General features: G+C 41.7%; 8 protein-coding genes across 14 annotated transcripts in view; 6 read left to right on the forward strand and 2 right to left on the reverse strand.

The window, feature by feature from the left end:
• Positions 1-13867: 13867 nt before the first annotated feature.
• npas1 (neuronal PAS domain protein 1) lies at positions 13868-39799 on the forward strand. The gene is made up of 11 exons (XM_029517950.1): positions 13868-13962; positions 15391-15629; positions 27531-27598; positions 29560-29649; positions 35342-35516; positions 35659-35771; positions 36265-36461; positions 36612-36718; positions 36908-37055; positions 38234-38350; positions 38446-39799. The coding sequence occupies exons 1-11, from the start codon at positions 13868-13870 to the stop codon at positions 39545-39547; spliced, it is 2451 nt and encodes an 816-aa protein (XP_029373810.1). The 3' UTR covers positions 39548-39799.
• Positions 39800-44646: 4847 nt separating this feature from the next.
• tmem160 (transmembrane protein 160) lies at positions 44647-47989 on the reverse strand. Its single transcript, XM_029517111.1, has 4 exons — positions 47666-47989; positions 47443-47467; positions 46737-46829; positions 44647-46001 (listed from the first exon to the last, which is right to left on the reverse strand). The coding sequence occupies exons 1-4, from the start codon at positions 47891-47893 to the stop codon at positions 45682-45684; spliced, it is 666 nt and encodes a 221-aa protein (XP_029372971.1). The 5' UTR covers positions 47894-47989; the 3' UTR covers positions 44647-45681.
• A 4687-nt stretch (positions 47990-52676) lies between these two features.
• egln2 (egl-9 family hypoxia-inducible factor 2) lies at positions 52677-65990 on the forward strand. The gene is made up of 6 exons (XM_029517110.1): positions 52677-53010; positions 53684-54981; positions 62351-62470; positions 62564-62700; positions 64004-64071; positions 64171-65990. Exons 2-6 carry the CDS (start codon positions 53773-53775, stop codon positions 64221-64223), a joined length of 1587 nt encoding a protein of 528 aa, XP_029372970.1. The 5' UTR covers positions 52677-53010; positions 53684-53772; the 3' UTR covers positions 64224-65990.
• Positions 65991-81890: 15900 nt separating this feature from the next.
• On the forward strand, positions 81891-90525 carry slc1a5 (solute carrier family 1 member 5). Of its 2 annotated transcripts, XM_029517782.1 has the most exons (8): positions 81892-82520; positions 86285-86327; positions 86428-86496; positions 86619-86785; positions 86895-87128; positions 87233-87427; positions 87590-87724; positions 87857-90523. In XM_029517782.1, exons 1-8 carry the CDS (start codon positions 82000-82002, stop codon positions 88062-88064), a joined length of 1572 nt encoding a protein of 523 aa, XP_029373642.1. In that variant the 5' UTR covers positions 81892-81999; the 3' UTR covers positions 88065-90523. The 2 variants fall into 2 exon arrangements, with proteins under 2 accessions (XP_029373643.1, XP_029373642.1); XM_029517783.1 differs by lacking the exon at positions 86428-86496 and having other exon boundaries at positions 81891-82520; positions 87857-90525.
• An 887-nt stretch (positions 90526-91412) lies between these two features.
• Positions 91413-94210, reverse strand: fkrp (fukutin related protein). The gene is made up of 2 exons (XM_029517965.1): positions 93846-94210; positions 91413-93633 (listed from the first exon to the last, which is right to left on the reverse strand). Exon 2 carries the CDS (start codon positions 93514-93516, stop codon positions 91924-91926), a length of 1593 nt encoding a protein of 530 aa, XP_029373825.1. The 5' UTR covers positions 93517-93633; positions 93846-94210; the 3' UTR covers positions 91413-91923.
• Positions 94211-95557: 1347 nt separating this feature from the next.
• Positions 95558-110473, forward strand: strn4 (striatin, calmodulin binding protein 4). Its single transcript, XM_029517558.1, has 18 exons — positions 95558-96033; positions 102403-102506; positions 102605-102681; positions 102816-102894; positions 102985-103170; positions 103435-103612; positions 103702-103858; positions 104428-104523; positions 104856-104974; positions 105073-105248; positions 105437-105484; positions 105569-105690; positions 105778-105945; positions 106028-106168; positions 106291-106389; positions 106602-106688; positions 106857-107045; positions 107498-110473. Exons 1-17 carry the CDS (start codon positions 95725-95727, stop codon positions 107024-107026), a joined length of 2316 nt encoding a protein of 771 aa, XP_029373418.1. The 5' UTR covers positions 95558-95724; the 3' UTR covers positions 107027-107045; positions 107498-110473.
• A 1685-nt stretch (positions 110474-112158) lies between these two features.
• On the forward strand, positions 112159-140023 carry prkd2 (protein kinase D2). Of its 5 annotated transcripts, none has more exons than XM_029516829.1 (19): positions 112159-113053; positions 130571-130709; positions 131095-131226; positions 131367-131572; positions 131856-132039; positions 132132-132203; positions 132374-132391; positions 132565-132724; positions 132808-132919; positions 133690-133767; positions 133850-134168; positions 134432-134484; positions 134596-134668; positions 134976-135082; positions 135789-135950; positions 136190-136288; positions 136450-136717; positions 137246-137331; positions 138096-140023. In XM_029516829.1, exons 1-19 carry the CDS (start codon positions 112730-112732, stop codon positions 138318-138320), a joined length of 2817 nt encoding a protein of 938 aa, XP_029372689.1. In that variant the 5' UTR covers positions 112159-112729; the 3' UTR covers positions 138321-140023. The 5 variants fall into 5 exon arrangements, with proteins under 5 accessions (XP_029372689.1, XP_029372690.1, XP_029372691.1 ...); XM_029516830.1 differs by having other exon boundaries at positions 131367-131566; XM_029516831.1 differs by lacking the exon at positions 132374-132391.
• Positions 140024-143500: 3477 nt separating this feature from the next.
• The window catches only part of gpr184 (G protein-coupled receptor 184), a 6239-nt gene continuing 5560 nt past the window's right edge, over positions 143501-144179 (forward strand). The window contains exons 1-2 of one of the 2 annotated variants that reach the window (XM_029516834.1): positions 143501-143570; positions 143902-143986. The gene's annotated coding sequence lies outside the window, so the exon portion shown is untranslated. Of the gene's footprint in view, positions 143571-143804; positions 143987-144179 lie in introns of those variants that run through there. The other variant, XM_029516835.1, reaches the window with a different exon arrangement.

A 144179-nucleotide genomic window follows, 5' to 3' on the forward strand; every position in this document is an offset into this window, starting at 1 on the left:
TGTTTGTGTTTCACAGATGACTGCATCATATCAGCACCTCAATACATATACCAAGAAAAAAAAAAAAAAAAGCCAACAACAGTTCTTGAGAGAAATTTGTATCCAGATTTTTCTGCAGTGTGTCCTCCTTCACTTTTAGTCGGTCAGACTAAAACATCACTGGATCTATGAAATTAATCTTCATCTTGTTACGCATTAAGTTTCCTCTGTGAAAATATTCCCACTACTGACAAAATGCCAATAATAAATCATTTCTATTTAATCTAATTTATTCTATTGAAGATGAATGTTGTTCAGAGAGGGCCCTATAAAATCGTTTGGATGCTGTATGTTGACATCAAATTTCAACATGTAACCGATATGTCTCACACAGCCAGGTTTATTTTAGGATGTGTTTCAGCAGAGCCACTTCATTTTCATTCACTGCACACTCCCAGTGTGTTTTAGCTGTAAAGAGTCAGCCAGTTTTCAGAGTGTTTACTTCCTACAGAAACAGAAAGCCTGTGTTGGTTCAGAAGACGCATTAAAAATCTGTTTTAACATAAAACAGCCGCACGTTAGCCCTTGTTGTTCTGTGACCTCAGCGTTCTGTGTTTCAGTACATAGTAGTCACCTCCAAATCTATGAACGAAACAAAAAAAAAACAAAAACAAAAAACGACACTTACTAACTTTTTTTAAATACTTTCAACTGCTTCTCTCATTCGTTCTCCCGTCAGACTTTTATTTTATGTAGCTATAGAAGAGAAATATTGTGGTTTATACTTATTTGACAGCTGGTGTGACAATTTTTTTTTTTTTTTTTTTTTACAGAAAATTGGATCTCCAGCACCATATATCATACTTGATCAGCTTATAAAAGATGATATTGGACTTGGGTTGAAATACTCAGTAATAACTAGATAAAGGAGATAAAACTAGCTCCACCTTGACCTCGTGTTACATTGAAATGATGCCTCATCAATCAGTAATAAGTCCTAATGATTAAAAAATTGCAGAACCATGACTTGTAATTGTTAAAATATAAAATATTGCCACTTTAAAGATGTTGAGGTCTTAAATACTTCTTTTGTCTCTGGAGTGAAACAGCAGTTTTCTGTCACCAGCACACTGAACTGACCACAGCTGATAGCAAGTGTAGACAGGCGGAGAAACAAGGTCAGACATGGGTGTGACCGCCTTGCAGACTGCAATAGTCATCACATGCTTTTCCACATGCGTGTTCAGTTGCACACACAGAGCCACACACAATGGATTCTTTAACTCCTATACACCCACTCAACTCCGTTACATTTCATTTTCATCAGGACACTTTAATTTTCCTGCCTCCAGTTGTGATTTTTGTTACTTGCAGGAGCACCCTGATTTGTGAAGGGAACACCTGTAATACTGCTCCGCGAGGCAAGCCTCCAGTACTAAAATAAGCCTGTGGGGGCTCAAACACGCACACACACACACACAAACACAGTCAGATATTCCCCGCAAGTCTCCTTCAAGGACGCCTGGGGAAGACTTGGAGGACAAAATCACACACTCCCTCTCCCAGTGTCTCAGACACGCTGCACTTCTAATGCAGACAGAAAGCCTCCTCCAAAGAGACTAGGCACACACAAACTCTCTCTCCCACACAAACACACACTTCCACTTATACACACCTAAACACACAAATACCCTGAAAGGCCCTTCCACCTTCCCATCCATTTGAGCAAAGCAAGACATTTTCTCTTTCTCATATTGTGACTCTCCTGCTCTCAGCTGTTTTAAGCTTTTGAGTTTGTGTGAGTGTGTGTGTGAGTGTGTGTTTGTGCTTGTTTGTGAGTGTGAAGTGGAGGGGGCTCACTGGGGCTCTTTGACGACCTCATTCACTCCCCTTTCTCCCCCCACCTCAACCGAGCCATAGCCGACATGCCCAACAATGAGATTGGAGGGTGGGAGTCGGACAAAAACACTGAATGTGTCTTCATTTGCCTGAACTTTTCACACGTCTTTTCCCTTTTGTTGTCGGCTGCCTGTTCACTACAGTGCTGCGAGCCGCTCGGCCAGTTTCCGCTGGCAAGAGAGCCAACCAAAGCGGCACCCCCCCCCACCCCCTCCTCTCCTTCTCTGTCACCTCCCTCCCCTCTTTTCCACAATGTTAAGCCCATTTTTAGCTTGACATAATCTGAAATGGTACTTAAGTGAATTTATGTCTACCTCAGTGCATTAACTTCTGGTGTTTCCTCCTTTATTTTGCTGTTTTTTTTTTTTGTTTTTTTTTTTCAGTAGTGGGTGTATGTTGGGGGGGGGGGGATTTGAAACTCAGGCCACGGAGTAGACAGCCTATCAGTATTCAGTAGAGAAAGTGAGTGATGGAGGGAGAGAGAGAGGCGGAGAGAGAGAGAGAAAGGAGGAGGGAGTGATGTATCAATATTCTGAGTAGTGTTTGAGGGCAAGAGGAACGAACAGAGGAGAGGGGGAAGGAGAGGGTGGGGGGCGACGGAGAGAGTACTTCAGTGAGTCTCTGAGTGTGATTATTTGTTCACGTATTCGCTGTTGTGTGTGTGGATCTGTGATCATATATGTTTGCCTGTCTGCATGTATATATGTTTTCCTTTGCACATACATGTCTGCTATAGGTTGAACATACAGAGAGGTGGAAGATGACCTCGAACAATTTCATTTCGGTGTTTGCATGTCACGTTTCTTTACAGACCTATCTGTAGAGGTAAGGTAGCACACTAAGTATGTTAGACCTTTCATTTCATACACCTTTATAACTCTCAAGCATTGGTGATACCCTGAAAAGTTTGGCTCACTGTCAAATGTTTACCCAATAAACTTTATCCAAACTTTTGCCTGGTGTGATTTAAGTCAGGCTTTCCAGCTTATGCTTTTCTATTAGATGATCACTAAATGTTTTTAGATTTACCTGTAAAAGGCAAAAATTGATGTTTTAAGGGGAAAGCTTTCAGCCCTGTCAAATGACCATATGTAAGCCTCATTTCCTAAAAGTATCTTCAGCTCTCAGCCAACAGACTCACAATGGGACTGAGATCATCTTAGCCTGAGGGCGCTTTTGGGAAAGAGGACCCTGTTTTGTCTTTACCTTGGAGCAATTTGATTTTAACAGTAAGTTTGTTAAATGGATGAGGGTCCTTCATATTCATCTGACTCCAAATAGCAGTGTTTACTGAATATTCAAGGGGCTGAGAGAAAAGGGTCTCTTCTGCTTGTCCTGTAGTTTTACTTTGCAGACTGACACAAATATCAACATAAAATATGAACTGATTCTTTAGATTTAATCTTATATGAGGTGGACGCAATTACTTTTATCTCCACCACCTAAAGCAATCCATTACTGCTCAGTTATAATGATCCAATAGTGACATTTCTTGGATAGTAAATACATTTCCCTGTTCCTTTCGAGATTGCTGACTCCCTGAATTATGCAATGGAATTAATTGGAGCATCTTTAAACTGTTGCACATTTGTTTCTGCTGTTGTGACAAAAGGTACATTTATTTGTCACTTTCAGACGGTCCCGTTATGGTGACTTGTCTTCCATTTGAGGACAATAATAGACTGTCCTCATGAGAAATATGACAGCCTTTGCCTGTTTGTTAAAACAGCTCTATGTGCGTGTCTACCTGACAGGGACCTCTCGTGGCATCTCCAGTTATATCTTCCTTTTCCTCAAATGCAGTGGTAGACCTAGCGTGACATTGGCATATGTTATGGATGGCCGGATCAAAAAATTTGTATGACTGCTGGTCATATCCTGTTTCTGACTCGCAGTCAACACTGATTTCTCTTAAAGGATGACCAGAATCTGTCTTTGAAGTAGTAGCTGTTGTGGCTGAACCTTATTAAAAGAGGTATCGGGTTTATGTTGGTCTATTAGGATGGGAGCTCTGTAGTTCCATGTTTTTAATGATGAATACACTGACCTCTGAATCTTGAGTGGACTTGAAAACGGTTGTATAAATGTTTCATGTTTATCAGTAAAGGCAGAAAATGCTGATCTTGTATTAGCTGCTTTGGAAGAATCATTTAGTTTGGATAAATATGTTACACACAAGGAAAACGTGTTTTTGATTGAGGCCAAATCTTTATGTAAGTCTATCCGCTGTCCTGCGAAGTAACAGAAACATGTTTGTTTGTGTGTTTGTACGGGACAGGAGTCACAGTTTACAATAGGTTGGGATGTGATGGAATCTCCCACTTGTGTCACTCATCCTCTCTCACTCTCCCTCGCTCTCTCCCTCGCTCTCTCCCTCGCTCTCTCCCTCTCTCTCTCTTTACTCTGGCTGCTAATCAGCATTTGAAAGGCAGCTTTGACAGCGAGAAAGAAAGTGAGGGGGGGAGTGTGCACGGAGAGGTGGGGGCAAACGAAAGCATGAGACACAGTGAGTTAGGCAGGGAGAGCTGGAGAGAGACTGAGGCGAGGGGCTGTACAAGCATGCCTTTTATATTTACTAGTGACAGAGAGAGAGGGAGCAGCTGAAGGCAGAGACAACTGGTGTGTACGGCTTTCCCAAGAGGAAATGAAAAGAAAGAAGCTCAGCGAGGAGAGTGAATGAGTGAGCTGGAGGGAGGAAGGGTGGGAGGGAGGATGCCGGCTGGAGAGAGAGAGAGAGAGAGAGAGTGGGAGAGAGAGAGGGAGAGAGAGAGATTCTCACACTGGCTGTGTCCTAATCCGAGTCCATCTCCAAGAAGCAGCGGAGCAGAGTGTTAGTGAAGTGAGTCTGAGAGCCAAGGAGAACTACAACATCTAGCTCCACTCACACACACACACACACACACACACACACACACACGCACTCACACACACACAGACAGACAGACAGACACACATACACACACATACACATACACATACACACATTCTCTCTCTCTCCCTGTCTTTCTAGCTCACTCTTTCACACACACTCTTGCAGCGGGAGCCCATGATGTGTCCAGCAGCGCGGCCACGGCTTTTGTGAAAGTGAAGGGATTGGCGCTGCCCCTGTCCCAGCCCCCTTGGCTCACACACACAGTGTTTGTTGCTGTGTTTAAGCTGGAGGTGCTGGTGGAGTAGGAGGTGTTGGTGGTGGTGGTGGGGGGGGGGCACTGCCAGGGCAGAGCAGGGCACCGGAGAGGAGAAGAAGAAGAATAGGAAGAGCAGGAGGAGGAGGAGGAGGAAGAGAGAGACAGAGTGGATCAGTCCACCAGCAGCAGACTGAAAACTGGAAATGCCCGTCAGGTGAGTAGATAATTGATCTAACAACTTTATGGACACACACACACACACACGTACACGCATGCATGAGAGTAAACACACTTACGCTTTTAGATTTTGCCAAACAGATTTAGATTTTTGCTGTCAGATTTAAACTAGTGTATTTCAGTCTTTTAATCTGTTTCCCACATTTAACTTTTTTTTGCAAGTCATGATGAAAATGAACTTTTGTGGAAGTTTTATTGTAGTTTCTGTCAAATAAAATCCTTAGGTACATTTTCTTTCTTTAAGATAAAATATCAGTATGCACTTTATACAGGGGTAAACTTTCTACCATCTGTCATTTAGGACAGAACAGAAATGTTTCACATTTTTAAATTACAACATTAGCAGTTGGATTAAAGTCTAAGATTAAATGGATAAAATGAACTGATGTTTCATTTCAAAATTCTTCCTGGAGCCTCCTTTACTTTGTAACAGCATGTTTTAATATCCATTTTGTCATAGAAAACATTCAGATAAATCTGGGTATTTTTGCATAAATGTATAGATGTAAAAATGTTTGTAAATGAATATTAATGGGTTTTGTTTTGTGTTTGATTAATTATACCACGTTTGCTCCCCATTATTTCTTTTCACACTAAGTTCTTCAATTTAGTTAGTTCAACTGACAAACATTTCCACTGCAAATAGTGCAATCTTTGCTTTTCAGATAAGCTAAATAATTTTGTACATTTGGGCAGAGTGTCCTCACTAATTATGACCCACCACTTTCGGATAAATTTTAAACCATGTGTGTGTGTGTGTGTGTGTCCTGGAGTTTGACATCCAGAAGCAGAGAGTGAGCGGCTGCGTGTCCGTCTCCACCTGCAGAGGCAGAATTGGTCACAGTTTACTGGCTTAGTAACATTCGCTGCCTTCAGGGTGTTTGCAGCAGGTGGTCCAAATTGGCAGAATGACTGTGACAAACGCACAGTGTTCGCTGCTGCTGTAAAGTAAATAACAACATCAGACCATCACAGAGTGATTTCAGCTTTTCAGTTTCTTTTCTTTTTCCCTGTAATTTTACAGGTGTTGTGTGTGTAGGTCTTGTTACTAAAAGTAAAAGTAAGGAAAGTGGAAGTTTGTTTCACAAAGGGAAAATGTGTGTGAAGCAGTAAGTAAGTGTGTGGATGTGTGCTTATGAAGTCTATTTCGTATGATTTCCTGCAAGAGTCCCCGTGTTTGTGTTGAGCGCGATATTGCCTACTTTCCCTAAACTTATGTTGTGTGTTTGCTGTAATAATTTGAACACACACCTGCTTAGATAGTAGGTACATCAAATAAAATCAAACAAAATAAATACCAGCAGCACCAAATCATTTCAGGTGTCCAAATGTTCCGTCTCGTATAAACAGAGTTTCTTTCCATTTTGCAGTTTTTAGGAACTTGCTGCTAAGAGCTAAATTGTTGTCTTCTCCTCATTTTATTTTAAATGTAAGGAATATTTCTACCTCACTTCCCACACGCCAGTAAAGCAATGCTAATACGAAACAGGGTCAGACTGTGACATTGCATGTGCACGGTACAGTTTATACCCCGGCCCACTGAGCAGCTAAGCCTCTCCATTCGTTTCAGCTCTAACGTGCAGGACGTTTTGGTCGTGACCTACCTTCAGGCCTTTTTTATTAGACCCAGACACAAGTTCTTTTCTTGGATTGAAGGACTTTTGGTTAATGCCAACAAAACTGGCAACAAAGTATGCGATTCAAGGTTGCACTAAAAGGTGGCTGTTGTGTCACTTTTATTTTTCTGCCCATCAAAGATCGCCGCTGGTTTGGCTGCCACATTCTATAGTGTGTAAAGAGCGATCACAGGAATAGGCAGAAAAAAATTCACATTTACAAAAGTGAGCAACTGTGACAAATCGTACAATGACTTATTTATATTGCTTAATTTATGAAATCATCTTGTTCGGTTGACAGCATATTTCACTTTCCTCAGGTAGACGTGCACATCAGTTCTCTCCCTTTCCTTTTTCTATTATTCTCTTGATATTTTTGTCTCTCTCCGTTGCTCTCTTACAAACACAGTAAGGTGGTCAGTGTCTGCTGTGTTGACAGACAGCCGCTCACACACTTCTTGCACCCGCTGTGCGTGTGTGTGTGTGTGTCTGTGAAAAGTGTTGACAGACAGTGTGTGGGTCTGTGACAGAGAGTGTCAGTGTGGTGTCAGGGAGATGTGTTTAGTGTCACACTCTGCTGACCTGATGTCCGGTTGGACTGTCCACTCTGGCCCCGCTGTGGCTCCTTACATAACCCCCGCTGTCATTCACACACCGGCCTGAAGGGATCCACCAGCCTGTGTGCACACACTCTTTGAAACACACACACATTGCTCAGTGACGTGCACATGATGTATAGGCATCCGCAACCACTTTTTCTCTAAATTGAATATGTGAGCAGGTGCAGTCTGCAACATTCAGGTCTTTTTCACAATCTGTCTTTCATGTCTTTTTCCTCCTTCCTGCACTCTAATTTATGCCATGATACAAAGAAGTTACTGAGATTAAAAATACACTTTGGAAACATTCAAAGCATCAAACTCCGAACACTGTGTGGGAACATAATATGAGGCCAGTGGGTATCCTTGTTTCCCCAGTGTGCTGCGAGACACCTACACAACTTGTGCAACTCTTATCAAGAGTCTGACACTGCTCTGAACTCTGACATTTGCACCATGCTAATTGATGTGTCTGTATTAGCAAGTGGACGTCTCTGCACTGGCGTGCAGAACGAGAATGTGCTTTCAAGTTCTGGCATTCAGTGCACAAATTGGTGTGTGTGTGTTGGAGAGAGTGAGTGACCCCATGTGCTGTTCTTTGGCCTGTGGTTATTTGGAGGTCAGTGCTGATGTGGTCTCTGCCTGCAGGAGTGGATTTACCATCCTCAGCCTTCTAGAGAGCTGCATACACTTAGCTGCCTCTTCCACAGTCAGAGGGAGAGGTTTCTGTCTCCTCTCTACCTTTTCCTGTTTGTTCTCCAATAACTTCTACTAAATCTGGGAGCTGACGTCCCTCTGACATGTGAGCACATTAGCATTCCGCTATGTTAAATGCTCAAAATAAGATCCTTTTTTAATTGACTTTTGCTGTAAGTTTCACATTTCGACTTAAACTTTGCTTGACATAGAGGTTGAGATAGTTAACCTCAGCTGAGATTGCAACCATTACCTTGACGAATTTATTGACATGGGGTTTTGTCATTGAAGTATCGATATCATTAAGGCCAGGGATAGTTAACTTCTTGATGGACTGAGCATTTTCACACATTTCTATTTATCCCTTTTCTTGCAGTTTTATTCTGATATGATTAACTTTTCAATGTTTTCTACTTGCATTTATCCCTTTAGTTGCTCTGATGAATCTTTTAAAAGTTAAGTTCTTATGTTGAAGTTGTAATCACTAGTGATTCTGTCCCTTTATGTCTGTACAGTAGTATGTATGATGGTAAGGGTCAACCATAAAATAGACCTCGCTTGTTCTCTTTAGATCAATTTGTTTATCTGTTGCTTCCAATAAATAAAGATAAAATACGGATATATAAGATATGATAATTTTAGTCCATTTTCATAAAAATGCCATTTTATGTGATAAAGTCAGCCTCCTTCTTCAACTTATTATACCTGACAACTTATATCGGTTGACTCTCAGTTTCAGTATTGACAGTACATAATTGACGAAAATCAGTGAGGAGCAATCTCCAGAGAATGAATAATTTTTCTTGTAAACATGGTAAATATATGAGTTTCTGTGCACACATGCTCTGACTTTATATTTAATACAGTGTAGGTGAAACGGAGCATCGCGTTTATGTACACAGTCTGAAGTAGATGGTAATTATGACAGGCATGGATTAGATTTTGCGTAGCTCCACGCCCGTAAGGAGTGGACATCAAAGCACGCTCGCCAAAGCTCTCTGTAATAAAGGAGGAGGAGGAGAAAATATCGATTACCAAGAGTGAACATTAACAAATCCCTTTCTCTGTCTTTTTTTTTCCATCTATGTCTTTATCCGCCCATCATTTCTCTCCCTTTCTCTGTCTGATTTGCCTCCCTACACCTCTACTCATGCTCCCTCCACCCCCATCCCTCCCCCTCTAATCATTTATTTATCACTGATCTCTTTATTCTGTATTCTTCCAGTTTAGGGCCAGTCGACACTGTGACTGCACAGTGCCAGTTCACTCATACAAGCTGTTATCATCATTCCTTTACACCCTTTCCGAACCCTCCTCTTCCTTTTCATCACCACTCAGATACCTAGGGGCGGGTGGGGTCACTCTGGTCCAATCTAGCGTGTATTGATTCCATTCGATAATTAATGACCCTGGCAGGGGCCAGGGAGGAGCAAAGACGGGGTTAGGAGATGGAGGGGGGGGGGGGGGGGGGGGGGGTAGTGAGGATGATGGGAGAGGCGAAGAAGGTAGAGGAGGGAGGAGGGGAGGGGGGTGACGCCAAGGCCCTTGAGAGTTGGAGAGAACCTTGAGTTGGGAATGATCCAGAGTCGTCAAGGTCAACCGCAGCTGGTGCCCCGATACACTGAGTGAGTCCAGCTATGGAATACTGAGAGAGGAGGGAGAGAGATTTTCATGTCCAGCAGCTGTCGATTGATCAGCGGCTGAAAAATTGTACATTAAAAAGTCTTTTGACTTCCAAATCCTGGGGTCCAACCAGGGCCGTAATGCATGATAAGTAGTTTTCAGCCCTCCAACCAGAATACCAAACTTCATCTCCCCCGGACGCTCCAGACACTCATTTACAACTGCTCAACATCATGAAAGGCAAGATAGAAAACTAGCTACATCATAAATTCTGTTCATGTTATTTCCAACCATGTTTTCTACACCTACACCATGATATTGAACGTTCTCTATTTGATAAAATATTATTCACAGGAATATCTCACAACACTGTTTAATGTGTACTCCGCATTTAGCTTTGGTTGGACATAATTAAAGATTGTGGGGGATGGAGAAATAAGGAGAGGTCTCTGGAAACTTTTATTATGAACTTTTATTAAGTTTTTATTGGAGAAACCCTCCAAATGACCAGATTGATGCTATGCACATTTCAGAATATGCTCAAGGTCGAACCAAGGTCCTGTTTTCAAAAATAATGATTAACGAGTTCTGCTTTAGCGTACATTCCAAATGTTGACAAATGTTACCTGCAAACTGCAGATAAATTTTTGAGTTCAGTGGTAGTCATTCATGATGAAACATTACAAATTGCAGCTGACATGCTGCAGGTTTGGTGAAACATGCCCCATGAATGTTGCAGTATGGTGCGTGTTCTTATGCCTTGGATACCAGGTTACCCCTTAAAGGTCACGGTTTAGCACATCAGATGAACAGAAAAGAAACTTATGAAAGTTGTTTTCTATACTCGTAGCTCTTTGTCATTTTTCTCAGTCATGGAACTACTCTCTTTTCTTTTTCTTATAAAGTCGGCATTGCGAGGCTCGGCCCCGCTCTTTACCTTTTGCATGATCGCAGTGTGCATGCCGTCTCCAGTGGGCTATGAGTGCTCCTCTCCCTCCACCTCCACATTCGCAGTCTTGGCCAGCCTCTGTATTGGGCCCCAGGGGTTGGGGAGATGAGGCATAAAACAACCATGTCTCTACCTAGGGGAGCTGGTGGCATGGCAGCAGGGCTATTGTCTGTCTGCGTGCTGTTTGACTTAAATGTGTTCATTTGCCTGATGCCCCTGACTCCCTATGGGGAGGGGTGGCTCGGGGAGAGGAGGGGAACACTAACGAACCTCTGACAGCTGGAGGCCCTAATTAAATGTCCCTGCTGAAAATAAACAGAGCAGGAGCCAAGCGGGCAGCCAGAGAGAAATGCACAGCAAACAGGAGCTGCGAGCGCTCGCTGCAGTGCCCTCATCTCTGCCACTTCTTGAGACCATGCCAAGAGAGCGCGGCTCTATAGGGTAGGGGTCTTAAACACACACTCGTGGATACAAACACACAGGCACCACGTCTATGAATATGTAGCACTGCAGCAACACATTGTGAACACCTGCGGTCACACTTGATACAGGTTGAGCTCCGCGGCTGTCTGCTCCCTCAGAAATCACACCCCTCCTGCACATATATCCCGCTGAACCATTACAGAATAAGTTGACTCAGGATTGTTTTGCACTCTCTGTCTGGATGACACTTCTAACATTCAGCCTGGTGTGCTGTTAGCTAGCTGGAGCATTAGCAGTCAAAGTGGCAGGGTCCATTTGGGTGAGTGCATTAATGGGCCGCCCAACCTGCGACAAGGTTATGAGGCTGATTGATTAATTACTGTGGAGGCCCCTGTCCATTATGCCCCTGTGTCTGCCCAGATAGAGGGAGATGCAGGGAGAGATGGGGAGATAGGTCGAGACAGAAAGATGGGGGGAGATTAGATAAGCACAGATAGGGTCAATTAAGAGATAAACATACAGATATGGGATAGAAAAAGGTGAGTGTGTGCTTGTGAGGCATTGAAAATTTTAGAGTAAATTGTTGCCAGGCCTGTGTCTCCTTCTGATCATTTTGTCCTACTGTTACGCAGTATAATTTGGCGTGTAGTGCATTTATCCAGGTGAGCTGCAGAAGGTGAGAAAGGTGAAGTTGTTAGACAGAGGTGCACTGCCCTCTGCTTGACCCTGTCTTCTCTTTACCTGACTCTCTGAAAAGAGAACTGTCAATGGTGCAGTCGGGGCGCCGGAGGCGAGAGTATAAAGGTTTCCTATAGCTGTATGAAGCAAAACTAAAGCGCAGCTCATTATATTCTGTCATTGTAACTGCTCAGAATAAATAAAGCTTAAATCCGGGGCAGCAAATTTGAAAAGGTTTTTCAATTTTAAAATTTTTCAACATTTTTCTTAATTACGTTTTCTTTGTTATGTGGCACTCCATCATGAGGTATCAGAATCAGATATAGCTTTAGAGAACTACGACAAACCCAACTGGTAACTTTAATGAATCATTCTCATTTATTTTTTTTTTAAGATGGCATCAGCCTTTGTTCATTTTTATCAAGGTCAACATTAAGGTTTACAGAGATAAAGACTTTAGTTAGAGCTGTGCAACAGCCTTGCACCAGAAAACCAAGTACCTTTTCTTACTCTTGAAGTCAGGTCAAAAATGCCCATTGCTTTAGTTTATGATAAGCATTTTAGCACTGTCATAATATATGTGCGTTTGTACAACCTCACGCACTTGTTTAGTGAGTTTTAAGCTTTGATTAGCTCTTTAAATTTCCATTTCTGTAAATATCGTAATAAACACTGCATGGTCGAAGAAAATATTTGAAAGTAAATATTCAATCACTAACTTACGTTCCATCTAAGCCAATCTTTCTGCCACTTACCTGGGAGCAATAAAAAATACATTTTGTTTTACTATAACAGCATCAGTACAGAATAAACCAACTAAAGGTGAATGACCCTATCTCCTCTTTCAACAACCATTCTCTCTTTGTTGAAGCCCTCATTGACTCTGCTGCCTTTGAAACAGCTCCAAGAAGTTTCCGTGCATACATTTATTACTGGTTGTTTTAGCCCTGATTTGTGAAATGATATCTGCCAAATCTGCCCAGCTTCTGCCGACCCCTCTTAGCCAAGGTCAGCATAGCCATGCTCAAACTCGAGACATAATCCATTTTCTACTGCCCCGGCAAAGCTCTACTGACTTGATTGTGCTGACCCAGACGGGCCAAAGAAAGAGACAGTTAAAGAGTGAGAGGCAGTGAGAGAGAGAGAGAGAGGGCATCTCAGGCCCAAGGGCATGACACCGTGGTGCTTGGGGCCACACTAGCCCTTTAAATGTCATCACAGCACAGAGGGGAGGAGGACAAGCAGGCTGGGGAGGGAAACGGGTGAGGAACAGGGCTCGGTTTGAGGACAGGGGAGAAGATTGGCATCTTCTGCCATAGGAGGGTAGAACTGGAGAAGGAAGAGGCACGAAGCACGGGAGAAGGGACGCTGGACAGTCACAGACTGAATATTTCCTCAGAGATGCTGAGCTTAATTGTGACTTCAGAGGAGGATCAGTGTTTTGTCTTGTGTCTGTTACCTTGGGAACAGCCCCTGACCTTTATGTGTGGAAGTACATAAGAGGACCTAATTACTTTCTCTCAACCTCACTTCTCTTTCATTCATTCTTTCTTCCTTGGAGATAAATGGAGATAGTGTCACCAGTTTTCTTCACTTTAAGAAACTCTTCATGCCTTTTTCAGACTTGAAATCTATTTTGCTGAGAAATAAATTAGGCAGTGTTTTTTTCTAAATGCTTTAATGTGTTCTCTTTTGAAGCATTTGTCATTCTGTCCTGATTACTGTAAAGGACTTTGAACTGCAGTTTGAACGATGTATTAGAAAAAAAAAAGTTGATTATTATTATGATCATTAATTGTGATATTTGAACAAAAAAAATTTATTGCTCACTAAACTATAGAAATTGACATCCAAAAAATGTTAAATGTGCTTATCTCTGTAATGGCTTTATATTAATAATTAATGATCAATGACTTGTTCCACTGTTTTTTGTTTTTTTTTTGTCACCCTTTCTGTCTCTGTATCTCCAGATCCGAGCGTGTCACATCGTCAGCCAATCAGAGCCTTCGTTAACAGCAACGTCGGCACGTGATTAGAAGGATGGCAACCATGCCATTTGTCAGCGAGGGGAAGTGTGTGAGTGTGGAATGGGATTTCCTACAAGGACTACTGGCCAAGCCTCCCACTCTGCCCTGGTGAGAAGCCACACACACACACACACACACACACACACACTGTCCCTGTCTGATACTGTATAAGCCTGCATGCATGCCCATGAATTAATTGCAGCAAGGTGAATCTATGCATTAACAGCCTTGCACACATTGACCGGCTGAAGAATTTCCTCCTATCAATGAGACACAATCCAGAAGGTGCCACACACAACCTGTTTTGGTCCTCACCTGCCAATCCTGTCAGAGCAGTGAATCCCCTACCCTTACTGGGATTAAGTAAATTTGGATAGATTATTAATGGGCAGTCATTTACAGGCGGATATAAAAACTAAGCAGAATCAATATGTGTGTATTGATTGTTCTCGGTGGCTGGGGTCGAGGCGGTATAATAATGAGATGTTACAGAAGCTGGCAGGGTTGTGAGTCCACAATATCCACACGCACACAAATAAAACACAGTTTTCACTTTTTGGATATTTAATATTAATAGTAACTGTGCCAGCTGATTAAATATATAAATGTATACATACACACTAGTTCCCTCTTTCTCTCACTTACTTTCTTTTAATTTCGCAGACACTCACACATTACTGTGGATAAGAATCAACAATGCAGACACAGGCGATAGAGACCCCTCGTCTCGCTCTAATCTCTCTCTCTCTCTCTCTCTCTCTCTCTCTCTCTCATACATTGCATGTACATGAACGTATGCACCACATACACACACACACATACACACACACACACACACACACTTTATACCAGTGCAGCACTGACACAAATTGTGAAGTGGCTGTGACAACATAATTCCACCACTCAGGCCTTATTGAAGAGAGTCAATACCCAATCAGAGAGACACTCTACCTGAGCCCCAGCTCCCCTCTGTCACTCTGCCCCTCTCTCTCCTATTGATCCCTCAATCGCAGCTTCAGCTCACTGGCCTGGGATCAGATGAAGGAGAGAGTGAGGGAGGGCGGGAGGTAAAGTGAGAGCTAGACCATGACAGCTTGTGTGTGATTGTGTGTATGTGTTCACGAATGGATTTTGCCGCAAATGGCATTATCACAACTGCGCGTTGCCAGATAGAAGACAGGAGTTTGTCTGTAATTACCAGGCCAATCTGCAAGAGACGGGTCAGGATTGAGATTGTTTCACTTGAATTGCAGGAGCCATTACCATCATATGTATTTATGAAATGAGTTTTCAAGATTGATGTTCAGGTCATTTATACAGAGCATGAATCAATCAACAGGTGGTCAGAAAGTGGCCATTATGTTATCCTCCTTTCTTTCATCTCACACAGTGCTGATTCAGACTATTCTCTCTGGCCTTCTGCCTTCTTTTCTTTCATCCCTGCATTTATATATTTCTTTCACGTTTTCCTCGCTCCTCTCTCCATCTCTTTACCCCCTTGTCTTTTCCATCCTTAACACACCCTTCAACTCCCAGTCTCCAGAACCTGCGTAAAGAGAAGTCTCGCAATGCGGCTCGTTCACGACGGGGGAAGGAGAATTTTGAGTTCTTCGAGCTGGCTAAGATGCTGCCTCTGCCTGGGGCCATTACCAGCCAACTGGATAAAGCCTCTGTCATCCGGCTAACCATCAGCTACCTGCACATGCGAACTTTTGCCAGCCAGGGGGACCCGCCCTGGAGCCCTCTGCTGGAGGGCGACAGCAACTGCAGTAAAGGTGAGCCAAAAAGGAACACCTATCAGGACAGATTAGATTGGTTCATTCATGTTCATGTTGCATGAAGATAGATTTTCATTGCATTTTGCAAAGGTTTTTTCAGAACTGAAGGGAATATGTACCATATCTAAAAACTTCAGAAAACCGTAGAATCCTGCCTCAGTGCATTTGCACAAATTTGGCAGCTGGACCACTTGTGTTTGATCACCACAGACAGCAAATGTTCCAAGTATGTTCACTGTAGAAGCACCGACCGTGTCTGCGGGCATTTGTGCCAGTGTGTTTGTGTTCAGCTCAGCTGCTGATTACTTTCAGAGCACACCAGGAACTCTGGTTCTCTTTGTTATCTCCTCGCCTCTTTGTATGTTCATGACGCAGATACAAAAAGCCTCAGGATACATGCAAATGCTTCAGCCGAGTTGAAACTTTGTCAGCTTGTGTGGATACATCTTTGCCCCTGGCAAATTTGCGCCTAATCACACCTTTCCATTGATGCAATCAAGGCCATCACCACAATTTGTAATGCATTGTGTTGGAACACACAATTAGAAGGAACCAGGCCATCACTGCTATGGACGCTGAAATCATGTCCTCAGGTACTTTCCCTCAGAATTTGAGTTTGCGCATAAAAAAACGTTAAAAGTTTTTGCAAAAGGTTCAAAGAAAGAGTCACTATAATCACGATAGATTTCTTGATTCTTGATTCATCTAAGAAAGGAATTATACTGCAAATCTCCAACCCATTAATTCTACCTTGCAGCCTGGAGGGGGCGCGAAACAGCATCACAAATAATAGTAAAATGTAGCAATTCCAATAATACAAATGTTCAGGACCGTTTGTTGTTCCCTAGTCAAACTTTTCTGGTCCCACTTTTCTTGGATTTAATGGGACCTTGACTCATGGCCTTATTACTTCTCTTCTTCTTCTTTACTAATCTTGACTACAGTACTGGTTGGAAATTATTTTAATTGTTTAAAATTTTCATAAATTTGTCATGAATATTATTTTTTATCAGCATATCAGGGTGAAATGAATAATCTGTGATGGATCATTTCTCTACTGTTGATTCCTGCAGTTCAGAGATAATACTGATGTTGTTTCCAGTGGATGTGAATCACTGAAATGTCTGCCTCTCTCTCAATCAAAAGCAAGTCCTCAGTGGTCTGATTTGCCCCCCCACCCACGCCACACACCACAAATATTCTGTTGGGACAGGGACAATTATCCAGTCCGCTATTAGTGACTGTAATTAGAGCTGTTGTGTATGTGAGCACACGTCACAAACTTATAAACATACATGTGCATATAATCACGTGAAGACCATCTACAGGCTCGTGTGTGTTGTTTGTGAGTTTGTGTGTGTGCGTGTGTGTTTGTGTGTGCAAAAGAGAGGGAGATAGATGATACAAAGAGGGAGGAAACTATTGCGATTTGTAATTACAGAAATTAACTATATAACGAGGACAGTGTAATTATACAGCCTGTCTAATTGCTACTATTACTGAGGGGGAAATGATGCAGCTACAGTACAATTAGAGGCGTGTGTTTGTGTATGCTTGTGTGTGTGTGTGTGTGTGTGTGTGGCTGATCTTGTCTAATTTAGAGAAATATTATCAAAAAAATCCTCAAAAACAGTCATGTTAATAGTATGTTGTGCGTGACTTAAGTGGCTTTTATTATCACAATGTTCACTTCACATTCCCGAGGGGATATAATAGTTTTGATAATATAACTTTGACTGGGTATCGATTGTGCAGTCGTGCTGTACTTAAGTAATAAAAAAGTCATATTACATATAATATAAACTCCTTAAAGGGGCACTGCACTGATTTTACAGCTACATAAGCTCTACCACTAAATGTGAAAGGAGATTTCACATTCAGAACAGAAAGCCTGAGTCAGTGTTGATCCTGGAGTTCGTAGAATTGACAATAATAGACTTGGTATCTAATGAAAAACGACATTGGCTGAATTATGGGAAATGTAGGAAGAACGCTTTTTTCTTGTGTGGTGTATGTGTAACATACATACATGCAACCACCACTGCTACTTTTTTATATCACTTTTGTGAATTCTCTAAAGGATTGAACATCTCTTTCATTCTACATCAGACACCATACATATGTTTAGCTGAGTAGTCAAGATTAGCAAAGTTCTGATCAAAGATCAGCTTGACAGAACTATTCCCTCTGTCTAAATTGTTTAATGTATCAAGGTTTTCCTAATGACTCAGCAAAGGTTTACTATCCAATTGTGAAAAGATGCAGATTTTTTAGCGTCCTCTTGTCAGGAACACCAACTCATAGGTGTCATTATTTGATGTTACAGGTTATTGTCGGTTCTTAGAAACTACAGAGGTTTCTGCCTTACAGTGTTGCACAATCTGAGTGACACCCATACTCTAACACACAGCCATGGCCTTGACTGTGCTCTACACATAGCAAATTGTTTTGCCTCAGCGTTCCAGTTTTCCTTGGCCTTGATAGCACAAACCTTCCCTTAAAAGCAGGTTTGCAGGCAGCTGGTCTATCCTGTGCAGGAGCTGAAGGTGTGGTATAAAGACAGATGTGCTGTATGCTGTTACTCGTGTACAAATATGGACTAAACTGTAAATATATAGAACCCTGTAGCAGTTGTGTGAAGGTCGTGGAAAACAATTAATTAAACGCATGCCAGCTGTGGATGGCGTTCGGGTCTGAATTATCTCCAGCATTTCTTCCACTGGGTCGGGATCTAATGTGTGCATATTCTTTTTAAAAGTTTTTTACAAGCAGGTCACACAGTCTCAGCAGAGCCAAGGCTGAAAATGCTATGCTAATTTGGACATCAGCTTGAACAAGTCCACCCACAATGCATTGGCATGGTTTTAAGTATGATGCATGACTTTAATTCTGTTAGTGGAATGTGGTCAGAGATCCAGCTGAAAGGGAGAGGATGGAGAGGAGGGGAAGGGACAAATCTAGAAGGAATAATGGGAGAAAAGAGGGGTGGAAGGAGGAAGGAGAGGAGAGTGGAGAGACGGCGGTGGGGGGAAGGTTGCATTCGTCCACACTCCCTGTTTTCCAAGGGTTTTGGATGGGCGAGGGGCAACGGAGAAGGAGCGAAGGTGGAGGGTGGAAGAGAGGAGAGGGATGGAGCAAAGGGGAGGGGCCAATGTGGCTTTTGTCTGCTTCCCACGTTTCAAAGCCAGTCTTGAAAAATGAATAGACAGAGGAAAATCAATTGCATGACCTTCACAGAGAGAGAGAGATTGAGAGAGCAGGAGAGGATGGGGGGGGGTTGGTTGTGTGTGTGTGTGTGGGGGGGGGGGGGGTAGATTATGGAAGGAAGGAACAAATGAAAAGGAAAGGCTGAAGGGAGGAAAAGTAAAATGACCCATGATGTTCATTCTCCTTCTTCTGTGAGTGCATGCATTTGTGTGTACCTATTTGCACAGTGCATTCAAGGACTGAACCGTTTTATTTGAAATCATTTATATTTCAAAACCTCTCTGTATTGAGTAAATTTTGCTTTGGGGGTGCTATTTAGTTTTTTTTTTATATATATACATTTTCCCTGCCCTTTGTTTATTCTGGAATCATCTTATTGAGCTTTTCTAACACATGCACTCGGCACACAAATACCCCAATCAGGTCAATCAACGTGACAACAATGCAATAAGCCAAACACATGAATAGATGCACGCACTCACAATAGAACAAAACAAAGCAACCGGAAAAAAAAATGAGAGATGGAGATTCAAGGAGCCTTCACTTATTGTTTAGCTTCAGCATTTTTTGGGCTTGCTGAGAGGAAAAGCTTCCAGAGATTGAAATGTTTCATCTGAAACTATTTAAGTTTTTATGGCTTGTGACGGGCCCAAATATTTTTCAACACTTTTACAATGTACTAGTGTTTAAGCAGAGCTCTACCTGCGGTGCTATCATATCATACTGTCACAAATAATTTGATTCCTGGGTCTGGAAGGAATCTCCTCACTGTGAATATTAGGAAAATTCAAATAGGGACTAGCAAGTACTAATATGCCTACTTTCTCAAGATTTGGCGATCATTTTAGTGGGGTAGCAGATAATCAAAACAACAGCTACCTCCATATAGGAATCACTTTTGTACAACTCTCCTGTATCATAGTTCTGTGTTGACATAATTACATGCTGCACAAACAAAGGGCTGATTTTTGCAGGAGGAAAGTCTGAAACCATGTAATAGCTTAAACTGCTGTAAACCATCACTGATGGACATTTTACAGAATTTCTGAAACTGCTGACGGCCTTCAGAAAGTCCTTAGCTGACTGTAACCTGAGGTGATTCAAAGAAGAGACTATTTCTTGCAGTGAATGCTATATTTTTGGTGTCAGTATTTGCAGTCCAGTCCTCTGTCGAACTTGTTTAATTTTTTCTTGATAGCCTTCTCTTACACACCTTAGTTCCCTCCCCTTCATCAGTCTGTAAGATGTGGTGGAAACAAAGCAGTGGCTCTAATAGACAGCATGAGTTTTTACTTGAAGTGAGATCTGAAATCATACTTTTGACAAGATAATCTAATGGTGTGCAGAGCATCGACGTGGAAGCAGTGGATTACAAACAGCCTGCGGTGTATTATTTTGGAAAAATCGTGACACCCTAGTTAGTGTAACAACACCCAGCCCCCGTTGCCTGGTGTCTCTGCAGTATGATTTCCTAATCCACGTAGTGGATTTGTTCCAGAGAAAAGATGAGATTATGTTAAGAAATATTTTGTAATACATTTTTGCCTTCTTAAAGGATAATTCAAATTTATTTGGGGCCAGGCACTTCATTTTTTAGCTCTTGATGTCATTTCTACTGCTATCACTAATTGCTGAGATCTGGGAACAGGAACCAATATTAGATGCTGATAATATGTTTGAAGAATGACAATACTGTCAGTTTTGTTTTCTCTCAACAAACTTGTGATGATAGCATAAGATTTATTAAAAGAGAAACTAAAAAGCAAATTCTGAAAAGCAGTGTTTGTATATTTTAGTCCTGAAATCACACTTAGTAATGTTAAGAGGTGGGTCTAATATGACTGTGACCACACCCAGGGGTGACGTTACTGTCATGCCGTCCACAGCTAGCCAAGTCAAGTTAATGTTTAAAACTTATAAATCATCTGACTGCTTGTTTTGTCTCAATATTAATGTTTGGAAATGGAAAAAAAAACTAAAAACCCATTCGTTCGTGTTCTACCGCTTATCCGTTCCCAGCTCACACCCTGGACAGGTCACCAGTCCATCACAGGGCCAACACACAGAGACAGACAGAGACACTCACACTCAGACAATTTAGAGTCACCAATTAACCCAAACATGATGTCTTTGGACGGTGGGAGGAAACCCACACAGGCACAGGAGGGTGCAAACTCCCCAGGCCCGGGAACCGAACCCACAACGTTCTGGTTATGAAGCGACAGCAATGCTGCCGTGCCACCATCAATGCTGACCAATGCTGATTCTTTTTTTTTTATCAAAAGAAATCATGTAAGCAAACATGAATTTAGCATTTCAGCAGTAGGCTTTTTATTTTACTTCATTTATTTTACTTTCATTAGCCTGCAGAGTAGTTAAAATAAAAACTAAACAAATTATATGTCATGCTGATAAATAACTTATATCCTATGAAAGTAAAAGTTGTAATTATCTTAAAATTTCTACAATTTAAGTGTGTTAAACCGAGCAGTCTTGATTAGTATGAATCCATTCTTTGTAAATATTTACATCGTAACAACTTTTTTGGTTTATTAATGTCTTTGGTGTCAATTTTGCTTCATAACTCAACTTGTATTGGATTGAGCTGGTGAGGCTCTCCCACTATTATTGAGTACAGTACAACGACAACTCATTGCCAGCAATAGGGCCAGCTGAAGTGTTTCACTGTCTGTGTTAGTGAGGTCAAACACACCTCTCTTCTCCCGAGTGTTGGCGACATTGACTTTCACTCTGCCTCGACTCCCTCTCTCTCTCTCTGCCTAGTTTCCGCTCTTACATTGCCTCCATCTCCCTCACCTCTCTTCTTTCTCCCCCACCTCTTTTTGTGGTCTCCCTTCGTCTGCTTCCCCTTTAATTCACAGCGTTTAAAGCAGCTGGGGCTTTTAAGGGAAGTTAATTGCACTCAAATTATGTTCGACTGCAAAAGGAGTGAGGGAGTGACAGAGGAGAGATGGAAAGAGATAGAGGAGAGATGGAGGGAGGGATAGAGTGAGAAGATAATTGCGACACAGAAGGACGCTACGATTAGGGTCACTCTTTATCTCTCTGTCTGTCGAACGGCCCCAACGTCACATTTGGATGGTAGTAAACAACTTGGCAGGTGATTGGGCTCTTTTTTTGAAAGGGTGAAACTACGGCGGCAGAGCCAAACTTGAGAGACAAAGACGGATAAGAAGACAGGGGTTGAGGGGGTCAGTGCGTTATCTGTTTGGTTCCCATGGCAACATCTTAACTTGGTTAAAAAGGTTGACACTGTGGGGGAGGAAGGGAAGATGATGTCTGTGTGTGTGTAACTTGCATGGAGGAATGCAGGTGGGGGGGCATTTCGGTGAGCATTCATGTATGTGCGGCCATTACTCATGGACTTAACTGGGACTAAATTATGTATTAGACAGAGGTATAATGAAAATCATTCAAATGAAATTTCTATCTTTTCTTCTTGAGGAGCGCTTGGGAGACCCTGAAAATTGACCTGTGAGTCAGACTATAATTAACATGTCCGATCACAGCCTGTCCCATTCTGTCTTCTATTCCCACAATGAAATTAATCCACACAGCAGCAGAGTCCTGGAAAGCTAATGGAATGGGAGTGTAACGAAAAGAAGCAATCAGAGATCTTAAATACACACACGGGCCTGCATCCAGGCCTGTACACAGGAATATGTATAATTACAGGCATGTATGAGGAAGCAAATGTTCAAATGGAAAATGTATGTTCACATGAACCCGTTTAAAAATATCAAATTATTTTCTGTGTTTTCTGTACTCTTGCCGTGATAACACCATACTCACTGAGGTGACTGCTGAGAAAAGAGAAAATGGCAACAAAAGGGAACAAAGTCAGACTGGGGTAAGGAATGAGTCATCAGGCAATCAGACAGGTTGTAAACAAGCCAAGAGACTTTCTCATTCACTTGATGGAGGTAAAACCAAATGTGAGCACAACAGAAAAAAATGTATTCTTGTCCAGCTGAGCACAATTACTTATCATCCAGACCACATTTGGTCAGTGAACATGAACTTTGAAAAAACAGAAAGCTGCACAAGAAGCATTTAGCAGCTGCATGCTTTGTTTCTTTTCGACCTCTGACCTTTATGCAATCTATGCAATTTTGAAAAGGCTATGTCTCTCACACACACCTTTCTACATTGATGAAAACTCAAATTGAAACGAAAACTAAACATTTTAAACTAATCAATTTTTTTCATTTAAATTGAATTGCACAGAAAGCACAAAGCACAAAAATGATTTAAACGTCGACATGCTTGCAATTTGGACTGTATCCTTCAGTCAGGTCATATTGTTACATTACTGTCTTGGGCAAAAAAGCCCTGCTGCTTGTGCTTTATAAAACTGCAAGAGGCCAAAAAGAATTGCTGTGTGAAGTGCAACGTGCGGTGCAGCTGAGTCTGAAAACTGCAGAATGAGATCTCTACTTCCGCCTGAAAAATCCTCCTACTGTGAATGAGCCTAGTGGATAGCGGGGGTAAATTTCTGACTTTTATCTTTTGAATAAATTTAAGTATGTTTTAATTCAATGGATTAATCACCAGTGATGAGAATAACAGCCTTAAAATAAACACCATTACTGACAGCATGACCAAGCAGATGAGTTTAAAGTTCCATTACAGGGGGAAAAAAATATACATGTATTTTTTTAACTCAGTTGCTTTTTCAGAGTAGTACTTACTATAACTAATTACTGCTTTTAAAGTAGCGTGGCCAATACTGGCAACAACTCATATTACATTTTACCCTGTGGAATTTCTGACCACTAGCAGAGCTGTGGAAAAATACAAAATTCTTCTATTGAAGTATGTGTGCACACAAATGTACACCCCGGTCATGCCATAGAGATTCTGCAGCCCCGATCAACAGTCGTGTGGTGTTATCATGCAATGGAGCTTTACACTGTCTTCATAGCAAAGTAGAAGACAGTACGTAAATATCTATACAGCTGTCCAGTTAGACTAATGCTGAACAGACTTAAACCTGCGTTATATGTACCGACCATCAGGAGGAGACTCCACGGCCATCTAACCCGACATTTCATGTGTTTATCAGTAATCAGTTTCTTCACAAGTCAATGCTCTCGAATCATAAGTTTTAAGTTTTCTTTAATGAAACAAGATGTTGATTCTTAAGTAGACAGTGCATAAGGCACGGCTCTATGGCAGCCTGCCTGAAAATCAGGATATATCGCAGAGCAGATCAGACCCACCCGACACTCTTCCACAGCTCCACCTTCTCCTCCACGTATGGTTTCTTCTGGTTTCATAAAAACAAAAAAGCAACAGCCAAATTTTATTTAATACATGCACTGCTTACTGCACAAGAAAAAAACTGCTTAAACATGATAACAGCATACTAAGTATAACTAAGTAAGTACATTAATTCAATCTTGAAGAATGATGGGTGTTTTTGAAAAATGGTGCTGATTTCTCATCCAAAAAGCCTGTTTGATAATTTAACTGCCTGGTCAACTTTTGATGCTACTGCTACTGTGGCTAAAAACTTCAGGATCGTTAGTTAGATCATTACTTAAGCTTTAACTCCAAAAGTAATCTGGCTGCACTACTAAGCTCATTTGCATTGTCCCATCTGACATTGTTGTGTGAATGTTGCCTCATTCTCATATCTGTACCGATAGCTTGCTTAATGTTCAAAAGACCAAAAACTGAAATTTCATTTGAAATGACTGGCAGTGACTGATCTCTAACTCACTAAATTACTTTATTAATAAAAAAAGATTTTTCAGGAGGGATATAAACTAAGGATGGATACAGAATCACACAATCACTCCATCTCACACACACACACACAGAGGTAGAGGTTTACAGCTCTGCTACAGAAGGAGCTTTGTTCTCAGGGTGAGATACCAACACCGCTGTGAGACTCACTCTTTAGATGTGCACAATTTTGTGTATGTGTCCACACACACACACACACACACACCCACACCCACACCAAGTCCAGTGTTTTGGTTTCCTGGCCACCCTATTGTACGCTGGCAGTCTTTAATAAATGGTCCTCTGTGTATTCCTGTGTGTGTTTGTGTGCGCGTGCACGTATGTGTGTGTGTGTAAACTCATCCATCAGCCCTCCTGGCCTCATGTCACACCCAGCATTTCCTTCGTCCCGCTGACACTGCTCAGCACTACTGATCACCCACCATCACCTTCACTCCTCCAGGGATGTGTGCTGTGAAAATCAGGACACACACACACTCCTATAGCTTTTCAGTCCCACAGCAATCACGGACCAACATCATGATGTGTGTATATGTATGTGAATCCTCTCATTCATCCTCACATGGTCAGGATGGGGGTTGCTTCCTCCAGACTCCCCAGTGATGCAGCTCCAATGCAGCCCCACAAGGGAGCCTGACAGGCAGGCAGAGAGCGAGATGGGCTCCCCATCCCCCTCCAGGCAGCGACTGGCTAGGCTGAAGGGTCCCAGCACCAGACCCCCTTTCATTGCTCTGAATGGACTTGCCTTATTTATATTCACACTCTGTCACACAGGGGGACCCCAATCTCACAATGCCACTGTGGCTTTGTCCGGCAACTCTGTATTTATGTGTTTGTGTGCGCGCGTGAGTTTGTGTGTGTGTGTGTGTGTGGGTATTTGTGTTGTTTAATCGGAGGCCATGTTGCCACTCTGTAGTCTGTACATTGCTGTGTGTATTAGTCGTGTGTGCATGTGTGTGTGTGCATGTGTCTGTGTGTGTGTATGTCTATTGCTCTAATGGAATGCCTCCCTCTTCTATTCACTGAGTTCACATTACAAGCAGGCAGCTGGGCGTTGTGATGTGTGTGTGTGTGTGTGCGTGTGTGTGTATATTTTCTGACCCCCTCCCTCTGTGTTCAGTTGTAACCTAGAGCAGCGCTTTCATTTTCCTGTCATAACGTGTATTGATTTCCCTCAGCCTTGCAGTGACAAACACACACACACGCACACAGATATCCGATAATCTTTAGAGTCATCCATGCAGACTCACACACACAAATTCATACGGTCTTGGACGGCCACACACAAAAATGCGAACATTTGGTAAACACAGAATTTGTGTCTTCCAGATAGGGAACATTGTGTTCAAAAGCAGCCTTGTTGGAGTGAGATAATATTTTCCACACTTGTAGTGCATACACCATCACATAGTTTTTTTTGTCATAAAACAGTATATAAGGCTGATTGCTAAATTATTCTTCCACATTGCTGTAGCCCCTGGTGTCTGCATTTGCTTTGGGGAAAGTGATCACTCTCACCTTCCTTAGTGTTTTCTCATTTTCTCTGCCGTACCCTCTCTGCGGCTCTCGAACCTATCTTCACCCCCCCCACCCCCACCTGCCTAACCACCTCCAACTCTATTTGGATTGTAATTGCCTTGGTAAACAGCTCCACTTTGGCACTGAAGCAGCTCTGATAGCTTGTGTTTGGGATGCATTAAGAGTGGTGATGCAGACACTGTGAGTGTGTGTGTGTCTGCATGTGTGTTTTCATTTATGTGTCTGTTGGTGATTGAGCGTTGTGCGTCGAAACGCACCAGTCCTTATGCTCAGTTGTTTTAGACACACACAGCTGCTTCAGTCAATTCTTCTGTTTCTCAGACATCATTGGTTCAAGTTTCACTTTTCTTTAGTCCAGATTCAGAGATGTCACAGAAATGTAGCATTATTACAAACCTCCCTGCTGAAGGAGTCACATTTGCAGCTCATTGTGCAGTGTTACTAATATGCCTCAGCTGCATCGACTTGTTCTAAAGTGGAGAAAATGATCAGCTGATTAAATTAGATTCATAATTCCTGCATCTTGCAGTAAATATTTACAGTCACAGCTTCTGCTAGCTTCTGCTGCATATTGTGACTGATTTTATTCTTCTTGTAGTTATCTCCTCATGCAGAAGAGTGAATTTATGATACATCAAACTTACTTTTAATGGTGCATTTTTTTTTTTTTGACTACACATTGGTCTAAATGGAAGGACACAGACAGGTACAAATATTGTTGTGGCATTTTAGGATTTTCTTAGTCAGCAGATGCTGTTTTATCAAACTGTGAGAAAATAAGAGGCTTCCACAGATTGTGCTAAGATAGCAAGAGAACGTGTGTTTCTCGCGAGTAAGACAGAGCAGGGAACTAAAAACCACAGGTCTGAAAACGTCCACACTCCGTAGTTGGAATGAATTACTTTCTCAATGGAATATATTTAAGTATGTCTCAGTAAGAAAAGTACAGGGGCGAATGAAAAAATTAAAGATGATTGGATTCTATTTACCTGAATCTTATCTGGGTTATGACTCTTTTTCCACTATGACAAGTCAAAGACCCCGTTAGACCTGGCATTAATATCTGTCTCAGGTGTCCCAGTCACAAGTGGAAGGATGAGGATCAGATCATATTCAGAGATGGTCTGGGCTACATGTGGTCTCATTATTACAGCGGTGTAAACACATTGACAACAGACCAGTATGTCGTATCTCGCTGGCCAAAGTCAACAGCACATATATGTCTATTTGCATACAGGGGGAAATCTGATCAGTGGCCACTCAGGACATATTATAACAGCAGGTGTGAACGGGGTCAAAATGTCTACTAATGTCTAAGAGGGAATCACTTTAATGGTCAAAAGTCAGTAATCGATATCTGTTTGCTTTCTTCCTCTGCAGTGAGACGATCATCTCATTCTCTGGCCACCGACATGTTTGAACAGCACCTAGGGGCGCACCTCCTGCAGGTAATGACTACAGCATCTACACGCTCATTTTTTCTTCTTAATGATTAGATTGACTTTGTTTTATGTGATGTGTTTATGTTTTTATTTGACATTTCTCAGATCATCCAGTTGCTTTTGAAACAGCTTATTTAGTTTAAGCATTTTCTTAATCCTTATAAATGCTTAATCTTTCAGTTTGTTTGCGATTAAAATCTATATATAGTTTCATAGAAAACGGGGCCTTAATAAATTGTGTACAGAAACTTTTTTTTTTTTTTTTTGTCCAAATGGATCCCAAATCCAGTATTTTCCGTGACACAAAAGCACATTCGCCCCTAAAGTGATTACACCCTGCCGCAGTTTGTCAGTGCTGTGTGATCACAATTTGTATTAGCTCAAGCCTTCCCTCCCTCCATTGCCACATATGAGACTAACATTTCCAAGCAAACTCCTAAAACATGCTCATGCATAGACACACACAGACACGCACGCACACACACACACACACACACGTCTCATAAACCTCAGATGCTTGGACGATATTGTTGGCTGCCAAAGAATGCCTCCCTTTTGCGCTGACAGATGAATGGAGCCTGAGGGGGATTCTGGGGCAGGAGGGCTGCAGGGATGAGGAAATGCAGGATGTAGAGACAAAGACTCAGAGGAAGTGGGAAGAAGGTAACACCACAGATAGTACTTTCAGACTAGGAGGAGGCTGAGGGAGAAAAAAATAGTGGGGAGTACAAAGAGAGATGGAGAGGGATAAAGAAAAATTTGGAGGGATTAGGTAGGAAACAGGTAGGAGTGGGAACAGAGACTGGAAAAAAGAAGAGGGAAAAGAGACTCAAGTGAGAGGCTTGTGGTAAAACAAAGAATTGTTACATATGTCTGCTCTCCTCCGGCATTTTAAAGTGGAAGGGAGGCTGAGGGAATGGCGCTGATAGAAATCAAATTAACGCTCCAGAAAAACTGTATGATTCTTCCCTCCCAGTTGTCCTCCCGCCGTAATAGCCTGATAATTGCACTTTAGTTCTCCGACATTCAGGCGGCTGGTTTCTCCTTGCCACGACACACGACACCCCGCACCCAGGCCACACATTTGCATACTGGATGTGTCAGTTGCATAAATTACCTCCGCCACTTTAAGCACTGGGCCGCCAAAATAGCAATCATTCTTCTAGAGCAAAGTGGCGCTGGTCTCTGTGTATGTGTGTGTGTGTGTGTGAGTGTGTGAGTGTGTTTGTGTGTGAGGCTGTATTGGCTCACTCCTGAATGCTTGTTATGACGATTAACATTATTCTCTGAAGCAGTCCTCCCTAATGGGCCTGCTGTATACCTTTCTCTTCTCATTAGAATCACCGCAGGATGTAATGACTCTGATTACATCTGTGTTTGCGTCTGTACAAGTGTCCAGGTGTGTGTGTGTGCATCTGAAGATAAAGGACAAAGCTTTGGCTCAAGTTTATTACAGCTGATTGAAACAGCTCTGCCCTATAAGCTCAGTTCCTCGTGCATCCCTGCTCCATTTACTCATGTACGTTTGTGTATGTTTTTGTTTGAATCTCTGAGTGCCTGTGTGTGTGTGTGTGTGTGTGTAGGCCTGCACACATTGCATTTTTGTCGAAGTGCGGCTTTCTGTGTGTTTAGTAATGCAGTGCTTGTTGACAGCTGTTGTGTGTAGCTGCAACTTGCATGGGAGTTGCTTTATGTCTGTTCACATTTCTGCGTGTGTGCACAAGAGTGTGTGTCTGTGTGTATATGTTTGTGAGTGAGGGCACTTGTGAATTGAGAGAAGAAAGGAGGCCGAGGGGTGACAGGTTGTTTGTTCTCTAGCTCATTTTAATTTGTTCGATACACACTAATTGCTCTAATTTGTCTGTCTTGTTTCTGTTTGCCTTTATGTGTATGCATGTGGGTGTGTGTTTATCGGTGGATATGTCGTGTGTGTGTGTGCTGTGTGTGTGTGTGTTTTATGTGCACAGTCTCTGGATGGCTTTGTGTTTGTGGTCAGCCAGGAGGGACGGTTCCTCTACATCTCAGAAACAGTTTCTATCTACCTGGGACTCTCACAGGTAAGACAACCTCATCTCACACACACACACACACGCACACACGCACACACACACACACACACACACACACACACACACACTAGAAAGCCTTCGTATTCCATTGGATTTGCACACATGTGCCTGACTCCTGCTTACACAGGCACATACTGCTTTCATATCCCCTCCCATGACTGTGTGTGTGTGTGTGTGTATGTGTGTCTGTGCACGCGTGCGTGCGTTTGTGAGAATATCTTTGACTGTGCTCATCTCTGGAGTGCAACTCTCACGGGGGCAATGCTACTCTCTGTCTTTCTCTACCTCTCTCGCCCGTCCTCTCTCCCTCTCCAGGTGCTCACCTCTGTTGATTGCCTCTGGCCTCTTGTACTGTGAATGTTAAGTCCTGCCATTTTGCCCAGATGCATAAATAATAACAGTAATTACTGGCCCAGCAATCAAAGTGTCGCCCCAGCGCGCTGGGCCTGTCTAGGGGAACAAATCGATAGGCATCTTAAAAGCCACATTGATTGTAGGGAGGGGGAAAAACACCAAGGGGGATGGGAAGATAGATAGAGACAGCCAGAGAGAGAAAGGGGTGTGTGTGTGTGTGTGTGTGTGTGTTTGGGGGCGGGGGGGGTGACCGGTGGAGGTGTGATAAGAGAGAGGTGTTTCAAAATAAAAGGAATCAGTATAGCATGGGAGAAAGAGGGAGATAGAGAGAAAGAAGGGGAGATGTGACAATAACAGAACAAATTCTTTCATTTGGATATCTGCTTCGATTGAGCAGATTGAAAAACCAGTTGGTTGCTGTGGTCTTCGCTGGCTAAGTAGCAGCATGACTGACTTAGCCACATGACATGACTGCACCGTAAGAGATGAGCATACAGCCTCCGTTTTGGATAAACACAAATGTAATGTAGTGGAGACAAATCAGGTTGGTGTCTTCCAAAGTTAGTGGCTTTAGTATGAAATAACTAATGTATGAATGTAATATTGGGAGAGCTCTCCTGCTGAGCTATGGCAGAGCAATACCTCCTGGCAGCCACAGTTAAGTTTGGTTCCAGGACATGATGCAGATTTTAATGCGACCAGAAGGACCAAGTGAATTTGAGTTGTCAAATATTTCTGCCCCAACTTGAGAATGAATTTTTGCGCTGAATAATGTAGTTTGCTGTTTAAGGGATGCCAGGTGTCCCACCATAGATACCTACTGTACAGCTTTGAAAGTGCTGCCGTACATTTCAGCCATCGATGACACCAATGCACTGCACAGATGGATGAATTGTGCATGCATGTGTTGTGTCGAAAATATTGCTCCTTAGTTATATGCCACATGTCATCTTGTTTGCATTTGTGTCTCATCATTTGATAGGAGACATTGGAATGATAATATTTTAATTTTGAATGATGTGGTTCAGAAAACATATGTGAAGTTGTGAATAAGGATTCCTTTAGATGCTCTAGATTCCTGGTAGAGAACAAGGCTTAAGCTGACTGATTCCAGAAGAGAGAGACCAGGAACACTGGTAACTACAGAGAGAGATATCTCCACGGCTAATGTGTGGAGGAAGTATGAATACATCAGCTATATTGGAATTTATTTGGACATGTGAATATTGTATGCCAAAGTAAAAAAAAAGCCTATCCTTTAAACTGACGCACGCATTCAACATCAATTGAAGATAGGGACAAGAGTTTCTTGACTTTTCACTTTTTAAAGACACATACAATTAGTACTCACTCACATATACAGATTAAAAAAAGACAAGACAAACAGTGAAGACAGAGTTGTGGAAACTAGAGGATGGAACAAAAGGGGAGACGCGGAGAAATGAAGAGAACCAGACAGACAATCACAAGAGGAAAAGAAAATAAAAGAGAGCAAAGGGGGAAAGAAAGAGAGACAGTGGTAAAGAGGGGAGCGAGAGTGTGAGTGTGTAAATAGAGTTTAAATGTGCAAGAGGAATGAAATTCGCCCTGGGACTGCCTAGGTAAACAAGGCAGCCAAGGCTTTGGTGGAGATGCTAATAAAACAGAGCTGTTCTTATCAGCTGAGCAGATGGCCTAACCCATCACATCTACTCAAACAGGCAATAAGCCATCAGCATTCTAATGAAATTATTTATGATCGAAGATTACGTTCAAAACCTTGAACATACAACGCCACATTTACCTTCCCGAAAAGATGAGAATGGGCGGGACTGAGAGGTTTTATGCCAGCAAGAAAGGGCAGAGAGAATGACTTAGAGGATATATGAAAGAGAGTGTATAGTGTGTTTATGGACACAAACAGTGAGAATGAAAAACACACACACACACACAAAAAGGGAGAGAAAGAAATTGTGGGATGGAGAAAAACACTTGGAAACATTTTGTGTTGGACGACACAGGGGAGAGAGGAAGGACAGACAAACAAATGATGTGTGGAGTGAAAAGTGTAACTTGTGGTTTGCTTTGGAGGGCATGTCGCCCCTGTGGACCGCCCCTGCCCTGCCATCTCCTGTCCCCCCTGTCTGACCCCTCTGCCCTGGCTTACACCCTGGGTTGTTCCCCAGACAGGGGGGTTGCTTAGCCGGCTTAGCCCAGGTCAGACACCTTGACCAAGGGCACAGCCTGCCGCCTACTCCCCTGGCTCTGGCAGGTATCATTTCACTTTTCACCGGGTCCGGCCGGAAGCACACAGATATGCTGGGAACGTCATGGCAAACAAGGGGGAGAGTAAATGGTCGAAGCAAGAGAAGGATGGGTGGATCAGTGAAAGTGGAAACAAAGGCTGGAAAAAAATTACGAATCTTCAGGAGGAGAGACGGAAAGGATGGAGAAGTAAGAGTCGGGGCTGGGAGGAGAAAGGAAAGGGATAAATGGGGTAAAGAGAAGGGAGGAAGGATGGTAGATTGAGGGAGGAGAGAATTGATCTGGGAATGGTTAGTATGCAGCCCCCACCACCCCTCCTCCCTCTCCCCCTCCCTCCTTCCCTCTCTCCTCTCCCATCAGTCAGTGAGGGCTGAGGGCTGAGAGTGTGTTGTGGACCACTGCCCGGATGCCTCATACATATTAAAGCCCCCTGCTATTATTTATATCATGTCTCTCCTTCCCCTGCTCGCTGCCCTCCTCCTACTCCCCCATTCCCACCACACCAACGTACATACATGCACGTGCATGTCTGCAAACACACATACACACACACATATTCACGCAGATGCACTGACAGACAACTACTCACACAAACATTGACACGCAGGGACGCATGGAGACAAAAACAGACAGTCTAGTCGCATACGCAGGGAAACACAGGCACGCTGTGCACTTGCATAGACACAAATACGCGTGCACTGACCCTCTCTCTCTCACACACACACACACTCAGTGAATTTGAATGATCTTGGTCTCTCCTCACATCTCCCTTCGCGCCACATTCTATACCTGTTTTTATGTCTGAGCCTGACTCATCCTCTCAATCGCTCCTTCTCTTTCTCATCCTCTCATTTCTGTCTGATCTTTTTTCACTCCCTCCCTCCTTCTTGTGATGGAGTGATAGTATTCGGATAGGTCTTAAGCCGGGTAAAGCCCATAAGGACCTGTTTGTCTCTCTACCTTGTTTTCCAATACCACAGGGCCAGGGGATTGTGTCTCTTTCAGATGGCTGGTCTAGTGTTCTGAGCGGAGGTAAATTTAGTCCTTGTTTAAAAATGACAAGAATTCCCTTTGCACAGAAATTGCTATTTATGAAATACAGGCACCTTATCCCCAGGCACAAAGACAGACAGGTCAAACAGACCGACACAGATAACTTTGTATAATCAGTAGTAAAAGATGCCCAATGCAGTGGTCATTGTGAGTTTTAGAAAGCAACCCTGACCGTTTACTACCCAAAAATCCAGCTTCTTAATGCCAAGAAGTGAACTTTTAATTTTGAATTTTGATGTCAGAATCAAAAGGAATGCAGCAGAAAAACCCATCACAGAATAATTACATTGCTAATGTTAAATCTGCAAAATCATGAGACACATGATCAGAGAGAGAAAAAAAATAATTTAGAGCTCTGCGTTGTTAATGTTTCAACCCTTTTTACAGCTTTCAACAATACGGACCAGTACAGTTCTATTTAAAAAATATATGTATTTGACTAAATATTTCCCATAGGAGGTGGTAGAGACCAAAAACAGAGATATAAGGGAGTGGCTGTTGGACTGAAACGCCATCAAGCAAGAAAAGTATGTTTCAAAAAATTACAAATTTAGTATGTGATATGAGTCCATTGTCTTCAGTTAATTACTGTTCAGTAACTTTTCCTGTGTGTATTGTTTATCTGCAGCATCATTGCCAAATAAAGATTAATTTTTTTAATGCTATTATTCCAACAGGTGTATGAAGAAAAAAAGGTGGAGCCCAAGTAGGGTTTGATATACATGTATATTAGTACTGTGGTGGCAAAAGGTCAATAGAGAATTTTTAACTAGAAAGTCTTTACACGCCAGCTGTTTCTTGAGTTTTAACTAAGCATTCATGAATGGAACATAGGTCCCTGGCTCGGAGTTGAACCCAGGATGTGATAACATGGCATGCGCCTTCAGATTTTTATATTTATATCAGAACAGGTGCAGGGGTCACTAAATTGTAACATGTATTTTTGGTATATAGGAAAAGGACTGTGCATGGTGCTTATCAGATCAAGTGTTTAATAATGTTTTTATAACAGTTGATAAAACAAACAAACAAACAAACAAACAAAACACCCACAGGGCATACCCCCAGAGATTAAGACCTGAATGTCTGGGACGAAGAATCTCTATCTCTTCCTTTATGCTCCCTCACCCAGTGGGTTTCCTCCATCTTTAGCCCTCTCTGTTCACTCATTGTGCATCACTCTCATGCCTCCACTCCCACCTTCCCCATTCTCCTTCTTCATCTCCTCGGCTCTGATGTCCTTGAGGGCCTGCTGAAGCTCCCATAAAGCCTGCAGTAAATGGCTCTAATCCGGTAATAAATGGCTGTGTCCTACAGACAAGGGTGTGAGGCTGCTGCAGCCACGGCTTTATCAGATGGAATGGTATTGGCACACACATGCACAGACACACACACTTATTCACAGATGTAATGGAAGCCTCATACATGTGTGTAAGCATGTCCCCCCACATCCCCAACACACACACACACAGACACACACTCATTTATACAACTTCAGATGGAATCACACCTACTTCGATTGTGCTGCGTTTATGGATGTCATGCAAGAGCAGCGCCATTATTACGTTTAAATGATTAGAGATGCGACTATGATGCATTATGATGATAGGATCATATAGAGCTGTTGCAGTGCTCTTTATGCCTGCTGGAAACAGACTGCTACTGAATGAAGGAGCAGGGAGGGACACAGAGAATAAGAAGAATAGTAATGTGACCTTTGGAGATACTTAGAGTTCACCTGTTTTTAATCAGCAAATACAATTGATTTTTATCTCCCCTGCTTTTATTTGTGTAATACTGTAGTCACTCAGTCCTCTGAGACTAGACTTAAATGTGTGTGCAAGTGTGTGTGTGTTTGGGAATGTCTTACAACCTCCACACACCTTGTTGAGTTGTAACCCAGAGCAGCATTTTCATTTTCCTGTCATAACATCTATTGATTTTTCCTCTGTGCCGTGTGTGTGAGCACTTGCTCGTGTGTTGATGCCCTAAGCTTCTGTTTTTGATCAGTGTATGTGTTTCTCCTCAGGTGGAGCTGACTGGCAGCAGTGTATTTGACTATATCCACCCAGCGGACCACGTCGAGATGGCTGAGCGACTGGGAATCAGGCCACATCTGAGGGCCGAGGCCGGCTGCCACACGGCCCCCGAGAGTGCTTCCAGCTCCGCATCCGCCTCCTCTCTGGCTGGCACCCCTGAGCCCGGTACTGATAATCTTGTCACTTTCCAGAGAGAAAACCGATCATCTTTGTTACACTCACTAAACTCACTTACTGTCATCAAAACAACAAAACCAAAGTAAGACAAAGTGAGTTTTGTTTAGACCTGTCCTTTCCTCCCCAGCAGCTCCGTCTAGTCCTCACTCTCCTGCAGACGATCCTCCTGACCGTGGTTTCTTCATTCGCATGAAGTCCACGCTCACCAAAAGAGGTCTGCATGTCAAGTCTTCTGGATACAAGGTACTGAATGTGTGAAAAGAAAAAGAATTGTTTCTCATTAAAAAAAAAAAAAAAACATGCCATGGTTTATGCAGACTTTAACTTTCACCTGCTTGTTCTTGGGGTTGGTGAAATAACAAGTAGACCCTTGTCATTTTGTTTTGCGCCGCCAGTGTTTCAAAGCACTGTCAAGGTGGTCGTTTTCATTGTGTTTTATGGCTGTGACCTTATTTCACACTGGACTGCTGCATATAACAGACAATTTACTGCACTCACTGCTGTGATACCATTGCTGCTGCCTTTTTTAGCTTAGAATTTGTCTTTGTATTGGGTTTATGTGAAATGTATATGGGCAAGTCTTATATTTCTTTTTGTATTATTTCCTTCTTCCTAAATCATGTAGCTGTCTTGCAACACGTCAAGCAGTTCAAATTCCACGATGTTCCTTTTTTTCATCCTGCAAAAAAGGCTGTGTGTGCGGAATACATAGTGTGATGCTCTGTGTGTTTGTCAGGTAATCCATGTGACCGGACGAATCCGCTGCCGGCCCGCACTGGTGCCAGGCTCCGCACGTTCAGTGCGTCGACCGATGGGTTTGGTGGCCCTGGCGCACACACTCCCGCCCTCCACGCTTAACGAAGTCCGCATGGAAAGCCATATGTTTGTCTTCCGAGTAAACATGGACCTCCAGGTCACATACTGTGAGAACAGGTAAGGGCTTTGAGTATGCATAAATGTCACTGCGGTTTTTAGGTGGTGCTTGCTTTCTTCTTATCACATGCAACCTGGACAGTTTTAGACTTTAAGTTTAAGACTTGTTTGTTTCTGTTTGTTAAAAAAGTTTATATAATTTTTGTACAGGATCTCAGATTATATGGATTTGACCCCAGCAGAGGTGGTGGGTCACACCTGCTACCATTTCATCCATGTGGAAGATCTGGAAAACCTTCGGCAAAGCCATGAAGATTGTGAGTCACATTCATAGACATGTTATGTATGACACCGATCCATGCTCTCCAGATTTTTCTCGGTTCCCGAACTTAACGGCCCAGGAGAGCCTGTTGAAATCTCCTTCAGTCATTTTGTGATAGGCGCCCTCTGCTGCCATTATAATGAACTGCCAAACCAATAAGAAGCCTCTCCTCTGCTCTCCTCAGTGCTGAGGAAAGGCCAGGTAGTGACAGGTTACTATCGGTGGCTCCAGAGGAGAGGAGGCTACTTGTGGATCCAGTCCACTGCTACCGTGTCCATCAACCACAAAGCCCCTCACGAACGCAACGTCATCTGGGTCAACTATGTCCTGAGGTCAGTGTAACCGCAGCAGAGCCGCAATCTGTTAGCCCAGTTTATGTGTTCAGAGATCCTTTGAAGAGAGAGACGATGAAATGAAGAGATTATTGGATGCGTGAGACTCCATCTAATGTTTGAAAAAACTGAAGAGTATGCTTTCAAAATATTGATTAATTAAAGTGAAGCACACACCAGGGTCTGTTAAAATCATTAAAAACTGTTATTATATGTTAAATGTTTTTATTTTGTACATTTTAAAAATGACTGTTTATTGACTTTTTTGGTTTATATTATATATAATATCTAATATAATTATATAATTATATATTATATGTTAAATATGAGAGTAAATGTCACTCTGTCATAGATGTGAGTAGTTTTCAGCCGTCTGTGAACAGCCATACATATTTATTATGTGAATTTGGTCTGTTTAAATTTTCTGAACTGTCTTAATGTGGTATTAGTTTTCCTTTATTTATTTTCACCACAGACACACAACAACTGCAAGTAACCTCAAAAATTATTCTTCGGTAAACACACACATGCACACAAACATACACACACTCAGATACTGATGCTAATTTACTCACAAGATACGCACGATTTGCACGCACAAACACAGACCTTAATAAAAATGTGGGCACAGCTACCGAGCAGTCAGACAAAAACAAGAGGAGTAGGCTGCATTTCAATGCTAATTGGACTGAAGCTATATAATTACAACAAATGGATGTCAGAATTTTGGGGCTGAATGGTGTTTTAGTTAATTAGTGCTGTAATTACAAGAGCTCATTAACTTCTCCAACAACCTCCTCCTTGTCTGGGCTTAACTGTATAGGTGGGTTGCTGAGTGGGGTATTGTGTGCGTGTGTGTGTGTGTCTTAAAGGGTGGGGCCTATGTGTGTGTTTGCATGTGTCAGGGCTTGTGTATGTGTTGTAGGGCTTTTGTTAATAGAACTGGGTGTGTGTCAGGTGAAGGTTAGAAGGGTGTTTGGCTATTGGGGGTTGTTATTAGGCTGATTATATGTTGTTGCCATCTCTAAGTATTCACTGAAATCATCACTGCTCTAGTGTTTTTTTTAAGCCTATAAGTGCCTGTAAGTGGTAGCTGATTGTTTTAGTATATGTCCATCTTTTCTCCCTCTCTTTTTTCTTTCACATTTTCACATTTATTCATCCCTTTATCCATCCAGTCGAACAGAGTTGCCTGACACTCCCCTGGATCTGCTGCAGCTACCAGAGAGTCTTCGAGCGGAGAGACTCCGAGTGAGCTCCTCTCCCACCGACAGCTCCCCGCAGGCCCGAGGTAGGATGCTACACACATATTAGAGCCTTCCCATGATGCCCACTGACACACTGAAATACCTGCCTGTGTGTCTCCTTATCATAAAAATCTCCCTTCCCCCTCAGGCTCACAGCCTGTGAAAGGCTCATTGGGGAAGAGTGACCATGACACTAAAGGTAGAGAGAAATTCACAGCGACTGCGATCCAATCAGAGGACCGGAGGAAGCGGCTGTTGGGGTCCGACCCTGAGGGTGCTCCTCCCGAAACACGACGGAGACTGGAAGAACTCCGTCACGCCGAGGAGAGTGTATCAGCCTCCTCTGACCCGGCAAGTGAAAGTGAGGGAGAGGAAGAGGAAGAAACTGAGTGGGACCAAGGGGGAGATAGTGACAGACTGAAAGAAGAAGAAGGTGGGGGAGGGGGTAAGCAGAGTAGGGGGGGGGGCACTCCGACTAGGGGGGAGAGGGGAGGGAGGGCACATAACGGCCGGGCTGTGATCCAGCAGCTGAAGAGTATTGTGACCCCCTCTCCTCTGTCTGGTAGCCCCAGCATCAAGACTGAACATGACACCCTGAACATTGGGGGGCGCTGGGGGTCGCACACACAAACCTCCACTTCACACAACACCCAGTCCCAACCCTCACACACACATACCCCCTCCAGCAGCCTCAATGGTGACAGCCCGACCACCCCAATCCCCGACTCTTCTTCTAGCAGTGAGGCCCCTCCGAAAGGTTTGTTCACTCCCCCATCCCCTGCTTTGTCCCCCACCATGTCTGTGTCCTCCCCGCTGCCCCGTGAGGAGAGGATTGTGTCGGGGGTGGTCAGTCGGGGCAGTGGTGGCAGCGGTGGTGGAGGTAGTGGTCCTGACTTTGAGCTGCTCCAGAGACTGGCTGCAGGCGGTGCTGCGGGGCGGGTCCTCTTCCACCCCCTCGCCCTCGGCCCACAGGGTCCGCAGAGCCTCTACGCCCCCAGCACTATCCGCTACGCTCCACCTGAACTGCCCCCCTCCCACCATCACCACAGCGCAGGACACAGCGATGGCCTGCAGCTACGCTCTGACCACCACAAGGGACCCCCGCCTGCCTTCTTCCCCCACCTACAGCGGCTGGCCGGCCTTCCACCCTTCAGTGGTTTTTCCCCATCTGACAGCCCTTTTTCCTCCGGCCTGCCCTTCTGTATGAATGGACTGAGGGGGGCTGCAGGCTCCGAAGAGGACTGAGGGGGCAAGAGGAGAAGATGAAAAGGAAGGATGGAGCAGGGTGGCAGAACAGGAAGAAACAATGTTGAAAAGGGCAGGACAGACAGAAGTGTCAGGACATTAAGCCTCTAAGGACGTTACTAATTGGACAATGAGTTGCATAACTGAGATCTAAAGTATGTGACAAGTCGCTGCCATAGGGAATTATTGTGTCTTGCTATTGTGGACAAGTGACAGTGATTCTCAAAGAAAATGGGACATGAAAACTTTTGACTCTGTGTCCCTCGAGACTTTTCTTCTCTACAACAATAATGAACTCTGCTCCATGTCTTTCTCTAGATGACTGTGTTGATTTCTGTGTCTCTTCCACTCAGAGAAGCCATATTGTATATAGAGACAAAACCATAAAGACCCTCAGCTCTCACCATCCTCACTGTCACCCCAATTAACCCAATTAACCCTGAAGATAGTAGCAAGAGATGGTCATGTGTGTGTAGAAATGGGAGTGACTTTGGAATATAAATTTTTATTATTGCAGTATTAAAATCAAATACTCTCAAATCTCTCACATGACATCCATGTGAGACTTTGATTATAGGGTTTCCAATAAAATAGATGGAGACAGTCCTGTGGTGTTTTTGTATTGAGATTCAAGATAATGATAATGATAATAATAATAATAAATCCAAGTATTCATCAGTCAGGCATACTTAAAGCACACTGTTGGGACAAAAATATGAATAATGCAGTCCCAGACATTCCATTATATATAAGGGAATTAAATGCAATGCAGACTGAATGCTATTTTTGTTTCATTATAGGAATTTCATTTGTTTAACTTGAGTATTAATTATAGTATATTCTGTATGATGCTGCGATTGTGTTCATGTATGAAAGCCATATTCTTGTTTTCTTTTTAAGGATTGTATTGATTTTTGAGCAAGATAAAACAGGTGAAAATGTGTCTAGACAGAGAACAGTCTTATTGGATGCACAGTATCGTCCAAATATTTTGCTTCTGTTATTCTCTTAAAAAAAATCAGAGGACGTTTTTAACAGGGGAAATGTTACTGGACAGAAGAGTACATTTTCTAAAAATGTTTTTTGGAGGGGAAATGGTGCTGGACAGAAGGGATGTATCATCATTTCAACCTCTGAGTTTTCTGAGCACTTACTGGAATTTGTTCTGGTGTGAACTCAAAGCACTTCATCACTTAACACTGGTTGCGTGATCCTGTTAAAACAGAAAACAATGCAAAGAGTGGTCGGTACCACAGCCTGACCACAGTGTGGTGGAGGGGATAAATGCTCATTTATAAAAGGAGGTAGATAAACAGACCACACATGGTCATTAAAAGATGACCATTAGAGGTCAATAAAAATAGCCTGAAATATTCTGATATTGGTTTCACTTCACTTCAGTGAACTGTACGTGAAGTTTTAAATTAAAAAAATGGAAATATAAACACTTAAATTTTCACTTCCACACTGATTGGTTGGGATTCCACTTAGCATAGTTAAAACAAAACAAAACACTTTTATATGGAAAATAAGTTTTGTTTCGATTTGTTTCTGGGTTGTTTTTTTTTTTTAATTTAAGCTCAAAATACTGCATCTCTGAACTGAAGTGAATCACAAATAATTTGGTAATACACAATTTTCATTCTGAATTGTAATATTTAACATATGAATATGTGAGTGGTCACATCTTTAACAACAGGAATCAATTAATTAAACACAAAATTCTCTTGCACTTTGGAATAAAGTCCTTCAGACTCATCAATGAAATTTATAAAACTAAGATTTGAGATCTGTTTTTCACTGTCTGATCAGCGGGCTCATTTTATGTTGACCTTACAGATGTTCTGATGTGAGAGGAGAAAAAAGAAGAGTATTTCCTAAGTGTTCAGCTCTGATCTGAACTACACACCCATACTGCAGCGGCCCCATGCAAATATGTGTGAGCACACGTTCTCTGGTGTTTAATGGTAATGTGTGCGTATGAATGTGTGCGTGCATTGGCTTGTGCAAATGTGTACGTTGTTTTTTTTTGTTTGTTTGTTTGTTTTTTTATTAAACAGCTAACCCCTTGCCCATCACTGTGAATCTAATGTTATCCTGCCATGTTTGTGAATACTCCACCCACTCATCAAATAAAATGAACAAATGTAAAAAGAAAAACTGTGATACAGATGATAACAATAAAATATTCCATTAGAGGAGCACAAGTCAAAGTGTTGTTGTTTCTTTCTTGCTTCTGTGCAACACATACAGACTTATGAATTGGAATGGTTCTATTCATTTATTATCCAGCTAAATCACATTTCATATGTGATTCACATTGATCAGTAAATTTGCTTCTCACTTACATTTTCACACAGGATAGTTGTGTGCTATTCTTTATATTAGGTGCTAACACATCTTAATAAAACATTATGGGTCTAACAGAAGTTCACATAGAGCCTTTTGCTACATGTGACACCAACATTAATTTACCCAGCGAAAGGAAACAAGTACAAGGGACAAATCAGTAGCAGAATAAATATTGTCACTGCCAATGGTTATATTACATTCAGCAGGACACATACTATTGATCTGTAATATAAAAAAAGTGTGGAGTAGGTGAGATTAACTCCTGGGATGAAGCAAGTAATCGTTTGACAGTGTTGAATTCTTGTCACCATGAATTGGTCTGAAATGAACACCAAAGCACAGAGAGTACATGGAGACCGTCTCACTTATGAAAAACTATATGCGGCCGTGCATCACTCTGTGTGTGTGTGTGTGTGTACATGAGTGGTTTGCTCATGTGTCTGTATGTGTGCATCTCCATGAATTTGCAAGTGTGTGTATTTGTGTGTGTGTGTGTGTGTGTATATGTGTGTGTTGTCTGAAGCAGCCCCAGGGAGGGGCTCTGACATTGAAGACGGGTTAAATCCTGTTTTACATTCAAGTGGCAGGCCCTAGTTCATTAGAGTGAGGATCATTCCTCCTCAAGACCAAAGGAAGTGCATACTAAACAAGTGCAGTTGTTGGGGAGAAAATGCCATTGTACGTGCAAAACCGTATGTACTGTATGAGTGTGTGTGTGTGTGTGTGTGTGTGTGTGTGTGTGCACTGATATGCTGTGAACAGAGCTGCAAAATAACCTCTGATTTCTTTCTTCGTTATCTCTTTTTTTGTGGAGTACTGTCTTTATATAGAAGTGTAAAGGTGCTGCTTGTACACTTTAAATTGTTTTGCACTATTTGTATCAATATGTGTGTATGTGTGTGTGTGTGTGTGTAAAAGTCATGGCGGCTCTCCTGACAGTCTTCCACTCATCCTGTCAGTGAGTCACCCATACGCCCTCTCTGTCACTGACTTTGATGGCTTATCTTACCTCCTGAATTGGAGTCGTGCTCCCGGGGGAAATACCTCAGCACATGTAAATGCATTTGAAGGAGTAAAAATATGGGTAGGAATAATAGAGTGAGGGATGGTGGAAGACACCCAGACAGCCTCCACCTGGCACCAGCTTACTACACCTCAAAAAAAAAAAAAAACTCTTTCATTCCTCCTCTACTACTTCTACTATTTTCATCTTTGTCATTGTTTCACAACAATCTTCTCTTTCTCCTCTCAACCAGGAGAAGGCCAATCCATTCTTCATGCCGGTCTCAAGGCAGATGCTTTGATCCGTACATATGGCATTTAACACCTGAGAGCAGATGAGCAATCTGTGCTCAAAATAAGCAGAGGTTACAGCTGCTACTTTCAGGGCTGAGAATGTGAAGCTGAGACTGGAGACGATGCTACACCTGGACTTGGCACTGTGGCTGGTGTGGTAGTTTCTGTAGCTACTCGGGGTCTGGGGTAGATGGTGTTTGTCAGTGAGGGTGCGTCTCCTGCCTCTGGGCGCCCTGCCCTTTAGACGCGCCAGGCCTCAGGAGCCTCCTGCATGCCAAACAGACCTGTGCAGTCAAATGCAGCCACGGAGGGGAGAAGGGAGGGGAGGGGAAGCGAACGTGAGGAGGAGTCCAGAAAGAAAGGACTTGAGGGCGAGAGGGTAGAAGAGGATCTGAGGGAGAGAGCTGAGGAGGGAGGAGAGGTGCTGGAGGGGAGAAGGTGGGGTGCTGGTCACACTGCAGCAGCCATCCAGACACACCCTGCATGTGAAACACAACTGCACTGAAACGCCTTGGGAATCAGCGAAGGAGAGGTGGGAGGAGAAGAGGAGACTCAGAGTGAAGGAGAGAGGAGGAGAGGAACAGAGGGTAACTCTGAGGTGAGTCTCAACAGCAACACTGTGTGTCGATGGCTGGGAGATATCACAGACCTTCGCCCTAACCCAGTCAGCGATGGCTATCACAGACAAAGTCCCCCATCACTGACACTCCCACACACACACACGCACTTCTGTTTAGTTAATATATTCACACATGCTTGCACATGAGCTGCTCATTATAAAAATTATGCATGTACAGCATGTTTGTGCAGACAGTTTGTACATCTTTTGACTAGTGCTGCAGGGAAAGCAACTACTGACTCTGACAGCATTTCCACATTATATTGGGGCTTGTTTGCATCGCACTAATCGTACTAGTAGTTCTTACTGAGTCACAGGTAGAGGCCTTTACTTGGACTGATAATTTGCATGAAGTGTTTGGTTTCTTGAGAAAGCATTTTCAAATCTGCTTCATGTCCGTTTGCCAAAACAAACATTGTGCCCTCTATTAATTTCTGTAGAATTTGTTTCATCAAACGTGGAGCAGCTGACATTCCTAAATTTAAAATGTACCTGTCTATAGACTAATTTCATTATTTTTGTCTCATTAACTCTGAATCAACACAAAAAGAGGAACATTTGGAAAATGGAGACATTTGGCATCAGTGGTAAAAGATGAGAGTTTGTGGGACCACGGCCAAATAAACCAGCTGGGGCGGGGGGGGCTACTGATCAGGAGAAGCCTACTTTAGGTTTCAGGTATGACTTATATCAGTATTTGTTGCCCCCACCAAAAAGGGAACGAAATTGCTTTATTTAACTCCTCATGTTGTGATGTACTTCACTCTTGTTTCGTTTTGTGCTACTTATCATCTCGTGAAAAATTAGGCACCACTCTTCTGTTTAAAAGCAAGTCTGTTTAAGCACAGATTTCTTTTGGCTTTATTACTGTTTACACAGTAGGATGCATTGAAAGTGGTGCACACACAAAAGTAAACAACAGTGAACCCCATTCCCACTAATTCAATATTCCACACACTCAACTATTCAAAACAGCATTAAAACACCAAGTCTATGGATACACATTCTATTGGTCACACCATCTGGTGTGAAATTACCCCAAAACATAAAATGTTTATTACATTTTACATACTGTGCATGTATATATATGTATACAATGCCCTGTGGATATACAACCACAGAAAATATGTAAAAAAGAGTCTTTCCTAAAGTGTAATCATTTTAATGACAAATGAAAACTGACGAAAGTGCTATTGTCCTTATAGAACAAGTCTTCACGGGGTAAGTTAAACTTGTAAAGATAAAATTAAGCCGTCCATAATTTATAATCAAGGAGAGACTTCAAATATACACAAAGTATATCCATTCTCTCCACATCTCACAGCATATCACAATTACTTTCTTTAATTGCTCACTTTTATGAAAACTTCAAGTAGTCAATCACAGTCAATTATGTTGAAAAAATTATAAGACAAAAGCATCCAGCAACACTTGGCAGAGAAAAGCCAATGTTCTTATAAGTGATTGCATACATGCCCTGAAAAGTAAACTTGAAGAAGAAATATATGTAAATGAGTTCAATGTGCCTGTGAATGTGAAGATATACAAAATGTAAAAAAACAAACAAAAAAAAAAAAACTTGTTTACTTACAAATGATAGAAGAAGTGGCGCAATTTTGAATATATGTGATTGTAAGAAATGTTACAGAAAAGATTATTTGAGTGTAAAATTGTTGATAATTCTCTGCATTTCTGTTGGCTATTTCCAAAAGATTGAAAAAGTCTTTCTTCACCTTTACATCAAGAACAAAGGATAAGATTTGTATCTCTAAACCCACAGCCTGCTTGCTTGCACACATGCATACAAATACAGGAAAACCCTGAATCAAAGCACACACCCTTTCCATTCCCCATCCCTGGAAAAGCTCTACTTCTTCGGCCCCTTGCTGTCATTGTCCTCACTGTCATGGGAGCCAGGGTAACCCCGGAAATCCCTCCTCTCCTTGCACTCCCGACACTCTTCCTCTTCCTCTCCCTCCTCATCCCCCTCATGGATGATCTCCACCTCCAGGCGGCCGATGTAGAGGGATACCGCGCAGAGCCAGAAGAGGGCGACGCTGCCCACCGCAGCTCCTTGGAGCAGCAGTGCTGGCACTGACAGCAGCATCATCCTCCGCAAGGCAAAGAGGCTGCCAATGTACGACGCACCGCCAAACGACACACACACACCACCCAGGAGAAAGAAGGCTGGAGGAAAACAGATTGACATGGTTTTATTGTGGAGATTCAAATTCTTTATTCACTCTAATGAAATCTGGGAATAAGCCAGCCTGCAGCTACTCACTCTCCTAATTATTTAGGTGAAATGAGAAGTTGAAATGGAATATTTTCTGGTACGGAGAATTATTTTAGACAGCACAATCATAAAAGATGTGCGATTAAACACACGTGTAACTAACAGGCCTGGCACATTTAATACTAACCTGATTAATGACTTATTACAGTGGCTGTTCAGTTTTGTTTTTAGCTTTAGACATTAATGTGGATCAATGACCATAAATCAAGGTCTTGTTTAATAAATTCAAACATTCAAAGGTAGACTTTAAAGTAACCATGATATTGGTTACAACAAGACATGTAGAATTCAAGGATCTCTCCTTTTTTTTTTTTTTGAATCAACTTCAGTCTTTTGCACATTGTGAAATTATTCATTTTAAACATTCTGGTGAATCCACATATAAAGTCAGTTCCAAGGTTCTGCTTAAAAATTTAAAGATTTTAAGACAAAAAGTTACTGACACATTAAAAAAAAACTTCAGTTATTTCATGGACATTTGGACTTTCATCAATTTAGGACGTGTTTATATTTTCATTTAATTTTTCATTAATAATCTCTTTTGAAAAGATTCAACCTTTTGTTACTGTGTCACCACAGAGCATGGGAGCTCTACTGTACGGGAGGCCGTGTGTTGGAGCCTTTACCATATCCTGCTTCTCGTCCTACTTCACTCTGGACAAAAGCAATGACTCCAATCCCTGTTGCCAGCAGGCCGTTCCTGAACCAAGAGAGGAACCCTGGAAAACAGTCAGAGTTAGAAATAAATAAACATGTCCAAGCCTAAGGCTCTGTACTCACATCTTATACAACATACACACACATCTAGGTATTAGAGCTACACAGTTGTTAAATATAGAATTGTAATTACAGTATGGCCAATATCTGATTCAAAAGAGTTGTTTTAATAATGATAATAATAATAATAATAATAATAATAATAACAGATTTTCATCACAAAATAGGCCAAATTAATTAAAATAGGATCTTCTCCATATTTTCCAGCTCTACAATAATATCATAAATATAAAGAGTGTGTGAGAGAGAGACGTTAAGTTAACAATATAGTGAAACAGTTTCAGATAAGAGTGGAGAAAAGTAAAGGCTCATTAATTTAGATATTCAATCACAGCTGTGTCCTTAAGACACAATACACAAAACTATGTCTGTGAGTTGACACTGAACTGAGTCGATATGTCAGCACATGGACTGAGACCTCATCACTGCTGCAAAACTGTGATGATGACCTGAGACAACCCATGAAAATACAAATCACATACAAACTGTTCTGTCTCTGTGAAGTTTATTTGGCAGAAAGGAGCCAAAGTGACAGAGTTATGGAGCTGGGGTTACCTGTTTCATGAGACTTTCTCAGCATCTGGAAAAAAATCACAGAAGAAATGAGTCACTAACAAAATAAAACAGTGAAATGTCTTTGGGTGACACCAGACTCCTGGAGCTCACTTCCTTCAGAGGAGAAACGAAAACATCTGTCATATCTTTTTATCAGACACAGTTTGGTTTGACGGGAAAACTACAGCGAGGCTTCTTTTTCCCCCCCTCGGCCTGATCTCACCAGAGCGTCCGCCTTGTCGAGGTCGGTGAGCGGGTACTGCTGCGGCTCCGGCCCGCGGCTCTTCCCCCACGGTCCCTTCTCTCCGTGCCGGAGCCGAGCGGAGCCGTGTAGCTTCCGCAGCGGAGCTCCGGCGGCGGGAGGCCGGACGAGCTTCAGCTTCACCACCCGGCCGAAGTGGGACACGACCTGCGGCAGCTGCCTTCTCATGAACAGGCAGAAGAGAGCCATCACATCACTGGCCCCGGCCGGCTACACTCGGAGCAAGGAGCCGAAGCACAACACGACCTCCGGCCGCCCTGTGAACCCCGACCCCGGCCAACGACAACCCGGAAAGACGCTCCGCCGGCGGGCGGCCGGGCGGCAGACAGCGCCCCCAGCAGCCCGGACATGACGTGGACGACCTTAAATCTATGTATTTAATACTGATTAAATACATTATTTTACACCGTAGCTCATATTTATTATTTTTATATTGTTATGTATTATTTTCGCCCCTTAACCATGCAATGATGTTTCCCCCGAAAATGTGCTTCAATATTCTGTGATCACAGATTTTCGCCATACGAGGGAGCCAAAGCACAAGAGTACAGTTTACACAGCTCTTTGTTTATTTGTTACATTGAAAACTATTTACAACACAGACAAGCTGCAGCAGCCACAACCACAGAGGCCTTCAAATAGAAAAACATATAAATAAACATGAGTTATTTATTACTGTCAAAGCGGTTTTCATGTGTTTTGTACTTTATGCTGAGTTTTTGTCTTCTATCGTACTTTGTATTGTATTTTATTTAAAGGACCAAGAGCCTGCAATAAAGACATTGCAATATGCATAATATTTACAAAATACTGGGCTCCCATTAAAGGCTGACCGTTTTCATTATAGTTTTGACTCACAGTGGATGAGTGTGTGTTCAGAGGCAGAGATCTGTGCTTCCTGCTGTCCTGTGAGGATGAGTGTCCTGCCTTTTCCGAAGGGGTCTTTGTCTTCTTCAGCCCACTGGGACCCGGGGACATCCATGCCTACTCCACCTGATTGTTTTGTGTAAGAGGAATGGAGAGTTGCTTAAATGGGAGTTTGTGTGTGTGTGTGTGTCTGTGTGTGCGTGTGTGTTGATAGTGGGGTCTTTTACAGACAGCCAAATCTTTGATGTCATGCACAGCTGAGCCTCTGGTTGCTCTCACGCTACTGTCCCCAGCACAATGGGAGACTAATATTTGTATACGCACATACAAAGACATGCACACGATTACACACAACTGTTATCCAACTTATAAAAGTCTGATTGCTCCTCGGTGATATTTTGCCATATTGCAGCAATAGTGCAAAACTTTATTCTTGATATCATACTTCATGTTTTCATCTAAAGTCTGTCAGGTCTCTGCATATGTTTTTGCAAATTAGTTGTGCTATTGTATCTCTAGAAGCTATAGCTTTAGTAAATTGTGGTGATAAGATACACAAACACACACACACACGTTTGATGGGTGTGGCGCAGGCTTTCCAGGATGCTGTCCAGGCCAAACTATATTTCCTCATCATGTAAAAGCTGCAGTGAGCATGTGGCTGTGAAGGGAGGAAGAGAATACTAACTGTGAACAGGAACATGACTGTGGCAACACTGAACAATAAGCATGTTTTCTGCTCTCTTGGACTTGATTTGTCATCCGCAGGTGTTTTGTCATGAATTCTGACAGAAGATCATCATTGGATTGAGTCATTTATTGTCCCACATTAAACCTTGATGTTAGCGTATGTCATATCTTTTAAAACATTTCGGTTGACACTGACATTTCTTGTCAAGATGTAGGCAGAAATTTGCTTTATATTTTTAAATATTTTAAGGAAGGCTAGCAGCACAGCTGATTTTCAGATCCCCTCACTTTTCCATTTTTCCAACCCTTCTCGGTCTCTCTTCTCTTTATCACTCTCTTACTTTTCCCATTGCTCTCATTTCCTCATTTCTTGTCAAACTCTTGTCATCCTTCTTTTTCCAATGTTATAGTTGCAAGTCTAAATAAAGGATCTTATATTTCCTTTTTGTCTTTAATTTCACAGTGTCAGCATTTCCTTTTTCACTCTAAGTTCCCCCTGTTTGATCTTGAATGAAAAGTAGAAATCTGATTTTCCATGACACTCCAGCACTGCTATCTATTTTTGAAGCGGTCATCTCATAGGCATGACCTTCATCATCTGTGTTGTCATGCATCCAGTCACACTGGTCATTTCACTCTTGATTTTTACAGCAAACTCACCTGAAATAAAACATCATGAAATGAACTAATGCAGTAAATCCGTAAAAAACGAACAGATAGACAACAACAACAAAAACAGAGATAGATAATTTCATTAAAAAAAACTGTGGTGAATGAAAATATTTTATTTCCAGCAATAGTTTCATGAATGAACCAGAGCTGCTGGATGTGTTTATGTTGCATTGGCCTGCAAAGACAAAATAACCAAGTCTACTTATAGGCCTCAGCTATCTTTTGACCCTTTGCAGCCCTCTCTGCTTCATTCCTGCGGTGTCAACAGAAAGGAGGAAAGACAGAGAGAGAGAGAGAGCGAGAGGGACAGAGAGAAGGAGGAGATGTGTATACGTGCAGAGTTGCACTAGTCTATGTCACACAGTCTGGGGGATTCCAGCCAGCTGCGTTGGAAGCACTGACCTTGGCAAAGAGTGCACTGTTTTTCAGTCCTTGGGACAAACAAGTGTTAGATATTAGTGTCAACTGGTCAGTAGCCAGATGATTTACTGATATTCATAAACAGAGGGTTTGTTCATGTTACTGCTGCAGATGTCGGGAAGGGCAAATGAACCAATACACAAGAATAACCAACATGCATGACACAAATCCAAATATTTTCATTTTGAGAGGAAATACTATGATGAAGCACCACTACAGGATGCAGGATGGGAAGCTGTTGGGGTTATTCAGTGTTGCGGGCACTTGAATGTGTGTGTTTCTAAGCTTGTTTTTGCCTTTAATTATACCAAAGCTTTTCCATGGATCTCCTGTTACATGGAAACCCCGATTTATTTTGAGATGGCTTATTTTCTCTGACCATAATATCGCTGCTAATGGCATCAGCGGCCCATTTATCACTGGCTGGTTTGCATACGTATGTGCATATATGCATCATATCACCATATGTCTGCAGCAATAAAGTCATGTCCAAACATTGCCTTGGGCAATATGGGAACTTTGTGCATACTGTATTATCCTCAAGAATAAAGCCAAATAATTACTCATCCTTCTCTTCTCACAACTATGTAAACAATGGTATCATTCTCACTGTAATATCTAACTGCTGTAGTTGCTTGGCAGTGGCCTAACCTGGAGGGATTGCATTAAATTCTCATCTCTTCTTTTACCATCTAAACCGTATGACTTGAAAACAAAGTCACTGAGCAAATACTGAGTGGCAAAAATGTGCTTCGTCCCTTTAAATAAACTACCCCCAAGTAGAGCCAACCTTTGGACAATTCTTTTCTGCTAGATAAGCTGCCTCAGTGACAAATTGGACTTTATGGTTGTGTCTTACTTTTCGAAATAAAAACACAATAAAGATGCTTCACGCCTGCATATCAGCAACAATAAAATTCACAGTGCATTTACAGTCACCTGATGTGCTGCTCTCAGATGAGCACCATCGGCAATAAACCAATAATAAAAGAATCTTATCTAATAACAATTTGATCCAAACAGAGATGGAACTGCTTGGAGATTGTCCTCTTGTGGCAGATTTACTGAGATGATTAACAGAAACATGATCTACTGCTCACAGATGACACATTTTTCTTCTTGGGAGTTTAAAGTATTTGTACCTATAGCTTCCATCTACACACAAATCAGAGCAAAGAAATCAGTAAAAATTTAAAGTCTACATTGCAGAAGATTTACTTAGGTGGGTGTTGTTTTTTTTTTTTACCTATCCTCACTTTTTGAATTTAAAGGAACAAAAAACCACAATGACTTCTTAAAAATTCATTCCAGAGTATTTATTCCATCACTCGTGTTTTATGTCAACAGATCTCAGTTGGCGTGCTGCTGAGTTATACCTTCCTGTTTTCAGCCCAGCTGTAACCAGAATATTGTCCGGAAGATGATTTTCTCTCAACATTTCAAATAATATTTTTATCTTTGACTAGTAACTGGTCTTGACTGAGTGTAATGACTAAGCATGCGGTCAGACATAATCGATCCAAATCCAGATGAGCCTGTTAACCACAGCTCCTCTTCAGTCCTCCTGCCCTGTGTCGGAGAAATAAGTCTATTTGCAAGCTCGACACCACGACCATGATCAGCCTCACGATCGACTTTATTAGCCAAGTTATGTGCACACATACAAGAATTTTGAATCTGGTTTATACATTACTTGGAATGGACTTTCATATAAAAAGGTGTGCAGAATGAGGACAAGAGCTGAAAAATAAGTTAAGGAATAACACCAAAACAGTTAAATATATGCGGCCAGTGGTAAGGATTAATGTATAGTTTTATTACCCTTACTATTATGTGGATTTGAATGTTTGTGCACCTAAACAAACGGCGTACTGCTCATATCTGCTCAGGAATGAAAGCACTCTGGACTTCACATGGCTGCTGTCCAGGTCCACCCAAAGCGTATAGGAGATAGAGTTTCACTGGAAGTAATGGATGGATGTGACATGCCAGTGCTTTGTCAATACGCTCTGTCCCTGATCCCTCAGGGTGAAGCACTAATCCAGCTCCCTAATCTCTGGCCTACCTTTATCATAGCAGATTACATCACTTCCTCCCCGCTTTACAAACATATAGGTATTGAATGTAAGTAAAGTTAAAGTAACCTGGGATTGCACGCAGTGTGAGATCAAGGCTCCAGGAATAAACAAGTCAGGCAGTTCCAAAGTTACTAACCACTCCCCAGTACTGACATCATTTAGTGGAAATTAGGCAAACCAAACAGATTTAAACGTGTCTGTCAGTGCAGTTGTGGGTCAGCAGTAGTAGCGGTCACGTGGCCTGTTTGCGTGTAAATGGCGGGGGTGTTGGTGGGGGGTAAAGACAGTCACAGACCAGGGCCGCTCACCGATATTACGGACAACGCGTGTGTGTTTGTGTGTTTGTGTGCGTCTGTGTGTCTGTGTGCTTGTTTTCATTTTTTGGCGGATCGGCGGGATCCGGCGTGGCTCACAGCATCTGCCTCAGTCCCTCCGCCGTCAGCCGCCGGATTTTATTTATAACCGCCGAGAAAATTGGATGGAAGGAGCGCTCGGAGAGACAATCCCGGAAATAACATGCGTACTCTCCGCCTGTCACGTACGCTCACTGAGGATCTGCTCTGCTGTAGGCGGCCGTAGGTAAGAGGACGGAGGATTTATTTCCCTTTAAATTATTTTCTGCACACCAATTCGTTTTTTTTAATAATCTAAAATGTGAGTTTTTTTAACAGTTATGGAGGGACCTATAGCTGGTAAACTGACAGTCTGTAGCTGTGGAAACAGGCGAAACGGGAGGATTTTAGTGGATCTGTCTTTACAATCTGATCTGTATAAAACTAAATAGAAGACCCGTTTTAAAGTAGATAAGTAGATTTACTCTAATTTAAATCACCTGTCAGTCAGAGTTAGTTTTACTCGGATTTGCTTTATCAGTATTTGATTTCTTTGTAATGATCAAAGCCCAGAAATAGCTGCAATGGATATTGTAGCCCACAGAAAAGAGCCCCACAGATCATGAGCTGATTATAAGCCGGTCTTAGTTCATATGTTTTCTGCTGTACAGGCATATGCTGGGCCATAAAACACTATACGTTTATTTACTTGAGCTCAGTGTGACAAGTGGCCTGCTCTCTGCTATTAATAGGCCTAAAGTGGATCATTTTACTCTTCACAGACAATCCAATTCCGCCTCAAAATGTTTAGCTGCGAGGCTGTACAAATAAATGCACAACTCTTCGGTGTTCAAAGAGACTAAATAAGTGTAACTAGCAGCGGGCTCGGACATGAAACTTGCTGTCTCTGTGTGGCACAGCTCCTCTCCGCCGGAGAACAGCAGCAGCTGGGCTAGAAAATGAAGCGAGGACGTGAGCTACGTGCGCATCCGACAGATGACGAGATGAAATGGAGAGCTTGGGACACACGGACCTTTTAAACCCAAGCTCTGCCCGCGGATCCGTCGCACTCTCGGCCTCGCAGGGGGGGAGGACGAGCGGTCAGCCGGAGCTTCACCACACGTACCGGACGGACATGGGACTGAACGGCTTCTGCTCGGCGCCGGTCGGGAGTCCGACGGCCGCGGAACTCCTCGCGGATCTGGCCTCTCAGACCGACTCCCCCGGAATCACGACCCCGACCAAGCAGTCCAAAACCGGCGTGCCGTTCTACAGCGGCGGGGCGGCGTCTGCCTTCGCCACCGTGGAGGGCAGCCACGCAGGCGCTTTGGCTCACACGCCCAGCGGGTACCCTGGTCCGAGGGTGGACCCCGTCTACCCCCGGACCAGCAGAGCCTGCCTGGTGGAGAATGGGGACAGATCGGCTCTTGAGAAGTGTCCTTTATTGATGAGGAGGATCAATGGTGACCTGAAAAGCAGGCAGGGCCAGCAGCAGAAACGGAGGGGTGGGGAGAACCGGGACCGGGGTTCAGAAACTCTAAACGGCCCCGCGTTCGGGTCATCGGGGTCAGGAGGGTCTGTGGATCCTGCTTTCACTTCAGCAGATTCAGACTTAAAGCGGAGAAGGCTGGCAGAGGGGTGTGTTGGCCACAAATCGTCAGAGGCACCTCGAGTGGCCCGAGCAGTCGCCCACGGCAACCAAATGAGCATCCACAGCGTGCACTGTGTCTCTCCACAGTCTCCCTTCACCCCCCACGTTCCCCACACCAACCAGCACAACGGACAGAAGCAGGCTTCCTCAGGCCTGCCAGTCACACCCAGCCAGTCCTCCCCCGTGGAGGCCAACAGCATCCTCACCCCCCCAGCTCTTGCAGGGGCCAGCTGGTCAGCAGAGCGCATCGCCCACCAGTACATAGTCCCTTGCATGAAATACTATGGCATCTGTGTGAAGGACAACTTCCTGGGCCCTCAGCTGGGCGACAGGGTGCTGGAGGAGGTGGAGTTCTTAAACCGCAGCGGGAAGTTTCGAGGTGGGCAGCTGGTGAGCCAGAAGAGCATTCCCTCTCGGAGCATCCGGGGTGACCAGATTGCCTGGGTGGAGGGTCGCGAGCCCGGATGCCAGAACATTGGGGCGCTCATGGCTCACATCGATGAGGCTGTCATGTACAGCGCTGCCAATGGACAGCTGGGGGACTGTGTCATCAACGGACGCACCAAGGTGAGAGGAAGAATGGGGTGGGAACAGGTTGGGTGAGGGGTGAGACAGGGGGTATGTTTCCAGGCTACATCAGACACTACAAGAAAAGCTGTAGCTGTAGGAGTGTCAGTCTGACAACGTCATTACATTTTAAAGCATCTGGGTCGAGGGTCACGTCCGCTCGGCTCCATCTCTGCTGCTCTAATGATGACACACTCACACCTCAGTGGTAGAGTAAATACAAAGTTAGGTAGGATGTCAGGATGAACTCTGTGTATCTGACACATGTGAGCTTGATAAGAGAAGGGGGGGGGGGGGGGCAGAGCTGTCCTCCTGAGCTGACCCTGTGTCTGGGTTTAGGCCTGCCAAAGTATGCCCCTGTCCCTGCCTTCGTACTACTTGTACCCAGGACAAAAAAAAACAAAAAAAAAAACAACTAAGGGGCTGAATCTCCTCTGCCATCACTATAACCTTCCCTTTGAAGACTTTTTCACTCCTTTCACCCACACAAACACGATACTGTTGTGGTATGAAAGTGCGTTTTTGTTTGTTTGTTTCCTTTATCTCATATCTCGTGGCACAAGAGCTGCATTTTTTTTTTTTTTTTTTTTTTAAACTGTGACTGCACGCCTCAGTTTCTCTTTTCCATTGATATTTCTCAAATGTCATGCACAATTAGAACTGCACACCACTGAAGATAGTTCCCTAAACACAAAAGGGACTAACTTTTATAACTGTACCGTTTTCACTGTCCTGGGCCCAGAACCTCCTCTACAGCCTGTTACTCCCTGTAGCCATGCAGTCCTGGGCTCTCTCAGCGAGGTTATGTGACACATGCTGATGAAAGTCTGGTTCGTTCTCAACCCTGAATCTGTGTGTGCACCCCTCATGTCTTTGTTTGTGTTTTCACACAAAAAAGTGAAAAAACTGAGAGTTTAAAGAAGTTGTTTTTTCAGTCTTTACTCTTTACTGCCTGAATTGTGTCTATCTTTGTATGAGAGGCCTTTTTTTTGGAACTACTGTAGTGTCATGGCCTTATTCCCAAACAGCTCAAAGTTAACCATTACGTGTCAGTCGCATCTATTACCTAACATGTTCTCAGTGTTTCAGTAACCCCATTCTTCAACCAGTAGTTATCTTCAAAAGTAACATGTCTAGACAATCCATATTGGTGTTGTTTGCAACATTTGTCTGCAACATTACATTTTGGAAATTTCCAAATGAAAACGCAAACATTGATGCTAAACTGTACGACATTATTCTGTCCCATGTGGAAATTTAAATCCAGAGAAGCTCTTAATGATTGTCTTGTCTGATCTGATCTGAAATGTAGTGCATTACTTCTTCCCATGAGGGAAATTAGGTGAAAGCCAGTCCTCGCTTTCCTTCTACAATTTTAATCAACAACAATATGAATGAGACTATTGTTGGCAGTGTTTAGAAATATCAAACTACTCCCCATCATTAACTGGCTCCTATACTCTCCACTCATTTCCGTACTTCATTAGCAGTATGTTCTCCTCTTCCTAATGAACTGTTTCCATGACCTCATTCACCTCATCTGTGTAACATGGAGCACCTTGCCCCACGCGTCTAGTGACTTACGCAAGATTTAGGTGGTGTTTGAACAGGGGCTGGCCAGGAAGTACCTCACGTCACCAGCCTTTGCTCTCCTGAGTTTTGGGCTGACTCTACTGCATATTGGGCAAAGTCACAGTTCAATGACTCTTGTGGAATGGGTGAGTTAGTATGTCTAAGGTTATGACTGTTTTCATCTGGAGTTCCTTTGCATAAGTGCAGTTCAGGGGACCCTCAGCCTAATCTTGAGTTTGATTTTACAATGCACAAATTTTCTCTGAGGAAAGCAATCAACTGCAAGGACTGAGGAAATATTCTCAACCTTGTGTTCACAGTTATGCAGCTCATCAATGCACACTGCGATAAAGGAAATGTAAAATGCATTGAAGTTTCTTTCATTGTTCCATTTAGCCTACATGAGGTCAAAATTTGATGAATTTAGATTAGATTAGATTATGGTATTGTAGTCTTTAAAATACAAAGCTGTGCTTGGCTATTGTCTCCTACATTATTTACTCAGAGCGATTTCCAGGTTGAAATGTTAGTTCACCAGTTGCCAACTGTTCCCCTGTCAGATTGCTTGATTTGCCCTTGGTAAACAAACAAACAAAACGTTCAGTGCTAAGGAGTTTAAAACGTTTCTGGTTTCTGGCGGTCTTACTGCGAAGGGGATAGTGTAGTGATAGATACAGCGATGGTCCGTGCATGAGAGAGTGGAAATAATAGGAAGAGAAATAAGGGGATGTGAGAGGAGTATAGTTAGATAAAAGGTCACTGTGCCTTTTTCGTCCATCTCCTTCTATCTGCCTATCTTTGCTATTCCTTTATTCCAGACCTCATTTTCCTTTGCATGTCCTTTACTTCACTCCCTTTCCCTTTTGTCTTATCAGCCGCCTTGTTTGCTGCTTTGACAAAATATTCCCCAGCCATTACCACGGTAACAGGCACAAACAGAGTAAGCTGCGCATTGTGTATAAAAGACATAGCGAGAGAACTGGAGGGGCTGACCATGCCCAAATAACGTTTCACCAGCAGTGAGTGATATTTCTGCACCCTGACTCCCGTTAGTGTGCATGAGCCGGAGAGACAAAAGGTATTGTAACGCCAGTTAACGTGGTGCTAGGTGATGGTGGGAATGTCTTGTATTGGGTGGATTGGCCAAACAACTCCATGGAGGACACTAGATATATGAAGGAGGTGGGGATAGACCGGAGGTGAGCGGAGAAGGGAGTGGGGGATGTAAAGCAGGGAGTGGGAGGGTTGTGTTAAACAAGAGTGGAGAAAGGGCAATGCAGCAGGAGCTTCAGCATAATGAGAATATCTGCTGCGGCAGTACATTTTCAGAAGATCTCAGCAGTGATACCATTCAGGAAAGAATCACAAGTCTTACACACACACGCAAGCCATTTTGTCATTCATTTATTTCCTTCCTAAACAGAACCAGTGTTATAATATTTTTCTGTTGCATCATCTGTAGTTAGAAGCTGCTTTGTTACTTTTATCTGTTTTATCAATTATTTCTCTATCAAATGAATATCATAGGGCTAAAGACTGCTGTTTACCTGAAGGAAACATCACCATGGACCCATAGCACATTCATTATAATCACATAATTTATATATAAGCATGGCTAGAATTTGTTAAGATATAGCCCTTGCCGCCTCATGTTACTTTTGCTATTACATTTGTTTCCAATGTGTTGTGTTGTTGACAAATGACACATGCACAGTACGTTTGTTTAAAAAAAAAAAAAAAAAAAGACCATCATCCATAAATGCCCCAAAATCTGCTATTTTATCATTAAAGAACAAAATAATTTAATGAATTTGTGGTTGGATATGGAACAAATATGTGAAAGAATGCACATATTGATCCATTCTACTGTTCAGTGGTGAGTCGTGAGTCGCTCATGATGGGCGCCGCAGCTGAATTCACTCAGAATGACTGAGCAAATTTAGCTTTTCACATTAGAAATAACTGCCATGAATTCTGAGAAAAGAAACGTCATGCCGTACATCACGTTCAAGACAAAACATAACTTTGGCGCTGTGGATGAGACAGAAAGCGGACAGAGAAATGGAAGAAATAATTATCTCAAGTACACGTTTGGGATTTTTGACACCAAAATGGATTCGTTTCAGTTAAAATGTTTATTGTGTTTACCGCGAACAAGTTATATCACATGGAGTCAGAACAGTCTCGTAATGAATGAACTCTCACAAGGCTTTTCATATGATTTTTTTTTTTTGGTAGTTGTAATTCGGACTCACTAATGCGCACAATCTGTTTCGCAATTACACACGCTTTGGTTCACAAACATAATTTGTATGCAAAATTGTAATTTAAATTTGGAAATGTACACTCTCTGCTTCACAAATGTAAATTTGAGTCACAATTGTAATATAAATTACTGGACCAAACCCCTCCAGAGACAGAGACTGGACCGGATCCCTCCACAGACCGGTTCTTTAGGGCCTCTTTAACTGAAGGTATTTTTGAGCTATACACATCTGTAGCAGAATCACATCAGTGTATAATGACAGTAAAGCTACTTTCCTTTCCTGTATTTCCTTAGGCATTTAAGTCCATTTTTAAGCAAAATACTTTTGTACTTTTACTTAAGTAATATTTTGACAAAGTTACTTTTACTTGTATTGGAGTAATATTTGAGTAGTATCTGCACTTTTATTTAAGTAGTTAAGTTGTGCACTCTGTCCACCTTTGTTGGTAATGCATCCAATACCACAACACACACACACACACACACACACACACTGGTGAACCAAAAGCTGGGAGTCATGTAAGCCCTTTATCTTCATATATCTCTCTATATCTCTCTTCACTCAATTTCAATTTGTTACAATCTATTAGAAACTATTGATAATCACTCATCCTGATTTATATCACATCTTCTGACATTCAAGCTACTTTTGAGTAATGAGCTGTGTGTTAGAGGAGAGCGAGTCGATTTGGTTGCTTGGATTAACACATTTTGATGCAGGTTTCCAATAAGCAATGAAAGCTCACGGAGCAATATATACTTTTTTTATTCAGTTATGGAAATCTGTTTTGTTAAAGCTGCCTCAGTTACTTCAAGAGCATTCCTGTTCCTGCTAAAGCATTTTACCACCCTGCCACTGCTTATAACAGAGGTTTTTATTAATGTATGCATTTCGGAAGCAACCTATAGCTCAGCCACATCAGCATCTCTACAACAGCAGTTTGTATAAATAAGTACTTTTTAAACCGCAACCTCTACTTGTAGTCTCGAATCCTGGAGCAAAACTGCCACATTGATAATATCCAATTCTAAAAGCGCCCTCACTATGTGCCTTCATCAGCAGAGTCAACCAACGTCATCCTCATCTCCGTTTTAGCTCTTGCGCTCTCCCACACATGCATAACGTCTCTCTCTCTTTCTTTCTTTCTCTCTCCCTCCCTCCCTTCTTATAATGCCTGTATTTGTTCAGCCTTATCTAGCCCCTCTCCCCACCCCGCTATCCACCATCATTCCTCTTATCAGAATATGCGTGCAGCGTTAGAGTTTATTTTTGTTCTTGTCCAGAACAGATTGTTCTAGCTTCCCGGCCATCACCTTGACACCCGGGTATCTGCCATTAGGGCATTAATGCTGGTGGCTGGCAGACAGGTGGTTGGTGCCAATTAGACTTAAATGTAGTGTGGGCACTGATTCCACAAGAGATGAAGGAGTGAGCAAGGCAGAAATGACAGATAGGATCGAAAAGGATTGAGACATGCTGTGTCTTGTTGTGCGTGAATGAATATTGTGTGTATGTGTAGGTGTGTGCCTGTGTGTGAATTAAACTGAATGCAGTTTATTTGTTAATAACTTGTTTTAGCATATATTTTCCTCCAAAATTATGTCCTTGTCTTCAGTGTGCATGTGTGTGTGAGATGTGTTTATGCTGCAGGCAAGGGTTGAGCTGTGTGGTGTAGTGTAGTACGTTAATTGTGGTTAATTGCAGTTGCTAAGACTTAACGGTGGAGAAACTGTGTTTTCTGGGAAAACAAACCTCCTTGAAAACACGTGGGCCCACAGTAATCCCTCTCATCTTTGTGTGTGTATGCAGACAAAGCAACTCTTTTTACGCAAATTAAGATAGGTTAGAGAAGGATATTTAGTATTTTGGTCTTGGCCATTTCAATTTAAAAAGAAAGGTGTCTGTAAACAAATGTGTTGACTTACAATCATTATTTTGTCATGTGTATCACTGAGGACTATACTGGTCAACACAATCACTTCCTCACAAAATATTCATAAAACAGGTTGAGGAACTACATTATTGGATAACCATCAGTGGGACTGTCTCACAAAGAAATCCATTAACTTCTTGTGTCAAGTTGCAGTTACTCTCTAACTACATTAATCTTTCTAATGATCATCATGCATGAATTAATATTTTCCTTTTCTCTGTCTATATTTGATATGTTGATTTTGACAAACCAAGACTGGTTGTTGGCTGGAGTCCATTGCTAAAGGTCCAGAGGTTAATGAGCTCTGACTGCAAGCGTTGGTCAGTAATGAGAGTAGACAATGGTGGCCAAGCAGAGTCTCTCTCACACACACACACACACACAATACAATCAAACTCACTTGGCCGTGAATGAGGAGGGACAGCAGCACACCACACGAGAGAGATAGATGATAGCAGAAGGGACACGTTTTACAAACAATACGAAGACAGGAACATTTGTCTCAGAAATCTGTGTGAGCACTTTTTGATTTCTGCAGGGTTTAGACTCAGTGTTGTACCACATCTGAAATGATAAGGACAAGTAGGTTAAATCAATACTGCAACTGAGCAGAACCTGCTAGCCATGAATGATGACCCCACTCGGTAGCTCAGTCTCGTTCTTCACATGCTTAACATTAAGAGACAGGGCAGTGACTTTTGTTGAAGTACGCCTGGAGACAATACTCAACCACAGCAATCACCACTCAACTCTCTCTCTGCCAGCGCAGGCTTATGTCAGGCAGTAAGTGAATCAGGTGTCTTGTTTTCCTAAGTGGACAGAAACTGAAAGCTACAGCCTGTGGAGATGGTTTGGAAACTGTTAATTGCAGCCTGTAATATACTTGCACTCGGCTCATTTTGGCCCCATACTTTTGTCGCTTTGCCCGCATTACATGTACAGTCATGTGGTCTTCTAGTGGCGGTCTACTGGTGGAAAAGTTCTCACGCAGGTCCCGGTTCCCTCGGACTCTCCAGAGAAAGCAGCACTCGCTGGCTTCACAGCCTCCAGCACACAGACGTCAAGCAGGGGAAATACCAGCGCAAGACTATTGTTTGAACATGGATACTCTATCTCTAGATCATTTAGTAGCTGGAAATAACTGCTGAACTCTGACACATTTTTCTGCTTCTCCCTCTCGTGACTTAGTGTACAATGATGGCAAATATCCCACCTGGGAAAAAAATTTACTATGAAACAGTGGGAACGCTGAAGGTCAAGAGATGGACCAGCAACAGATGGATTGCAGGCCAGACAGTCACTCAAGTGTCTTTCTCATCTTTGTTCTGCTGTAATTTTTTTTTCTACATACTAATTGGTCACTGATAGCCCCTTAAATTGGTAAATGGTTCGTCAAGGATTCATTGCTCATACTTTCCTTTCTCTGGGTCTCAAACAATCCAGGACACAGTTCACTTTTGATAGAGACCAGTTTAACCAGTGAAGGGTATATTATTCAGGTTACTGACATGTATGATGGTGCGTGTAAGTTTTTTTTTTTTATGCTCTAAAGGTGGCACCGATGCACAGTAAATGATCATATCTGTTCTGTTTTTAGGCCATGGTTGCCTGTTACCCAGGTAATGGAGCAGGATATGTTCGCCATGTTGACAATCCAAACGGTGATGGACGTTGCATCACATGCATCTACTATCTTAACAAGAACTGGGATGTGAAGGTATATATACTATCAAAATATGTTTACAAAAATGACATATTGCTACAAATATGTTGCAAGTAAGAGACTGTTGTGTGTGTTCTGTCCTCATAGAAACAAGGAGGGTTGTTGCAGATCTACCCTGAAGGCAAAAATGTGGTAGCCAACATCGAGCCTCTGTTTGACCGGCTGCTCATCTTCTGGTCTGACCGCAGGAACCCACATGAAGTGAAGCCAGCTTACGCCACTCGGTCAGTAACTCTTCAGTACTGTTCATGCAGCATAAACAAATATATGCACAAATTCAAGTTGGGAAATGCTTTATACCTTACAGAAACCAGAAGGGCTTACTTCCAATATTGCCGGTGGTTTATGTTATGCATGGTTTATATTCACCTACACTGCCAATATATACACATGCGTCATAGCTAAATCATCATGATCCACATTAATTCTATCTACTATAAACTCAAAGTGAACTTTTGAATCATAGGACACTATTTGCCTATGACCGCAATTAGATTAATCAACAATGTTTCAAAAACTAGATCCATGGACTAAATAAAGACAAAAAAATCATCAAATCGTCATCCATTAAACCAACCAGAAAGAAATAGAATTGAATAGAAAACTATGTGGAGAAATGTTGAGATGTTTTGAAGTATGTGAGGTAGATCTGAGACAAGTACACCAAATGAGGGCCCATAACCACAGAACCTTACGTGCTTGCACTGCTTCCCCTATCCTCTGGTCTCTTCTCCATCTGACTGCTGGGGGGCGAGGTGGGGCCAGAGGCAGGAAGTATGTGTTTCCTGAGAGGGTCGGTGGGAGAGAGGGGAGGAAGGTTCGATTGCATGACTCGTGCTGGAGAGACACAGGCATGAGAGACAGGAATAAACAACACAGCCCCATAGGAGAGACTCAAAGGCATAGAAATTAACTCTTAACTGTCAGGCACATTTTCTACCCCAGACGGCCAGCTGTTCTGTATGATAGACATTTCTTCTGCTGTCGCTATGTACGACAGAAATGATCGATTTTAATAAACTTTAATTGACAATTTAATGGACAGCATAGCAGTTAGTGCTGTTAGTGCTCGGTTCCTAGCCTGAGCCTTTCTGCGTTGGTTTTCTCCAGGTACTCTGGTTTCCTCCCACCATCCAAAGAAATCACGTTTGGGTTAATTGGTGACTCTAAATTGTCCGTAGGTCAGAGCGTGAGTCTGTCTGTCTCTGTGTGTTGGCCCTGTGATAGACTGGTGACCTGTCCAGGGTGACCTCGCCCAGTGTGTCCATTTATAAAATCCAGCAGTTGCATATTGGCATGTGATTTTAAATATTATCTCAGTAACATTTTAGCAGAATAACTAGGATTGACTATTTCCTGTTAGGATTTAAATGCATTATTCAATTTAAAATTGTTGAAAAGGTGATTTTTACATAATAATATTTCATACTGCCATCAGTTGACAGGACTGACATAAATGTTATCTGAGCCAGAGTTATATTAGGTATTCAGAACATGATTTTAGCTCTTCCTCCTCTTGTCTTATAGCTATGCCATCACAGTCTGGTACTTTAATGCCAAAGAGCGAGCAGAGGCTAAAGAGAAATACAGATTGGGTAAGTGTCTTCACAGGAGAGTCATGGCATTGTATCATCTCTCTTTGTATTTGGTGCAACTTAACATTGTGACTGAAATGCTCTTTCTTCTGTCTATAGCAATAGGACAGAAAGGTGTTCAAGTGCCTGTCACTCAAAACAGCAAGACATAAATCTCATTCTATCACTGGAGAGCACTCTGAAATATTACGTGCCTTCCTGAACTGCTAATGGACGCCGTGGTCATAAAGGGAGAAACTCTTGAACACTGTCAGTCACTGCTGCAGCTCCACACCACTCTTGCATTGTCAGCTGCCACATTCACATCACTGGCTGTGATGTCATGCTTTCCTGCCATGTGATTAGGCAGCTGATGAAAGATGTGGCAGATATAGAGCACAATGGCCAGGATTGTACGGCTGAGGTGAGATTGGAATTACATGTGGTGGCTGAAGAAGAAATTAACTTTTGTGAACAGTCTCACTGAATCATCTATGAAGCCAACTAACTGAAAGAACAGGCTCCGTCATTTCATTTGTATTTTGCCTGTTCAGTAATCAGTGATTGTGTGATTTTTTTTTTTTTTTTTTTTTTTAAATTTTTTAAAGTGTACTCTGGTGTCAATTTCATTACAAACACAGGTCGCATAAACAATGAATCAGTGGACAGACAGTGGGAAACACAAGCGCAAGGAGTAGAAATCTTTGGTGTTGTCTCAGAAAATCCTTATTTCACCTTGATTGTGACGTAGTCCCCTTGTCTCATGATGTGGGCAAGTGAGCAAGTCAGGTAGAGTCAGAGACATAAGAAAGAAAGAGCCTGCAAGGCTAAATCATTCTCGGCCAACATGTAGTGGAAAGTTGCTTGGGGCACTTAGTCACTCCTGGTTTAAGCACTATTCCTGAACATTACAGGGATGGACACACAATTTCTAGTCAGTGCATGAGAACATCATTACACTGTAGTTTTACTCTGTATAGCACACTAAGTATAGCTCAAGTATTATCCAAGGACTGTATTACAACATTTGTCTAAGAGCAAAAATATCTTTTGCAACCTCAAAATTTAAGTGCCACAAAAAAATGGAGGGAATCAGTGTTTCATTTTTTTTAGTTGTTGTAATGTTTGTAATACATTTTCATGACTGAACATAGACCACACAAAGCTTTTCTACATACTTCAAGTGTAGTGCTGCTTTCAGTGTGACTGAAACACACAGCTCATTATTGAGACAGGAGGCAAGCTCTCAGAGACAGGGGTCAAAACAGGGTTTGACGAGTCTGTTTTATGTGTGTGTATGTGTGCGTGCGCGCGAGCTCACGTGTGTGTGTGTGTATGCTCATGTGCCTGTATGCAGATTTGGCTTGACTTGCTCTTAACATGATGGAAACTGCATGTATTTCTGATATGGCACTTTGGGTAAGAACCTGCCCAAAAAGACACATGCAAACACAGAAAAGGTGGCTAACAACAGATAATTAAAATATCTACGAAAAAGTATTTGGCATAGTGATATTTTCAATCAACCTGCACACTGAAGACCTGTACTACTACAGTAAAAAGCACAGACCTAAGCATACGCTGTATGTGAACTGCAGGATGACATCACTGCCTGTCCATGTGTGGGATTGAGTATTCGTGCATCAATGTACTCGCACATATATGTGAAAAACACTGTCTTGCAGAGTCTGACAGGTATTGTCTCGGTAAATGGTAGATTGATTACAGAGAAGGTTATTTTAAGAAGCACTTTATTATTTGTAATGCCATGTGTGAATGATAGAAAAAAAAATATAACTAAAATGTAGATTTATGCTGTGGATAATATGATCGTTCAAATGCAATAGAAACTAAAACAATGAGAACAAATGGAAATTGTTTGCCTAATTTTTTTTTAATTATTATTATTATTTGGAGTATTTAATTAAAACCTGTTTGTTTTTGTACAAAAAGTGTAGTTGATTTACTGGGGAAAGCCTGAGCTGAAAGCTCATATTTATTCCACCACAGACACATGGACAAGAAACACATGCTCAAATCTAGACTTTCTATCTCGGCCACGACTATGTGAAACCAAAATGCAGTGAACTAATCGGAGCCCATGCTGCACATATCAAGAGCCAAGTTTGTTTGTTTATTTGGATGTGGCATATGGCCATAACCGTTATCATCACTCCTGCTACTTCAGGTTCGAACATGTCCTCATCATACCGTGAAGGAGATACATCAGAACTCTTGTGTAATCAACTTCTTATTTGAGAGAAGTTCTTACAGGTGCTGTCACTCAAGTATTCAATAATAGCAGAATAGAGACTTATCTGAGAATGCACATATTTGTGTATATGGCAACCCAATTCCCAAGTGGATCCTTCAAACTTACTCTTTATAAGGTTATGCACAAGCCTGTATGTCGGTCTAAAGGTGTTGAAATGTTTGTCTAATCAGATGATACAACTCCAGGGTAAGAAAAGTTTGGATTTTCTTGGAGTGTAAACACAGGTACTAACATAACGCCATACAACTACAGGACAGCCACAATTAAAACTTGCACTGAGGCCCTTCATTACTGAGTATATGATTAAATTCAAGCCATCAAACAACTCCCCGGGGGTTTATAAAAGTTTATGAAGCACATTCTGTTTTCATCAGCATCACGAGGTTTGAGACGTATGGACGTAAAGCACAAACCATCTGATCCTATAAACTGTTTTGGTAGACTTTGGAGGTATCAGTTGCTTTTACTGATGCTGGTCTGTGCTTCCTCCAGTCAGACTGGTAAATTCATGACATTCAAGTGTAAGAATGCGTTTGGTTTCTGGACAACCACTGGCTCCAGAGTTTGAACCAAGGACGACACTTTGAGTCAAAAATGTTAAAATTACTGCGGTACATGTGACAGAGACAGAGGTCAGAGTATGATAAATAAAGGAACGGGACCAAGACGGTGTAAACCAACACGATTCGGTTCATCCAAACCAATCCAAAAGAACATTTTCAACTCATAATTAGAGGGATGAAGATAATAGACTAAAGGCTGATCCAAATCAAATAAAGTAAGATGAGAGAAGCAGCAGTTGACGTTTTGCCATAAAGTTGTGAAGAAAACTTTTCACAAATGTTTTCCTTCTTAGCTGCATTTAGCAAACTTGGAGCCACGTCAGCTCGTGGAGGTCAACTTTCCTGGAACCAAACCCATTCAATATGTTTTCATGTCTGGTCTGGTCTGTGTCAAAAATGTTGATATTTTCAGCTGCTAGTTTGGTGTTTGTCCTTTTTCAATGGCTAGCAGGCCAAGGTAACTTATATATATATATATATATATAAGGGAGAGGGGAAACTAAATACTGCGATGGTTGTTTAATGCTGTTGTCATAACCAACAACAGTTAGCACTAGGAACACTGTGCACAGTACAAAAAATGTGCTTAGGCTGTGAAGCGGTTATCACTGAATCATATTTTGTATCCATGATGCCTTTTAATCAAAATGCCCCAAACAAAATAAGAATGAAATCATGACCACATTTGACATGTGAATCAACTGGAAGATGTCCAAATGTGCTGACTGACATCGCTGAGCTCAGCATCCAGTGAAACTCTATGCACTCCGTTTCTTCAGTGACTCACACTGTGCTGATTACCACACGTACAGCCTGCACTCATTAAGACAGAGCATTGTGTCTTTGCTGTAAAGGTGCACTATTTTAGTATTTTTACCCTGTAGTGGGCAATTTGCATTAGAGAGCTGTGGTGTGTTTTACTTGAAAGAAGCAGCACGCAGGGAGTGTAAACAGATTCATTTCTGTCTGTGTGTAAGTCGACAAGTATCTGTTGCTGTCTTCTCCCTCCATCTTGTGGTTTATTTTCCTCATAGCAGTTAAGGACCAATCCTCCCTGTAATGTCTGGTCTGACCACCAGGAGCCAGCACTGAATCTAAAGCGCCTTCTTTTAACTGAGATACCTCACATTGACCTGTCTAGAAATTTCATTTACTCTCTGTCCCTTTTTTTCCTTGCTTGTACTGGGACACACACACACACACACACACACACACCTAAAGAACAAATTTGTCAGAGAGTGGGTGGAAATGGACTGGTATAAATGTTGAGCTGAACGCATCAACTGAACTACTTGCCTTTTTGTCGACATTCCTGGAAAATGAGTCTTTGGCCCTTTCCAGTGTACAGTGAATGTCAATACAATCTGCACGACACACCACACCACACTAAACACACACACACTCACATACGCACTATGTTAACGACACTGTGGCTAAAATCAGCAGGCTGCAGCAGCAGCAGATTGTAAAAATATCAGAGAGCAACTCTAATAAGAAGACAAGCAGCAAGTGTTCAGTCATGTACGGGGAAGGGAATGAAAGACTTGTTGTTTACGTTGGGTGTGAAGTTATTATTCATTCTCCCTAACTTCGTCAAATATATTGCAAAACCACTTTGGAGAGCACATTTGCTTATTTTACAAGTTGAGAATGGTTCCAGTCAGCTCACACATCTATTCTATTTCCATCACTCACTTTTTTCCTTCCTTTTTGTAAGTTTCAGTATGTCTTGTATTTTCCTTAGCCACCACCTGCTAACCCACATTCTCATCTGTAGATGCACATTTTGAGGCCAGTCTTTCTAATTTGAAATTAGATTTGAGAGGCAAATGATACTGAATGTGAACTAAACTAACTGTACTAAATATAAAATTGATATATATTAAGGTATGTAAGGTTGGGTATATCTTATTGCCATATCTTATTCAGTGGTTTTTGTCATTATCAGGACTTGGTACAAATTCCACTGAGAAAGGGGTTATCATGCTTACTTAATTATATTCACATTTATGTTTTCAGCAATTGCATTATTTGACCAAAGTATTATTTATTGTTCTGAAGCAGAGGAGTTATTATCTGCCCAACAGAGTGCCACCATCACACCAACGATGCCTCGGTGTGACTTAGACACTTAGACACAAAACCAAACATCTGACGCTTCAGAGATTAAAAATTGCAATGTTTTGTTTTGTTTTGTTTTTTATTTTCCATCTTCTTTGCTTTTGCTGTGTGCCAATGATTGATTCTGAATGATGAGGGGCATTCTTGTTTGTATTGAGGAAATAGCATATATGAAAACATCAAAGCTGAAAAGGAGGAATGTTATTTCACAATGTCTAAAGCGCCTTAGGTATGTGCACATGTGGATGTCAACTGGACATCAATTTATGTGTTGTATCCAGTTTTGTCATACTAGAATTTTCTGTTTCTCCTCTTCTTGCCTTTAGGTGCAGGTGTATTCAAGTGGAAAACATACCTTCAAACCTCTGCTGGTTTTGTATTCATAAAGCTGATGATAGTGTTCATCATTTATCAGAATATGGTCTCAGTAAACACTGTAAAAGGAGGAAAACAAACCAGTTTTTAGACAAATAAGAGCTGGTGGCCTCACTTGTAACCTGTTCCTGGTGGGTTAGGGTTAGAGCTAACCCTCATATGTTCTGCATAGATCACGCTCTGGTTAATATGCTGTGTAGTTAAGTTCATGGGTAAGAAGTTATTTGTCGATTCCTAAGTCTATGCCCTGTAAAGTATTGTGAAATATCCAAAACACATGGTTTGATGAGATTTAACTGAAGGGCAACATTTGATGGACAAGATTTGAAATCAGTTGGAAAACCAAATCAGTTGGACTGACTTAACAGCTTTCTGTCTCTGCCTGCAGTCCTCCTGCTGTCCCGGCCTTCCCCAGTCACTCACCAGCTGCTTTCTCCTTCCTGCCCTGCTCAGCCTTGGCCTCAGCTACTCATATCCCCACCTCACTGTTAAATAAAAACCTTTTCTTACCTTTACACTTACTGTGTTTGTGCCTGAGTCCCTCGGCTAACCCGTGACAACCTTATTCACTTATAACATTAAGGTGAATTTTATATAATTATACAATAATGTAATATCATACATTCTGATATAAATTTTCTGCATGAAGGGGATCTTAACCCTAACTACATCGGTCCTTTAGTGCCTTTACTGAAGTAAAATCTTGTTTATATAATAAATCTTGAATATAACACATCAGCCATGTTGACCAAAGGCCTCAGAAGAGTTTTGTTATGTGTCGTATAGGCTGTGACTCAGTGTGTTCTATTTTCATTGATGAATCTTACTTTTCCAGTAAATGTTATTATTTTGGGTGTGGAGGGGTGTTTCTGGTTTCATTTTGAGGCATCTTTAGCAAATAATAGTAAAGCCTTTTTTTCTTTTCAGCCAAATGACCATGGCCTGATCAGCTTCACAAACCTGCTAAAATGTTTTACCAGGTACTGGTTTCAAATTAAAACAGCAGGATTGACTTTCGAGCTCAGAATATACAGCACTGCCTTTAACATGTCCTCTATTCTAAGGTCACATCAGTAGTTGCCATGGTGATCTCCTGCCCAGCAGTACTCAGAATAATTAAGTGATTTGTCTGTCCTGGGCTGTGTTGTCATGTATCTGTGAGATTCAATCTGACAAGACTGTCTCCTCATAATCATTTATGTGGTGACTGTAGTTGCCTGTGTGTGTGAACTGTAAGTATATTATTTTTCTTTGTGTCTGTGACCCGTCTGAGATCTGGCATTGGTAGATTTTTCCTGCATTCACACACTTTGTACTGTGTCCATGTTTGTGTGTGCAGAACAGCAGCCATGGTTAATGATGGTTAAGTAGACAAACCTTATGCATGGGTTTATATGTGTCTCTGTGTCCCAGGGGAGTTATGTAGTGTGGCTGTTCTCACGGGATGGGGTACGTGTGAGCACCTATGCCGGAGGCATCTCCAACACAAGAGGAGGCTTAGACCGTCTGACCTCACTGTCTGACCTCGGCCTGCACCTCCATCGGGCCTCATCTCTGCTGGCGTCTGTCTTTTCAAGCGCCTTCGGTGAGATTCTTTCAGGTCTGGTTTGTAAAAAAGCAGTGGGAAATAGTTATGATGCATGTGCAGCAAAACCTGGATAACAGTGAGGGAATAGTCCAAACCTAGTCTCTGCCAAATTTGGCTCTGTGTGCAAAAACCTGTAAGCTCCCATTGACTTCCGGTGTGTCCAGTAAATTGTGTCAATTCCAAAACAAATAATTTGCAACTCCTAAATAATCTTTAGGCTCCCAGTAAGACTAAAGATTACTGAAGAAAGACATATTGGTTCCATATCAGTTGGATTTTTAACAAGTTGCAAGAGAACTGTCCATTAATATTTTGACTGAATTGCCTCACCAACAACGTAGATTGCTTAGAAAATCTGGACGGACATTTTTCCCAAAATATCTGTCCCTAGTGACATCCCCTGATCCCCTGACTTTTGTTACATTTGGACCCATTTTTCACATTTAGATACAGCTTTTCCTCACACATTTATGTTCTCTGCATGGACATGTAATTATGTTTTTTGGACACCTAATCTTTTTTAACCATCAATTTCATTGTGTCAAAATTTGTTCTGTCAGCACCTCTTTGCTGATAATGTTAATGCCAGTATATGCTGGCATATTATGAAAGCTTGATGAGGCGTGATCAGCAGTTCTAGTTCATTTGCAGCTAAAAAGGTTTTTATGGAGAAGTTCGGTTATAGATTGTGCTTTTGCTGTTTCATCAGGAGGAAGTAACACTGGCTGCACCAGTAGTTACTTCCAAGAAAATGACTCACATTTCACAGTATACTGTTGTATACAGTTGTAACATTTAGTTCCTACTACAGCTTTTCCTTCCTTGTAGACTGGGTCAATCTTCCACAGTTTTCAGACTAAGCATAGATCAGCAGAACAGGAGGATTAGGGCAGGAAGAATGAATGAAGAATGAAGCTAATGCAGACTATGACACTTCAACACAGTGTCTATTAAATCTGAAAGCTAATACTGCAGGAGAAGCCCTTTCATGTCAACTTCTCAGATTAGACAGAAATGTCAGATTTGCCAGGTGACAATGGGAAACTGTGTCAGTAGGAGCAGGAGCCGTTTATCTAACCAACAAGGCAGTGTTGTACTCCAATCTGCTATCCCTGGTAAGAGCTCAGGCCAACAGGCATTACCATCTACAATAAGTGGATTATGCTGCCATGTGGATTTACACACTGCGAGGGAGAGGAAGTATGGACGGACAGGGAGGGTAAAGCAGAGGCAAATGTTTGGGTGAGGAACTCTGTGAGAAGCCTGGCATTGGAATGACTAGAGATTGAGGGAATTTGTTCATTTTGCCTTCTCACTGTACTCACAATAGCAGCGACAGTCCAGTAAAAACAAGCCCAAGCCAATAAAGCTTCCACTTTATTGCTTAGAAAATTATGGCTAGTGTTCATGCAGCATGTAAGCACAAGGACCCCCTACCGTGTTTTCATTTAAAGCTGAATCCTTTAATAGTGCTGACTACTGACATTATATTAAACTCATTCAGTAGCTTGCTATCATGAGTTTACAGCCACCCATTTCCCTGACTGAAGGATTACGGGATATTTATGAGACAGGTATCTGTGGAGGTACCAAAGGATTATGGGGGTATACACCAGACTGAGAGAATATTTGAAATATGAAGAGCCGGGGGCAGAAAGAGAGGCGATATTAACATGTAAAACTGGCCTTTCCTGACAGTGACTTACCCCATGCAATGCTAAAAAGTACAGTAAAGTTTGTAATAGACACACAAGGACAATCAATGGCTGTTGAGGCAACATTGGTCTCTTCCCAACAGCCAGCAGCTTTCCCACGAGAATGCAATAAAGTTGTTATTGCGATGGCAATAATGTCATTTACCTGAAGGTAAACGGGCTGCCCAACGCTCATTCATTTATACATATATATATAACATAACTTTTGCACACAACACTTGGCACCTGCAATGCATTTTTTCCACCTTATCATTTGTGAACTGACGGGATAATAATTTTGTCAAGGCTATGTGAAGGATACTAGCTCAGCCAAACACCTTGTGAGGAGAACTGTAAACAATGTGGTCACACGTCAAACTTTTACACACTTGCCTGAATGACCTCCACTCTGTAGGACCGGTCACAGACAAGTATAGATATACACACTACATGCTCACATGACTTAAAGTTGGTCGTACAAACTACAGCACATAAGACAGCATAGACAATCTGCTGTGCATGTACAGTTGTATTAGCAAGCTATTACAGATATAAATCTTTGTAGTTGTAACACAGGGCTTCTTTAATCATTTATATTTTGAACTGCTTGTTCAGGATATTCTACTTCCTAACCTGTCACTTGATGCCCCTCCAAAACTACACAAGTACCATCAAACATCAAATTTTACATATATTTTCAAGGGCGTTGGGGGCAGATGACCCCTCAGCCTCAGGCCAAACTGCACCCGCTCCGCTGTACCTGGCATTCTGTTGACAGAGTTATCCTGGAAGTCATATCAGAAAATGGCAGTTGGCAAGCTGCAAGAGAACTGGATACAGTGGTTCCATTGTTATTGTTACTGTAGCTGAAATACGAGCTGTGCACAGTGGTGTGTTTGTGCCACTTCATATTTTTGTGTGTTGTTGTGGAAAACAACAACAGCAGCAGTAATGTCCTCAGCCAGTTTGTTAAGAATAGTCTTCTTTACTAAGAACAGTAGTTTCAGACTTCTCCTGACAACTTGCTCTGGCAGAGATGAGAGTCCTACCCCAACAAGTACAAACTGTTGAAGTCTCCCTCTCGCAACCCCAAAACATATTGGCAAACTAAAGCAGGATCTGCAGAGAACGTGGGCTACATAATCACTAAATTGTGTTCATAACATGTGCCCTGCTAGTAAAACAAACAGTGGATGCAATTGTATTCTAACACTGTTTGTCACAATGACACAGCAATAATGGTTTGAACTCACATTTCAATTACCTATTCACAGTGATGAGCCTCCCTTTAAACCCTGAGAGGTGGGACTTTCTGTGACCAAATAAGTTTCATCAGACTTTTCAGAGGCCAGAAGAAGTGGCATGAGGACAGAAACAAAGAAAAGATCTTTTCACACAGTTTTCTTATTTATTTATGTTTTTGGGGCCTGGTTCTTATCTGAACAAAGAAATCTAGTGATATGGAATGGAGTAGGCGGTACAAAATGACAGCGAGAGAGAGAAAGAGAGCGCGAAAAGAGGGAACTCTGAGCGCTGCGTGCTGTACAGTATCGTATGACTGTGGGAGAAGGAGTTGGGAAAGGGGGAGGCGTGGTGAGAAGGGCGTGCTGATGACAGCAAATCAGACCCGACTCTTGCTCAGGCTGGCTGGGACTGCCTAGGCCTGAATGTTCCCTGCAGATGTCCTGTGGGAAGGTTGTGTTCTGTGTGAGATTTTAGTCTGTTTTTAGTTTGCCGACCCTCCAAATACACATATCACACTCACATACATTGAGCTGCTCTCTGAGCTTCCCTCAGCCTAACGTGACCTTCTGGCCAACAATTCAAAACACTTTGTCACCTAAATCTCTGATACAAAGCAAAATCCAGGCATATTTGATTTCAATTATGCAATATGGTCTATTATAAGGGATAATGCTTCAGTTTATTCTACAGGTTCTCAGTGCACACACTGCACTGAAACTGGTGGACAGGCTGAGGTGTCTGTGGTATGAAAGTTACGCCATGACCCAGCCCAAATGGGTGCATAATTGCAATGAGTGAATTCTTAAAAGACAGCAACATAGTGTGGAATCCATCGCTCCTTTTTTCTCTTTAATTTCGTGTCTCGTTTCACCACAGCGTGTTTCTACCTGCACATTCCACATTATAGACTATAGTGCTGGAGCTGGGTTCGATGGCTTGTTTGTGTCCTTGAGTGTGATATGAGCAAGGAATGTCAAAATCTCACCCCTGGACCTGACCTTCAGAACGCCCATATGTAAGTGGACGAAAGGTGACGGTCTTGACCAGGCAGGATTTTACTCAGAATGAAGAATGAGGATGTAAAGCAGTAAATTCTTGCTGCAACCTTATCCTGTATATAGGACTATGCAGCGAAGCAATGATCTTAACCCTTGCAGAGCGTATGGACCAAATTTGGTCCGTTCTGATATTTGATTAGCAGGAAAAATACCCCAAATATCACTCTGTCGGGGATTGAGTTTTGTTTGTGTTCACGTCCTGTTTAATTTTGAAAATCTTGTTCTTGTTCTGATTCCCTCGTGTTGATTGCCTTCCCTACTCTAATGTGGGTCACCTGTGTCTTGTCTAGTCACTGTATTTAAGTCCTGTTTTCTGTTTAGTCCGGGTCAGATCCTTGTCTCTCTGCCTGTGTCTCTTTATCGCATGTTGATGTTGTCTCATTTGGTCTGCCTGGTTTCCTGAGTCCTGCCTGTCCCTGCTTGTGTCTCTGCTTCTGTCTTCGCTTGTGTCTCTGCTTCTGTCTTTGGTCTGCCTGGTTTCCTGAGTCCTGCCTGTCCCTGCTTGTGTCTCTGCTTCTGTCTTCGCTTGTGTCTCTGCTTCTGTCTTTGTTTGTGTCTCTGCTTGTGTCTCAGCTTGTTTCCATGTCATCTCTTCATTGCAGTTATTTTGTAGTTTTGGTTTTGTGAAAATATTTATTTTCACCTCAACCTGGTTGTTGCGGCTCCTGCTTTTGGGTCCTCATTCCGGCAGAACCCCCACCCAACTGTGACACATTCTTTTACCCTGAAATTTGATGGCTTTTCCTAAAATGACCCAAAGTACCGAAAAGGGATTTTTTTTTTTTTTTTATACTTTTGTGCAGGTGCTACAAATTTGTGCTCACTGAGTCCAATTAAGGTCATGTTTGACCCACACCTATTCAGATTTCCACCAGTGTGTCAAATCAAGGAAAATCATGGTTTTAGGGACTCTGGATACTGTGAAATTCTACAGGCCATGTTTGTGTGCTTTCTATGGGACAGAGGTTACAGAGTTCAAGGGGTGGCCTTGAAACTGTCACCTGCCATGACACTGTCGTGACACCTTGGCACTGTGAGGTGGAACAAACCTGAGCTGCCACCTGCTCTGACTGCAACAAGGGGGAGAGAGGACACCACCGCCGTATCTGCAATAGAAGAACAAGAATGTCATCCTCCTGAGCACATCACATAAGGCTGCAGAGGGGGGAAAGGAAAGTGATGCAACTCACCAAAAAAAGGAATGCATAAACTTGCAACCTGCTGCAGATGTGGGAAACACATGTGCAAGTTTCACACAAGAAAGGCTTCCTACCACTGCTTTGAATACAGTTTGTTTGAAAGGCTGAGAGTCCAGAGAAACAGTTTTTCCTCTCTCTTTTTTAAATGTTGTGTTTAGTGTAAATTTATATTGAATTTCATGTTATGGCAGTGAGGGCAGCATTTAATGGTCGCAATAGTTACAAATTGTTATTTTGTGAATACCAAATGTTTCAAAACATTCATTCAATATTCATCTTCAATTAAACATATTTAAGTTACTATGGCTGTTATGTTACGTTACATTTCTTATGTAAAACAAGAGATGATATTGTGTAATAGATGTTTAGCTCCCAAAAGGAATTCAGTAAATCCTAAAAAATACAGTCTCCCTGCTCTCTGGAACGTGTTGTAAAGATTAATCCTGTAGAGTTTATAATTTGGCATAGACACTTAATATGAGGGAATTCTTGGGGCTGGGTTAAAATTGACCTGCTCCTTAACCAAAAGGTTTCTGATATGTCTGGTGTGTAAGGGTTAAGCAGGTTGAGCACATTTCTGTGTATTATTGATTGACCTCAGCCTGAAGCAGGTCATTGATTGGAATTTTGAAAATACACACAATGACGTGATCATGTGTTCATGTTCAGACAATGCAATAATGGCAAGTCGGCTTGAGAAGTGCATTACATTTTCTATTGTTCCCATCCTATAATTGTCCACGTGTCTGTAACCCAAGGCTTGGCAGGGTGTGTTTTGGACTAAAAGGAATGGTTGCAACATCATTCTCCAGGAGACAACTCACTCTACCTCTTGCAGAAAGAGGAGGGTGGTAAAATTACCAGCCATAATGACAAGCATGGAAAAAGATAAGTAGTTTCTAGTTATTCTTTGTTTAAATCAGATCCAGAAATCTTCCTGGAGGGAAAGGATTTTCTGTGCGTATTACAATGAATGTAAATATCAACAAAATAAAATCCCACATTATTATAGAGCTCATTGCTGTTCTTTGCTAGAAAGATAAACAGATAGATGTTAAATTTTCACCAGATAGTCCCAGATGCTTTTCAAATACATTGTACCAGGTTGGCACTAAGACACACTGTCAGCGTTTCACAGGGTACATATTCTGGTGTTGTGATGAAAGGTACATAGTTAAAGGTTTAACACGAAACCATGCGTGACATAAAAACAGCTTTTCCACAGGCTGCAGTTTCAGCGAGGGCAACAGTGTGGGGATAACTAACTGACAATGAAGTAGGAGGCATTGGTTGGTCCGAGAGCAAACACACCCATCAGGCATAACATTATTATCACTATCAGGTGAAGTGGATAGCACTGATCATGTCCTCATCAACCTGTTAGTAGGTGGGATATATTGAGCAGCAAGTGAATATTTTGACCTCAAGGGCCAAGTTATGATGGCTGAGAGCAGCTCCAAAAATACAGCTATTGTCGGCTATTCCTGGCAGCGACAGGGTCACTGGCTGCTAAGGCGTACATGGGAACCAAAGGCTGATGCAACATACAAGCTACTGTTGCTCAAATTGCTAAAAAAAAAAGTGAATGCTGGTTCAGATGGGAAGGTGTCAGAATACAACTTAAGATCAACTTAAACAAATGAACAAATGAATTGCTGAAGAGCTGCCCCACGTAGTAACAGCACCATGACTACAGTATAACTGTGAGTCTCACGACTGGAGTTCAGGAATTTCATCAGACCCTTTTAGAAAGATTGATTTGGGTCCAACTCTAGACTGGATGCTTTCCTTCAAAAGTGACAGGATCATACGTACAAGCACACTAATGGGTATTGGGTATTATAAACTTAAAAGCTTTATTATTGATGGTTAATTGCCAAATGAAGTTCAAATAAGGTGAGGGATAAGACAAGACAGGATGGAAGTTTGTTGTTGTTTTTTAGGATTGCAAACACATAAAATACATCACTGAGATGCAGGTGTGCAAGATGAGGTTTTCAGGTAAATTGTAGAAATTAACATTTTTGCCCATACCACAGAAATATGTCTTCCTCTGGCAACCACTGACGAGATCATAAAACATAACATCCCAAATTACAACCTAATGATTTCAAATGTATCACTTATAAAATTGTTTGTAATTATTATTTGTTCTTAAATTCAGATTTGAGCTCAGTCAACTTAGTATTCAAAGGCTGGCTGCGACAGACAGGAGTGTTGGCAGCCCATATGAGTTGGATTACACAGTGTAAATCTGTAAATAATTTTGGGAGATCACTCCTGGGCACACTAGGCTCTACAAGATCAAGTAGGGTTTAGGGTCCTTGCCATTACTTCAGGCCACAGAGATAACAGCTTGCAGGCTGCCTTTTAATACTGATCCTGGTGCATAATAAACAGCAAACACAAAATGGCATTGCTGGATTGGCACATTAAGGTGGAGTATTAGGTTTCTTCTCTGTCTCCACCTTTATAATCCTTTCATTGCCAGTCCTACTTGTTGTTCTACTGATACCCAAGACAGCAAAGGCCTGTTCTTTTCACCATGTCCCAGTTTAGGAGGTCACATTAAAGGATCTAATGGCTCTCCTTCCACACTTATGCTGTTTGCCTTTTGTTTCATGTACATCTCCAAACAGTAACCTCAGCAGTTTGGTTGATCACATTTCACAGGAGTTAAAAAATGAGCGACTGGGAAATGGATAAGTGGTTGAAGATGAATGAATGGAAAAACGTTTCACAAACTAGATCCATGGAATAAATAAAGACAACAAATCATCAAATTATCAGCCATTAAACCAACCAGAAAGAAATAGATATACAATTGAATAGAAAAGTATATAGAGAAATTAGGGCGCCGATGTTTTGAAGTTTCTCTGATGCTCATACCAGGTAGACCTGAGACAAGTACACTTACGTTATAGCACCAAATGAGGGCCCATAACCACAGAACCTTACGTGCTTGCACTGCTTCCCCTATCCTCTGGTCTCTTCTCCATCTGACTGCTGGGGGGCGAGGTGGGGCCAGAGGCAGAAAGTATGTGTTTCCTGAGAGGGTCGGTGGGAGAGAGGGGAGGAAGGTTCGATTGCATGGCTCGTGCTGGAGAGACACAGGCATGAGAGACAGGAATAAACAACACAGCCCCATAGGAGAGACTCAAAGGCATAGAAATTAACTCTTAACTGTCAGGCACATTTTCTACCCCAGACAGCCGGCTGTTCTGTATGATAGACATTTCTTCTGTTGTTGCTATGTAGGACAGAAATTATGTATTTTATTAAAATTTTGTTTAATTGACAATTTCATGAGCAGTACAGTCAGCATTGTGGTTAATGTGGGTTTGGTTCTCAGACTGGGGCCTTTCTGAATGGGTTTCCTCCCACCATCCAGACATGCATGTTTAGATTAATTGGTGACTCTAATTGTCTGAGTGTGAGTGTCTGTCTGTCTCTGTGTGTTGGCCCTGTGATGGACTGGTGACCTGTCCAGGGTGACCCCGCACTCGCCCAGTCTGAGCTGGGATTGGCTCCAGCACCCCCTGTGACCTAGAAACAGAAAAGTTGTTGAAGATGAATGAATGAATGATGTAAATAAAGTCCTCTTGTTCAGTTTTCAGTCACGTGACTCGAGCTGACCCCTGGAGGACAAAAAACTGGGTCCAAGATGGTGGCTAACACTGGAAACACCGGAGAACAACAATGCAGACCTGTTAATTTGGGTTCAAGTCACGAATATTTAGATCATCTCTCTAATGAAGAATACACAAGATATAAGAATAAACTGTAGGTTTTGAGCACCCTCCTCTTACCCTGCTGTCAGGATGACAGCATACAAAAGTACAGACAATTAGAACAATATTCAATCTGGATGGGTCTATAATACTGGCGTTTGGGAGGTGAAGGACAAGAAATCCTTCATTGTCAAAGCAAAGGTGAGTGCTAGCGTTAGCTAACGTTGCTATGGGTTGTTAGTGTCAGTTCACTTCTTCAGTCAGCATTTTAGGGCAGTAGTGATAGGGCATGAACATTTTGGTCATAACATAAATCTGATTGAAACTTTCACCCTCTAGGTATGGAAAAAACACACAAAGTCTCTCAGATAATCCAAATTACAACTTCTACTTTAGCATGCAGTTAAAACAACAAATCAAACATTTTTTGTTGTTCTTTGTATAGTCCACATTGATTTCCGTTCATAAATAGCCCAAAACCCATCTCCACAGCATGTGCAGCATTTGTTTTTACAGATGGGGCCTACTCTGGAGAGCTCTCCTGTGCTGGCAGGTTTTAGCTATTAAATTTATTCTTTCTCACAGAGTAGTGGACTATTTCACAGAATCACGGGGATTCAATAAATCTCACAGTCAGAGGGAACAAAGAACAAGCTTGAGATAACAAACTTTGCACCGAAAGGACAGTTTCCTACCGGCGTCAGCTCTGGTCCTGTGGGCATTCTTTGGTGTTAAAGGTGCTTTTCCCACGAATTTCTACCAGTGGGACTCTGCTTCAAAAGGGATCAGATTGTTGTTTGAGTATAAGGTAACCCTAGGCTTTCTTGAACCCTCCCACACACATTTGTAGCTCTCAAACTCACATCTTGCCAAAAACTACAGGCTGGTGGCAAGGGTACTGACGTGTTGAGAACATTAAAAACCATCAATTCAACAATTTTTCAAGTTTCACTTTTACTCATCATCACTCGCAAGGATGGGGAGTGTTTCATTGTGACTCAAAGCACAGACACCAAAAAATAATTAGTATTTGTGATGCAAATGTTGAAGATATAAATTTTATGTCATTAGCCATGGTTGTCATGCCATGTGCATTACCAATTGAAGTCTTACCTACAACAATAAAGTTTCTGGGGCGTTGGTATTTAGGTGGAGACAATTTTTTTTTTTCATCGGATGGCAGTCTCTGCAGCTGTATAGGCAAATTCCCTGAAAGCAGCTGATGCAACTCCACTAAGCCACTCTAATAAAAAAGTGTTCTCTGTCAAAATATTGATATCTCTCATGCTACAATGCTCTCATTAAAGTGATGACTTTAACAACGAGAAGTGTTGGAAAGAATAACTCGCCTTTTGTATTTTCTTCAAGAGAAATTTGGAGAGGGTTTTCAAGCTTTTATACTGGCTACAAATTAATCAATTAATTTGGTTAAATGCAATGTTTCAAAATTTTTATTTCAACTCTCAGTTGGTTATCAAATCTATCTATCTATCCAAAAAGTCTATAGAGAGAGAAACGTTAAGATGTGATGTGTATGTGTGGTTTCAGGATTTATGGTGAATTTCTCCTCTTGGATAAATAAAGTTTATCACATGGTGTAGTAAGAAAGTAAATACAACCCCCCAGGAATCTATCTGCTAGAACTGAACAAAACCTATCACTTGTAACATTTTAAATGTTCTTAACCGTGGTAATACTGTCCTCCCATGAGGACGCTACAAATTGGTATTCATTTGCATATAGAAATAGCTGGAAGGGATTCTTATAATAATGGGTAGACTTCCCTCCAGTCTAAATGATACAGCTGAATAGGAAATGTAAAAAAGCCCCACCAGGTTTGAGAGTTTGTCCTCAACATTAAACAGAAAGAGCCTGAAATGAGTAGAAACCAGAGCACCATCCTCGGAAACACTGTAGTGTGGATTCACATGTGAAGACATTTCCGATAAGCCCCGCCCATAACCGGGGCGTGGCCATTGACCATAAGGACCCGTGGAAGGGTCGGCACGGAGACACACACCCGCAGGAGCTGGTCGAGCTGTGTTACAACCAGGTTTCGTGCCTTTCGGATCCACTTTAGGTGAACTGTGAGCGCTCACGATGGATGACAGGATAAATATGGAGGACGGGAAGACGTCCAACGGACAGGCTCACCTCGATGACCCTCCGGCTAACCGTCCGGCCGGGCCGGAGCCGATGGCCCAGCGGGTCCGGAGGATCGTGATGGCCAACCTGCTGGTGATCCTCACCGTGCTCGGCGTCATCATCGGGGTGTTCATCGGACTCGGCGTGCGCAACGTGGCGCTCACCTACACCCAGATCATCTACATCGGCTTCCCCGGAGAGCTGCTCATCCGCTTGCTGAAGATGATCATCATCCCGCTGGTGGTCTGTAGTCTGGTGTCCGGGGCGGCCAGCATCGATCCCAAAGCCCTGGGCAAGCTGGGCGGCTGGGCCATGCTCTTCTTCCTCGTCACCACCCTGATCGCCTCGTCCATCGGGGTGGTGATGGCTTTTATCCTGAACCCCGGTTCAGTAACAATCACCAAACCCAAAAACCTGGACTCGGACAACGTGCCAGCCTCTAAAGAAGTGATAGACTCCTTCTTAGACCTGGTCAGGTGAGTCACCTGTGTTACCCACAGTGTATTTCCGTAGGCATATTGTGTGTGTTTGAGCTGGAACAAAGGAAGAGCTGTTGACTTTACTATTACGCACAGTTGGAGTTGGAGCTTAGTGTGTCAAGATGGAGCTCTGCTGTAATGAGACCTGAAGTTGCATCATCTCAAAGAGGGAGAGTCCCTGTACAGTCCCTGAACAGACGCTTTACTTCCTTCACATTTACAGCACACTTGAATATTGTCATTATTCTAGTTGTAATTCGTGTAACCTTCAGTCATGCACACGTGGTGTTATCTGACCACCGCACAATGAGTATTTCCTGCTGCGGGCAGTCCCTTCTCAGACGACTGAAACGAGCCCAGCCCGGCCGTCTCTCATGAATTTCATTTGAAGTGAGCTGGTGTTAAACTAGATGTACTACATGTTGCTCTGTCTGATATAGCCAGTCACAGTATATCCGGCGTTCACTGCTTTAAACTGGACTTTTTCATCACTGGCCCACTGTGCTATGTTTTTGAGTTTTTTAATTTCTTTTATTTTTTACGTCACATGTCTCAAGAATGTCCCAGTAGTATTGAGTATTGAGAATATTGAGACATGTGCCACCTCATCGGCTGAAGAAGCGGCAATTCTGTGGGTAGAAGTTGACTCAGAGACAGAAATGGTGACATGCCAGTATCCAAACTTGACATGTTTGTAATTTCTCCAAGGTCCATCTTATATTACAGCATAATGAAGCACATTTTCATTTCATGCTCGTCCTAAACGTGAGCAAATACACATGTGAGACAGAGAGAGTAGGGGGGAGGTCAAGTTTGTCTGGAAATGTTGACACATTGTCACACCCTAAACATTGACTGAATATAATACTCAAATTGGTATTATTATATTCAGTCAATGTAAACATTGACTGAATATAATACTCAAATTGGTATTATAGTACATGCTCAAATCATTCCATTTTTCTGATTATACACTTGCTCACAGCACTGAGTGATACAACTATAAACTCGCCTGTGTTTTTCACGTTAATGTGTAAGTGTGTGGTCATGCATTGCAAGTCTGTGTTGTTAGTTTGAGTGGGCTTTTGACTACTTGGTGCCTCTTTTCATCAATTAGCCAACTGAATACTGAAAAAGTCAGGACTCTTCTGCCCCCACACGAAATCCCGCCTACCCAGGCAGTGTACCCAGGTCTAGAAATCCCTCCTGAAACACTTCAAGCCTCTCTGAGCCAGATTAGACACTCAACAATAACACTGCAAAATGTATCCATTCTCAGATTAACATTGTTACCCCGATTTTTATCAGTCTGTTACATAAGTGTATATACAATGGTCTGGTTTACAAAATTCAGACTTGGTATTTTGTCTGACTCTGGTTGTCTGGTATTTTGTGTAGTTGATGTTTAATTCCTGGGTAACAAGAAGGATCTTGTAATATTGTCCATTGCAACAATCCAGGTTAACTGATGACCCCAAGCGCAACATCTCACTACTGTTTACCAGATTGATCTAGCTGCCTGCTGTGTTGAGGGGGGAAAAAAAACTCCACACAGGGGAGTAATGTTTATCTCGTGCAGGACACGTGCTTAGCAGCACAGTGGGGGGTAACCCTGTGCCTCACATTGGACTGAGCCCCTGAACACTGTGGGCTTTTGCCTGAAGAATTGTTCATCAAAGTGTAAAAATTGCTTCATCATTGCTGTGGCACTCTGAATTTGTTTTATGCAAATATGTACTCATGCTTTAGACGAAAAGCTCACATGCCACATTTAGGTTAGATGGTAACTTAGACTGGAACTGCTCCTACACATCCTTGTTGATATTCCTTATCTCCTATGTTATTTGTTTTTCCACTTCAAACCCCAAAGTCTACATTCACAGGTGACAAATATCATTCACTGCCAAAGTGGCCTGTGAACTGTAACTCTTTGTGGTATTTACCTTCACTTGTATGAAAGTTATAGTTTTCTCAGAATGGTGCAGGTGGCATTTTCATCCTTTTATTTTCAGTATTTTGGCTGCCGTGTGATCAGTGAGCTTGTTCGTCATTCATCTGTCACATATTGTTCTAAATGGCACGCCTAAAATGTTACTACTACAGAAACCTCCTGCTATATCCGGAACATATAACAATTATGTTTTATATGTTATTACATATAAGAATTCGGGCAGGTTTCTGAAGTCAGCAGCATACCACGTCAGTAACACACCCACCTAATTGTGACAGTACTCTGTGTGCGTGGCTTAAAACCACATTGGTCTCACATGGGTAGCAACCGACACAGGTGAAAGATGTTGCGTAACCTTAAAATAGATTCCTTAAAATATCTTGTGTTCTTTAAAGGGAAATGATGCTGGTGGAAATAACAGAGAAAATAGACAGAGGGGAAATAAACTCTTGCTCATGTGGGTGTTAGTTAATTCTTATGAGAGTTTAAAAAAAAATTATATTGGGTTTTGTGCTTGTGCCAGGAGTGAAGTAGTCACTTCAGAAAATAAAAAGGGATAGATTCAGGGTTCAGCTCTGTATTAACTTTGTGTACATTTTCAGAGAATGGTGCAGTAAGTAAATGTCCTCTGAAACATTTAGGCCTCAGGATCCAAAATGTGGATCACACCTGTGTCATATAGCAATGTAGCACAATGCAGAGCGGGAGTAATGGTAACCAGACTCCAGTGTTGAAGTTTTATTAAACTTTTCATCACATGAATTTGCTCTCATATCATCAGCCCAAACTATTCCAAGAATTATTAAGCTACACTAGTTTATTTTCACGAGTCAGACTTTACAAGTCATTTGAAAATATTTGAATTACACTGACACATCTGTGGGCTGAGATTGGCTCCAGCACCCCCAGTGACCCGGAAACAGAGAAGCGGTAGAAGATGGGTGGCACATTTGTCTCATGTAGTTTGATGCCATTTTACTTATTTTATGACTCTGCAGAGCAACCAGCTTTCAGACTGTTCATCCTGTTGCATGATACCCTGTCTCATAGTCACATGATGTTTAATCTGGGTGCACTCTGGCTGCGGTAAAAGGGAATGAATGGTTGGCCGGAGCCTGTGAAGTTAATGCCTTATTACACTTATTCCATTACAGGCAGTGGAGTACAGGGGTATGAGGACGGATAGGTTTTATGAGTTCTGAGGAGATTTATATGCAGCTGTACCATACGATGTACCAACGTGTGAGTGTGTGTTTATGTGTGTACACTTGTATCACACCACAGCAACTAGAAATGAGGGCACAGAGGAAAAGGAGATTAATCATAAAATCTCTGAGCTATTTCCACATGATCGACCTTGTGATTCTGTTTGTGTGAACAATCGCTGATATCAAAGCTGCTGTCTTTTTGCCAGTGAGAGAACTCTGCAAAATAGAGAAGCTTATTTGTAGAGAGTAGAGAAGTCAGGCATGGTATGATGCAGCATTGTTCTGTGGTTTAATTAAACACCTCCTATGTGGTCAGAGTTTATCACGAACAATTGGAGCTCAAATAAGCGTAATGTGTTGTAAAGTTAGTGTTAGAGTTCGTTTTTTTTATTCTTTTCTCTTTTTTGTAGATTGAAAAGTAACCAGTTGGGGTCCAACACTTTTATTGTATTTTTTCCCAAACATATATCTCCATGTTCCCCTCCATCCAATCCTATCAATGCCTCTTCACGCTTGGTTTTTTGCTATGGCCTCTGGTATGTACCGAGTAAAGGAACTGAGAGTATCTTTTTATTTACTTATTTCATGTTTCTTCTTCACAGAAACATCTTCCCCTCCAACCTGGTATCTGCTGCCTTTCAGTCAGTGAGTACTGAATCTGGATTCTATGTTTCTACACAGTTTTATAATATGAAATTTTACTGAGCGTATTACCTACTTGTGTATAACTTTCTTTCCCATCCAGTATGCAACCAGCTACAAGTTGGTAACAATTAATGACACTGAGGGAAACATTAACGTCACAGTGGAAAAGGTGAGCTAAGTGAATGGCTGTGTTGTACACATGACAATGACCATGAATAATACTCTTTGCATCATAAAGCCCTACTTGATATGTGCCTGCGGTGATGGCCATGTGGATCTGTATGTTTTCAGGTGCCCTTTGGAACCGACCAGGATGGCATGAATATTCTTGGTCTGGTAGTGTTTGCCATTGTGTTTGGTGTGGCCTTAAGGAAGCTGGGGGAGGAAGGAGAGATCCTCATCAAGTTCTTCAACTCCTTCAATGAGGCCACCATGGTCCTGGTCTCCTGGATCATGTGGTAAGAAAGACCTGCATGTTTCTGGACTATGAGAAATTTGTTGATATATTTGATCATGGTGTTGAATTATTGAGCTGTTCCTCCCCATTCCTCCTTCCTATCTCTTCAGGTATGCTCCTATTGGTATCATGTTTCTTGTAGCTGGCAAGATTGTTGAGATGGAGGATGTTGGCACACTGTTTGCCAGTCTTGGAAAATACATAGCCTGCTGTATCATTGGACATGCCATCCATGGATTTCTTGTGCTGCCGGCCATCTACTTTGTGATTACAAGAAAGAACCCATACACTTTCCTCTGGGGCATATTCACAGCTCTGGCCACAGCCTTTGGAACAAGCTCCAGGTAATGAAATCATAGCTTTTTACATCTCTGTCCCACAGCGCACACACCCCTCACATAACTATCAACAATATGCATTCACACCTACTCTTTATCTCTTCTCGTAGCTCGGCCACACTGCCTCTGATGATGAAGTGTGTGGAGGAAAATAACGGCGTATCCAAGCACATCAGCCGTTTCATCCTGCCCATTGGAGCAACAGTAAACATGGACGGAGCGGCTCTCTTCCAGTGTGTGGCTGCAGTTTTCATTGCACAGCTGAACGAGACTTCTCTTAACTTCGTCCAAATCATCACCATTCTGTAAGTCCTAAAACACCAGTTGGGCAATAGCATCATATATAACTGAATGCAAATATGGTTGATATACAAAGAAAGTTTTTTTTTTTTTTTTTTTTTTTGAAATGCAATATTATCTGCTTTATCTGTGTCTTACCATGTCCGCTTCTCTCTCATTTGCATTAGTGTGACAGCAACAGCATCCAGTGTTGGGGCAGCAGGTATACCTGCTGGTGGTGTGTTGACACTAGCTATCATCTTGGAGGCAGTAGGACTCCCCACCAACGACATCTCGCTCATCCTGGCTGTTGATTGGCTTGTGTGAGTACGCAACCTTCTTGGCCATGTGCAAATCCACAATTTCTTTCCACACATAATCTCATAATTTCTTTTGGATGCAGTGTCTGAAAGATCGTGTAAAAATGTTTTCATCCACTCTTGTCTGTCTTTTAGTGACCGTACCTGTACAGTGCTGAATGTTGAGGGCGATGCATTCGGTGCTGGGCTCTTGCAGTTCCTTGTTGACCGTACCTCCAAACAGGAAGGAGGAACGGAGCTGAGTGAGGTGAAGATGGACGGCATCCCATCACCTACAGAACCTGAGCACTCGCCGCTCATTGAAAAGCCTGGTAGGAGATTGGAGAAAGAGTCTACCATGTAACCCAACTGATAACATCAATGACAGCCCCTTGTTTAACTGACACTCCTTCAAACAGAAAAACGAGGGTCAAGTTCCGTTATTTTTCTTATTTTTTTTGTTTTGTTTTGTTTGAATACCCTGAAAAAATAATGCAAAGAGAGGATGGAAGTCCACACTACTCATCCTGGGAGAGAGTCCATGGAGAAATTCAGAGTCCGTATCATACAGTGACTGGTTTTGACACAAGGAACAGTATTGGATATTGGTCTGATGTTTTGATTCAGACTGATGGAATTTAGTCAGTTCTCATTAACTTAAAAGGCAGAAGGTACTCATAAGTATCACGAGCGCAATATATATGTCTACAAGGACATCAAGAGGCTGGACCAGTGAACCCCTTGAGAGATGCAGTGAGCTACAAATATAGAAGAAATGCTGCATTAACTTGAGATTTTGAGATGAAGGTTGTATGGTTCCAATCACATATTGGTACTTTGTTAGATATAATTTCCTCATATCGTTGATCCTCTATTTAACAAAACTCTGGAAATCAACACACCATTTACTACCACTTTCAACTTGTGGATGAAGGAGATGAACACCTGTCTTAAAAAGTTGATGAAGATCATTGTTAGTTTTAATGTGCCTAGTCTGAAGCAGAACTGTTTTCATATTCTTCAATTTCAATCCATTACCTTTGATCCTGTCACTTTTTTCAATCGTTCCTCGCATAATAACTAATCAGCATTATAAATGTTATAAACTGTATCATCATATCTTGCAAATGAAAACATGCATAGTACATTTTTATGATGCAAGATTATTGCCATTTTCATGCAGATTTTATCTAATGATGTCTGAAACTGTACCGGTTCACCTATATCCTATATCGTCTGCGATGATGTAAACAAACAAACTATTCTTTTTACATAATCTTTAGTGGGGGCTTTTTGTTTATTAGTCTCTTTTAGTGTCTTTTTGACATTGACTGTTTGGTGGGGAGGGGAGGGGGGGGGTCTGTACAATGCCTGAGAGGGTAAGAACAACACACTTGTTATACCTGTTATGAAGATATTAATTTTACATCCAGAAGCTGAATCAATGACCTCTATTTTTTATATGGATTCACAATATTCCAACATGTATGGACCTGTACACACACAAAGACCGACCTCTGAGCATCTCTGCCTCTTCAGATGGACTGTAGCACCGTGGCAACATAACCTCAGGTTTAGGTTTTTCTTGAAAACTGCTCCTTAATACCCTGAGACCAAAAATCAAACAACTGCAGGAATGAGACTGTTGGACCTCAAATTACATTTTAAGGGAGATGTGGGTTTTGTTTTGTTTTTTTTTTTTTGTTTTTTTTTTTAACAATTGTGGCCTACATTTTTCTCAAGGCACAAACGAGACTCAAAAGCACATGGCAAGATGGAATATTGACTGATATTTTAAAAGTGTAATGTGGTACATGTGGTGTTAAACTAACACTAACACTTTCCACTACAGTTGTCAATGGCAGTGGACTGTTAGTTTTGTCTGTTGAGGCCTGAAGACCTAAAATACTAAAGTAAAGGGTAGGCATGTCTCAACTTATTTTCATGTTTTGGCCATAAACATGAAATAGGAGTTTTGATAATTATTTGTTTTGAATCCATATTTATTCATATCCATATTTATTTCTCTAATCAAAATCCAAAGATTTTTTCACCAATGTCATGTTGACATGCTAGAAAACTTGAAAATGATTATTTCTCTATTTTTTTATTTTTTTGGGGCTGCCGTGGCCTTCATGTTCTTTTCCTTTATCTCATGTTCAAGTTGTGAGTGAGAGTCTAGACTGTGGGAGTGGTTCCAATTTGTGATTTTTCTATTTCAATTTGACAATGGGCATTTTGAAAACTTAAAGTCTTGAGGCTTTGGAAAATGAATGCAGCATTCATTGTACCCTCAGAGTGAAACTATATTAAAGCAACTGCACATGTGCACATGTTGAATTTTTAACTATTCCATCCATATCATCTTTAACTGTGTTGTCTACAAAATGACTGGCATATGCTACAACAGATGTATACAAAGTTTATAAATAGCTTTACAGTAGACTAGTTTGGTGGTACTTCCGGTAATGGCAATGTACAAAGTCATTACAGAGCTGAGGTCTCATTTCTCAAGTCTTATGAGTGCTAAAACATTTATCACTGCCTTAGAACAGCTGTTTTACTGACTTCTAATGTTTTAGTGCAGGTCTCTACATTGTAGTTGTAATGATTGTATTTCAGTGGAATTTGGTCTGATAGAAATTTTCCAGGTACAATTAGAATATGCTGTCTGCAAGTTTAAAAAAATAAAGTCATTTTTATAAATATAATTTGGTTGTGTGTTTTCACTTTGTTCTAACCTCCCCAGTGTTTTAACCTGATTAACTTTGGCAGTGCTAAATTCAAAACAAATAACACTTGTAGATCCATGGCAACTCCATAGCATTGCAGAATAGATAGTCATTTAAATAGCATGGAGATCCTTTGTTTTTGCATCCAAAAATAACCACCAAAGCTTCTTCGTAAAATAGTTGTAACTAATTATCAGGCTATATAAGACCAACCCTAACCATTCATAATGAAGAGGAATGTAAACACACCACAAGTAATGAGCACTAAAACTGATGACAGGCAGTTAACGTTAAAGTAATCCCTGCCTGAGTGAATGCACTGTTCGTGACACACAGTGCACTGGATTCCTTTAACGTGCCATTCCTGTTTGTCCGGTCATAAAATCTTCCCCTCCTTTGGGCTTCTGCCATATGGCTGAATAGCTCTGATAATGCTATTGACAGTGGGATGGCCACATGCACAAAGTATGACAGTCCTTAATAAATTAAGTGTGTCATGCGACCTAGAGTTCAGGAGCTATTTCACTTTGTTTTTTTTAGCATAAGATAAATAAACAGAGCCATGAAACAGTGTGACTTTCTTTATTTTAACAGAATATGAGATATATAAGAATTCAATACACTGAACACACAAGTAATGACACTTTAGGATTCACATGACACAAAGAGGAGCCATCTCCTTTAAAATGGTTCCTTCGAATAATCTGCAGAGTTAAATTTCCTTTTCAGTCGACAACCTAACAGGTGCTCAGTAGTGACACAAATAATTGAGCTGAAGGTTAATGTTCTTTTACAAAGTCAATTATAGTGTTATGTTTGCATTGAATACTAAAGCCTGATATATAGATATATCTATATATCTATATCTATATATCTATAGATCTATATCTATATATCTATATATCTATATCTATATATCTATATATCTATATCTATATATCTATATATCTATATCTCTATAGATATCTCTATCTATATCTCTATGTAGATCATTAATTCATCAACAAAAAAAAAATAGTGCAAAAAAATGCAGCACAGTGAAATTTATAAAAAACACTTTTTAGGGCAAAGTCACTTATACAAATAATTCCACACAACACCTTAAATCCTGCTTAAGATACTGTGTACTGAAACTTAAAATTGCCACGAAACTAAAATCTGTTAATTTAAATGTATCCTCTTTAGAGCAGTCATGTTTGAACTAAACTTTAAACTAAACACCATAGAGTAAAAATCTGTCTACAAGTTCATGCTCTTTGTAAACTAAAAGGATTAAAAGTTCTGTCCAACAAAAAGACTGAACATATAAATACTGATTACAGGAATATATGTTGACCGGACATGATTATACTCAGTTCTACCGAAATAGCTGTAACAAGACTAACAGCAAATGCAGTCATTTGGGTACCGTATTAACTTCAAGGTATCATGTTTTGTTTCTTGTTTTGGCTGGCTAAACAACAAAAGGAGCTTCAGAATCTCTATCTTCTTTCATAATTTGCTCCTTTCAAGCCTCTTTTTTGAAGGGTTTGGATACTGGGGGTTCTCAATCACCCCCTCCCCAAACTTGAGCTCCAGGAAAGCTCTGTGGTTATTGGGGCCATAGGCAGTGATGCTAGCAAATGGCATGGGCACCAGCGGTTGCAGAAAATGCTCTGGAAACTCCACATCTTGTTTGTGCTCTGTCCACGTGTCTCTTGTCATGACGCCATTTCGTGGATAGAATGGCCAGAGGTCAACATGCAGGTGGTTGGCCTCACTGTATTGTACTCTATAGAAATCACCCTCCACTGCACGTTCCCATACGTAGCCATTAGCATCCACAAGAGAGCCTGAGTCCAGGTTCTTCAAGTGATCACAGTTGGGTACATCTTCCAGGTATATGCCCAGGTCCACATCATAATCCCATGGGATGATATCTTGATGGCGGACAGCGCCCAGCAAACTTCCCCCCTCTAGCCAGTAGCGCACTCCAGATCTCTCCAGGATATTGATAACATACTTGGTGGTTTCCCTGAGTGCTCGCAGACAGCAGGGAGGCGTCCAGCGGTCAAGATAAAGGTAGTCTGGAGTGTCATCCTGCACAGTGCCAAAGCAGCGGGGTGTCTCCTTACTGCAACCAAACCATTGTTCCTTCCCATCAGGCAGCATGAGTCGCTTTAGACCAAAACTTCTCATGAGCTTCCCAGTGGCCTCCTTCAGTTGAGTATCAGCCTTCCACTGGTTATGGGCAGAGCTGAAGAGGGGCCGGTGGTTTGCAGAGAAACAGGGGCTCTCCAGTAGCTTGACCTTCCAGCCTCTCAAGGCAGTCTGAACAAAAACCGAGGAGAAGAGGGGCCGCCCCAGAGGGACGGAGAGGTTAAAAAGATCCTCGGTGCGGATGAGGATTACTGCATCTCCTTGTAATGCTGTACAAACACTCCCGCTGCTCCCAGACGCAGCCGGCGAGTACGTGGCTGTCCACTCTCTGAGGTTCACGCGGAGGTGAAGGCACTGCACAGCTGATCGAGCCAGCACTGGTGCTGCTACCAGCCTTACAGGCCCACCTCCTTCACCTTCCAACTCCCTGATCAGCCTCTCAATAGCTCGAGGTTGCTCCAGCTCCACCCCATCAGGCACCAGCAGAACAAACTCTGTCTGGATGTGGAACTCTGGCCTGTGCGCCTGTGGAGGCTGGTCTGGACTCGGGGACAGCACTAAAAGCCGAGCCCCGTCTGGAAGCACTATGGGAGGGTAGGGAGACATATCAGTTACAGCGAGGAAAGGAAGCTCAGGTCTCTGGCGCAGGAAGGAATTAGCCACATCCCCCACGTAATTCTCAAAGCTTTCAAACTCTCGAAGAAGAACAGTCACTCGTGGGCCACGACTATGACCTTCTGATCCAACCACTCCTGGCTCAACTCCTACAAGTAACCCGAGGCCTCCCCCGAGACCAGAGGCTGGTACAGCAACCCTCCTTGTACCCCTACCAAGCTCTTTCCTCTTTTCCATCATTTGCTGCTGGGCCCGGGACACATAGTAGAGAATGAGGAGGTTGAGGACAATGGCGCCACTCAGCAGGCCTTGGCAGAAACTGATACGCATTGCAATTATTGTTTAGCTTCCAGTTTGCTCAGGAGTAAAATATTGGTTTCAATGAAGAAATCCAATGTTGAGTCTTAAGTCCCCATTAGCATAATAGCAGACCATTCTTGAGACAACCTATAAAAGACAACAACAACAAAAAAAAGGATATGGTGACTGTGAGTTGACTGAATTCCTCACACCAGTTAAGACAACTGTAATGTCAAATAGTTGGCCATAACAACACACAGTAGAGCAGCCGCAGCTCTCTGTGCGGGTCCTCTGTGTTAGACAAGGCTAGCTTACCTCTCAATATGAGCAGACTGCTAAAATTCAGGGCTGCAACTCACCTCGACCTGGAAGACTCTTGTTTGTGTACAGGAAGCAGACATCCACATCATGCATTTGGCCTGGTCTTAGAAACTTCAGCAGCGTTAATGCTGCAGTCATGTACTGTACTTGGATTCCATGGTGGTCCATCTCTGGGAGCGCCGGAGCAGACCTGACTGTACCGGCGGCTACATGCGCAGATATCAGCGTGCAGTGTTAGATCGTCATTTTGAAATTGAGATCGAAATAGAGTCTCACTCATTCAGAGCAGAAACTCACAACTCGGCGCTCAAAAATGCCGTTAATATGTTTCCTCGCCGTGTGACCTGACTCATCCTCAGCCATGTCCGACACCTGAGCGGACGTACCATGAGACTCGCGAGCCATTTACGTTGCCCACAGCAACAATGGAGGGACTTCCGATTCGAACCCTTCAAAATAACAGCTCCGACTAAAAAAATTAATAATAATAACTAAACAAAACAAAGCAATCATGCTGTTCAGCCTTATTTCAATATTCCCTGTGGTTCTGTTGGTGTTCGTGCTCTGTGCTTTCAAATAGTAACCAAAGGTTTTGTGAATCCGTCGACCAAAATGTTACGTTTATTTGTATAGCGCCAAATCACAACAAAGTTACATCAAGGCACTCTACATATAGAGCAGGTCGAGACCAAACTCTTTATTAAATTATTTAAAGAGACCCAACAGATCCCCCGATGGGCAAGCATTTGGCGACAGTGGCAAGGAAAAACTTCCTTTACGGGGCAGAATAGGGCTCAGGTTCTTTACTTGCATTAAAATGATCTTTTATAAGATGTTTACCATTTTAGTCTGAAATAATAATAGAAAATAATTATTGATCGATCCAGTCCAGTTGGTTATACATGACAACAAAACAGTTCTCTGTGTACAGTGATTATTCATTCATTTTCTAACGCTTATCTGTTTCCGGGTCACGGGGTGCTGGAACCAATCCCAGATCACATTGGATGAGGGGCGGGGTCACCCTGGACAGGTCACAAGTCCATCAAAGGGCCAACGCACAGAGACAGACAGAGACCAACAACCACTCACATCTACAGACAAGTCAGAGTCACAATTTAACCCAAGCATGATGTCTTCGGACGGTGTAAGGAAACAACCGCAGGCACATGGAGAACATGCTAATTGCACACAAAGGCTCCAGGACGGGAACCGAACCTCCAACCTTCTTGTTGTGGGGAACAGCCCTAACCACTATTCCGCTGTGGTGCCCATGTGCACTCATAAATGTTTCAACAGTATTTTGCCATTGATTTTTGACATTTGTCATGAAAACTCGAACCGGAAATACAGTTGTAATTTTAGCTTTACAGTCCTCGGACGTCCCTGCTCATAAAATGGCAGGAAATAAACTCCCTTAGCGACATAGTTGTTGTGTATTGCAGATCACACAGATCTTTATTTTCCAACCTCACCAGACATTTCCAACAGCAAACACAAGGAGGAGGAAACGGATCCAATGTCTACAAAATAAAAGCCTCAAACTGAAATGTGACGCTCGTTTTGAGTTATAAGACTTTTAACTGCCGTGTTTTGGTGTTTGTTTAGCGGCTGTCTCCAAGTAATCATTTTCTATAAAACTTGTACATTGCTAACTAAACACGTCGCTGTTCTCCAGGCAGACAGACGGGTCGGATTTTATATTGAATGTTTGAAAGCGGAAGTGTAGTATTTTACCAACTGAATAGTATTTTACCTCCGTGCGTGTGAGAAAGGGAAGAAAGGAGAGCAGCTTACAGTGAAGTGCTACTGGGTTGGAAGAAGGGAAGTGGTTGGCTTTTTATTATTAATATTATTATTATTTATTACTCTGCCCATTTCCACCTCCTTATCCTGGCGAAAGGTTGAACGGTTAAAATGGAGGCGGACAGATCCGGCGGAGGACCAAACCCGAACTCCGGTGGCAGCGGAGCGGGGCGCAACCCGAACGGGCCCAAAGCAGCACCGGGCCAGGCGACATCAGCTGCGGCCACCGGGGCGATGGCAGCGGCCGCGGCGGCGGCGGCGGCGGCGGCCGGGGCCATGCCCGGGTCGTCGCAGGCTCGGGAGCCGCAGGACGGGGACTCGGGTATGACGCTTCCTGGGATCCTACACTTCATCCAGTACGAGTGGGGGCGCTTCCAGGCCGAGAAATACCGCTGGGAGGCTGAGAGAGACGAACTCAGGGTAAATATGTCTGTTATTTAACCCCCGTCTGATAAGTGAACGCCGGATAGAGGCCAGGACGGAAGCTGCAGGAGTCCAATCAGTGCTGCTTTGTGACAGCACTCATGCTCCATAGGCAGCTTAGGGATGACAAAATGCTAACGGGCTAACGATGCACCCCATCATTGTGTATTATTACTAGTTAGTAAATGAAGCTATGGAGGCTCCCTGCCCTGACTTCTAGCACAAAATGAACTAATTTCAGCCGGCATCAATCTTTAATCGTGGCCTGTTACATTTTAATCACACACACACACACACACACACACACACACACACACAAAACAAAAAATGGGGGTAAGGGTATGGCACCCGTCAAAAGCAGGTAGGCCATCTTTACAATAAAAGTAAAAGGTAATACAGGTTAGGTGTGGCTACCTTGTGGTGTCTGATATTTATGGAGGTGCACACTAAAAACATACCTGGAACAGGCTCATCTCAAGGTAGTTGTGTTTGTTTTGGTTCGTCCTCAGAGACATAGTTCAGGAAAATAGTTTCTAAATAGGCACATTTTTCATAGCCCACCGGGGAATATCTGGTGAGCCGAGGCTGTTGTGGTAAGAAGAAGATGATGCTGTCACACAGACAGGGGCTTCCCATTATAACCATTCACTTTGAGAGTGATTGTTACTTAGAGTTATTAAAGTGTAAACAATGAGTTTGCAAGTTATTTTATTTCCAAAGAACAGTGAGTAATACAGTAATAGAAAGCACTCAGTCTGACCTTTGAACATGTTCCAGTGTTGCACACCATACTAGGGACCAGTTTTTGCTGATCAACCTACTTAAGCCTAACAGACAGTGATACACTGAGCACATCCGTGTATCTAGTCCTATTGAAAGGAAAACATTTTTGAACTGTGGCCTGCCACACAGCTGTATAAATCAGGAGTGTGGTATTTGAACATTACTAAAAAGCGTCACTTGCAACAGAATTTTTCTAAATGTTGTTCATGCTGTCATTTCACTGGGATAAGGGTCAGTAAAGTATCGTCTTTTTCCAACTAAAACAGTGAGGCTTACTTGTAAATTTTGACTGCGTGTTAAACAACAAGATGACCTGCCACTTATAAACACATACATGTGCCGTATGCCTTTGGGTTAAAGAAGTGAAATGCCTTAAAAAATCAATGTAAGTGTTGTAGAAATGCTCTTGGGCAAAGCACGACCCCCTCCATAGCTCCAGTTATTCACAGGCCAATAGTAAAAGACAAATGTACTGTTCAACTCTTCTACATGCATTTGTGTAACTATGTTAGGCATTGCTGGGCAAAGATCGTGCTTCATCAAATTGTTCCACGATTAAAAATGGTTAGAAAAACACACACGCATGCAGAGATGATTTCTGCTCTGCATTTGGAATGAGGAACAGTTCAGCTATTCATTCCAAAACCCAAATCTGGTTAATTTTCTTGTAATTTGTATGAGCTCAATCTGAAGTTAATGGGTTTCACAAAAGTCACTCTGTGCTGTCCCCAGCTCAAACCTATGGAGTTATAAATAAGAGCTTTATAAAGTATAGATGAACAACAACAAATCTCCTTCTCTTGCTGCCAAATAGGTGCGTGTGGGGAAAGAGTGGGTATGGAAGAATGAAGCAGGCCATCGTATATCCATCGTGCCATTAGCGGTTGTTACGTGGTTTGTTCACTCGTGTGCATTTGCTGCACATGATCTGGTTTTACAGGTACAATTAACAACATGTACTATGCTGAGAGAAGAAAGGGCCAGTGCAGTGCCAGGCTGCAAAGTTGACCTTGCTTACTTTTTTAACAACCACAAGGCTGAAGCCTCTGACTTTTAGATACTATTAGAGCTCTCCACATGCCAGTTACCATGTCCCCTGGAAATGTCCGGTGCACTTACCAAAATCTAATACATATGCCCACCAAGTAGTCTTCTCGCGTGTCACCTGTGCATCACATTTATGCCATTCATATGACAAGACAGGAAACTGGACACAAAGTCTGTCAGCAACAGCAAAACTATCACCCAAACTTGACAGGCACTGACCGAATGTCTGGGTCTGTGACATACAGTGTGTGACACTGTAACACATGTGCCTTCTATGAGGGTGTTTTTTGGTGTGAAAGGCCATCTGAGGTGCTGTATCTCCAGTAGCAGGCTGGGAATTAAAGCCCTCCCTGCTCTGCGCCAGGTGGTCTGTCCCACTACGACTATGGGGCCACAGCACAGGGGACAGGTGGCAATGGCCTTGTCTCCCTGTCCTTCAGACACCTAAGAAGCTATTTTGAGTGTGTTCTATCACATCACAGTTGTACTGCACTGTACTTTGTTGGAACAAGCTTGTAGTAATTAACTTACTATGCTAATCATTTTATTTCAACAGATAATCAGATATAAAATCAAGTCACTGGACTAATTTTAAACAGAAAAGGCATGACCTTTCCTGTTCCTATTTACATTTTTCTCATTTTCTTCTATTTAATTATATTAATCATATTAAGGGCAGCATTGGTGGCGAAGTGGTTAACCACAACAAGAAGGTGGCAGGTTCGGTTCCTGGCCTGGGGCCTTTCTGTGTGTAGTTTGTATGTTCTCCCCATGCTGGTGTGGGTTTCCTCCTGGTACTCCAGTTTCCTCCCACTGTCCAAAGACATCATGTTTGGGTTAATGGGTGACGCTGCATTGCCCTTTGGTCTGAGTGTGAGTGTGAGCGTGAGCGGCTGTGGTTTCTCTGTCTGTCTCTGTGTGTTGGCGCTGCGATGGACTGGCAACCTGTCCAGGGTGACCCCGCCCTCGCCCTGTGTGAGCTGGGATTGGCTCCAGCACACCCGCCACCCAGAAACGGATAAGTGCTAGAAGATGAATGAATGAATGAATGAATGTGAAAAATCATATCAGTGGCTGTGTAGAATAGATTACTGGTGACCCAGATGACATCACTTCCGGTGGAGTAAGGCACATGGGGCCCCTGGGGAATTCATCTCTAATTAATAGGTCTGCGCTGTCAAACCATGACATACATATGATATCCATATATTTGGCACGATCACATTAGGTGCCTCCCACACAGACTTGAAGCTGCTATAAAATTTTATTTATTTTCTGTGTGTTTTAGGTCACTTTCTTCTCTATATCATTCTGTCCCCGTGGTTGCATTTCTCAGTATTTCCCACTGAAATCTCATTTGCTCCATCAAACAGCTTCTGGTCACTTCTGGTCAGCAAATCCAACTTTTTAGGATGCCATTCTCTCAGTAAACGTTACACACACACACACACACACACTCCATCAAAGCACACTGTCCCAGAAAAGTTCATTGCTCTACTTGTTGGCTCATGGATTCTCTCATGGGGATGAAGAGATGAGAAGATGGAGGGTGGCCAGTGGAGGAGGAAAGCTGCCCTTGACTCTGTTCTGAGGCTTGTAGTAAGGGGCTGATAGAGTAGGTTAAACACGCAAGCATCCATGCTACACCAAACTCTGGAAAGGTCAGTGGCAGGAGGCCACACAGAGGAAAACCACAGCAAAGAGAGATCAGATGGCACAACAGGTTTGCTCGCACCAAGGTTCCTTTGTGCTGTAGGCTTTGTTTAGAAAACATAATAAAAAAGAAAATAACTGCACCATCAGGTTTTATCATTCAATTATCAAAAGGGTAACGAAGGATTGTGTAGCCCATTAACGTGGCTCAACATGGCATACAGTCTGCATTGCCACTGTAATGTGAAGGGCACATGATGGTGTACACAGCCTCACCTGTATTTTAGCCAACAATGCAGTGTAAGGGATTTGAGGTTTCGGGCACTGATGGGAAACTCCTTCTAGGAACACAGCATGACAGTGGCGCGCCAGGCTGTGATGGTTATCTGTGTGTCTGAACAGGTTGTAGCTCGTCTCTGAGTGACTAATAGTAAAAATGCTTGCCCTGCCCCTCAAGGGTGAAGTAAAGACATTCCACATAGAGGTAGAAATTACAAGGCTTGTTGCTAAACTGAACAATTTTTTTCTCAGTTTGTTTCTGAGCAGATATACTGCATTGTTGTATTTCATTCAGGACAAAGTTGGCTTCAGTAAGAAAATTTACAATGTGATAAGCTCAGCTACTACCTATATGCAGATAGTTGTGACTATAATTTTTGATGATTGCCACTCAGTTGATTTTATTGAGGCTAAACTGCCCATGTTGTTAACACTCACAGAAAAGATGATTGATAACTGCGCAGAGAATTCTGTGTTAAAGATGTCCTTATCAGCATACAGAATTTCTTGTGTCATTCCCTTCCTGTGACAGATTTTACCCAAACCATGTCTTCTGCTTAACCCAAAGCAGACCACAGTATCAGTTACGTTTTTTAGAGAGATATTTCCAGACCAAGCTTGAATCTTAGACTTGTTGAGAGAAATTACTTAGTATACAAAGAAGACGCTATTTTAATGAAAGCTGTGAGATTCAGTTTTTGTGTCTGTGTTCCATCTGTTTTCGACTATTTTATTAGCCAGTATATAATGTACATGCTGTCCTGATATGTGAACCTCCCACACTATGACACAGCTACACAGCTAACACCACAGCTGAGCTCTGCTTGGCTTGCATTTTATGCTTATCATGGTAGCATTGATATCTTATTATTCTAGTGTTTTTGCCTATGTGAAGTATACAAATACACTGTTCCATCTGATAAAACGAAACTGCAATATCACTCCCAGCTGCTTTTACATACTTACCTAATCATGATAATTGGTGATATATTAGCAGTTTATAAAAGGCCTGTCAGAGGTATTTCTGTTTCTCCTATTTCCTCTTCAGCGTATTGAAGCCTTAACCCAACCCTAACCGCATTCATTATTTTACAAACTTTAGTGGCTTTAGATCATTTTTAAGAAATCAACTACTCATCTTTGATTTGGCCAAGCCAGACAAAGGTGACTATATTTCACAACCTTTCGGATCATGCCTGCCATGTTGACAAGTTATCACCGTCAGTTATCTCCAAATTTCACAGATAAGCATATAAAATCACATTGCATTAATCAGGATTACTCAGCAGCAACAGCAGCAGTAGTAAGGTTTGCTTGGCAGATTATCCTGTGTTCCACTGGCCCTCCAAGCTGGATACGTGACTGTGTGTGTGTGTGTGTGTGTGTGTGTGTGTGTGTGTGTGTGTGTGTGTGTGTGTGTGTGCGCGTGCGTGTGCGTGCACGTGTGTCTATGTGTGTGTCTATGTGTATGTGTGCTTTTTCCTGGGTGATTGACTACCCTCTCAAGTAGACCGAGTGCCTGCCCCATGAGATAGTGTTTTTAGACTGTTCCAGTTTTACTGAGCTGTGTATGCGTGTGGGAGCAGACTCATGGACTCGAACAGGGGCGTGCAGAGGAGAAATGGACTGTAAAACAGGCACTGTTAATGCTCCAGCTCCCCTTGGCTCAGAAAAAGCAAGCAAGTGAGGGAGTGGAGCTACAAAACAATTGTGCCTCTTATTACCTGCATACAAATTTTGAGTGAAGAGGGGCCATGAGGGTGGTTTTCTCCTTCAACCAATAGAGGGCAGGATGTTTGCTGCCCAAATGTGAACCACAGCTCAAACCCTCTTCACTGTGAAGCATCATTGGGTAATAAAGGAAAAACAGAAAAACCCACTGTCAAGCTTTACCATACGATGGTTTATTAAAGGGGACTACCTGCCCAGGGATAATCTTGATAAGTGTTGTCATTGTACGCTTCTTTTTTCTTTTTTTTCCCCATCGTCTCTCTTAATTATTTGACAAATGGCAAGGATTGGCCTGGAACATCTTTTTCCTCAAGGTACAAATCTTATCAGCTCAGTGAGGAAGGAAAAGGATATAAAATGAGAGAGGAAGTACACAAACGAAGGATGTGACTTGAAAAAGTGTATTTAAATTTGGCTGGTCTGAGTCTTGTTTTTGCTCTTGTGTAGATGCATACTGAGGCCTTGGTTAGGAGAAGTTAAAAATAAGAGCCCAGCTCCACAACCCTATACTTATGAGTTTTGAATGCCTGTTTGAGGCACTCATAACATCAAACTTTTTTCAAGGCCCTGATTGCTGTTGATATCAAATGCTTTACTCTTTTGCAGTAATGTATCAGACATGTTGCTTTTTAATCCAATCTCCAATTGTGGAGAAGAAGTCTCAATTTGTATTAATTTTGTGTTCATATATGTAAATATACAGTACAGGCCAAAAGTTTGGACACACTTTCCTATTCATTTGAATGAGAAGGTGTGTCCAAACTTTTGGCCTGTACTGTATATGCTCATATATGTGTTTTTTACATGTGTGTGCCTTGTGTTTTGTTAAGTAAGTTGTGTGTTTCCTTATCATCCTGTGCATGTGTGTTTAAGGCTCAGGTGGCCTTCCTGCAGGGTGAGAGGAAAGGGCAGGAGAATATGAAACAGGACCTGGTGAGGAGGATTAAAATGCTGGAATACGCCCTCAAACAAGAGAGGTATGGCAAGTGTCAGGAAACCTGATTTCATGGTGAACGTTTTCTTTCCTCACTCTGCTTATAATAGTGCTTTCATGTTGCCTGGTGTGGGGTTGCAGGGCTAAACACCAGAAGCTGAAGACAGGAAATGACCAGAGTCCAGGAGACAAGAAACCAGACACAGAGGCAGATCAACGTATGTTATGTATTTGTCATGTGAAAATGTTATATTCCCTTCTGCTGTTGTCTCCTTTTCTGTAGTATATCATTTTCTGTTTTTGGACTGATGCTCTGCTGTTGAATCACTATTGACCAATCTATTTTCTGTAGTTCCCAATGGGCCAGCTGAGTCAGATGCTGAGCCAGCCAATCAGATGTCCTGGAAGGAGGGACGTCAGCTACTACGCAAGTACGACTTCTCTGTCATCTTCCTTTTTTATCTCAGTCCCCTACTTTGGCCCGTGTGTATACTTACATGTTATTTTTCCTGTGAATGTAGATATCTGGAGGAAGTGGGTTATTCAGACACAATCCTGGACATGCGGTCTAAGCGTGTGCGCTCCTTGCTTGGGCGAAGTAGCCCTGAGGCTAACGGGCCCCCACCCAGTGAAAGTTGCTCTGAGCCTGAGCCCCGTGCAGGTGGAGAGTCGTTGTTGGTCAGACAGATAGAGGAACAAATTAAGAGGTGAGACTGTGTAAATGCTTTCCACAGAGAGCAATCGTGATATGAACACTGCTGACAAAACATTATACACATGATATGGCATCATTGAATATTGATGCAATTAACCGTTGCTCCTGTACCACCCTTTATAAGATGTGGCAGCAGTAAGAAAGGTTTTATACGGTATCACTGAGTTCATCCTACACTAAGGTATTCTCCGAAATATTCTTTTTGTTCATTCAGTTTAATATGGGCAGACTGCAAAGTAATGTGTCCTATTTGTAGAAATGCGGGCAAGGAAAGCTCTAAGGAACGTCTGGGTGGCTCAGTGCTGGATAAGATCCCTTTCCTGCACGGCTGTGAAGATGATGATGAAGAGGACAGTGACGAGGAAGATGACTTCCAAGGGATGGCCACAGACTGCATCGATGGCCCACGCAAGAACAAGAAATCACGTGTAAAGGTACAACCAGTGATGAGAAATTAAATTAGATGGAGCTGAACGATGAAAAGAATGACTTGTCATGTGCTCTTCTCTGCTCTCATGTCCAGATGGGCTCAGAGCCCATGACCACAGACCTGGACCCAGAAGACGAGGAAGACGATGATGACTCAGAAGATGCCCTGGGAGAATTTGACTTCCTGGGCTCGGGGGAGGATGGGGAGGGGGCGGGAGAGGCCCGGATCTCGGGGGACGGACGGGAGCTAGGTACGCTGTTGCCATAGCAACACCATCAGCACCAGCACTGCCAGAGTCACTGCCACCAATGTACATGTCTCTATTGCCGCCTGCCCCCCCCCACCCTCCCGCTCACCTTTTATCTATTACTTCTCATTGTGTGTTGGCAGTTCTTCAATAAAACCAGCCTCTTTTCCCAACCACCTGTCTCTCTGTCCTGCTTCACGAGCTGTCAGTCTGTGACTCTTCAGAGCTTTGTAGCTGTCATCTCTGTCTGTAGATGTATTTTCTGTTGTCTGGGACCATTTCAAAGGTTGTCAAGCATGCTGCCTTATCTTTTTATATATCAACATTTCATTCTCTGAGTCATTTTTATACAGTGGCTCTGTTTTTTTTTTTGTTTTTTTTTTAATTGATTTTTATCCTCACAAAAAGTATGTATAAAATTGTGTGTGCATGTAATATATTCAGAGATTTAAGTCTTTTTGCCTCCATCCACATACAATTGTCTCATCTGTCGATCTGTTGGCCTCCCCGTTCTTCCTCCGCCTCTCTGCATGACCGGATGTTTTGTGTCTCTCTCCTCTTGCCGGGTTCAGAGAACCGCAGGAACAAGTTACAGGGCATGATGTCGGACTTCCCTCCTAAGCCCACCCCGCCCCCTTCAGTATCGGGACAAGCTCGCCCCAGTGAAGGTAAGTTGGCCGTCCACCAACTATGTGCCATAGAATCCATAAACTGCCACATCCTTTGCATTGTTTCTCAGCCTCCCCAGTATCCCACATGCATGAGTTAGATGTTCAATCTTAAATTTAGAGGGTCTAGCCTGCGAAAGGGTAACAAAATTACACCTACACGTATGACTCTTTCCTCCGGTAAACAGTGTGGGATTAAGTGAACAAGATAAAACTGTTGTCCCAGAGATCTTAGACCCATTGCTCTACTTTACTGTTATGAGTCTCTGTCGTTCTTTAAGACCATGATGTTTTGTCAAGCTAGTCTGTGCTTTTCCCCCTCCAACCTGCAGGTGGTGCCTTGGGCTTCTCCTCTGATGTCTTCATTATGGATGCTGTTGGAGGCGGAGACATGAACCTTGGTGAACTGGCTGATCTCACTGTTGCCAATGACAACGATCTCTCAATGGATGTAATTACAGATTTTCACTGGTCAACACCCAAATTGTAATTCAGTCTTCATGTGCACACTCAAAATGTGGGAATGTCCACTCTTTTTAAATGTATCAGATGCAGGATAACAGAGAGGAGTTTAAGAAGACATGGAACCCTCGTTTCACACTACGTAGCCACTTTGATGCTATCCGCGCTTTGACCTTTCACCCCAGCCAAGCAGTGCTGCTCACCGCCTCAGAGGATGGAACGCTAAAACTATGGAACCTCAACAAGGCCATGCACTCTAAGAAGTAAGTATCCTCATTATTAAACTGCCATGAAGTTCTGGCAAGAATAATGGAGAACAAGGAATTCATTTATATGTCACTGTTTATACATACAACAAGTAACTTCAAAGTTTTTCAAGAAGCTGTAGGATAGATAATGCACAAATAAAAATAATATGGAACAAATTTAAAAAGGCAGTGTTCCTCCACAGAAATGCAGCTTTGGATGTCGAGCCCATCTACACGTTCAGAGCGCACAGGTGGGTTACTAATTCACACTTTTTGCACAAACTTTTTCACTGTAGGACATGGATGACCATTAATGTATCCCTGTTTTTGCCTAGTGGTGCTGTTCTTTCACTGACCATGGGCGAGGAAGGAGAATCCTGCTATAGTGGAGGTTTAGATGGAACCGTAAGGTGTTGGAAGATGCCAGACCTTAATGTGGATCCTTATGATAACTATGGTGAGTTTTCACCAAATTCAAGGTCATAGTACTTTAATTAATACCCTTTGCTGTATTCCTTATTATTATATGTGTTTGTCCATCCAGATCCTGGCATTGAGAGCAGTCTATTAGCAGGCCACGAGGACAGCGTCTGGGGTCTGACCTACTCAGCAATTCACCATCGTCTTGCCTCATGCTCAGCTGATGGTACCATTCGCATCTGGGACCCTCAGAACTCAACTCCCTGCCTTTCTGTCTTCAATAAGGAGAGAGGTAGACATACGTGCTGGATGTGAACATTTGCTTTTGAATTCTTTCATTCTCCACAGCTTCATCTTCTTCTGTTTTACCTCAGAGCATGGAACGCCTACCTCAGTGGCCTTTGTGGCTACTGACCCCAACCAGGCAGTGGTGTCATTTGACGGAGGTAAAACGCTGCTCTACGACCTCAACACAGAGCAGAGCATCTCTGCACTAGAGACACAGACCAAGGATGGTATGTTCAGAATGCCGCAACAGGCACCCTTCCACCACACGATATTCCCTGCTCACATGTACGATTAAAGCATTAGATAAAACATATTAGATCAAGTTAGAGCTGTTTATCTTTACTCACAGGTAGTGAGCTGATCAACCGAGTGGTGAGTCACCCATCCGAGCCTGTCTCCATCACTGCACATGAGAACCGAACCATCCGCTTCCTAGACAATAAGACAGGTAACTGAGGGAGGTGTTGAGAGTTCTGTGGGTTGCCTGTTAGGTCGGAAGACTGGCAGATTTTTTTTTTTCTTGGGAGATGAATCTGTCAAATTAAGCTTAATGTGTGTGTGTGTGTGTGCGTGTGTGCGTGCGTGTGTGCGTGCGTGCGTGCGTGCGTGCGTGTGTGTGTGTGTGTGCGTGCGTGTGTGCGTGCGTGTGTGTGTATACAGGTAAAGTTGTTCACTCAATGGTGGCTCATCTGGACGCCGTCACATGTCTTACTACAGACCCTAAAGGCACTTACCTCATCTCTGGCAGTGAGTACCGCTCAGTTTTTCTGTGGTCTTATCCCTTCTGTATAAAAGTGTTTTTCCAGAATTATTTCCTATTTAAAAGTGGCTTTCATAGTCTTATATCTAGCTTGTCAAACTATATGCATTACCCTCAGCTGTCTCTGTCTTTGTTTCCATTTCCTCCCTTTGCAGGTCACGACTGCTCGGTGCGGCTGTGGATGCTGGATAACAGGACGTGTGTGCAGGAGATCACAGCTCACAGGAAAAAGCACGACGAGGCCATTCATGACGTGGCTTTCCACTCCTCTCAACCCTTCATTGCCAGTGCTGGCGCAGATGCACTTGCCAAGATCTTTGTTTGACATGACTGTCGTCCTTCTGGTGAGATGAGTGGGTGGAATTTGGAGGTGTGCAAGACAAGAACTGGTGGAGTTTAAGAATGTCGAAGATTCACATGCAATAAGATATAAAGCAAGATTAAAAGATTTAGAGATTAAACTCTTCACTCTCTACAAGTACTCTTGGATTTAATTTGCTTCGTTCCATTTTATATATATATATATATATATATATATATTCACTCTGTGAATTTAACCCATAAAGTTTAGTGGTTTATTATGCTCAGTACAACTTAGCTTCTTAAAAGAAATCAATATGACATGTCATGTGGCTCAGAGATTAGTTTCCTTCATATATTTTAGTGAAAAGCATTTCTAATGTGTTCATTTTAATTGCATGACGTCTCATATCATTCCACTTTAGTTAATGTCATGTCCTGTTTGTAATGTGCCTTGGTCTAACTTTTATCTCCCGCTTTTTGTTTCTGTTTTTAGAGCCCTACAACCACAACTGGTCCAAAAGCATCTGATGACGACAGTGGGCAAATTTCACCTGCTTACATACACACACACAGTACACACATTCTCACACACACACACACATACACACACACATTTGTCCTGAACCCCACTGGCTGGGTCATGGCCACAGGACGTCACCTACGCTCAAATACTCACTGTTCTCTGATGCCTCAGTGACTTCTTGTAATACCAATCACTGCTTTTTTATAACTTTAACTGATCTGTTTTCAAGTAATCATACCTGGAGGAACACTTTTCTACACTACAATACTTTGCTCTGCTTGTTTTTCTCTAATTTCTGCCAATGGCTATTAGAAAGCAACACGTGTGTTTGTGTGCTTGAACTGCTGACACACTACTCACATTTCACACAGAACCACACTGCACCAGATACACAATGCACAACTGCACCATTGCATTTCATTTGAGATCTTTTTTCAAATAGCTGAAAAACTGCTTGTTTCTAACACACGTGTAGACGTGATTTAAAACAGTGACCTTTCCCAATATCAGCAGAGAACACCGGACCAACCTCTGCATTGGGAATCAATGTATTACATTCCAAAGACTCCCAGGGCCGAGTGTGTGGGGTGTCGCATTTGGGGTTGGAGAATGTTAAACTTAGTTGTGTGTGATGTGAGGAGGCACTAGAAAGTTTCTAACCAGTGTTGAACAGATAGCTTTAATTTCAACTTTTTCGCCAAGACACCAAGTCTCATTTTATGCCAGAGTATTATAGCGTCCCTATGATTCTGCCTCAAATTTGTGTGTGTGAGTGAGACTGAGCATCACTCTGCTGTACAAGATAAAAGAACAAGCTCACAGAATCACAGTCCAGTTTTACAGATGTGCAGTTTGATCTAGACTCTGCAGACTGATCCTGTTGGTGCATGTAAAGCTTGATAACATGAGGGCATAGTTGAGGTCCATAGACTACAGAGGTGTGAGGCAGGTTTGTGCGCTCTCAACAAATGACACAAATGGTGTCCTTTGGTGCTTTTTTGCTGTACAGAAGAGTGTGTGTGTGTGTGTGTTTGATTGTAAATGCACTAGTTAAATCATGGTGCTATGGGAGACCTTGTCAATCTTGAGTCAGAATCAGGGACTTGTGTGTGTGTGTGTGTGTGAGAGAGAGAGAGAGAGAGAGAGAGAACAGAGACTGTATGCAATATGTGTACATTGAATGAATCAACTTTTTCAATGGCATTTCATTAACCAGTCACATTTCAGAGTTAACAGTCACTGGTAATGTTTTTCAGAGGGATGTGAATAATGCTTGAGGAGTGTATGGAGCTGATGAGAATTATATTACAGTGAACACATGAGCTGAAGTTGTTTACTCAGATGAAAGCTGTTCGGATCATCCTTTCTAATTTCACCTTGAAGCTGTTGCCAGTTGGTAGGCATGTTCAAATCCATGCTTTTGATAAAGTTTCACCTTCACTTTTGTGCTGAGGTTCCCTGTTCTTGTTGCACAGTAGCACATTACCCAGAGAGCTAATGACATGAAGCAAGTCTCCTCTTTGTGAAGAGGCATTCAGGGGGAGAAAAAGCTCCAGGAGTTAGAAAAAGAAACGAAGAAGGCTTTTTTTTAAATTCAACCACTTTTGTCAGAAAGAGAGAAGTATTCATTTAAGATGCGCAGGTGTAGGTAACACGATTCAACACCTATTCTGTCTGGCTGATTTGTTAAGGGTCCCGCAGAGAAAAGCTGTTTTAGGTTTCTTTCAGCCACCTCACATTTCTGTCAGTGTCCTGCATCGATGCTGATAAATGCAGGATGCACGTTTGTTTGCTCTACATACTTAAATAAAAGTTGCCCACTAACAGCTGAACTGGCTTTACTTTGCTGGTAATGTTATTTTGTTACCTCAAGAAGTCCAGTGTTGAATGGACAACTTTCTTCCTTCTCCTCCTCAAAAGTACAGGGTCACACTAGGGGTCAGACTAAAAGGAAAAAAGTAGCCTAGAGGTAAAAACTCCTCTCCTCATCATTGGGGACACTAGCATTTAAAGTTCTGATTGTTTTTCTCAACAGGGTGGTGGACATTTTTGTATGCTGTACATCTTCTCTTTGACAGTCGTTTGTCAAAGAGAAAAACTAGGCGGCACATCGTGATTGCACTGCTGCTGGGCACAATGTCCTGTTTTCACATTTAAATACTATTTGGTTACACGGTGCACTACATCTAATAGTGGATGCTGAGAGTAGACAGACAGGGTGCAAGAATGGTGTTTTGCAGGCATTTTAATACAATCTGGGGTCAGTACTTAATTGGTGGAACCTGCTTTGGGTCACAGTTAAGGAGAATTAATGATGGGTTTTTTTCCCACTCGAGCTACTGTTTCCCCTTTCTGAGAATAAAGACAAATCAGTATGAGACATCAAAAAAGAAAAAGAAATCAAAACTGAGGTTGTAAATGATGACTAGAAATGCCATTATGTGCTGTAAATGTCCATCATTTCCTTGTTTTCTTTATTGCATTTACTTTTCTTTGATTATGAATATGGTTATTAAGATGTAAGAATACTGTAGTATCATAAGTGAATCATTCTTCCTTGCTAGGCATAGAACTTGCTTGTGATTGATAATGGCAATGTATAACTTGTAAAAAAGCAAAAATAATTAAAAAACATGAAAAAAAAAGTAAAAATAATTCTGTTACCAGTCAGAGGCCAAGGTAAAGGACTCTCATTTCTTTGTGTTTTTATTTTTTTATTAGCAATTTATCACTGTGTGATATTTTGTACATCATATTAAGCTGTATTCAAACTATTTCCTCTAACTACAAGGGATAAGAGACCTGCTTTTATTAATTTTGTTTTATTATATATTTTTGAACTGTATTCTAGCTTGTATCAAATGACTTCTCTTTTTGTTTACGGGTCCCCTGTTGTTTGTCATTAAGGAAAAAAAACAAATGAAGATTTTGTACAGTGAACTGAGAGCTCAGTTTTGTGTTGTCTTTCTTTCTTACTAGGGTAACAAAACGAAAAAACTACCAAAAGCACAAAAAGCGTCAACCCTCATGTGAATGAAGATACTCATAGAAAACAACACATGGCTGAAATAAGACATTTTTTTCACCATCTGGCCCGCATATAGAGAAACTTTTTGTATGTCCCTGTGTTAACTACTTTAGGAAATAAAATAACAATAATAATAATAATAATAAAATAACCAGCTTCATCTTTAGTAAACATCTGTTTTTACCCCCATATACCATTGATTACTAAATTATAAAATCCTCAACTTAAAATATGGTCCAAAATCTTCTGGACATGGATGAGTCAAACTCTGATAATTCAACCTGGGTTTTTTGTTTTTTTTTTTTTTTTTTATTACTTGTCAACAAATTATGGGATCTTGCAAGAGCCATATTGGTCTCTTCAAACTTATTATAATAAATAAATAAACAAATCAAGATTCTAGCCTTTCCATAATGCAACTTAGCAGTACCTGCAGTAGATGCTTCATGCCTGTGAATTGCCAGTGTGTAAAGCAGGCATCCATACATAATACATAATTTGATTTGAATTTCAATACCAAAAGAGAAGACTTGGACGATAACAGCATACAATTAAAAAAAAAAAAAAAAACTACAATTGAGAAAAAAAAGGTTGCCTTGTCTTTGATCAAATTCAGTGGTTTTCCATTAAGGATTTTGTCAGTTGCCATGATTTAAGGTTCCAAAGTCAAGGAGAAATTGTGGTACTCAGCATCATACAATTATTTGCAAAGTGGCGGAAGTGAAACCTCTGATTAGTAAAATAATGTGTAAAGCTGATAAACCTCTTTAGTCTAAACATAGGCCTGGAAGTCAGCAAAAAGCATCACAAGCAATATTGTGTACAACTAGAGCCAAGACTTCCCTCTTGTGGTAAAAAGTAAAATTGTAAGCAAATATTGTTTGCAGCTACTGTACTGGGAAGTCTCTGGCCTCTTGTCCCATTAGAAATGATCTGAGTGCAGTTATCTGTGGTTGATTTGTTTTAATCAATTGTGAGGTTACTTCACAGAGAGACTGATAATATAGTGGTCCAAGAGGGATGATAAGATGATGAAGAAGAAGAGTTTAATGCGATTAGTGAGTTTCAGTATAATCACCGAGGGAGGTTTTCATGGCCTACAGTAGAAAATCAGTGTTTTAATTTGCAGGCTTCATCTGTAAAATGAGACTAGCAGTGCAGTCACACACTCTGATGACTGCAGCAGCCAAGCGTGATTCCTGAGCATACTGCCACAACATCCTTTTCACTAAAATCTTCAGTTTTGCATAAAAACTGCTCTGCTTTAGAGGTGGTTTTATTCTGCAGTATGTGAGAGTTGTATCATTAAAAAAAAAAAAAAAAAGGTTTTACTGATTAGAAATAAGACAGGGAATGGATTCAAAGTGGGACAGAGAGAGGCTGAAGCAGTAGGAGATGGGGGAAAATGGGACGGTTTTGGAGAGGGAGCTGTAAGATGATCTTTTCTGGCCTCAGCCTGAAGGAGGGAGGAAACAGGCCGGATAACCCAAAATTAAGGAGAGAGTTAGAGAGGGATGGGAGAAGGGAGATGAAGGGCGGGACTCAGAGTCTGTTGGCTTCAGCCTCTGTCAGTCATTTCACTTCCTCCTCGGCTGTGGGGGGGGGGAGGGTGTTACCCTCACACAGATCCCTCTGCTTTTTCACAAAAAAAACACTCAACTGGGGCTGAAACTGAAACAGGGCAAGACCCGTGAAAGGAGTACAGTCTGTTGCTCTCCTACTTTCTCTCAGTTTCCTGTTTAAGGAAGCCATTTTGTAGCTTAGCCGGGAGGGGGGAAAGAGCACAGCAAAGTTGGGCATTTGTTTTTGTTTTTTCTCTCCTATGGCTGGGAGTTTCACAACCAACTTTGGACTTTCGCCTCCGCAGAACAACTTCTTCTAAACGAAGGAGGCGAAGGAGGGAGAGCACCTCAGTGTCTTCCCTCCATGAGTCTGCCACACAGCGCTCGTGCCCGCCATGCCTGGACAGTAAGAGCAGTCTGACGAAAAGCGAGTGAAAGGAAGAAAAAGCGGCACTTCCTGGAGAAGGATTATTCCCTTGATCCGGTGGGAGGGGGCGGACTCGGGGCGCACAGGAGCATGTCGCCCTTTTCTCCGACCACTAAGACAGTTTGAATGAAAGTGTGTCTTCTGACAGCCGTAGACTTCGGTGTGTATGTTGAAAGCGTCTCTGGATGGCTAACGCTAGCCCCTGTATGCCCTCAGGGGCCCTGGCCCAGGTCTTCTTTCCTCCCGGGGGCTCCTCACCGCCGGGCTCAGCTGTGATGCAGCAGGCTCCCATGTCCATGCCCTCCGTGCCCACACAGGGGGGGTTCCCTGTGATGGACCTGACTCCGGGCCAGGGGCTCGGTGGAGCTGCAGTGCCCTCAGTTCCTCCCACTCCATCAGGGGTGTCCTTCATCATCCAGATTGGACTGACCCGAGAGTCTGTCCTGATGCCCCAGTCTGCTGACCTGGCCTATGTGAAACAAATAGCCTGCTCCATTGTTGACACCAAGGTAGGAAATGTATGAGAGAGTCTGTGTGTGTGTGTCTGCTGTGCCTGTACTCAAGTTGTAAATCACTGTCATTTCTGCATTTCTCCTTTCCTATCCCTTTGTTGACACTACACTGTTTTCATGTGAAAATGAAGGTGTTGGGGTATGACAGACTCTGCTCTGCTTAGCTTTTCTTCCTCTCGCAGTTGGAAAATAAAGCTGAGCGGAGTAGTTATAGGCTGAGTGTCAGAGTTTCATCCAGCTGCTCACCCATGGGTGAGGGAAAAATGCAAACGTATCTCTATATGCAGCGAAACATACACTTGAGGGACACTTTCACTTCATCTCTTACTGGCTAAACATGAAGCCATAATGTCAATTAAAATCCGATTGTCAGAGATTCTATCTGTCTGTGAATGTTCGGTTTGTGTGATGCCAAAAAGTTTCTTTCACTTCTCAATGCAGCTTCAGAATTTTGCATTTCCAAAAAAGCACAGTATCTCACATTTAGTTAGTGCCTCAATGATTCTTTCTTTCTTTGTTCATCAGTTAGTTTCTTTCTCTTTCTTCCTAAGAATAAAAATGGTTACCATGCAAAAGCTCTCGCCACTGTATTTAACAGTTAAACATAAGGAGCCTCTGGGTCTCAATATGAACTTCTCAGTAGGTAAAAGAGCTGTGACAATAATATTGTCAAACATATTTGTCAAAAAAGAGAGGTGAATTATTGACATCCTCTTTGCAACAGGAAGAAACCGGTGTTATAGGAAATATGATCTTTATTTGTGAACTGCCAGCACTAATTCACTCAGCTGCATGGGCACCAAACTTGCGCCATGGTGATTTAAGGTCATAGGCCCGTTCAGAAGAAAAGACATGCTGAGAACAATCTAATCCTACATCTAGGTGGTAACTGGCCGTGTATTTTAATCTGCAAGCTTTCTAAAACTCCCCACAAATGCAAATCTTCCAGAATCACAAACTCTCTCTTGCGAATTTACCCTGTCTACCGATCTTCTCCCTCCAGGTCCCCTGTCATCTCCTTGGTTTAGTTCAGTCAGTGCCGTGTATCTCATGCAGGATGCTCACAGCATCTGTTTGACACACTGCACAGTGAGGTTCTGATCAGTGTGCTACATTTCAAACAGTTTCTATTTCATTTGAACATAAATGCTTGGAACAAATTAAGAGTCTATTAAATACATCGAAACTGTAAACTGCAACTGCATGTCTCTAATAGTCCAGCTCACTTTTGGCTTCATATTCACTCTTCCTCTTTTTTGTGTTTTCTCTCTTGAAACAGAATGACAGAGAGTCAATACTCTTATGTTTATGTCTTTGTTGAAATGAATCTGGACCCTTTCATCTTCCTTTTTTTCTATATCTATGTGGAGCTGTAACAAAATCTGGGCGTTCCTTTTATTAATTTTAAGAAGTGAAAATAACCACAAAATATTAACACTAACCTTTATCGACTAAAGCAGTTAGTTGTGATAGTCAACACCTCTTGTAATTGCATCAGATTAAAAGCCTGCTACACGATATAATCAACTCCCTTGTAAATAAGTAAATAAAAACCTCTCAGAATTGATTCATGTCTGTATATATAAAGTGTGTGGTGTTTCCTCAGTGACTTAATTAGTGCTTGTTGGTTGGCATGACCAAGTCTGGACTGGTAATTTAAACAAACATTCTCTTGAAATTTGGTTGACCCCTGCACATTTTCCCCTTTTGTGTGTACATTGTGCATCCATCTAGACCAAATGATTTCTGTATTTTTGGAATGTTGATTCCACAGCAGAATTTAAAATAAACATTGGATACCAGTTTGTGGTTCCTGCTCAACAACATCTGTTTATCTAATTTAGAAAATTGCTTTCTTTTTGTTTTTTACCCCACTGTTTTAAACATCTTAGGCCTCACTGTCATAGCAACAGGGCAATCAGTACATTGTTCAAATTGTTCTCCAAAACCACAGAATGTTCTCTTAAACTCTAGAGAAGGTGATCCCCAAAAATGTCACCCTGAATTTTTTTTTATTGATGCGCAGAAAATTGGATTAAGAGGTTAATTATTTCACATATTGTGTTGTTTTCATGAAGAGCTTTATCTAGCCAGTAGTGTATGTTTATATACAAATTAATTAACAATAATTTTGTCAACTGGAAAATGAAATTAAATTGACTTTTAAGGGGACAACAATCTATTGATAGATCATCAATCTATCTATTCTATATCATTATATAGAACTTTTAATTTAACAAACAACCCACAGATGTATTTAAGCATAATGCTCAATGGTTTAAATATATTATTTGCTGCATTTGCATCTCCATGGCTTAAGTGTTAGCAATATGGGGCATGTCTACTGATGATTGCAATCCACTGGATAAACAGTGCAGAAGTGTTTTTCAGTGTGGCCCATTGGGAGTAGGTAGTTGTGTCCAGAGCTGTGTTTTACTGCACATTCATCTGTCTCCTTTTTTGTTTTTTGTTTTTTTTTTAATGTTCACTTTTCTAAAACTAAGAGGGGGAGAAAATAAAAAAAGTACCTCAAATTCTACAAAAAAAAAAACAGACACAACTGGATCTTTTTAAACCAGTTTTACACACACATTCAGCAATCCCCACAATGGCTTAACACAAACCGACTGCCCTGCTAGGAGCTCCAGCTCTAGGTGGAAGGGTTGGACAATAGATAGTTTGTCCTGGTGTAGCCAAATGAGTGTGACATGATTTGGGCTGTGTGTACGCATGAATGCATACATTGGTGTGTTTAGAGGGGTAGTGAAGGCAGTTTGGTACCCCACACCCCTGCCCACAGTCATGTCTCCCGTCCCAGAAAGGGTGAGTCACCAGCTCTGTTTATTCACAAGCTCCCGTCTTGTGTTCCATTGGCATGTTTTTCCATTCACTTATTTGCGGAGGAGCACAGGCTCCCCTGGCTACGGCTGTCGACATCAGCCCAGAGTTTACCACCATTCTGTTGCTGATGCCTACAGTCTTCTGACCTGAGTATTAAGCCTAATCTACCTCTCAGGCCAGAAAACTAAATCCCCCATCAGTCACAAACAGGACTTAGGACACTTTCCACGCCTTCCGTTTAGCTTGGCTATCTGTCCAATCGCATTTGCGAAGTTCCAACTGTGTAGCTCAACCTGCTTTTCCTGATGGAACAAGAACTGATAATTTGGCCTGGCAAACAGGGACCTGTCTCCATTCACGCATGAAGCATCTGTGTGTTTACTCATCTGTTACAGGCTTCACTAAGCCTCCTCTTTTTCACTCTGTTCTAATTTCATTTTCTCATCTCACCTCCTTGTCCTTGTCTCCTTGATGAGCTTGCTCTTCTCTAATTATTATTTTTTAATTCTTCTCTTTGTCTTACGTTTCTGTTCTGTCTGACCTTCTCATACTTCCTACTCTCCTCCTGTAATGCTGGTGTCTTTTTTGTAGTACCTCCTCTGCATATCTTGCTCTCCTTATCCATGTTGTTCTGCCTCCTCTTCTTTTCAGCATCCCATCTGCTTTTCATCACTCTACTGCCATTGCTGTCCCTGCCAATGTCAAAATTTCTCTCCATTGTCTGCCCTTTTAAAAAAAATTGTTAAAATTCACACCCTTGCCTGCTTGAAACTATTAAGCATGCTCCTTGTGAACTGAGAAATATTGAATTAGTGATAAGTCAAGGTTTATGATTTTAAAAACCCCAATGTGTTAAGACAGTGCATGAGCAGGTCTGGCTTTGTATTCCCTCTTTGGCCTAGTTTCCCAAAAGGCGTGTCAGCACAACAGTTTCTGTTTTTTCAACACCAACAACTTGTTGTATTCAATCATTAATGAGATGCACAGCGTCGTGGTTTGGCGGCAATGGGTGTTCTGCTGTGTGTGTCAGTATGTCATCGTGTGAGAACATGTCGAGTCCGATCGGTGTCTGTTGAGGTCACATTACTGGATTGTTGAACATGTCTTCAGATTAAGCTGCGATGAGTAACGATACATTAAGCAACCGGCGAGCTGTGTCAAATTCCACATCGGCTACACAGTGAGCATATGTTTATTTATAGATTATATAGAAATTGCTGAACATGCAGTCTTTCACAAAAGATGTGACTTGCAGGAAGAGGTCAGTTGGTACTTAAAAATTATCAACGTGGAACTACAATAAAACTTATATTGGAAATGCATCTTAAGTTATCTTGATCTTTACTTGAATGGTTAAGACTGCAAAATAATACACAAACAAACACACGCACACAGCTGTGTCGGAGGGCTCCGGCTCTGACCATTGTTTTACCTCCGTTGTGGAAGGAGCTGTTTCTTTATCTTTCTCCCTGGCGGAGCAGTTTGGCCCTGGGAATGGGATCATACACACCACCTCCTGTTGACCTCACTTTCTTGCACATGCGTTCTTCACACACACACACACACACACACACATACATACATGGTGGGACAAATAACATTTGGCCCTGGTTTTTCAGATAAAAGAGAGTTTCAACCCTGATCAATGTAGCTGTAGCTGAGGTCCCCTGAATTTCCATTCAGCGACCTCATCTGATGTCATGGGGATATTGTCTTGCTGCTTGGATTATTAAAAAGCCTCCTGTATGTGCCAGAGCTGCTGGGCAAATACACCATGCTTATCAGCCCAAACCTTTGTTGGCCAATGAATAAATGCAAGTCAATTATCAAGACACTGGCAGGTGGACATGCAAGTGAAAGAACAGACCACACCTTAATCAGGCAGCTAGACATTTGGTGACTGAGTGAAGATAACGCATCGTCTGACCAGACACAGCAGCTTTAACCGAAGTCTCCAAACTGAAAAGAATGAACTTCACTTCTGAACGAGAGACCAGTTATTTTCAATGTTGCAGATCAGTTTTGGTTCCCAAATTTGTGTGTGTTAATTTGCATAGTAGTGGAACAGTTTTGTATGACTGACCGTGCAGGGTATCTTCTGGCCATTGGGGGTGTACTACAAGGGAAACTAAGTCCGTGCAAGGACATTTGATTATTCAAAACACACACAGTTGCCTCACACTGGGCCCAGTGGCAGGATGTTTATCAGAGGGAGAGAAAAAGATGTGGGATGGAGATTTGAAGTGTTTGAATTTTTAGCTACAGCTGAGATTGTGATCCTCAAATGACATACAGCAATAGACTTCAGCATGGGAAAAGATCAAATCTGTAACACTACCTAATATGTTAGAGGGTAATTGGCATAGACAGACTACTGTGCAAGTTTGCTTTGCAAAAATCAAAGTCCCCTAAAGGGTGGAGGGTGTGTGAGCCTGACTTTCTGTTTGAAGTGACAGTCTTCCTCTTCTTAGGAGATATAAAAAACAGATATAAAGTCCTTTGGACATAATTGCCATACCAGTATCAAAGATATATGAATTAATTACAAATTGATATAAAAGGGTTCAGATAGACAGAAAATGACCAAAGACATATAAAACTAGGAAGCTCAGAGGATCAGACAACAAAAGAAGAGCAAAGCAATTAGATGTTTGATCAAATTTGCTTTGTCAAAACATATTAGATAAATTGAAGAGAAAAAGATGGATGCTATTTTTTTATCCAAACTGACCAGCTTCTGACAGACTTTGGCCTACTATACTTGACGTAGGTCTGAAAATGTCTCCCACAGTCTTCCTGTGTGAGATAATAGTAGACAACACTATAAATAACATTCAAGAAAAATTGTCTGATAGTTTGAAAGCTGGTGGTTCTTGTCCCACCTGAATTCACTCCAACTTTTTGTCCAAAATGAGAGCCAAGCTCTAATAAAGTGGAACTGTCCTTTAAGGCCAGCACCATTCTTGCCTCATGTATTTCTACAGACCCGTGCATTCCTTCTCTTGTTGTTAGCAAAGGAGACCTCATGATACTAATCCAGTGATTAGCATTGGTAAAAACGGTTTTGTGCCATAATCCAATTGGAAACCGCTGAGCTGCATTTGGTGAAATGTAACCACAGGGAAGGCTTGTCCCAGCTGGTTACATAGAGAGATTCAGAGGCCGCAGAAGACCAGTTAACACACACGCTTACCTGAAAATGTAATTATTTATAAGGACCTGATATGACTTTGTGTAACTTCTTTGGTTCTTAATCCTCATTACTAAAGAAAACCATTTTATTTTATTTTCAACCACTTACCTGTCATGGGCGTGGGGTGTGCTAGAGTCAAACCCAGCATCTCAAACGAAGGTGGAGTGTCCCGGGAGAGGCCGCCAGTTCATTGCAGGACTGACATACAGAGACAAATAATCATTTACACACCGAAGAGTCACACGTTAAGCCAGACGTACATGCCTTTGGACTGTGGGGAACCCCCTGCAGGGACAGGAAGGACATAAACAAACTCTACACAGCTCCTCCAGATCTGGGAATCAAGCCAATGACGTTGTTGCTGTGGGGCAACAACACTGACCACCGCTCCACTGTGCCGCCTCTAAAACAAAGGATAATGATTTCAAAGGAGGCAGATACTTAAGCCTAGTGAGCTCTTACATGATCAAATAGAAAAACAGTATTTCATGTTTTAGTGTGGCATAGACACATTGTGAGAGGTGTGTGCGTGTGTCTGCATGCAGAGGACACTCACTTTTGAGGGGAAATGGTAAAACTAGTCTTACTTCATTAGATAAACACATGACATCAACACTGAAGGAAAGTCGGTGGAGAGTAATGTCTGGCCGTCAGTTTTTAACACAGGCTTAAAGGAATCTCTACAATAGTGCAGGATATGACCAGAATTATTAAAGGGATCATGTTACACATAGGCTGTAATGTTACCACTGTCACAGTCCTGAAATCTCAAAAAGTCCTCAGTAATTTACAAACTTCCACTTTCCTTGTGTTACCTTCTTGTAATCCAAAAAGCTACATACGATGAGTCAAATAAACCAAAGTTTATGTCTCTGACGATATGTCAGAGTAAATTTACTCTGACATATCGTCAGAGTAATCAGGGGTAATTGAAAGTAATTGTCATGTAGATGCCAGTGCAGTTACACAAAATGATGAAAACAGGATAAGAGCTGAAACAACAACAGCCCAAACCCATAAATGAAACCGCAGGTTTATCACATGACAAGTTCATTGTGCAGCCATCCAGCACATTGCAGAGATGAGAAGAGTGCAAATATGTGGAGTTGGGATCAACATAAAGGAGAGGAGGATGATTAAATTAATTCTGAGGAAAAAATGTAATTATTGAACCATATGTACAGTACAGGCCAAAAGTTTGGACACACTTTCCTATTCATTTTAATGAGAAGGTGTGTCCAAACTTTTGACCTGTACTGTAACTATTAGTGTTGTTAGTTCTGACCTCTGTAAGAAGCTGATGTACATTTAGGTAGTGCTAAATGTTGCACTTTAAGGAGAAATTATGCAAAATAGATGATTTCACCCTGGTGGCAAAGGTGAAAACCCAAAGAACATGTGATGGAAATTAGTATAATAAGGGACCTGTTGTCATTTCTTCTTTTGTGTGTGCCGTTTTTGCTGCACTGTGTGTTATTGCTACATCAACAAAAATTCAGTGGTGTACTTATCGTTGCAATGATAATAGGGGCAAACTCCTCAGTCACTGAAGTCACAGTACCACACAGATCATTTTCCATCTTTCTCCCAAAGTTAGTAATTTATGGAATCTGATGCTCATTTGCTTCTTTGACTTTTTGGAAAGTAGCTGTTCCTGCCTTTGCATTTGGATAGAAACACATCTGACTATGCTGCAGTTTTTCCAAACATGAGCAAACAGTATCTGCCCATTTTTTACTGGCTGGCAATTGTACTGAACTGATGCGCCAGAGTGAAATATCTAACCTAGAAAATATTTTTAAGCACATATAAGCACAGGTACATAGTTTTTTCTATTAGGTGTAATTTCGCCAAATAGATAGCCCCGGTCCTCAGGGTGCATGATAATGTAATTATAATATACCTGGCTTCATTACATTAATTCCAAAAAACACTTCCTTCATCATTTATTTATTTAAGTTTAGTTAGTTAGTTAGTTAGTAAGTCAGTTAGTTAGTTTTACTTTTCTTTAACCTTAGTTCTATTTAAATCAAAAGAACTACACGTCCTATTTTAAATATTATTAATGTTGTTGCAGTTTTCTGAAATTGTGCAAACTGCCTAATTTTGGAACCTCACAACATGCTGTAAAATTAAAACTTGAACTTTCAATGATTTCAGCAGAATGTAAAGTTTTGGGAAAAATTTAGTTTTTCCAAAATGTTTAAGTTAAATATACAAAAATGAATATAAAATATTATATAGATAGAAAATATATAGTGTGTCTAAAGTTGTAATTTGCTAAACAAATGTCCAGACAACCATGAATGCTTGTAGCATTTGTATGAACCAAACCTTGGTTCAAAAATCTGTCTGCCCCAAACTGTGGGACTTAATACTAAAACACAAAGAAGTCTAAAAAAGTAATTTTAGTACACAGCACTCATTTGGTTTTCATTCATCTTTTTTTTTCTCTACTCATCACTTCTCCTCTTATATGAAGGCCCAAACAAATTGAACTGAATCCAAGGCTCCTATCAGTTTACCTGTGCAGAAGCGAGTCAGGAAGAGGCAGAGGGAAAGAGGTGGGGGTGGAAGGGGAGGAGGATGGTGGGGGCAGATGGCGGAAGAAGCTGCTCCCAACAAAGGCTGGTTCAGAAAAGTGATGCGCGTCTCCTTTATCCCCAGGCCCCTTTCTCATGCCTGGTCACGGGTCTCATGTTACCGCTTCGTCCTTCTTGATGCTGGGAACAGAATTAGATGCTTTGTCCCCGAGCTTCTGTTTGAGACTATGCACACACACACACACACACAGTCGACTTTGTCCACTTCAGTCAACCTGTACTTTTACTTCCTTTCAGTTTTTTAGCTGTCACACACTCCTTTTTATGTGTGTGCACATGCATATGTTTGTCTTTGCCCTCTTTGCCAAGTTCTTCATAAGCACATAGGGCTCAGAGCTTCATTGTAGTTGTGCAGAAAACATGCATCTCATTTTCCCCGTTTCTTTATATACAGTGTTCATGTGGGTACAGTGTCTTTATGTGAAACCCAGACTGTGTTTCTTCTGTTTGATGGGTTTTTACCATTTCATGCAAGACCTGCATCCACAGATATACATGTTAGTATTTTGTGTTCAGGAGTCCATTTTTTATAATGTTCACATTGTCACTGTTGCATTATGTGTTTGTAGTGTTTGCTGCTGTCATGTGTGTTTACATTCTCCGCTTCAGTCTTTCAGATAACACACACACACACACACACACACACACACACACGCATGCATGCATACACACATGCCCACAAGACATGAAGGAAAAATAGAAAGGAAAAATATACTGTACAGTGCAGTTGTCTTACCTGTTGTTTCTGGCTTGGCCACACTGTAGAGCTCATTTCATTTCATTTTTATTTTTAAAGAAAATGGTTATTGAAAAATTTGAATTTTTACAGATGTGATTCACACGTAATTAGAAATTAAAAGTGACATTTCAAAATACAGGCTTAGAAAGACTTAAGGTCTGATTTATTCTGGGCTCACCAGATTCTTTTCAGCTACCCTGTCAGTGCACCAAAAAAGAAAAAAGAAAAACAACAAAACCCAACTGTCACTCTCCCATGTCCACATTTTAATCGGAAATGCGTCAAATACAGGAAGATAGAAGCTTTTTTGCAATTGGCCTTTAATATTTGCTTGCAAAGAAACTTTCCATTTCCATTGATAAACTACATCATGCAGCACAAGCTGTCAGTTGGCTTTGAACCTCACACAAAGTTGTTGCACACAAGTACATTTCTTTTGTGGTTGTGTGTGTTCATGCCGCTTCTATATGAGGAGAGTTGAAAGCAATGAACAGACAAGCAGAAACAGGAAGGCTCAGAACATTCACCTCTGATCACAGGTGTGCCTGTATGAGGTTGCTGCATGTGGACAGGCCTACAGTCAATGACTATGTAACTGAATGTGTTATTACATTTATGACATCATGAAAGCATTGTGACTATGTGTCCAGCTGCTTTTCACTTCTTGTTCCTTCTTGTTCTTATATACACTTTCCACGGTGATTCATCCTCACTTTATCTTCTTTTGTTGTGTCTGTCCTTGTTGACGATTTGCTGACGTCACAGGTATTAAACTACTTCAGCTTGGCCCTCACTGTACAGAACTGTCACATTCTGCTATGATGTGTTACAGCATAGACACACATTTTTGACGAGTCTTTGTTTTCTTAAAAGCCAGCATGGTGTGTAGTGTGGACTCTTCAGGTGACTGAGGGCACAAGGAGGGCAGGGATGGCTGGCATTTCTATTGTCAGCTCCATCCCTTCGTAAGCATGTGACCTCACTGGAGATAAAAATAGACTGCCGGGCCACTAACACATTTGTTCCATCACTAATGCTGTGAGCACAAAGGCAAAAATTCCTGTGTTGCGCCAAGTTGTTGTCAGGAGTTAATGAGAGCAGATCATTGACGTCTTTACATGCCTGTTACCACAGCAACCCCTCATTAAACACTTCATCACTTTCAGAATGGTGGGATGGTTCTTTCTGAGTCCCGTGCCTGACTTGTTAATAAAGATTGCAGCAGTTGAGGGCCAACAATAAGGCCATGTGTCAAAGGAGAAGGATGGTTTATGCTAATGGAAAAGCATAACCACCTCCACTTCTAAGCTTTCACATGATCCCTGAGGTTGGGTGTGTGTGGTTAAGACTGTGAGTGTGAGCATGCACACACGTTGGCAGACGAATTAGCGATTTGTTACACAGTAAGACGTGGATGTTTAAACAATGTCTGTTGTTTGAGGGGATGCAGCGTGTTTCCTCTTGACTGTAAAATGGCTCGATCGGGTTCCTGTTGTGATAACCAGCCTCTGTTGCAGACACACATCAGTGTGGAGCACCATGTAAGGCTGTAGAGGTCACTGTGTTTACAGAGCTGAGTGTGCAGTGTCATACATCGCAGTTTAATCCGCGCTGATTCTTGGTTGTTGATCCTGTGTTGTCATCACTGCAGAGCTGCAGTGTTTCTGTAACATGCCGCACTTTGTAAACACAAATTCAGCCCCTGTCATTCCCTAATAGAGCTGTCCTCCTCCAATTTGTTCATTGCATGTTCACAGAAGTTAAGCAACATCTGAAAAGCTTAAAATGTTTTGAGAATATTTTTTTTATTCCATTACGATGTTAATTCCTCAATCTTTCCAGAATGGGGCACTTAAGCTGCACTGCCAGCACCATTTTGAAATGATTCTGCCACATAACCAAGAAATTATACCTTTTTTTTCTGCATCCACTGATGAATAAGTTCAAGAGTCAAGTTACTCTTGACTGATGACTGATATAATATCCTACGTAAGTAACATAAGCTTCATGAGGAGCTAATGTACTTCTTTAAAATATGTCTCAACACAGTGCAGATTTTCTTTGACTGTAACCTCTACTTTATATATAACATGCCATTATTCTTCTTCCTCAAATGCACATGATGTTCTCACTTATGTAGTACTTTACACCTTTGAAACTCTAGAAACCACATGCTCATAGTTGCAGTTTCCTGTGCGTGTGGGGGGATGGGGGGGCAACATTAATACTGACAATATGGTGAATACTAATCAAGACAATAATACACAATAATAACTACTATTAATGGCAGTACTCTTACATATTGAATGAATAAATATAAACAATATATTATTTGATGAATGGAATAGTCCAGTGGGGCACCAACCTTAAGGAAGACAGATAAGTTTCTTATTTGTGAGTTCATGGAGAATTTCTCTTTATGTGGTGCATCCTTCAACTAAAGTGCACTTTGTTCATGAACTCCTCAGATATTGTCAGATGGTACTGAAGCTGTTGCATAAGCTGTTGTTTTGTATGTTTGTGTATGTGTGTTTACATATGATGTGCAGCTTGGTGATGGCTCATGCTGAGCTGCTGCAGGGGAAGTGATGGGGAGGATGAAAAGCAGAAGCAAGTGCCTTTCTGAGCGGGTTGTAAAATTATTCTTCAGACCTGATGTCTTTATATGAAAAGGGTTTATTTTTAGCTCTACTCTACAACTGTTTGACAAACCCTTGAGGTTGAAATGAAACTCACTTGACTGGACAGTGCGGCTCCTTGGGTGTAGGTATCAGCACTTTTATGAAGTGATGCTAACCTTCTGCTGAGGTGTGAAGAATAACAGCAAAATGCTGCAGTTGTGCATGTGTTACATGTAGTTACATCTCTTATATTTTTCATTTATTATGTTTTAACAAATAAAACAGGATTCATTTGTTCATTTTTCAGACCATGTCTGTATTATGAGAAGTTATTAAAATAACCTGCTTCTAAATAGTTGTATGGCAACGCGACCATAAAGCAAATCGTTTCATACCATACAGGTCACAGTCCGTCTGCCCCTTTGCACCTCAGACAAAAGATCTAACTCCACCTCTGTTCTTGTGACCTGCATCATATGACCGAAGGCTATGATGGTTGACAAGGAAATGAACAAACAATATGAGGACAGAGGAAAGGAAACGGCATCAAATGTGTGTGTGTTTTGAATACAGTGTGTCTGCACTCAAATTTCACACACAAAAGCCCTCACTCCATGACATCACAGCAATATGAAGAGAAAGATGTTTTTGTGTCTGGTGTGTACACACGAAGGGATATCACTTCTTTTGTTTGTTTTCAAGTATCGTGGAGCCTTTTATGTGAATGTATGTTTTTAATAAAGACCAAGCGACTAATCTGGGGTTTGCCTTCATTGATGTTATTGACAGTAGCAAAAGCACACAGAGAAGGTATCAACTTTCACTGTTTAATGTGATGATAATGTGGCCAGCAACGAGTTGAATACTTGCCCAATAACTCCATCAGAGCCTGTGGATCACTGACTGTTCAGCTGAAAAGTGTATCTCATAAGTAGCTTTTTATTTGTGTAGCTTACTAAGAAACACAAATGGTTCAAAGAAAAGTTGTGTCCTTCCCCGTAAATATGTAAACAGTGTGCAACTTTGTAAACAGTAACTTGTGACAGGTATTGTATGTGAGGCTGTTGTACAATCAAAGTGTGTCAAGAAAACAGAGATTGCAATGATAAGATCTCTGGTCTGCAACCACATATCATATTTGACATTTTTTTCTTGTAGCAAAATCTCTCTAGTTGAATTCAAACTCTCCATAAAGAAAAAATACACATAAAAAATCTAGTACATCAGAAACTGCCTATCACAGCCAGACAACGATGAATTGAAAGTATTAAATTGTATACTAATTAGTTTTTCTTTGTTTCACCTAATCAACTATTTATTGCAGCTTCAAATAGATCCATAGTTATAGCTATTAATAGAGAGGCTTAGACAACAAATGCACTTGACTGAAATGGGTAGATATGACAGAGAAATGGAGATAACGAGTCTTTAAAGCCCCTTTTCTCTCTGTTATGTGCTGTGTAGAGCTTTAGATTCTTGTGCTCTGTTCTCAGTCTGCTCCCACAGAAAAATGTGTCATGTTCACTGCTAAACACATCACTGAACATTTGAATAAAGTAGGCTAATGAAGTCATTAGTCAGGAAACCACTGCTGGCCAGCCTCAACATTGCATCAGCTTGTGAGGAAGGGAGTGGAAAGTGTGTTGAAGAAAAGATGACAGATTGCTTTTCTTTAACATTTTTCTGTTGCTTGTATTCCAAGTACCTCAAAGAATAAGAAAGAAAGACCAGGAGAAATGGATGACAAGGAAAGTTGGATTCTGGAGAAGAAAAGTTGTGAACAGAGTACCAGAGAGGAAAAAAGGAGCGATGGGGAAACAAGGGGAGGGGTGGGGATAAAGAAAGCCTAGTCCATAAGTCATTTCACTCATAATGGCTTCATTGGCGCAAAGAGCTGCAGGAATAGTACAGGCAACACAAGGAAACCTGATCCCTGGTAACCCAAAGAAAGCAGCTACAGACACAACCCTGTCTCCAGGCAAACCACATTACTCTATTCTACAGTGCATATGATAATACAGCCAGCTCTTCATCTGTAGTCAGTCGTCACACACATGCACATTTATAGTCTCCTGCGACCACACCCCTAACCTCGGCCCACATAGCCAGTATAAAGTTTGCATACAAACATATAGATATGATGAAATTGCAAGGCAAATACTATACATTTTTCACCACGTTCACACACAGACAGAAGTAACGTGTGGCTTTTATGCACTTTCCACCCTGTGCGTTAGCTAGAAAGTGAAACAGTGGGAGAAGAAAAGGAGAAAAATAGTAATTTTTCACAGAAGGAAATGTGGTTTTAGGGGAGTTGGAATATATTGCTTTTCAGAAGAGCTGTAAAGACATGTGGTCCACACAGACGTGGCAGCTGCATTTGCGGTCAGTGTATTGTGCATGTGTTGGACAGCTGGCAAAGGATGATATGACCTTGTTTCTTGCTTATGAAAGTGAGCAGAACCAGAAACAGTGGGGCTCATAGCAGAAAGGCTGGCATTGAAAAGGTTTTGCACATGATTTAGGCTGAGGCTTGTTTGTGGATTTGGCCAGAGCAGATCAGTCCTCTCTGAGCAGGGCTCTGTGGGTGTTTGTAATTACAAGGGGCAGTAGTTGGATTTATTTGTGGCAGTCCCTGGTACTGATGCATTATGGGTTATTACGTGATTTATTTCTGTCAGAGAACTTATGAGTTTTCAAGTTTGGACTCTCTTCTTATTAATGTCTTTATTATCTAAATCTATTGGGGTAGAGGTAGAAACCTTGAGCAGAAACCAGGAAAAAACAAAAACGGATCAACAGACAGCTAAACAATTAAAAAAACAGATTTTTTTTTAACTCACATATTGCCAGTGGTCTATCTTGACATACCAATATTTTGGCTTCATCTGGGTCTCTTTTTAGTTATCCATCTCTGGGCTGTCTGCCTCCACTCCAGTATGATGGAGATTATAGTTTTTTTTGTTTCCTCAGTCATTCCACAGCAGCGAAAACCTATAAAAAATCATGAGCATATCTATCCCTGCTGAAGTCTGAATACTCCACAGGCCTTCCACTGTTGGTTTTGACTGGAAATATTATAAAACATGGCCCAAAAAATATTTGAATGCATGCTTTATGTATTATTCAGAAAAATAGTTGATGACTTTGGAAAAACATTAAGTTGCTGAATTTTTTAAATTCTGTGATCACCACTAATGAAGCAAAGCCTGCAAACCAGTTCAGGGAGTTCAACTCGAGGTGCTCACATGACATTTTTTCACTGCGGCACATATCCAATTCAATGGAAATGCACCATATAACACACTACTACTTAACCCAAAAGCTGTACCCATGCCTGCCTCCAATTCCAAACATATATATTTTGCATGTGAACATTTACATACAATGTACTCCACATGACCGTCCGATTGAATTGCTCTCTTGGCATTGTAATTAATCTCCGCTGTCCAGAACAACCATGTCGCTCTGGTCCTGGAATAAACTTCCTAGTTGGCCCCCCTCTTCCAGTGTAAACTGAAAACGTGCCTTTTCTGTGCATGGAAACCTAACCACATTAAGCCCCAAGGAAAAAATGCACGTTTCCAGCATCATCCAACAGAAGAAACACAGTTGGAGGACTTAGTAAAGCTTTTAGTAGCAAATGACTTACCGAGGAGTTAAGGAATAGTTAACTTGAGTGTTCAAATCAAAACAAATGCTAGAAAATTTACCTTTTCAACTTTTTCAGATGATAAAATCTGAGTTGTGCTTTTCGCTACTTATTTCAGTTTATTGCAGTCACAGAAACATTAACTAAAGTGTGAGACAGCTCTAACTGTGGTATAAGAAAGGTGTACATTTAGTTCAATATTCTATTCATCTCTTAATTGACTCATCTTCCATTGTGTCAACTGTAATCCTTCTTCTGTTTTTGCACAATATACATGCTAAACCAAACGGCATTGTGTAAATAGTAGAATAAACTCTTATTTGCTCCACTCCTTTGGCACACTGTTCGACTGCCAGGGTTTGAGTTCCTCTTGCTCTTGTTCTACCTCTATGTATGTGGCTTTCTGAATTGTAAATGCATGTAATGGCTGTTAAGGCCACTGGGCTTTTTGTGTCTTGTTGTTGACTGTGTGGTCAGTGGCAGTAGCCCACCGGTGGGGCGTGTACTCACTGTGTGGCTTGGCAGCAGGACAATCCAGGCCTGGATTTCAGATGTGGTGCTGTGGAGGTACTGTTGGGAAGCTGACAGCAGGACGGAGTGTGTATGTGTGTTCAGGAGAGAAGAAGGGAAATGGGGGGGAAATAGGATGTGTGTGTGTGTGTGTGTTGCTGTTAGTAAGGAGGGTGTGTCTGTTGGTAAGTGAGGAGGAGGTGAATGTGTGTCATTGTGTCGTTCCAAGGTGGAGACCAGGGTTCCTCTTCCTGTAAGTAGTTAGAGCCCGGCCAGATGGAGAATCTTAACACTGACATGAGAAAAACAACAAGAGAGATGTATGTGTGTTTGTGTGTGTGTGTGTGTGTGTGTGTGTGTTCTCTTTCTTCTTGCTGTTCTGCTCCATCTACCATGTCTCATGTGTTTGCTAAAAGACAAATTAATTTTAAAGCTCTACCTGTGGTGTCCTGTGTGGTGTGGGCACTGAAGTGAACAGACAGTATTAGCTATTCAGAAGAGCAGGGTTTCCCTTTGCTCCGCTTATGATTGATGGCCTCATCGCTTCATATCTCAGGAGGAGCTTAATGGCAACACTTGTGTGAGTGCGCAAGTATATGGGTGTGTATTTGTGTATAAACGGAGAGAAGATAGGATAATGTTTCTCCTTTTGTCTCCCTTTCCACATTGACCAAGTTGCTCAATTAGTGGAATTCAGCCAGTGTCCCTTGTATATCAGTGGTAATGTGTCTGGTAGTATGCTTGTGTGCCTGTGTGTGTCGGATCAGTCAGGGATATGCAGTGATGTTTTATATTTGTGAACAAAGAGACATTCCTGCGTTGTCCTTTACACAGGAATGTCTCTACATCTTCTCTGCTCACAGTGTGCTCAATGAGATGTTTCCAACTTTTAACGGAAAAATGGAAACAGCAGGGAGGGCTGGGACTGTTTAGGATGGTTGCTGGAAAAGATTGGATGGGCCGACAAAGTCCAACGTTCTGGTTCTGGTCTCAATTGAAAAGTCTGTCGCCATTTTTTCCTTCACGTTTATTTTTCATGCTCCTGCATTTTAGGCTTTTTGTCCCTTTTCATGTCTCATAAGACAGTCAAATCTGTCTGTGGCAGCATCATTTTATCTATACATATATTTTTGATTAATAAACCAACTGACATTTTAGTAAGATACCAGTTTGGTATCCTGAAATGGTGACTTGACCGGAACATTTGACAGACAACAAGATTGTTTGTATTGTTGAGTGCTGACATTAAGCACTTATCGATTATATAAAGTTTCGTACCAACATTATTAATCATTAAATAATCTCTACGATTAATCCCTCTAACCTACATATCTGCATTATCTTCTTTGTTCCAGTTTCCAGAGTGTGGCTTCTATGGGATTTATGACAAGATTTTATTGTTCAAGCATGACACATCCACAAACAACATTTTACAATTGGTTAAAGCTGCCAGCGACATTCAGGAGGGAGATCTGGTGGAGGTGGTGCTTTCTGGTAAGATACTCCTCTTCTCTTCTCGTCTCTTCTCTTTATCATGTGCCATTACCGTACAAGATACCCATATTTACATATACAGTAAGTTTCCTTCCTTCTTGCTTCTTCCACAATCACCCTATCATCACTGTTGTCACTCTGCAGCATCACTCTCAGAATCAGTCCTTATCTGCTGATTTTACTACAGGTAATATCTTTCAAAGTCAAATCTCTAGTGTCATTGTTTCAAACGGTAATGTTTCCCCATCAGGAACAAAATATATCTATTTTTCCATCCAGTTCCCATCTTATCCATCTCATCAGTCTTTTTTCCACACAGTTACAGAAAAGTGATTGTATCTTAAAACCCATTGTGTCCACGCCCTCTCTTCCTTTTATCTTGTAGCGGCAGCCACATCTGAGGATTTCCAGATCCGGCCTCACGCACTCAATGTTCACTCATACCGGGCCCCGGCCTTCTGTGACCACTGTGGAGAGATGTTGTTCGGTTTGGTCAGGCAAGGGCTCAAATGTGATGGTGAGAAAGACACAGTCATAGAGAGACATTTATATGTTTCCCTGGGCATTTACTTGAATCACCCCATCTGGTCCCCCCCTCCTGCTCTGCTGATCTGCTGCTCCCTCTGCTGGTTCTTGGATCTGTTCTGCCATCTGCAGGATGTGGACTGAACTACCACAAACGCTGTGCATTCAGCATCCCAAACAACTGCAGTGGAGCTCGTAAGCGCCGTCTGTCCACCACCTCCTTGAGCAGCAGCCAGTCCCTGCGTCTTTCCACCACTGAGTCAGTGTACAGTGTTGGGACAGCCTCCACCTGTGCAGAAGATGCTATGCTCATCCGCTCACACACACAAATGGTACAGGTAGATTGTTGCAAATGAATTATTTGAACACATGTAACACCTTTGCCTCATGTTAATAGAGTTGGTAGTGACCAAAAAAGAGCCAAAGAGAATCATTACTAGACCAGATATGAAATAGCTCGGTCCCTTTATCGACTTAAAAGTTGATGCTCCGGAGCTGAATCTTGCTTCTGTTGCCTATTGGCCCGCCCCACCCAAAAAATATGTCTAGACTTTTATCATCCCCTTCTTCACACACAATCTGTGTCATTATGATAATCCTTGTTTCCCTCCATTCTGCCAGCCACGGACCCCGAGTGATGCCCGGCGCTTCTACACAGGTCGACCAGTTCACCTGGACAAGATCCTGATGAGCAAGGTGAAGGTGCCTCACACGTTCGCCGTTCATTCCTACACACGGCCAACTGTGTGTCAGTACTGCAAGAGGCTTCTTCGAGGGCTGTTCAGGCAGGGTTTACAGTGCAAAGGTCAGTGCAGACAAAGAGAAACACTCATTTCTGGACATCCAGTGGATCATCTGGCATATTACTCAGAATGAACTGTGCTTTATTCTTCTCAGACTGCAAGTTCAACTGTCACAAACGCTGTGCCTATAAGATTCCTAATGACTGTCTTGGGGAGACTATTGGAGGTGAGAAAAGATGGATAAGACAGACGTTGATCTTACTCTGTTTATGACTTCCTCAGAAAAATCATACATCTCTCTTTAGGATTTTACCATTTTAGGCTCTACATAACATAACATAACACATTATTTAGCAAGATGGAAACTCACTAGCACTAATGTTTTTATCTTCTCAGACAACAGAAGTAACTGTGGTAAGTATTATTGGTGCTAAGTATGCATGTTATGTTGCACTTCCCCTTTATAGCTTGCTGGTAGTAGTAGTTATAGAAGTAGTAGTATTTTTTTGTAGAATTTAAGCAATTAAAACTGACTGTAACTTCAGTCCAAGTTGCAGTCAACCTTCACTTCTTCTCTTTTCTCTCAGACATGTTGAGTCCCAGTGCAGACCCTGAGGTGCCCATGGACTACACCAATGAGTATGATAACTCGGACAAGTCTTCAATGGATGACTCGGATGAGGCCTGTAGCATCCCAGGGTCCTTCTCTCCCGACAACAATCAGGACGGGACCAGTGGAGATCAGAGGTCAGAGGAAAACATTTAAAAAAAAAAAAGCTACAAGTAATGATACTTAAGATCCGCAGACCCACATATTCTGCTTCTTCCAGTGTTTACATCCCGTTAATGAGGGTGGTACAATCTGTGAGGCAGACAACCCGTCGGTCAAGTACAGCTATCAAGGAAGGATGGATGGTTCACTACAGCAATAAGGACACACTGGTAAAAACACCAAGCACTATTCCTATGTGACCATTGCAGAGTACCTGTCACTGTTGTAGGAGCTGCACATATGCATTCATGTCAGTTTCCTCTTGATTCATTCATTCAACTTACTTTCTTCCCATTCTTTTCTGATTTACTGCTGCAAGTTTGTTTACTTTGCTTTCTTTAAGAATTTACTCTCTTTCACCACCCGCTCCTCTAAAAACAGTTTTTTGACCCAGATAATGTGGCCTCTGCCTTTTTTTTTTTTCTTTTTGTTCAGGTTTGTGTGTGTATGTGTGTGTATTTTCATGTGGAAGAAAGATTAGGTGGAGATTGACAATGCTGCTGACTTTCCCCAAACTTAACAGGACTCAGCAGATGTGTGGTCAGCTCAAGCTAGAAGCCCATTTTCCACCTTTTTTTCCTCAGTTCTACATATATTATATCTTAGATAAAATTTTCTGCTTTCATAGTCTTTTCCATGCTCTGGCTGTATTGGTACTCTTTAATGTTCATTCTCTTTGGTCTCTCTTCTCTTTCTCCTTTTTTCCACGTTCTCATCTTGCAGTTCATGTTCCTGGTTATTCTTCTTCTCATCTGGCCTCGCTTTTCTGCTTCTGGACATTGCCTCCAACCCTGAAATACATCCATGATGACCCTTGAATTTAAATCCCATATCTAAACCCCTTATTTATCACCCTCTGTCCTCTCCCTTTCCCACTCTTCAACAACCTGACTTGTCCTTGTTGCCCTGACTCATCTCATCCTAACTCAACCCCCAACAGAGAAAGAGGCACTACTGGCGTCTGGACTGTAAGTGCATCATCCTTTTCCAGAATAACACCTCCAACAAATACTACAAGGTAAGTATAGTTAATGCTATAAAATGCTCATTCACATGAAATATACTTCTTTGTTAACACGTCATGGTCTATCCAACTCTAGGAAATCCCTCTGTCTGAGATTCTGGAGGTGCGTCCTGCTGGAAACTTCACTCTTGTCCCCTCGGGCACCAATCCCCACTGCTTCGAGCTTATCACAGGCACAATGTGCTACTTCGTAGGCGAGGACCCCAACACCCTTCCCTCCCTGATGCCCAGCAATCCTCAGACTCTTCCCCAGACTCCTCCGTCACCAAGCCAAGTGGCACCGAACAGTGGCATTGGTCGTGAGGTGGCCAAGGCATGGGAGAGTGCCATTCGTCAGGCCCTCATGCCTGTCATTTTTCAGGATGCGCCACCCGCTGAGGGGAACACAACTCATAGTAAGTTGACAGAAGCCAAATGTAGGTGGTGCATTTTTAGTACAATTATTTTTGAATATTATGATATATATTGTTTGAACTTTTCCTTTCTGGTGCTGGAGCTGCACCACAGAGTACATGTGAGATATCAGATTTTAGCTGATATTATTTAATGTACAGTTAGATTAATAGGTATATACTAGTTAGTTAACAGTTAGTGTTCTGTAATTACAAACCTAAGACCTCATGACACTGTATAACTTTTACATTGTTGTCTGTTGCAGGACAAGCCTCTATTAGCATATCAGTGTCCAACAGTCAAATCCAAGAGAATGTGGTATGTTTTTTTTTTTGTTTTTTTTTTTCTTTTCTAATATATTTTATTCATTCATTTCATTGATTATTTACATCAAGGGTGATAAATACTGTATTTAATACATCCCCACAGGATATTGGTACAGTGTACCAGATCTTTGCAGATGAAGTCCTGGGATCTGGGCAATTTGGAGTTGTCTATGGAGGTATGTAGATCTATGAAGGGCAAACCAAATGATTTAAAGCAAAGAAGACAGAAAACGGTATATCCAAGCCCTCCGCCCTTATATGCATGATGTGTGCTCTGGACAGTAGATGGATATTTAAAGGGCAGTTTCAACAATTTACAAATCCATTAATGTTCTTTGGGAATTTTACTCCATACAGTATGTGAGGAACTAAAGTGGTCAGTGGAGCAGCATTTCAAAAACATCACAAAATGTGGATAATGGAGCCCAGCATACGTTTATATGTGAGGTTCAGTTCACAACCACATCTTTGTTTTTCCATCAGGAAAGCACAGGAAAACAGGGAGAGATGTTGCAGTCAAAGTCATCGACAAGCTTCGTTTCCCCACCAAGCAGGAGAGCCAGCTGAGAAATGAGGTGGCCATACTGCAGGTAAACACATATACATATTATTCTAGTGTGACCAGAACCAGACACAACCATATAAGTATGTCCATAGTGACATTTATATGATGTGTTGACTCAGTTGGACCTTGAGTCGCTATATTCCAGCATCAATCATTAGAAACATTTCCTCTGTGGGCACTCATATGATTTATGGCTCAGTTCCTCACTTAACTTCTGGGACATTTGTATCCGGCTTCATTACTCACTTCATAGTCAGTAGTTGAAATTTTCATTGTGTGACAGATTACAATAAATTTTTATACCAAACAACAAAAACATGCAGGTGATAAATTATATCATTATATGGGTTATTAATAGATGTTAGAATAAATTGGAAATAAAAAGCCAACATAACTTGACAAGAAAAGAAATACAATTAATTTTCATCATTTTGAAATGCTGGGTTACTCAGGTAAAGGCTCACATTTAAATGTAGGAACACCAGCAGATGGAGACAGTGCAGTTGATTGTTGATTTACTGACTTTTATTTATTTATTTATTTATTCATCTGTCTAAAAAGGAACTGCCTCACTCGCCTGGTGAAGTACATGGTGATGGAATCTCCCTGTGAACCATTGTTTTTAGAAATATATCCATTTCGCAATCAATTTCTCTGACCTCATGATGTTTTCACGCTGATTTGATTTTCTTTGGTTTTTACCGTTGTGTTTTTCCCCCCATCACTGTCAGAGTTTACGTCATCTAGGCATTGTGAACCTGGAGTGTATGTTTGAGACTCCAGAAAAGGTCTTTGTGGTGATGGAGAAGCTACATGGTGACATGCTGGAGATGATCCTCTCCAGTGAGAAAGGCAGATTGCCTGAGAGGCTCACTAAATTCCTCATTACACAGGTGTGTATGCGTCCCAGTAAACCAGGGATTTCTTTTGTAGACAATGAACTAAGTGTATTAAGTGAATTAAGTGTATGGCAATTACAACTCACAGTGACTTCCTGTCTTTTTGTGGCTTACCTATCAATTCTGCAGGATCAGTATTTCCTGCATCATACATCATGCATGTGTGAATATTAGAGGTGTGTTGTGTGCTCATTCTGTTTCCTGTGTTTTTGTGGGTATGTATCCGTTTGCAGATTCTTGCAGCGCTGAGACACCTGCACTTTAAAAACATCGTTCACTGTGATCTGAAACCAGAGAATGTGCTGCTTGCATCTGCTGATCCCTTCCCCCAGGTATACACACACAAACACTATTCACAAAGCACTTCACACTCTAAAATGAGCACGTCCTGGCACTTGAAGTGCAGCTCTCAAACATGATTCCTCTCATCTATGTACCAGTACAAATGCTGAATTAGTTAGTATTCATATCCGTCACTGTTCCTCTGTCTCAGGTGAAGCTGTGTGACTTTGGTTTTGCCCGGATCATTGGTGAGAAATCTTTTCGCCGCTCGGTGGTTGGCACCCCTGCCTACCTGGCCCCTGAGGTTCTGCTGAACCAGGGCTATAACCGGTCACTGGACATGTGGTCAGTTGGTGTTATTATGTATGTCAGCCTCAGTGGCACGTTTCCATTCAATGAGGATGAAGATATCAATGACCAGATCCACAATGCTGCCTTCATGTACCCTCCCAACCCCTGGAAACAGATCTCCAGTGATGGTAAATACAGCGGGTCAGGGATGACAATAAAATGTGATTGTTTGAAACACCAGGAAATTGAAGTAGAAACACGTTAAGTGTCCAGTTTACTAGGTACACTATACTAGTTTATTAGGTGTACTCTTTAACAGCAGTCCTGCCATCAGGTGTTGATTCATCAATAAGGTCATTTTGGAGAATACAGTTTGTGTTTTAAAACAGTTTACCTGCAGTTAAATTGAACATTACATTAGTGGGGGATTTATTTCTGCACTGTCGCATTTGCCTACTTTAGTTTTAGTGAGATGTTTCTAATAAACTGGTAAGACAAACTGAGAAAGCAGGACAAGTCATTACAAGTATGAAGGGACTTTATACAGTCAAACATGATTCATTTGATTCCTCCAACACCTTTTTGAAGGAATGCTTGTTCAAACGCAGCCAGTATGTTGAGGCACGACATTAATGACTTACTTTTAAGGGTGACTTTTTCTTAACCGTTTTGTGGGTTTCTTTACTTATAGTGATATGTAACCTTAATGTTTCCAGCAATTGACTTGATCAACAACTTGCTCCAAGTCAAGATGAGGAAACGCTATAGTGTGGACAAGAGTCTCAGCCATTCATATCTACAGGTAACATATCAACTGCACATATCAACTGCAACTAATATTACTGAAAAAAAGCAACAACATTTAAAGACCATCAGATACTTTATTTTATCCGTCCTCCAGTACTTCCTTTGATCCTCAGTTAAACTTAGAAGGAGAAGTCTTTTTTGTCATATCTCATATGTATAGCCATACTGCACAAGACTTCAGCTTGTGCAGTATGGTATGGTATTTCATAAACCCTGTAATAAAATCTATGGCCACTATAGAAAAGTTAAATATGAGGAGCCTAGACTCATAACATGCAACAAGACCACTGCTCAAAGCTGATGTTGTGGAACTTTATGTGAGATTGATTAGTTATTAAAAATAGGCTTTCATTGACTGCATAGTTCTTAAATTTCTCTTAAGAAATGGTTAGACAAAATGGGGTTAAACCAGTCCAATGTTGTTGTAAATGTTGTCTATGCTTGTCCAAATATGCACAGGTCTACTCGTTTTCACTCCTCTAACTTGGATAAAAAAGGCATTTATAATTGCCTTGAAAACAGTCAACAACAATCAGTCGGACTCATCAGATCATTTAGGTTCCTATTTGTACATGTAGCCAGACACACAAACAAACAGGTACACACAAATTCACATGCACACCAGCACACACACAAAATTGAAATTAATCATTCAGTATTGCACACTGAACATTTCTAACTTGTCTAACTTCAGTTCTCCTGAAGCGAAACAGAAATTTCACATCCTTTTTGCGGATAATACCGTGTCTAATTTTTCAGGACTACCAGACCTGGCTGGACTTGCGGGAATTAGAAACAAAACTCGGTGAGCGCTACATCACCCATGAGAGCGATGACAGCCGCTGGCAAATGTTTGCCTGTGAACATACTCTGCCTTACCCTGCTCATCTTGTGCCCCCTCCTCCTGCGCCGGGCTCTGACGACGAGGAGGGCGGGGAGGATGCTGATGTGCAAGGCCTCACTGAAAGGGTCAGCATCCTCTGACAGGAGAGAGAGCCAGAGAGACAGATGACTCAAGATTGTTTAAGAAAGAGGAAAGAGCGGAGAGGGAGAATGAGCTGGCTGACCTCTGACAGAGATATTAAGTTGCAAAGACTAATGTGGTTGAGATAACTGTAGTGACCAGATGGTAAGACATTTATAGCACAACATCTGCTGGGTGCCTTACATCAACAAAACCACTTTCTTCTGTCTTGACAGGTTTCATCAAAATTTCCTTCTACTTATTTCAAATTTTAACAATTTAGTTTTCCAAATAAAATTGAATCAAAATTGAAATAATATTTTGCCACACAAATAAAAAGAAAGCATTGTATTTTCTTTCTCACTACAGAACCACTTCAGCAAAGCAGGAAATGCCATTTCACCACCGGTAATTAAGATAAAAAGTAGAAAAAAACACACTCTTACTTTTGAAAGTAAATTTGAAATAGAACAGCTTAAAATTTGCATAACCTATGCTTGTTTTAGGGGTCATTCAGATGGAATGACTGGAATTACAGTTCTTCTCAGGTCTTTCTGTAAAAAATAGGTTCAATCTCTTTTTAGTGCCGGAGAGCACTAAAGTGACAAAAGACATTCTCTGTGCCGGTAATTACTAATGTGCAGTTAATGGCATCAAGCCCATCTGTATTCACAAATGTCTTCCCATAAACTCACGTCCTCTACTGAAAACTGGAAGTATTGATTTGGCAACAGTAATTACCACTGCAGTTTTGAACCACCGGAGGCTTTTAGGGAATATGTCATTAAACATTGTATGGTAGGTTTAAATTGACTGACGTCCAGGCTGTTTACAATGACCGTCAGCCTTTAATGTTCTCTACCTGCAGCTGATACAGGAGACAACATCAGCCTCAACACCTGTTGTTGAATGTTGGAAATTACTTTTTGCTGTTGCTGACTTTCAAGCAGTTGTTTGTAACTGCGGTCAGTCACTCCTGATGTCACCACGGCTGCCTGTGTGTAAGATTCACATAATGTTGAAGATTAGAAGATAGATGGATGGATCTCTTTTAGCAAGACCAGACCTCTCACTATGACGTAAGCGCTTTGTTTACTAAACTAGATTTTTTCGAGATTGTATGTATTTGAATGATATACAAACTGTCGTGTCAATATGGTGCATGTTTCTGTGAAGTAGAGTTGTTTAGATACAATACAAAGATACTGTAGTTATGATGGTCTATTATACACGTGTGTAACCTGAACTTAATGTAGTTGTCAAATATTTGTAGACTGTGTATAACATGTTTGAGGGATGACCCCAGCCTTTGTAACAGAGAATACAAACCTTGAACAATATTCCTGGAAATGTTATTTATGGTATTATTCATATAATGAATTGACATGCAAAAATGAAAAGGAAGAGAAACATGAGGATGATTTACCACTTGAGTTTTTGGCTTATTTACAGACAGACAGCTTTGTCTCAGCAATATGTTTAAGAAGCAAGGACTGTCATTGTAACTAAAGATATTTTTAGCTGAAAATACATACTTTCTACTCAGAATCTGACTTATTTTTTCCCTGTCTAAGAATCAGTTAAACATACCGACTGTAATTTCTTCTAAAGTCTACTGATGTTAGGGCTGATTTCATGGATTCTCTTATGAGAGTTTGCAAAATAGACTTGATGTAAAATGCATCTTTGCTTGCATATAAACAAAATGCTTCTACAGCTGTCAGAGGACAAAAACAATGATTTGCACATATTACACTTCACAGATTAAGTGGAATTCAAGAGGATCCTGTGGCTACAGAGACAAAGTGAGTGAATTGTTTTCCATTCTGGGATGAGCGCACTTCAGCTTGCTACTCTGGTGAAAGTGCACACTTGTTACTCTTTTCACTACATCCATCAACATTGCCAAATGATGACAAATGATACCCACTTCCTCCTTTTCCGTCTCCCTTCATTTCTTTCAATTACAAGAAGGTTTGTCACGATGACAGCAGCTAGACTTCTCCAAGCTATTGTGTTTTACCTTAACAAGTAGCAGCAAAAGGCCTTTGCTTTTCAAGCAAAGGAGACAAACCCCTGAGAGACGTGTACCTGGCACCAGCAGATGAGATTCTATTTAGCTTAATCAAATTCACTGAGAATCATCGTTCATCTAGTCCACCAGAGGGGGAGGGTGACTGGTCAAATTTAGTCTGAATGATGGCCTTGAGAGATGAAAGGCGCCTCTCAAAATCTGCTAAGGCTTTCAGCTACCATAGCAACTGGTTTTTCAAACGGCAGGATTTGTCTTATACATGAACACAAAGATGAAGTGTACACTCAACAGAGTGATACAGTTGTGTTGAATGAAATGCTTGTCATTGATCAGACAGTCACAGACATTGCCATTTCATTTCACTTCAGTCATTCTTCCATCCTCCTGTTTCTGTCCAGCTCTCGATCAAGATGTGGCGACCTGGTATTGTTGTAGGCAAACACAAAGTTATGAAGTGCAGCCATGCAAGTGGTCAGCCTGGGGAGTATGTGGATTTGGAGTCATGTTGAAGCAAGTGAGGCAAAAGGGTGGCATACTGTGATGCAAATGCAAAGAATGCATTTTACAAATACAGAAAATCTCCAAATCCTTCATTCAGATTTCTGTAATTGTTGTTTGGCCAGAAGAACTTCTACACAAACTAAAACTGAGAGCATTTTGGGCTTTTAACCAGACCTACCATCCCAGGCAACATGCCATTCTAAATGAGACCACTGACCAGAGCTCAGTTGTCTGTGTTCAGTTGAGATCTGGCATCCTGCCCTCCCTGTGGAAACTGGACCTTCTGTTTAGCCCCAGAGAAAATAGGATGTTTCTGAAAATGAAATACACTTTATATTCTACACTCCTTTTTAAAGTTGATCTCTCACTGAAAATGATTGCAGGCCAGGGAATTCCAGTCGTCTGATATGAAAGTTGAAAATAGATTACAGAACATATTTACGTACTTTATAACCCATGTGACATGTGTAGCTCAGGTTTTGTTAAATGTTGTCGTCGGTGTATTAGAACGTATGATACAATGTGTGTGGTGCCTGGATCCAGTATCATATATCCTCATGTATCCTTTTTATGACTGAAGATAGTGTGAGCAGTGTCTTGTCCACTGACGGATATGGTGACACTTAAATAAAGGAATTCAGTCATTCAGTCATTCGTTTTAGTTTGACTAAAACCTGTTATTTACGCTGTCCCAAGCTCAAAGGGTTTGGACTGTTGCTTAAAATGTTGTGACTTCCTCATGCTTTAAACCTCAAACCAATGAAGATGTAAGACTAGCCAAACAACTCACAATGTAGTTTCATTTTCAATATTTTGACCCAGCCTTCCTCCCCAACTTCCCTCATGTAAAGTGGAATTTATTGCTCTGTACATTACGCTATCTGTCCTTTTGTAATCTGACGGCCACTGGAAGGGAAATAACAACAAAACGCAATAATGAATTCTATTAAGTGCATGAAAATCTTTTAAAGGACAACGGTGAATTAATATTCATTTGTTTGTACTGTGTATTTATCTTGCAGACTTGTGCATGTGTCTGAAAAATAAAAAATAATGGCCATGTTCCTGTTAATGAAGGAATATGTCACCCATCAGTGAATGATGTATGTTAGAAATTTATTCCCAACATGAGCCTCAATCGCCATTCAAGACTTTGTTTTAGGCATTAGGTTTTTGTTTTTCGTTCACTCTGATAAAATATAATAAAAAAAATATCTAGAATATTCCCATAAGATCAAATAAAAAAAGTTCACATGATAACTGGGGGTTTTATTGAATTTATGTGGCTTTCAGACACTGAAAGCTGACAATTACGTTTTTCCATTGGCCACATTTTTTTTGTCTCAACCACTGAGACCTCCCAGTGCTCATTTCACATCAGCTTCAGTGGCGCCCACTGTTTTACTCTGGGTCATCTGTTTGGGAAGAAATGCAACACATACACAACTCCACACACTGCTGACTGATACTGGGCAACAGGAGTGATGAGAAGTTGAGAATCTGTGCAAAAATGATATGTTCATTAAAATTCAATTGGTTGTGTGCTCAAGCGGTTATTATCCCAGTATCCCTAAACTGGCATCAGAAAGAGCAAATCAGGTGAGTAATCTGTACTAGTTCTTCATAACAGATGCCATGAGCAGCATGTTACAGTAATATGTCACCCAGAATATATCAGTGCTTTTCTTATTTTAAATATGTTTTGTTAAAGAAAAATTAGATAGTCGTCATCAAGAGAAAAAAACAAGAATTTAAAGTGTCCAAAAATTCCTCCGTTGAACAGTGTAACACTTCGTCTTACAGAAAAGGGGGCGTAATGGAGTCATTACGTTGCTAAAAACAGCTCTTCCTTCCTCTCTTACCAAAAGTGAGACGTGATTTAGGCAAACGATGTTTTCCTGGATTTTTACTTTTTCCTATTATCAGTCCAGTGCAGCCCAATAATCTGGCTTCCTGAGATAACCATCATCTGAAACACTATCAGTGAGCATACAAATTAGAAACCTCCTAAGCTCTTAATTGTTTAGTCTGTAATTGTGTAACATGATCACAAATTCTCAATGCACTTTTACTCATCAGCTGTTGGGACTGCAGAAAGAAATGACCTGAGGTTTCACATTAAAAGGCCAGCTGCTGAGTTTACCCTTGCATTCAGGCATAATGCATTTGAAAGGAAATAGCTCAACAGTGTAAAACTATTTGGAAAATTACAGAAAATTACTGAACAATTTCGGTTGTCAGACCAAAGCAAAAAATGCTACAGCACAACTTATTCTGCATAGTAACAGTCTTTCTTTTCTTTCCCTCGCACAAACTGAATCTCCATTCGCTTTAGTTTTATTTCAAAAGTAACATTGACACTGAATGGATACAGGATAAAGAAATTGTCAGTGTTGGTTATACAAAGGTGACTTGCTTGATTTAAGACCTTTGCTCCTCTTGGGTTCATAGGCCGTTCATAGACTCTGTTTGTGGCTGTTTGCTCGAGCTCTGCACAGCTGAGCCCACATTCGACGTTTGTGCCTCCACACCTCTTCTCCAGCTTTCCCTGGGGCGAACTTGTTTCCGTTGGGCTTGCCGGGTGATGTTAGTGGCAGGTTTTTTGAGGGTGTGACCAATCCAACTCCACTTTCTTTTATGGATTCGTAAATCTATGAGATTCTGACATGGTATTTTTTCACAGGTCCACATTGCTCACTTTGTCCTTCCACCAGATGTTTAGTATCCTTCTGCGGTAGGTGATGAACGTTTGCAGCCTGTGTGTTGTGTGTTTTGTTGTTCTTCATGTTTTGGGGACAAAGGTAATTTCCATTAAAAATTCCAAAATAAAGACCAAACAGGTAGTAAAACAAATCAGTTCATAGGATGACTAATGACATTTGATCACTGACTTGAGCAATCAAGTGTCTGAAGTAATAAAGTGTTATTTTTAGTTAAATGTTTCATTAAACAAGACACTTCCATTTACATTTGTCAGATATGTAGGATATTCTGTGATTTTTAGTTTTCCTCTCACAGTTGATCGGTCTTTTGCCTTACGCTTTAAAAATGTCAAACCCTGTCAGGTGGGGAGCTATTCTTAGAAGAGGATCGTGTACCACAGTGCCTGGAACCTGAGACATTATAAGACCACCAGCCACAATAACAGAGGTAAGAAATTTGCAGCAAGGAAATGCTTAATGCAGCTGAAGTAGTTAGCTGTGTAGAGGGTTCTGTATTACTGTGTAGTATATGTGATTAATGATGAAACTTTGTAATAACCGGCATGCAACGCCTACTTAACGCCGCATAATGTCTTCACGGTACATATCAATCGTCAAGCACTAAAGTTTCCTTTTGAAGC

This window comes from Echeneis naucrates, chromosome 13 (genome assembly GCF_900963305.1).
Source record: "Echeneis naucrates chromosome 13, fEcheNa1.1, whole genome shotgun sequence".
NCBI classification, from domain to species: Eukaryota; Metazoa; Chordata; class Actinopteri; order Carangiformes; family Echeneidae; genus Echeneis; species Echeneis naucrates.

Coding starts and splice junctions, on each gene's coding strand:
- strn4 (XM_029517558.1), top strand. CDS start 95,725: ATGGAGGCGGACAGATCCGGCGGAGGACCAAACCCGAACTCCGGTGGC. Junction 104,975..105,072: donor ACAACGATCTCTCAATGGAT/GTAATTACAGAT, acceptor TAAATGTATCAG/ATGCAGGATAACAGAGAGGA. Junction 105,691..105,777: donor GGATCCTTATGATAACTATG/GTGAGTTTTCAC, acceptor TTGTCCATCCAG/ATCCTGGCATTGAGAGCAGT.
- slc1a5 (XM_029517782.1), top strand. CDS start 82,000: ATGGATGACAGGATAAATATGGAGGACGGGAAGACGTCCAACGGACAG. Junction 86,328..86,427: donor TATCTGCTGCCTTTCAGTCA/GTGAGTACTGAA, acceptor TTTCCCATCCAG/TATGCAACCAGCTACAAGTT. Junction 86,786..86,894: donor CTGGTCTCCTGGATCATGTG/GTAAGAAAGACC, acceptor CTATCTCTTCAG/GTATGCTCCTATTGGTATCA.
- tmem160 (XM_029517111.1), bottom strand. CDS start 47,893: ATGGCTCTCTTCTGCCTGTTCATGAGAAGGCAGCTGCCGCAGGTCGTG. Junction 47,468..47,665: donor TCGACAAGGCGGACGCTCTG/GTGAGATCAGGC, acceptor ATTTTTTTCCAG/ATGCTGAGAAAGTCTCATGA. Junction 46,830..47,442: donor GAGAAAGTCTCATGAAACAG/GTAACCCCAGCT, acceptor ACTGTTTTCCAG/GGTTCCTCTCTTGGTTCAGG.
- egln2 (XM_029517110.1), top strand. CDS start 53,773: ATGGAGAGCTTGGGACACACGGACCTTTTAAACCCAAGCTCTGCCCGC. Junction 62,471..62,563: donor ACAAGAACTGGGATGTGAAG/GTATATATACTA, acceptor CTGTCCTCATAG/AAACAAGGAGGGTTGTTGCA. Junction 62,701..64,003: donor AAGCCAGCTTACGCCACTCG/GTCAGTAACTCT, acceptor CTTGTCTTATAG/CTATGCCATCACAGTCTGGT.
- fkrp (XM_029517965.1), bottom strand. CDS start 93,516: ATGCGTATCAGTTTCTGCCAAGGCCTGCTGAGTGGCGCCATTGTCCTC.
- prkd2 (XM_029516829.1), top strand. CDS start 112,730: ATGGCTAACGCTAGCCCCTGTATGCCCTCAGGGGCCCTGGCCCAGGTC. Junction 135,083..135,788: donor ATGAGGTGGCCATACTGCAG/GTAAACACATAT, acceptor CATCACTGTCAG/AGTTTACGTCATCTAGGCAT. Junction 135,951..136,189: donor CTAAATTCCTCATTACACAG/GTGTGTATGCGT, acceptor ATCCGTTTGCAG/ATTCTTGCAGCGCTGAGACA.
- npas1 (XM_029517950.1), top strand. CDS start 13,868: ATGGCAACCATGCCATTTGTCAGCGAGGGGAAGTGTGTGAGTGTGGAA. Junction 36,462..36,611: donor GTCACATACTGTGAGAACAG/GTAAGGGCTTTG, acceptor ATTTTTGTACAG/GATCTCAGATTATATGGATT. Junction 37,056..38,233: donor TGGGTCAACTATGTCCTGAG/GTCAGTGTAACC, acceptor TTATCCATCCAG/TCGAACAGAGTTGCCTGACA.